The sequence below is a fragment of the Mesoplodon bidens genome (assembly GCF_964165515.1).
Source record: "Mesoplodon bidens genome assembly, chromosome: 8".
Classification (NCBI taxonomy): Eukaryota; Metazoa; Chordata; class Mammalia; order Artiodactyla; family Ziphiidae; genus Mesoplodon; species Mesoplodon bidens.
The window spans coordinates 91,098,128-91,242,306 of record NC_138165.1 but is presented as its reverse complement, the minus strand read 5'-3'; the positions used below and the strand labels follow the sequence as shown (position 1 = coordinate 91,242,306).

The 144,179-nt window shown below is 37.8% G+C and overlaps 1 protein-coding gene across 1 annotated transcript; it reads left to right on the top strand.

Annotated features, from left to right (window-relative positions):
* Positions 1 to 35,958: 35,958 nt before the first annotated feature.
* On the top strand, positions 35,959 to 105,170 carry BARD1 (BRCA1 associated RING domain 1). The gene is made up of 11 exons (XM_081241818.1): positions 35,959 to 36,181; positions 47,294 to 47,350; positions 51,429 to 51,577; positions 59,053 to 60,014; positions 68,944 to 69,024; positions 70,501 to 70,673; positions 84,353 to 84,461; positions 90,215 to 90,347; positions 90,925 to 91,017; positions 101,308 to 101,405; positions 102,457 to 105,170. Exons 1-11 carry the CDS (start codon positions 36,039 to 36,041, stop codon positions 102,787 to 102,789), a joined length of 2,331 nt encoding a protein of 776 aa, XP_081097944.1. The 5' UTR covers positions 35,959 to 36,038; the 3' UTR covers positions 102,790 to 105,170.
* The last annotated feature ends 39,009 nt before the right edge of the window (positions 105,171 to 144,179 follow it).

Here is a 144,179-nt window from a genome sequence, read left to right as displayed (position 1 = left end):
TTTGAGGGGTTGGATGGGGGCTGGGGGTAAGGTGGGGACAGAATATTAACACTAGGGAAGAGTTTATCAATATGGTGTGCTCTCCTGTGACTTAGAGTGCAACACCTTGACAGGGATGTCTGGAGTCGGCCTCAGTGCACAGCTAGAATGACGCCTTGAACTTGGAGATAAGGACGTCTACAGTGGAGATGGAGATGCCAGCACTGCCTCAGCAAAATTTTGAGAAAGGGGTCCTGATGCTCAAAGGGATGGATTTATTACTTAAGTCCAGGGAACCCACTAGCTGACTCTGTTACCTAGAAGGGCCTGGGCAGGCACTCTTCAAGCAAACTTGAAGGATACACTAGTGAGGGGGTGCCGGCATCATTGAAAAACTAAGTGATGGATGTCATCTCTAGGTCAGGGTTGACAATAGGGGAGACTGCTATGAAACTGAGCTTCCCGGTGATGAGGAGATGAAAAGATTCTGGAATAACAGAGGCCAGGTGGCATCACTTAACTATTTCTATAACAGGCACAGACTGTAGTGGTAACCAAGGAAACTTGTTCCACAAGGATCTGTGATGATGGTTAATTGACCAGGGTGTGCCTTGGAACTAGATAAGTAGGCAACCAATAACAATTGTTGCTTGATTTGTATAAGCAAAAGCAATCAAAGCTGGAAAGCAAATGGTTGATGTCAGCCATTGCAATAGCAAATCATGATCACTTAACTTGTGTTCACATCTGAGTCAGTTATTAGACACACGACTCATTAATTAAGAAGAGGAGGCCAAGTTCCTTTCAAAAAGGGACTTGCAATGTCATAGCAAATCTATAAAATAAATATTTCACCAAATCTTCTCCAAAAGAACCTCAGGCCTTTTATCATATTAACTGTCCACTAGGGAAAGGGTAACACCCAGACCTTTAAAGGATTGCTTGAAACAGAGTCAAAGATGACACTGATGCTGAGGGACACAAAATGTCATCATGGCCCCTGTTCAAGTGGGAATACATGGAGGCCAGAAGACAAATAAGGGTCCTGTCCCATGTCTATCTCACACTGAGTCCAATGAGTCCCCAGGTAATTGATCATTTCTCCATTATAAATGCAAAATTGGATATCCCTTGCAGCTAGCAGAAACCTCCCATTGGTTCCTTGACTTGCTAAATAAGTGCCATGGTGATAGGAAAAACCAACAACAAGTCTCGGAAACTGGCCCTGCAAAATAGTAAATCAAAGTCAGTCTATATCTCAGTTGGAATGCCAGAGATTTTTGTCATCCTCAAAGTCTTAAAAGATAGACTCCATTGCATTCTCATTTAATCCCTTGGTGTAGCCCCTATAAAAATCAGGTTGTTGACTGCACATAATAGTGGACTACCATAAAACTGACCTTATTCACAGCTGCTGTCATATGCGATATTGCTACTAGAACAAAACACAGCTGCTATTGACCTGAAAAATGAATTTTTAAAAATCATTATCAGGAAAGAGAATCAAAAGCAATTTACATCCATCTGGATGGAGAGCAGTATACATTTAGAGTCCTGCCCCAGGTCTTTGGAAACTTTCTTGCTTTCTCTTGCAGTAGAAGCTAAAGGAGCACTCCACAGAACATCATGCTGGTCCACTAGGTGAATAACATCATATTAATCAAACTAGTGAGCATGAAGTGGCAAATGCTCTGGTAAGTCATGTGTGAACTGGAAATTAAATAAACCCTAGGGACATCCCTGGTGGCGCAGTGGTTAACAATCTGCCTACCAACGCAGGGGACATGGGTTCGAGCCTGGTCCAGGAAGATCCCACATGCCACAGAGCAATTAAGCCCGTGCACCACAACTACTGAGCCTGCGTGCCACAGCTACTGAAGTGTGCGCACCTAGAGTTCGTGCTCCACAATAAGAGAAGCCACTGCAATGAGAAGTCCGTGCACCACAGTGAAGAGTAGCCCCTGCTCACCGCAACTGGAGAAACCACATGCAGCAACGAAGACCCAACGCAGCCAAAAATAAATAAATAAATATATTTATAAAATAAATAAATATGGGGCTTCCCTGGTGGTGCAAGTGGTTGAGAGTCCACCTGCTGATGCAGGGGACACGGGTTCATGCCCCGGTCTGGGAAGATCCCACATGCCGCGGAGCGGCTGGGCCCGTGAGCCATGGCCGCTGAGCCTGCGCGTCCGGAGCCTGTGCTCCGCAACGGGAGAGGCCACAACAGTGAGAGGCCCGCATACCGCAATAAATAAACCCTAAAAAAATTCATAGTACATTAGTGATATTTTTATGGCCCAATGTTTTGAGGAATGCCCGGACATCCCTTCAATACTGAAAAACAAGTTATTATACCCTTACCACAAAGAAAGAGGCACAGCAGTTTAGTTCTCTTTGGATTTGGGAGATATCCTATCAGTAGGGTTAACTATCTGACACTCCTTGCTCCTTCTTGGTAAAATTCAGAGATATGTTTTTCTCAGTCTCTCAGAAGATCCCCAGCAGGATTGAGCCCCAGTTGTCCACAGTGGTGACCTTCTCATTAACACTAAATCTTTTATTGGCTTTTCTCCTTATCCTTCTCTCAGCACCACATCCTACAGTGCTTCTCAGGAACACTTCCTAAATACATTACACCCAAATTCTTGCTCAGGATCTGCTATTGGAGGCACCCAAGCCAAGACAGTTTATAAGGGTAGAGACAGGGAAAATAGCTACAAAGTTATTGCCAATAATCCAACAGGAGATGATGATGGTTCAGTCAGGGTGGTAGCACTGGAGATAATTGGAGTCGTCAGGAAAGATTGAATTCTGGATGTATTTTGAAGTTAGATGTGTATAGTTGGATGTATGATATGAGGTAATGAAGGGGCCCAGGACGTTTCTAAAGATTTTGCCTGGATTAACTGGAATGATTGAGTTTCTTTCAACTAAGATGGAAAAAACTTCAAGAAGAGCAATTTTTTTGGAGTAGATACAGAGCTCAGTTTTGGTCAGCTGCACTTTGAGATGCCTACTAAATATTCCAGAGAGGTTTTCAAGTAGTTAGTTGGAAACTTGAGTCTAGAGTTCAGGAGGAAGCTCCACCAAAGGGATACAATGGCAGTCATTGGTCTATAGATGATATTTCCAGCAATGAGATCATCAAGAGAGTGAATACAGAGGGAAAGAGAAGACAACCAAAGCCTGAGCACTGCATCCCTCCAGTGTTAAAAGGCTAGAGGGAAGAGAAGGAGCAACAGAGATCATAAAGAAGCTAGCAGTGGAATAGGAAGAAAACCCAAGGAAATGGAATGTCCAAACGGGAGGCCAATGGGGCAAAGAAAAATGATATATCAAGGAAGAGGTGTCAAATGCTGCTGCTAAGTTAGGTCAAATAAGAACTAAGCATTTATGAGTGGATTTAGCAATGGGAAGGTCAATTCAATCCTGATGACAAATTTTGGTTGTCTAAACACTTCATAAATCCAGTGAGCTTCAGTGGGTATCTGAGCCTTCCTGGGACTAGATGCAATCCATGCTTTCTCACGAAGATGAAGAGGGTACACATGAAAAGAAGGAAGGACTCTTAAAATGTACTTTGGCTGCTTTGCCATTTTGCCTAGGGTCAGCCATGTCACTGACAATAAAACACTGGGAATAATATGAAGCACAGATGAACAAACTCCCCTTGGTGCTCTGTGGGGGAAAATACTGGAACATCAGAATCTCCTGGCCGTCAAGCCAGATTAATTTACTCAATGCTTTGTGATAGATTTTGCTGTAAAATAAATTGGATAGTAGATTCTATTGAGCAATAGTACCTAAAATTTTCAATTGCAGAGTATTTTGGCTTATTACAATCAATGGGAGGCCCCTAGATGCCTGGAAATGATGGCTGGATTCAGGATGGTGCCCGCTCCTAATGATAATGCTGGAAATCACCCAACAGTAAGCCTTCATTGTTCAATGAAAACTCAAGAGGGATAATGCCCCAAAGTGTTATATACAAAAAACAACTGACTCCCAGAAAGGAAGGGGCAAAATAAGTTCACATAATCACGTCATCCATCCTCTATGTGGCAAAAGTCGTTCTGTGTCTGGTTTTAACGTTGGTAAAAATAATAGATTATTTTTCTCTTTTGATCGTATTTGATTTTGATCCAGGAATTACCTTTAGCTTTACTTCATTGGTGCTCAATATCATCTTCTCTCCTGATGGAAAATCCTACCTAGTCAGTGTTTGCATTTCTTCATCCACCATCCTTCTCATGGCAATAGTCACACTTGGGATAAAAATAATACCTATCTATAGGGTTGTTAAGGGTATCATGCAACTTAGTCTAGCTCATTCACTTAAAACAGTACTTGGAAAAGAGCTTGTGCTGTGTGTATGAGTGTTTCCTCTTGTTTTTACCTTTATGTGGTAAATGTTCTACCTTTGCAGGGCCTATGTTCACATTGGTTTCTGTTCTTTGTGACCGTGACAATTGTAAAATATAGAGTTTATTAAATCATTGTGAAAATGAATATCTCTAATTCTAAATGTATGAATGTGCTGGAAATGATGATCCCCAGACCTTCAGAAACCCCACAAACTCTGGAGACAGGAGTAAATATGAGCCACTCATATTCCAAAGGCCTGGATCCGACCTCAGAGTCTGAAAGTCTCTGAGTCTGAGATAAGCAATCAACATATCCTAAATGAGTATTTACAGCAATTACATACTTCTAAGAAAACTAACACACCTATCCCTCTGCCAACCCACTCCCCCCCACCTCAGATTCAGTAGGTCTTGTCTTTGGCCCAAATAGGTCACAATTTATTGTCCAGGCCTGGACTTTTCTTTGTAAAGAGGTATCATTGATAACGTGAGCACTGAGACCCTTGCAGAGGCTGGGAGCTTTGGTGATTGGATCCAGCCATTCTTCAAGCTCCTAACACCTCCTTGGGATGCATTGAAGAGGTAGAGTGCAGGTCTGCTACTCCCAGGACCCCTAACCACCACCCTCCTAGGACCCTCTTTCAGTTTTGTCATGTCCAGTTCCTGATCCTAGGGCCTCAAAGCCCATCCCCTTTCTTGGACTATTTTCTTTCACAAAACAAAATTTTCTTAACTCTGCAAGGTAAGGTCCAGTTCTCCATTCAACCAAAAGCCTAACTGGGACAAACAGGTTTGAGGAGGAGAAAAAATTCTTGTGCTTCTGATCCATCTATAGCTGTGTAAACAAAACACAAATTAATTCCTCAGTGAATGATTCTGGCACATAGTAGTAAAGAGGGCTGTACCACCTCTTGCCTCTGACTTTCACACATGTCACTTTCTCTGCCTGGAATATTGCTGCTTTTCCTTCCCCCTTACCTGACTAACTCCTACTCACTCTTCCCATCTTAGTCTAAACATCACTTAGCCAATTTAAACTATGCCTTGATTCATTATTTTAAAAAATCAGCACAACTGAACATTTTCAAGAACAGTAATACACTTTCACACACAATGTTCACTAGCACAGCTTAGGGGGAGGACAGGGTGGCCTGAGATGACCTGTGAATAAGGCCAGGTTTCTCTTCAAGGGCTCCTACTTCCTTCCAGCAACCTCCTCACTAAAGGACGTCCACATTTTCTGGAGCTGAGCGCTCCCAGACTCTTTCACCTTTTCCTAAAATCTTCCCACAGAAAAGGATCTGTAATCAGTCATTTGCATCTTAATGGAAATGTAAATTGCTGTGTTAAGTCTCCCAGGGCAGCCGCAGTTTAAACCTAGGTACTTTGGTGGAATGAGAGGCTTTGTTCCCAAGTAAAATGAAGTTAAGCTGCAGGGAGGATTTTGCTTATTTCAGTACGGTATTAAGTGACTTTGGGCCTGCCCTAAACTCTCCCTATCAGTTAAATATCACCAAACATATTCTGATTTTCCCAAGGGTTATTTTGAAAACCAAATGAGATAATGTATTTGAAAGTGTCCATAAACTATAAAGTACTACACAAATGTTAGTGCTATTATTAGTAAGTTATGAATTTGACATTCATTGGCATTCAAAGCAAGTCTAGAGATTCCTTATTCATAATTCCCAGACCTCAGACAAAGTTGCTGTATTCTCTTCTGCATTCAGTAGAATTTGTAATTCCATGTAGATTTAGGGAGAGGTTCTGAATATTGTCATAAAGCAAGAAAGCATTTTTCTTTAAGAATAAAGAAATACATGTGTCTTGCAATGATTTTTTTAATCTTTTTGAATTCTGTCTTTTGTCTCAGTGGGAATCTTCCAGCCTTCCTTACTTTTATCCCAGAAGAGCATTTTATTTTCCTCTATGACTTGATTTTTTTTTTCTGTCTGATCGAAGAGCTAAACTTTAATATTAAAATAACTCACTTTTTCATTTTCAATAAAAATGGATCAGATCCTCTATTAACTCCTAGTTAATTAGGAGAAGATATTATATTTATTACTTCTTCTAAGCGAATTACACAGAGATATAGAAATGTATCTTTTAAAAAACTTTTTTCTGCCTACCAAATGTGTGCAGTTCAAACATTAGCATGTATTTCATATTTCCCGTATATCACTAAGCCACTAAATTTTTCCTTTAATCAAATGTTTTGAATTTGCATGGATAAAAATGATCACTGTCTATTCATACTGAAAGTTCGTGTGAAGGTTGGTCTCTGTTTAAAGTGGTCTTTGTGAATCTGTTTTTTTCTGAAGCCAGAAAATAGTTTCAGAAAATAGGCAGTGAGTTATCCTAGGAAAAAAGAAACAAAAGAATCTGTTAGTTTATTTTCTGTTAAAGTGATATCTACTAGGTAAGAGTATGGCTGCTCATGTTGCTAAGTCAGAGGCAATGCCCTCTCAACCCAAATCAAATGAGCCACTGAGCTTTACTGACCCTGATGCACAGTAAACAAACAAATAAATCCATCTATCCATCCTCAAACTCAAGTACCTACGTCATGGGGCCATTTATGTAGATACATAGCTCTGAGTGTCAGGAAAGCGAACTGCAATGTCATGAGTTACATTGAAACTCTGAATGTGTTGGCCTTTTCAAAAAAAATTTTTTTCGGGCTTCCCTTGTGGCGCAGTGGTTGAGAATCTGCCTGCCAATGCAGGGGACACGGGTTTGAGCCCTGGTCTGGGAGGATCCCACATGCCGCGGAGCAACTAGCCCCTAGCCCCGTGAGCCACAATTACTGAGCCTGCGCATCTGGAGCCTGTGCTCCACAACAAGAGAGTCCGTGATAGTGAGAGGCCTGCGCACAGTGATGAGGAGTGGCCCCCACTTGCCGCAACTAGAGAAAGCTCTTGCACAGAAATGAGGAGCCAACACAACCATAAATAAATAAAATAAAATAAATTTTTTTTTTCATTCAAGTATTCATTTACTTATGCATGCAACAAGTACTTTTGGCCAACTATGTGCCCGGCAACCATTTAGGTGAACGAGTGCCTGATCCAGGCATTCAGATGAGTAAGAGAGAGAGGATCCCCTGCCTTCATGGAGATTATGATCAAGTGGGTAGAAGCAGACCATAAACAAATACATAAAACAAGATCATGAAGCACTGCAATGAGGGAGACTGATTGGCAAACAAAGGGAAAGTGACTCATTTAGATTGTGTGGCCAGGAAGCCCTTTCTGAGAACATGAAATCTGTTTGAAGATCTGAAGAACAAGAGGTAGCCAAACCCACAGAGAACTAGGCAAGAATGTTCTTGGCCCAGGGGATAGAAATGCAAAGGCCCTGAAGAAGGAAGAGACTTGGCCTCTTTAATATTTCTACAAGGAGCCAGAGTGGCTGCAGCTTAGTGAGCAGAGTGGAGAGTGACAGGACAGGAAGTTAGAGATGGAAGTGGGGCCCACATCATCAAGCTTATGAAGATCACAGAAAGGGGTTTGAGTTATACTCCATGTGGAAGAAGAAGACACAGAAGAGCTTTAAGTACTGGAGTTACAGGGTCTGTTTCCATTTACAACATCACTCTGGCTGCTGTACAGGGAATGAATTGCAAAACTGCAAGAGCAGAAATGGGAAAACTAATAGCAAAGTAATTGCAGTAGACTAGGTGAGAGATGGTGGTGGACCAGGTGAGAGCAGAGGGGATGGAGATAAGTTAATGGGTTTGTGGTACCTTTGAAGGTAAAGCCAATAGTTATCAAAATACTAGATTAGATACTGAGGAGGAGATGAGAGAAATCAAGGATAACTCCTAAATTTTTGAAATGAGGCACTGTGTTGATGGCCATGCCATTTACTGAGATAGGAAGGCTAAGGGAGGGATAAGTTTTTGATAAATCAAGAGTTCCATGAAGAGTATGAAACCAGGCAGGAGAAGCTAACATACCAGAATACTATATCTATCAGGTTAGACAAAAAATAAACCAATCACTGGTAGCAGAACTGCAATTAGGGAGGCATGAAACATGGTTCTTCTAGACTTATCTTTTTTTCTGCTTCAAAGACTAAACAATGGGCACAAATAATTTAATGGGCTCTATCTTGGGAGGGCTGTGATTGTGTTTAGCTGCAGAACACATAGATTCACAGTTTTACAAAACATTGATATATTTAATTTCATCATATAAGCTAGAAATATTTTACTAGCAGAAATATACATATAGAACTAGAAAAGTGCCTGGTATATAGTATATGCTCAAGAAATATTTGTTGAATGAATGCAAATATGTATAAAATATAAAATAATTGAGTACGTGTGTTCATGAAAAACTAGACTAAGAATCATAAACTATTTATAGATGCATTCAGCAAAGTGGTGAGCATAGAGAAAGCCCGAGTGGACACAGATTAAGTGCAATTGTACTGTTGCTGATTCCACAGCTCCTATCTTTTCATTTTTTTCAAATAGGGAGAATCACTCAAAGAACATGTCATGTTAAAAATCAGCTTTCACCTGATGATACGATGAAATCTGCATCCACAAGGAAACGTGAGGATGTGGCCAGATGAAGGATATTCCTTCCTGGAAGCTGTAAGAACTAATGCTATAATTGATTTGGCTGGATTCTAGGGATGATTAAGTGGCCATAGATCATTGGGAAATAGAAGATTAACTAGAGAATATGTTCTTTGCTTTAGAGTAATAAGCTGGGAGTTTATGGTTTTTGATAATTTCACTATCCACTTTACATTTTTATTAAGTCTGTGTTATCGGAGTACAAGTTAGCTGACTTGAGGTGTAGCCTGTTATTCATTGCAAAACATAGCTTTCAAGGAAATGCTGATATGGCTTCTAAAGGATAAAGTTTCCAGTGTCAGATTTTCCTAGGCAACAGTTTAAAAGGCTTGACATTTGCTGAATAGCCCCAGAGAAAGGGCCTCTTATTAAAAGTGTTCTTCCTCTTGGCACATAGCATTTGTAGGAATTAGACTCATTCAACAAACATTAATCGAGGGTCTACTATACACTAGGCATGCTGGTCTGAGGCCTTGAGACAGGCCTTCTATCTAATACAGAGATTAAATAGACCAACACCTACCCCCTTCCTTTCTCCACTAGTGGGGAAACAGCACAGCAAGGACAGGTACCCTGAGAGTCTAGAGGAGCAGCAGCAGGCTCATTGCTGGAGCCTGGTGGCCCAGGAAGCCTTTCTGGAGGGGAAGGACAAAGCAGCTGAGTTTTCAGAGATGAGTAAGATCTAAGGAGCTCACATTTCTAACATCTATCACCATTGTCTATTAACTGTCCGTTCCTTACTTGTGGAATTTATATCATGTAAACTGTCATCTAAGGACCAATATTACCTTAACTGAAACTTTGCATATTCAAACTACAAGAGTTCCAACCAGAGTATGTAGTTATTCTGAAAACTATGCTTAACTCACCTAATTGTTGAATTCATTATAAAGATTGAATTTAGCAAATTACATCCCAGAGCAAAGATATCTGGGAATATCTTTAACAATAAGGTGCACATGTGTATGGGTGCTGTAAGGTTTCTCAGGCTTTGAGAGATTTACTCTATTCCTGGAAGTTTGTTGGGCAAGTATGGAGGAACAGAAAGCCATTGCCTAGCTAAGCCTCACAGAAACTTTGGATAATGTTTCCGAGTCAAGTAGCTTTTAAAATAGCTTTAAAAACAGTGGCTTTTAAAGGGAAAAAAAAGTTTCTGATACTGAGGTTGACATATATATATATATATATATATATATATATATATATATATATATATATATATATACACACACACACACACACACACACACACAAAGGTAAGACTAATCCTAAACTCCTTAAGCTAATAGCTCTTATAAACTAAAATAAATACATAAATAAAAAATAAATTAAATATATGTCTAATGCATAAGTCTAATGCAATTTAAATTGAAAACATTAACTAAGTCTCATGCTACTATTTCAGTACAATTAAATAGAAAACTAAATAAAAGACTGGATAAAATAATTAAATAATAGAAAGATTGAAAGATACAGACTCAGGTCTTATATTTATGTGTACTTTTTTTTTTTTTAACCACTGTGACAATCAAGGACCTTTATTCTATTTTTCTGCTATCTACCATCTTTACCTGCCACTTCTTACAGTATTATTTCAACCCCATCTTATAGTATGTTAAAATATGTGTACATTTTTTAACCTCAATAATACTAATATGAATAATGCTAATTCACATTAGTATTAATAATTTCAAGAATTTGCTTGTTATTTGAATATAATCAGATCTTGTAATTAACTAAATTTTGTCCAGAGCAACCCTTGATTGTCAATTTATTGAAATTTGCATTAAATAGGTACCTAACTCCAGTTAGTGATGAGGAAAAGAAAAAAAATTTATAATGTGTATCTATGATTCTATTTACCAAATACAAAGCCGGAATATGCACATACATCTCTGTATTAGTTTCTTATGGTTGATGCACAAATTACTACAAACCTGGTGGCATAAAACAACACGTATTTATTATCTTGCAGTTCTTGGAGTCAAAAGTCCAAAATCGGTTTCACTGGGTTGGACTAAAGTGTCGGCAGGGCCAAGCTCCCCCAGGAGGCTCTAGGGGAGAATTTGTTTCCTTGCCTTTTCCAGCTTCTAGAGCTGCATTGCTTGTGTTCCTTGGCTTATGGCTCCTTCCTCCATCTTCAGATCTGTCTTTGCTTCACCATCACACCACCTTCTCCTTTTCTGTCTCTGTAGTCAAGTCTCCCTCTACCTCCCTCTTATAAGCCTGCCACAATCTCCTTGCAAGTGTGGTTGTACTGTGGTGAAGACTTTTTTGAACTCAGCATGTTGTGTGATCACTCAGTATTTCCAACACTTTTCTCAAGTTCCATTCCTGGGAAACTCGCACTGATTTTAGTTGGCCTTTACTTGGTACATAAAATGTAAATGCAGTGTAGACACAAGCATGAGATTGGTGGCCATCCCAGTGAACCATGCATGAATCCGCTTATTTTTTCAGACTATCACATTTTTCAGCACATAAAATCTCTCTGGTCTGTTTGTCTACCATCATGGCAACTTAGCTCCTCTGAGCCTGAGTTTTGACTTCCCCAGGGTGAGGATTCAATTGGTTTGCCCAGCAGCATGTATAATAGGTTATCTCCTTTGGACAGAGCTTTTGTGCCAGGCTGTCTAGCCTGGGCTAACAATTATGGAATAAGCATCAGCAGGTCCAGTTATGCATAAAGCACTTTCTCTGGGGAAGGTAAGCAGTTTCTCAGAAGTGGGCAATCTAAATGCAAGTTTAATTGCATAATTTCTTTAGTAAAATTGGAATGGATTCCGTGATTCTAGAGCCTATGCAGTAATGAGGGTCACTAAATTGCTACAGTTGAGGAGATACGATAAATTCAAGGAAGAATACCCAAACTTACGAAATCTTTTTTGTAAGGTCGGATCTTAACAAACGGCATCGCGAAACAGAGGAAAGCTTCAAGTGAGCTTTATTAGGGGGCACTCCCGGGTGAGGTTCACTGGTCCGAGAGAAAGGGGCCAGAGAAGTCGCGCCCGGGTGAGGGTTGGGCAAGATTTTATAGGGGAAGAAGGGAAAGGGGTGTGGTGAATCTGGGAGGGCGCAAGGTATTCCTTATTTGGTGGTCTCTTCGGGTATGGTGGCAATATCTGCTGCCGGTTACATCAGTCTTGGGACCGCTAGTCCCGCCCCTCGAAAGGAGGGAAGGCTGGGCTGGGTGGAAAGCCCCCAGGTCAGTTCCTGGAACTGGGTGGTCCGGAATGTCTCCAGGTCAGTTTCTGGAACTGGGTGGTCCGGAGAGTTTAGGTCTGATGCAACCTGAGAATCTGATTTCGTTCCTCTGCCTCGGGCCAGTTGGCCTTACACTTTTCACTATCAGTTACAGCTATATACAAGGCTAAAAGGATTGCTAAATGCTTAGGGTGAAGAGGAAGGTGGGTTAAATTTGAGAAAACTGTCCAAGAGTTGTCATATCTTTATTGCTTTCTTGCACGAAGAAAGGTTCTTCTCTTTGGAAGAAAGGAGGGGAAAAATACTTTCAGTGCAGGAATAAATACAGAAGAAAATAAAAGTGTGAGAAACACATAGGAAAGATCAAGGTGCAATTTGTTTGACTTCAGCAGACAAATTAAGTTGGAGCAAAGCAGATAAGGGGATGCAATAGAAGCTTAAATTTATGGGTATTATGACTTCTCTAGTGAGTGAGACACCCACAATTTAGGGTTCTTCTATCATAATTTGATGTCTGTCATTTATTTTGTCATGAATTTGAAAGCTTCAGAGAGGTAGAGTAAAATGACAGATGATGTTTATAGTTTCCGTAGAGATTGTTGGGCAGAAAGGCACGGCAGTTACCATGGTCTAGCATTTTTATAATCTATTTTTTCTCATGCACCTCTCACAGTAATATATACTTCTTTAGAGCTCCTTGGGAAATTTAAATCATTTGGTAACTTTTATGTACTGCTAAGTTTCTAGGAACTTACTAAATTTTGATATGCATGAACTAAAATTACTGTGTGATTGAGTTTATTGAAGAATTTAATTCAAAACAAGACTAACAATAATTGAGAATCATCCTAAGACATCGTTGTTGTTTATATTATTTCCCTGACCTATTCTTATAGGATGCTACTTCTTTGTTACTCATTTGAAAGTGAGAGAAATAGTGTATATGAGACAGAGTTCTTTTGCTCCTGCCATGGACCTAGTTCTAAAAACAAATCTTATGGCCATTGTCCTAGGGAAATTGGTTGGTCATTTCTAATAATTACTAGAGCATGTTTGTGGCTGACAATGGGGGAAAAGTGGAATCAACAGTGTATTGTCAGAAGTGGTCCCCATCGTTTAAAGCAATGAGAAGGTTCACAGTATTCTAAATAAAGAAATGACTGAAAAAAAGGATGTTTCAAAAAGGGCAAGATATGGACCAAATTACTAGAATAGAAAAGCATTAAAGATGGCAGAAAGGAGGTGCATCTCTACTGAATCTTTGCATTTACTGAATATCTGTTGGCCAATAATGGCTTGGTTTCTAATGCAACGAAAGGCAAAACAATTTGGGCACTGAAAGTGCTTCTTCCAGAAACAAATCTATTTTTTTCTTTTTTTTTTGTAAAGCCAAACAAGTGAACTTTATGATGCATTATGATGATTTTTCCTAAATCACTAGTCAGATAGAATGTGGAGATTTAAAATTACATGTGGGATTTTGCCAGAATGCCCACTCTTAATTATTTTTTGAAAAAGATTGGATAGATTTAAGTTTGAGTTACATTTTTGATCATCTTAGTTCCTTATGTAAACCTGATTTGAAAATTCAAATTTATCCAGAGAAACTTTCAAAATGAATCAGTACATCACTTTAGGTGAAAATTTCCAGAAATGCTAATTGGTAGAGAGAGCTTCATTTCCTAGCAACAAGTCTCATTCCAACGTTGTATTTTTCTGACTGTGAATATGCATTGTATCATAAGATTATAATTGTATTTCAAATTGTCATAATTTACAGTTACCTTTTTCCTACGTATACAAACAACTTAACAAAGTTAAAGGCAAACCTAATAATCTGACTAATCATTTTTTTACCAGTTTAAACTGCCACAGAGAAAAGCAATTAAAATAGAGAATCTTTTGTTTGTTAACAGCTCACCAGTCAGACAGTGGGTAAGCAATTATTTTTCTGCTTTTTTTTTAAGTTAAATTTTGAGATGAACGATTAACTTGTTAAAGACTAGGCATATATTCCCAAAATATATTATTATGACATGAGAATAGCATAACAAGATTTCTGAGGGTGAAATAATATTTCTCAATTTATTTCTCAGTGATTTGAGAAATCATTTCTCAATGATTACATTTCATTTATATAAAAATCAAGTCATTTATAGGATGTTTGGGAAGACAGGCCATTCTTGATTATTTAGAGATCAAAGAGGTCTTTCTTCTGAGTTTTCATAATCAAATTCCTGGATTTATACAAGATTGTATAGGAAAGAAAATACAAAATACTTGTAAGTACGTAATACAAAACTGGCCATTTATAAAATTAGTACTCACTCAACACAGAATTCTCTATGCCTAACACTAGATTCTATACTCCCTGTTGCTTAAAGCATCAGCATCTGGACAATATGATATAAATACAATGCAAATCAAATTCAAAGTAAAAATACAAATATTGCATAAGATGCAGACTTTCTTGAAATCACTGAAAATGACAATGGACAGTTTCTAGAATCTTGAGCAAAGAGAATTTCACCACTCAACCACTGGAGAAGAGAAAAGAAAGCAGTAGCAATGATGACAAGGTAGGAGCTTCAAAAGAGAATTATTTGACTATCAAAGGATTAAGAGAGGCCCTTGGGAAAAAGTGGATTAATAATGCCATGTCCAACTATCAAAAACATTTCTTTGCCATGTTACACCGCAAACCAATGAACTTTTGGCTCATTCTTGGTTCATTCTAAAAATGAACACAAGGGCTTCCCTGGTGGCTCAGTGGTTGGGAGTCCTCCTGCCAATGCAGGGGACATGAGATCGACCTGTGGTCCGGGAGGATCCCACATTAGCAGAGCAGCTAAGCCCATGAGCCACAGCTACTTAGCCTGCGCTCTGGACTCCACGAGCCACAGCTACTGAAGCCCGTGCGCCTAGACCCCGTGCTCTGCAACAGGAGAGACCACCACGCTGAGAAGCCCGCGCACCGCAACGAACAGCAGCCCCGGCTCGCGGCAACAAAGACCCAACAAAGCCATAAATAAATAAGTAAGTAAGTAAGTAAGTAAGTAAGTAAGTAAGTAAGTAAGTAAGTAAATAAATAAATAAATAAATAACTGCAGTTATAACCTAAATGTTAAATAAGATAATTTATTTTCACAATTTAAATTTTATTTTTTAAGCTAAAGATCCATCAAATCTCTTATCTTCCTCTTCGTTCTTCTCCATCGCCTCTTCCTTCTCTTTCTCTTTTTCATTCTCCTACTTTAGTATTTGTTATGAAATTTTGCCCTGGGGTTTAGAGGACCCACCTCAAGTGGACCTTCCCCAGTACGAAATAGTGTCAGATCCCAGGGACCTACTGGGCAAAACCAGAAAAAGGAATGAGCCAGAGCCATTTCAGATCTCAATATACTGAAAAAGATGAAAGAGCAGGCATTTGGGGACATAGGTAACAACACTTGTTCTGGAATGCCATCATCTTTTGGGGGTAGAATATCCTAAATCGGTGGCCTTTTCCCAGTTCTCAACCCTTGACCTCTCAGCACTGGAGGAGAGTTTTTTTGGTTTTTTTTTTTTGCGGTACACGGGCCTCTCACTGCTGCGGTCCCTCCCGTTGCGGAGCACAGGCTCCGGACGCGCAGGCTCAGCGGCCATGGCTCACGGGCCCAGCCGCTCCGCGGCATGTGGGATCTTCCCGGACCGGGGCACGAACCCGTGTCCCTTGCATCGGCAGGCGGACTCTCAACAACTGCGCCACCAGAGAAGCCCTGGAGGAGAGTTTTTTAAAATGAAGAATGCGATTGCGATGTTTTTCAGTCTCTTCCTCCCTGCACCCACCTTATTCACGTACAGTCCCAAACTCTTCTTCAAAATAAGTTTTTTCAAACTTAAGTGATGCTTCCTGTGTACCTGAAGTTTTTCTTTTAATCTGCATCATCTTGCTTCTCCTGCCTCCTAATGTCGTCAGTTCCCTAAGGTTCTTGTCCCTCTTCCTCAATACTTTCTCCTTGAATGTCCTGTATATCGAGAAACAGTTTTTATTTACCATGTGGTAAACAGGGACATTTTAGAGATCTTTCTAGATACCTGTCTGAGCAAAAAAAATTTTTTTCTGATGAAAATCAAGTTTCAACAAATCGAACAGGTATAACATGCACAATCTCAGGAGGAGGCCATTCTGGTTGCATTACTATTCTGCAACGTGTGGAAACAAATCTCTCACATCCTTCCCTTTCATTCTGGGCTTGAAAAGGAATCTCTTTCTATTCAATGTATTCTTTTTGTTAATTCTAAGTATCAGAGAATACCATCACCAGAATAAATTTTCAGTCTCTCCCCGGCTTGAGTAATTGAAAAAGGGGATATGACTGAACAGCTTTGCTCATTATGATTCAGCCAAGAGCATCCATACAGGTGAGGAATAAGAACTATGGGTACCTACCCTCCCAGTGCTTTCTAATGAACCATAGGTCATTAGTATTGGGTCTTTCGGTCACCCCTAGTTCTAGTATAGATGCCCAATAAAAATATTAAGCATAAATTTTAGGTTGAGTTTGAATCTTAAGAGGCTGTCCATATTTGCAATTTATTTTCTTCAGATACCTTACAACTGATCTTAATAGATTATTTTAAAGAAAATCTCACCAGTGACATAGCTCCAATATAAAATGTGAAATCATTATGCCTTATAAAAACATGATTTATACAGGATTTTATTATATTTCACTTAAATAGTTATTAAGTAAAATGTAGTTCATTGACTGATTATAAACTTTTATAAATTGTTTCATGATATTCTTCATTTCATTTATGCAGAATATGAATAATATATCATAGAAAGAAGCTGTTATCCCCTCCGAAGTCATGTTGGAAAACTACAAGAAAAAGTTTATTATTTTGAAAACAAATTCACAATTGTAAAGTTTTATTTCCTATACTTCATTTCAGTGAGTTAAAATATTGATTTTCACAAACATGAATATTTTTAACTTTTACTATATTAAAAAACATGTCAAACCTTGTAAAATAGTGAGTACTGTATTTGTATTCAAATTTTCATTAGGCGTTTTAATAAATATACTCTATGTATTAAGTAGTATACAAAGAGAGATAACAAGTGAAGCTACTTTAAAATACAGAGGCTGCAGTACAATCAACTTGGAATAAGGTTGTACTTCTCTTCCAAAGAGCTTGGTGCCATTTTTCTCCTTAAATGTTTCCTTTAAGAAGCGCATTGTTTGGAATTCATATTGCTCTCTCTTAGCAAGGTTAGGTCCTTTGTTGCCTTGACAGGATATGGATGTCTTGATTCATGTTTGCACAGAACTAAACCATCACAGTATATCACACAACTACTGAAACTATTTTATTGTCTTTCTGTCACATTACAAATTGATTTTAAAATACATTTGCCTTATAAAGGCGAAAACTGCATTGCTTGTGCTTAAACATTGCATAAACCAAATTTAGTGATCTGGTTTTTTTTTTTTTTTTTTCTTTTTAATTTTTTTAATTAGTTTCTGCTTTATAACAAAGTGAATCAGTCATACATATACATCTGTTCCCACATCCCTTCCCTCATGCATCTCCCTCCCTCCCACCCTCCCCATCCCACCCCTCCAGGCGGTCACAGAGCACCGAGCTGATCTCCCTGTGCTCTGTGGCTGCTTCCCACTATCTATCTACCTTACGTTTGGTAGTGTATATATGTCCATGCCTCTCTTTCGCTTTGTCACAGCTTACCCTTCCCCCTCCCCATATCCTCAAGTCCATTCTCAAGTAGGTCTGTGTCTTTATTCCCGTTTTGCCCCTAGGTCCTTCATGACTTTTTTTTTTTTTTTAATTCCGTATATATGTGTTAGCATACGGTATTTGTCTTTCTCTTTCTGACTTACTTCACTCTGTATGACAGACTCTAGGTCTATCCACCTCATTACAAATAGCTCAGTTTCATTTCTTTTTATGGCTGAGTAATATTCCATTGTATATATGTGCCACATCTTCTTTATCCATTCATCCGATGATGGACACTTAGGTTGTTTCCAGCTCCGGGCTATTGTGAATAGAGCTGCAATGAACATTTTGGTACATGTCTCTTTTGGAATTATGGTTTTCTCAGGGTATATGCCTAGTAGTGGGATTGCTGGGTCATATGGTAGTTCTATTTTTAGTTTTTTAAGGAACCTCCATACTGTTCTCCATAGTGGCTGTACCAATTCACATTCCCACCAGCAGTGCAAGAGTGTTCCCTTTTTTCCACACCCTCTCCAGCATTTATTGTTTCTAGATTTCTTGATGATGGCCATTCTGACTGGTGTGAGATGATATCTCATTGTAGTTTTGATTTGCATTTCTCTAATGATTAATGATGTTGAGCATTCTTTCATGTGTTTGTTGGCAGTCTGTATATCTTCTTTGGAGAAATGCCTATTTAAGTCTTCTGCCCATTTTTGGATTGGGTTGTTTGTTTTTTTGCTATTGAGCTGCATGAGCTGTTTATAAATTTTGGAGATTAATCCTTTGTCAGTTGCTTCATTTGCAAATATTTTCTCCCATTCTGAGGGTTGTCTTTTGGTCTTGTTTATGGTTTCCTTTGCTGTGCAAAAGCTTTGAAGTTTCATTAGGTCCCATTTGTTTATCTTTGTTTTTATTTCCATTTCTCTAGGAGGTGGGTCCAAAAGGATCTTGCTGTGATTTATGTCGTAGAGTGTTCTACCTATGTTTTCCTCTAAGAGTTTGATAGTTTCTGGCCTTACATTTAAGTCTTTAATCCATTTTGAGCTTATTTTTGTGTATGGTGCTAGGGAATGATCTAATCTCAAACTTTTACATGTCCCTGTCCAGTTTTCCCAGCACCACTTATTGAAGAGGCTGTCCTTTCTCCACTGTACATTCCTGGCTCCTTTATCAAAGATAAGTTGGCCATATGTGCGTGGGTTTATCTCTGGGCTTTCTATCCTGATCCACTGATCTGTCTTTCTGTTTTTATGCCAGTACCACACTGTCTTGATTACTGTAGCTTTGTAGTATAGTCTGAAGTCAGGGAGCCTGATTCCTCCAGCTCCGTTTTTCGTTCTCAAGATTGCTTTGGCTATTCGGGGTCTTTTGTTTTTCCAAACAAATTTTGAAATTTTTTGTTCTAGTTCTGTGAAAAATGCCAGTGGTAGTTTGATAGGGATTGCATTGAATCTGTAGATTGCTTTGGGTAGTAGAGTCATTTTCACAATATTGATTCTTCCGATCCAGGAGCATGGTATATCTCTCCATCTATTTGTATCATCTTTAATTTCTTTCATCAGTGTCTTATAATTTTCTGCATACAGGTCTTTTGTCTCCTTAGGTAGGTTTATTCCTAGATATTTTATTCTTTTTGTTGCAATGGTAAATGGGAGTGTTTTCTTGATTTCATTTTCAGATTTTTCATCATTAGTGTACAGGAATGCCAGAGACTTCTGTACATTAATTTTGTATCCTGCTACTTTACCCAATTCATTGATTAGTTCTAGTAGTTTTTTGGTAGCATCTTTAGGATTCTCTATGTATAGTATCATGTCATCTGCAAACAGTGACAGCTTTACTTCTTCTTTTCCAATTTGGATTCCTTTTATTTCCTTTTCTTCTCTGATTGCTGTGGCTAAAACTTCCAAAACTATGTTGAATAAGAGTGGTGAGAGTGGGCATCCTTGTCTTGTTCCTGATCTTAGTGGGAATGGTTTCAGTTTTTCACCATTGAGGACAATGTTGGCTGTGGGTTTGTCATATATGGCCTTTATGATGTTGAGGAAAGTTCCCTCTATGCCTACTTTCTGCAGGGTTTTTATCATAAATGGGTGCTGAATTTTGTCGAAAGCTTTCTCTGCATCTATTGAGATGATCATATGGTTTTTCTCCTTCAACTTGTTAATATGGTGTATCACATTGATTGATTTGCGTATATTGAAGAATCCTTGCATTCCTGGAATAAACCCCACTTGATCATGGTGTATGATCCTTTTAATGTGCTGTTGGATTCTGTTTGCTAGTATTTTGTTGAGGATTTTTGCATCTATGTTCATCAGTGATATTGGCCTGTAGTTTTCTTTCTTTGTGACATCCTTGCCTGGTTTTGGTATCAAGGTGATGGTGGCCTCGTAGAATGAGTTTGGGAGTGTTCCTTCCTCTGATATTGTTTGGAAGAGTTTGAGAAGGATGGGTGTTAGCTCTTCTCTAAATGTTTGATAGAATTCGCCTGTGAAGCCATCTGGTCCTGGGCTTTTGTTTGATGGAAGATTTTTTTTTTTTTTTTTTTTTTTTTTTTTTTATTTTTTTTTTTTTTGCGGTACGCGGGCCTCTCACTGTTGTGGCCTCTCCCATTGCGGAGCACAGGCTCCGGATGCGCAGGCTCAGCGGCCATGGCTCATGGGCCCAGCCGCTCCGCGGCATGTGGGATCTTCCCGGACCAGGGCACGAACCCGTGTCCCCTGCATCGGCAGGTGGACTCTCAACCACTGCGCCACCAGGGAAGCCCTGATGGAAGATTTTTAATCACAGTTTCAATTTCAGTGCTTGTGATTGGTCTATTCATATTTTCTATTTCTTCCTGAGTCAGTCTTGGCAGGTTGTGCATTTCTAAGAATTTGTCCATCTCTTCCAGGTTGTCCATTTTATGGGCATAGAGTTGCTTGTAGTAATCTCTCATGATCTTTTGTATTTCTGCAGTGTCAGTTGTTACTTCTCCTTTTTCATTTCTAATTCTATTGATTTGAGTCTTCTCCCTTCTTTTCTTGATGAGTCTGCCTAATGGTTTATCAATTTTGTTTATCTTCTCAAAGAACCAGCTTTTAGTTTTATTGATCTTTGCTATCGTTTCCTTCATTTCTTTTTCATTTATTTCTGATCTGATTTTTATGATTTCTTTCCTTCTGCTAACTTTGGGATGTTTTTGTTCTTCTTTCTCTAATTGCTTTAGGTGCAAGGTTAGGTTGTTTATTCGAGATGTTTCCTGTTTCTTAAGGTGGGATTGTATTGCTATAAACTTCCCTCTTAGAACTGCTTTTGCTGCATCCCATAGGTTTTGGGTCGTCGTGTCTCCATTGTCATTTGTTTCTAGGTATTTTTTAATTTCCTCTTTGATTTCTTCAGTGATCACTTTGTTATTAAGTAGTGTATTGTTTAGCCTCCATGTGTTTGTATTTTTTACAGGTCTTTTCCTGTAATTGATATCTAGTCTCATAGCATTGTGGTCAGAAAAGACACTTGATACAATTTCAATTTTCTTAAATTTACCAAGGCTTGATTTGTGACCCAAGATATGATCTATCCTGGAGAATGTTCCATGAGCACTTGAGAAAAATGTGTATTCTGTTGTTTTGGGATGGAATGTCCTATAAATATCAATTAAGTCCATCTTGTTTAATGTATCATTTAAAGCTTGTGTTTCCTTATTTATTTTCATTTTGGAAGATCTGTCCATTGGTGAAAGTGGGGTGTTAAAGTCCCCTACTATGATTGTGTTACTGTTGATTTCTCCTTTTATGGCTGTTAGTATTTGCCTTATGTATTGAGGTGCTCCTATGTTTGGTGCATAAATATTTACAATTGTTATATCTTCTTCTTGGATCGATCCCTTGATCATTATGTAGTGTCCTTCTTTGTCTCTTCTAGTAGTCTTTATTTTAAAGTCTATTTTGTCTGATATGAGAATTGGTACTCCAGCTTTCTTTTGGTTTCCATTTGCATGGAATATCTTTTTCCATCCCCTTACTTTCAGTCTGTATGTGTCTCTAGGTCTGAAGTGGGTCTCTTGTAGACAGCATATATATGGGTCTTGTTTTTGTATCCATTCAGCCAATCTGTGTCTTTTGGTGGGAGCATTTAGTCCATTTACATTTAAGGTAATTATCGATATGTATGTTCCTGTTCCCATTTTCTTAATTGTTTTGGGTTCGTTATTGTAGGTCTTTTCCTTCTGTTGTTTTTCCTGCCTAGAGAAGTTCCTTTAGCATTTGTTGTAAAGCTGGTTTGGTGGTGCTGAACTCTCTCAGCTTTTGCTTGTCTGTAAACGTTTTAATTTCTCCATCAAATCTGAATGAGATCCTTGCTGGGTAGAGTAATCTTGGTTGCAGGTTTTTCTCCTTCATCACTTTAATTATGTCCTGCCACTCCCTTCTGGCTTGTAGAGTTTCTGCTGAGAGATCAGCTGTTATCCTGATGGGGATTCCCTTGTGTGTTATTTGTTGTTTTTGCCTTGCTGCTTTTAATATGATTTCTTTGTGTTTAATTTTTGACAGTTTGATTAATATGTGTCTTGGCGTATTTCTCCTTGGATTTATTCTGTATGGGACTCTCTGTGCTTCCTGGACTTGATTAACTATTTCCTTTCCCATATTAGGGAAGTTTTCAACTATAATCTCTTCAAATATTTTCTCAGTCCCTTTTTTTTTCTCTTCTTCTTCTGGAACCCCTATAATTCGAATGTTGGTGCGTTTAATGTTGTCCCAGAGGTCTCTGAGACTGTCCTCTGTTCTTTTCATTCTTTTTTCTTTATTTTGCTCTGCAGCAGTTATTTCCACTATTTTATCTTCCACCTCACTTATCCGTTCTTCTGCCTCAGTTATTCTGCTATTGATCCCATCTAGAGTATTTTTTATTTCATGTATTGTGTTTTTAATCGATGCTTGATTCATCTTTAGTTCTTCTAGGTCCTTGTTAACTGTTTCTTGCATTTTGTCTATTCTATTTCCAAGATTTTGGATCTGGGAAATAGAATCTTGGATCATCTTTACCATCATTATTCTGAATTCTTTTTCAGGTAGACTGCCTATTACGTCTTCATTTGTTAGGTCTGGTGGGTTTTTATCTTGTTCCTTCTCCTGCTGTGTGTTTTTCTGTCTTCTCATTTTGCTTATGTTACTGTGTTTGGGGTCTCCTTTTTGCAGGCTGCCGGTTCGTAGTTCCCGTTGTTTTTGGTGTCTGTCCCCAGTGGCTAAGGTTGGTTTAGTGGGTTGTGTAGGCTTCCTGGTGGAAGGTACTAGTGCCTGTGTTCTGGTGAATGAGGCTGGATCTTGTCTTTCTGGTGGGCAGGTCCACGTCTGGTGGTGTGTTTTGGGGTGTCTGCGGACTTTTTATGATTTTAGGCAGCCTCTCTGCTAATGGGTGGCGTTGTGTTCCTGTCTTGCTAGTTGTTTGGCATAGGGTGTCCAGCACTGTAGCTTGCTGGTCGTTGAGTGAAGCTGGGTGCTGGTGTTGAGATGGAGATCTCTGGAAGATTTTTGCCGTTTGATATTATGTGGAGCTGGGAGGTCTCTTGTGGACCAGTGTCCTGAAGTTGGCTCTCCCACCTCAGAGGCACAGCACTGACTCCTGGCTCCTCAATTTGGGATGATTTGTTGTCTATTCATGTATTCCACAGATGCAGGGTACATCAAGTTGATTGTGGAGCTTTAATCCGCTGCTTCTGAGGCTGCTGGGAGAGGTTTCCCTTTCTCTTCTTTGTTCTCACAGCTCCTGGGTCTCAGCTTTGGATTTGGCCCCGCCTCTGCGTGTAGGTCGCCGGAGGGCGTCTGTTCTTCGCTCAGACAGGACAGGGTTAAAGGAGCAGCCTCTTCGGGGACTCTGGCTCACTCAGGCCGGGCGGGAGGGAGGGGCATGGAGTGCGGGGCGAGCCTGCAGCGGCAGAGTTCGGCGTGACGTTGCACCAGCCCGAGGCGCGCCGTGCGTTCTCCCAGGGAAGCCGCCCCTGGATCCCGGGACCCCGGCAGTGGCGGGCTGCACAGGCTCCCGGAAGGGCGGTGTGGACAGTGACCTGCGCTCGCACACAGGCTTCTTGGCGGCGGCAGCAGCAGCAGCCCCAGCGTCCCACGCCCGTCACTGGGCTCCGCGCTTTCAGTCGTGATCTGGTTATTTTTTATGCTTGCTTGGGCCCAGTTGTTAGCACTTTGGAATGTCCAACTGTCTGCAATAATTTACTGCAGAAAAAACTCTTTCCTATATTTCTAGAGTCTGCAACTCTTTAACCTTATGAATTTAAGAATGAGTCAGTTTAATCTTATATCCTACTTCAATAATATATTTGTATGTATGTACTATTACATTTATATGCATTTGATCTTAGTTGTATTATGTAGTGGTTTGTTCGATGTTTACTTGGTTGTAAATTTAAGTAAAGCACAACAGAGAAATGAATACACATACTGATTTATTGACAAAGGCTGCAAACGTAGTTCAGTTTGTAGGAAAGAAGGTGATGTATTTATTTTATTGTCTTATGGTAACCTTTATTTTCAAAAGTTAGTGGCACCTTTATTTAGAAGATCAATGGATCAAATACTGCTTAAAATAGGTATTACCACTATTTGAAAACTGGTATGCTTGTCAGCAAGTAATACTTAAAATATAAGAAATACTCATTTCAAGTAATACTTAACAATTTTTGAATAATTATAGCACACTTAAGCAGAGCTGAGCTTGTCAAGATTGCTCGACCTGTGACCATGTTAGTGCCGTAATTTTATTTAAAGAGATATAGCACATGAATGAGAATAAGAGAGGATGTGGGACTATGGTTCTGTTTGATTTGATATTAAATTTATTCTCTGAGTAAGCAGATTAAATTGTTACTTTAATTCAGTATTTTATTTTATTTATTTATTTATTTATTTTTTAATTCAGTATTTTAAAAAATGATCTTTAGATTTTTTTTTAAACTATGTTGTACTAATGTTGTGTAATTAAATACTACCTAAGTCTGAGGATATCTCTATTCAACTTATAGGATATTGTTTTTTTGGCTGTGGTTCAAATATCAGAACAAAATGAGTGCGATTTTGTGATTCTCCTCCAATGCTTCAATCATTTATTCTGGCACCCTATAATTCAAGAAAAGAAATTTAATTCCTACTCAGAAATGAAATGGAGACATTTCAAAGCAAGCCACATTGTCTATTGATCATCATGGGAGTTGCACAAAATCTTGATAGATTTTTTTAAAAGAAGGTATTTTTTTCGGCAGAGGCCATTGTGCACTGACGATTGAAGTTTAAAAAATTTGTTTTAATTTTAACACATGTAGGGTTGGCTGAGTACCTCTTATTTTGAGTTTGGATAAAGAGAAATATAATGATAATCATTCACGTGTATAGCTTACAAACTGCTTTTACGTAAGGTATTCTCATTTGATCGTCACAGAAACACTATGAGAAGGCAATTATTATTTTTCCCATTGTAGAGTTAGTAAAAGGGAAGCAGAGATTGTAAACTCTGTGATGAGGGTGTCAGGTTGGGCTTCCAACACCTAAGATAGTGACTGGTATGTAAGCACTCAAGAACCATCTGATGCATGAGATAATTGGAAGAATGCATTAAATGGCTTGGGTAAAAAAATTAGCACATGGCAGGGCCAGGGCTTGACCATGTATCTTATAGTTTCAAGAACAATGTCCTGTCTTTGTTTTTGTTTTGCTTATTCATTAGTTGTTATCCCACCTCTCCTGCTTTTTCCTGCCTGCTCCTGCCCCAAGAGATGCTCATGAATTCTCTTAAAAATATGTATACTTTTAAAGTATATTTCTCCTTTTAGTTTTAAATACTCTTAACCATTCAAAAGAGCTGGAAAACAAAGGGTCTTTTTCCTTTTCCTGTTCTTTCTGGGTTTTGATAATTACTGCTATCACAGCATCCACATTCACCTAAAGTAATAAGCCAGAAAGATGTGAAAAATCTTTGACATCAAGTCACTGAGTGTGAAAATAGAACTCTATTGAGAAGATAATATGATCAGAAAACATTTCAGGTAATATATTTTACCCACACGGACTGTCGTTTCTTGCCTCTGGCAGGATAAGCCTTCATTTGCTGGGCTGTTCGGACAGTTTTGAGAGTGAGACGATAAAAGCCTGAAACATCTTCCAGCACCACGGCCTTTGTCCATCTTGTTCCGGTAGCAAACCGTTTCCCCTTGGGGGCAGGAAGTATCTGATATTTTAAAGAAAACCCCCAAACCAGAAGCTTCTTACCCAGCCCTACTGAGATAAAACAAAAGGTTAGATTTCACACCAGACTGGTGCAAATCTGAGCTCTCACCGTCTTTGCTAACAATTTCAAACTTTCCTCATCATTTCAAGGTCCCGGATTGCCAGCCAGCTCCTACCTTTTTTTGGGGCCACATGATGATGTGCTCTGACTCTGATCTGTAAGCAATAATGTGTTCAGCCAGTTCACTTGCACAAGAGACCTACCTGTTCAGACATGAAATATTATCACCTCTATACTCAGTGTACACAGAGAGCATCCATAGCATTTTCCAGGGAGCCGGGCCCCATAAATTCATAGATATCCGGTTTGTTTCCACAGTAATCCTATATCCAGCTAAAAGAGTTCCATAATTTAGGACTTGTTCTTAAGGTTCTCAGTCACCTAACTCCTGGGACTGTTCACTGGCTGCCTTTTCTTGTTGCAGTTCCCATCTCGTGACAATCTTGTTGCTTCCTCCTCTGTCCCTCTCCCTCTCTTCCCCTTGCTCCTTCCCAAGCCCCAAACCTAATTTCTCTTGTCCATGGAAAGTACTTTAAACAGCGCCTGTTGCTGCTTTGGTTTTTCCTAATATCCCTCTTAGCCAAGCACCTTATCAAGAATTTTCCCAAACCATCTCACAAAAGAAATTCCGATCTGAACCATTAAGAAAATGCTTTTTTTTTTTTTTAACATTCTGATTCAACACACTCATAGATTTTATTTCTCTTCATTCAGTTAGATTACATTATAACATTCCAGTTACGACTTCATGCACGACTAGGGAATGGTGTGGGGAGCGGAATCTAAGCAACACCCACCAGGGAGAATTTAATCATCTTTAGAGAACTTGGAGGGCACAAATGATTTAGGAATGTCTAGAGAAAACAACAACAACAACAAACTTATCTTAATTAAAGAGAAAGTAGAGCAAGTTTGGTCCAGAAATAATGCCCCCAGCATCAAAGGGCCAAGCTGATTCTGACTACAGCATATCTGTCGCTTTGTCCTCATTCATTCACTCACTCATTCATGTAAATACCTACTAAGCTCCTGGTGCTGTTCTGTGTGCTGGGGTTATAGCAATGAGTAGACAAAAATCCCTGCTTTCCTGGAGCTTACATTCCATGAGGAAACACAGATACTAAATTAGATAAAGATAAGTTAAATATATAATGTATTAGCTAGTGATACCCACCAGAAACACACAGAGAAGGTAAAATAGGGTAGGAAGTGTTCCTCCAGTCCAGCCCCCCACAGGCATGTGATGTGAACATAAAAGCACAGCAAAACCAGAAGCGTCAACTTCATACATCCTGTTTGGGAGATACTGAAAGCACTAGGCAACATAATTAGCACAGAGTAGGTACAAGATTGGGGAAAAGGAAATCCCCCTATTCTAATAAAGCAGTGTTGATGCAGAGTACCTTCTAAAGGCAGCAGCTAGAGATGATTTTGAGCTGGAGGGGTTGTGGAATCCAAAGGAGTAAGAATCTCACCATCTCAGAGCATATCAGGCTTCTGAGCCGAGGCAGCAGAAATCACTGCAGGGCTCAGAATCAAAGCCTAGGAAGAGGGAAAATCTAGATGCCAATACTGTAGCCAATAGCACTGTGTTTGTGAGTAAACGTGAAATATAGCCTGAAGACTTCCACTGGGCGGGGGTGTGGGGGTGGGGGTGTGCGGGGAAGACACCAGACCCAACACAACAGGAAGATGCTCTGGTGTACGGGTAAATGTTGAACAACTGGCTTTCTGAGAGTAATTCCCACACCCGTTCACTGATATTTGTGTTCAATTCATGAGTAAGATAAAAGTGAAACTTGTCAGTGATGTGAGTGAATTGTTTGCTCATTCAGTTTTGAACACTGGAAAAATAAATCATCAATTTTTTGTACCTATTCACGATACAAGAGCTATAGACATGACATATTAATATGTATTATTAACATAAATTTCAAGCTACCAAGGTGATGTTACTGAATGTGGAGCTGGCAAGAAATGTGCAAGGGCATACCATTATATACTATGGCATGTCCCTCATAGATATGTTTTTAAAATGTAATTCACATTAAGAGGTTAGATAATAAAAAAAAATGTAGTAAAACATTTAGGAAGTGATGAGTTTTAAATATTTATTACTTTTGTTTTAAGAAATTATTTAATTCTAAGTTTACACAATATGGTTTTTAATAATGGCTATGTTTAACAAATAGCTAGTAAAATTCCTACAAATATAAGGTTGGCTCTTATGAGCCTGTATAAACCAGCTAGCACACATCACTGGTAGATGCCAAAACTATATAAATGTAGATTGTTATTATTAATCATGTGACAATTTTTATTCTCAGGCTCAAGTTGTCCTGAAAAGGCAAGTTAAAAAAAAAAATTCAGTCCTTTAATTTTACTCTATTTGCTTTGGTTGGACTGGGGCTTTTCTTTGAATCTCTAAGCAACCTATTTCCAAATCTCTCTTACAATGCATAAATGAGCAAATAATAATCTCAACCATTATTTGTTGATTCCTGCTAGCTTCCCTCTCAAGAAGGTGACTTTTCACTAATTCCTCCCCAAATTTCAGAAGTTCCTTATAGTGTTCAGCTATGTACTATATGTAATCACTACTATCTAATATGCATTAGGTTGAGCCAGATGAAATTGCTGTTATCTGACCATTTCTGACCTACAAAAACAGTAATTTCATATGCTTCAGTCCAATGTCTTTGCTCTAGTCAAACTGGTGCCGATGTTCCCCCATCATTTGTGTCTGTGTTTATATCATTTTGACCATTTGAAATAATCTTCCTCCACCGTTCTACTACTTTAAACCTCTCTATCTGTAAGACTTAACTTCTGCTTTCACTTCTTCCACAAAGATATCCACGATCACCCCAGTCTTTTTTTTTTCTTTTTTTTAAATAAGTTTATTTATTTTAGGATCTGTTGGGTCTTTGTTGCTGCGCACAGGCTTTCTCTAGTTGTGGTGAGAGGGGGCTACTCTTCATCGCGGTGTGCGGGCTACTCTTCATTGCGGTGCGCAGGCTTCTCATTGCGGTGGCTTGTCTTGTTGCGGAACACAGGCTCTAGGCGTGTGGGCTTTGGTAGTTGCAGCACGCAGGCTCAGTAGTTGTGGGACACAGGCTTAGTTGCTCTACGGCATGTGGGATCTTCCCGGACCAGGGCTCAAAGCTGTGTCCCCTGCATTGGCAGGTGGATTCTTAACCCCTGTGCCACCAGGGAAGTCCTCCCCAGTCTTCTGTAAGCAATTTTTGTGTGTGTGTGTGGCCGGGCCACAAGGCTTGCAGAGTCTTAGTTCCCTGACGACCAGGGATCAAACCTGGGCCACAGCAGTGAAAGCGCTGAGTCCTAACCACTGGACCAACAGGACCCTGTAAGCAATTTTAAGCATTCTCTTCCCTGACCTTTTGTGATACTTACATGTGCACCACATAATTGAACACTTAATCATAACCCGTCTCATATCATATTATTTGTATTGTTTCTTATATTAATCGTGTCTGTAGACAGTAAATTCTCTGAGGGGAAAGACTATAAGTTAAACTTCTTCTGTAATCGTACAATGCATAATTGTGCTGAAAATCAGTACGCACCCTCATATTTAAACTGACTTGGACTTAAAGTCCTTGGAAGTTAATTAAAACTAGGTTATGGAGGTGCTTAAAATCTGGGCTTTGAAGTCAGGCAGACCTGAATCTATTTCCCTACTCTGCCGCTTATAACCTGTGTGTCCTTGGGATGATTACTAAACAACCTGAAGCCCCTTTCCCCCTTCTGTCAATTGGATAGGTAATGACCTCTTTACCTTCAGGTGATTGTTAGGATTATATGGTAAGTCTAAATTATATAGACTTTGTGGAAATTTAAAACCAAAGGATACTGTTGACGCGTGAGCAGCAGGGGTTTGAACCGCACAGGTCCACTTATACGTGGACTTTTTTCAATAAACACAGTTGGCCCTCCATATCTGTAGTTTCAGCATCCACGGATTCAACCAACCATGGATCCCAAACTTAATACATGATCTAAGGTTGGTTTAACCCTTGGATATGGAACCCCGGATACAGAGGGCTTACATGGGACTTGAGCAACCTTGGATTTTGGTATTGTGATAGGCCATGGAACCAACACCCCCTCCCTACCCCCCTGACCCCTGTCCCATTCTGAGGAACGACTGTATATTTTTCTCAATGGTTTGATTAATTCATATAAAGGAAAGACTATCACTGTGTATGTCTGGCTTAACAATGCAAAGTGTTGTTATAGTTATTTTTAAGATAAGGTTTATTCGTTGAGGTAACGTCCCAATCTCCCAATTAACACCTAAAAATTGCATATATATATATATGCAATTTATATATATGTATATTATTTTGAGGCTGGGGGGAACAGATATTTTTAAAAGTTGAAATATACTGGATTGCAGTCTACCTGACTATCCAAGAGGATATTGTTCATATTATCTAAGAATAAATTTATTTTATTATTATTATTTTTAAAATTTATTTTATTTATTTATTTTTGGCTGTGTTGGGTCTTCATTGCTGCACGTGGGCTTTCTCTAGTTGCGGTGAGCAGGGGCTACTCTTCGTTGCAGTGTGCAGGCTTCTCACTGCGGTGGCTTCTTTTGTTGTGGAGCACGGGCTCTAGGCACGCGGGCTTCAGTAGTTGTGGCTCACGGGCTCAGTAGTTGCGGCTCGCAGGCTCTAGAGCGCAGGCTCAGTAGTTGTGGCGCACGGGCTGAGTTGCTCCGTGGCACGTGGGATCTTCCTGGACCAGGGCTCGAACCCGTGTCCCCTGCGTTGGCAAGCAGATTCTTAACCACTGCACCACCAGGGAAGCCCCATTTTATTATTCTTGAACCTAGAGTTTTTATAGAGTAATAAATGACAGAATTTATTAAGAACTTACTGTGTGTCAAGGACTTTGCTAAGGTTATTAGCTTATTTTATCCATGCAACAGTAATGAGGTATTTTCTATTATCCCTACTTCACAGATGAAAAAATATATAAGCTATCTTTTGAGATAGCAAGAAAAGCAACTAAATGAAGGCAATGCAAAACTATTGAGGGGAGATTTAATAAACTTTCTGTCACAGAGAGTGACTTTACAACAGTAACTAAATTTTAATTCAATGTTCTAAACTCCAAAATGTATTTCTAAAGGCCTATTAAGGGTTATTATCAATACTAGCAAAATGAATCTAATACGAACAAGGCATAATTTCCAAACAGTATATGTGAATGAAAAAAAAAAAAAGCTGAAATGTACTTGGTAACTGGCCACTGCTTTCAGGGACAATGGTATACAGTCATTCACTCATTTCCCTATTTATCGAACATATACTGTGTCCAAGGCATACTTAAATATACTGGTTACCTCTTACGTGTCCTTGGGAAGAAATTTAAATTATCGTATGAATTTTGATTGCACTGATTACAAAATTTTGAAACACAATGGAACCCAAACTAGGGTCGATGCTCATTTCCTAAATGAACATTTTATGTGCAAACAAACAGCTGCTGGAATTCAACAGAATTTAAAACAAGCTGTTTGTAAATTTTACAGACAGCTGTTTTTGGTGATTTTGTCAACAGAATCTTCCTGCTTTGAATCACAACATTCTTTCATTATGGTGTCCCGTCAAAGAATAACTTGCTGGCTTTAATCACGTTTACAGAGATTTATGACTTAATACTTATTCCGTGGTAGAGCTTCTCAACACAAAATGTCAGTGAGCCTGTTATAAATTGCTTCTGGCATTCCTACTCTATCTTTTATTTGGCTGGGAGTATTTCCACCTGAAAGTGATAAATTCCTGCTATAACCTCTTTATGTGCTTCAGTAATTACACTGTACAGAAAAAGGGGGTTTCTACTGAGATCTCTCCTTAAAAACAGCAAGCAATCAAAGGCAGTGGAATGAGCTGAACTCTGAAGTCTGTTGAACCAAAAACAATGACGAGTGAAATATCTGTGTCAGACTGAATTTGATAAATGATCAGGAAATACAGAAGATACCAAAACCTTTAAAACCATTGCTGAAGGGACGTAATAATATATCTATGTTCTTAGACTACATACTTTTGATTCTGTAACAGAAATTTGGCAGGTGCCCACAAGAATGGGGTTAACATCCTTTCAAAAACCATTTCAAAATATCTAGATGCTTCTAGTGACTTAGGTAATTTTTCAGTAAATGCCAAGGTCTACATGACATTGAGACTGTGTCTATATGTGCAACTCAGAGAGACTGTAGCCACTAACTTGATCAATACATGTATGTACAACTAACTGTACTGCTCAAGTAGGGGTCCACATTCATCATATCGTGTCTGTGGGTGGTAGGTACTGATTAGTTTTGGCCATACTGTTTTGTTTGCTTCATATAAGCCGTCTATAGTACATAGGGCAAAATTACTGTTTTTAATCGTTGAGGTTTCCTTGCTCTTAAAGGAAGAACAAAATAAATAAAAGATCTCCAAGTTAACTGAACAAAACTATAAGACTTTTTGTTAACGGGTCCTAACACCATGCCAAGGATGGTGTTAGGAATTCAGTAGATAACTTCATTTGCAATGATACTAAGAGAGATTATGGTCATTAAGCAAAATTCAAGCTTCCTTTCAGAGTTATTGCACCATATTTGCAAAGGAATTGCTACAGCAAGTATCTCTGTTCCATAGTCACGGAATTGAGAGGCTCCCTCTAGCTCAGAAGATGTACTCTTTCGTAAGAGAATTTTAAAGCAAGCATAACTGGCTTAGTGCAACTCAACAATGCTAAAACCAGTTCTAAAGATGGGAAAATGTGTTGTGCGCTGTGACTTAAGCTTCAATGTATGTATTAAAGTTCAGGACAGTCCATTGTGAAGGGATTTGCATTGGTTGTGCTGCATTCCTGGTTTAGAACAGTTTCATAGTTTGTAATTCCTTGCTCACAGCAACCCTGTGAGAGGTCGGTATACATTAATCTGACATTTACAGAAGATGAAACTAAGTTCCAAGATAGGTTAAACAATGGGCCCATGGGCGCAATTCTAGGAAATGGCAGGGGTCGGTTTATAACCCAGTTCTGCTTGACTCCAGAGATCTATGGCACTTAATCATTATGCCACATTGGATTCCAGAAAAAATGGCACAGAGCTTATGACTTTAACTTAGGTTAATGGCATTTTCACGTAGGAAGCCTAGCTCAGTCAAATGCAGAGAGCAGACACCACACTCCTAGATGTTGTGGAGGTTTGTTCCACTCCATCAATTACCACATTCAATTGTTCTTTATCAATTGTTGTCAAACTACATTTTCTGGGGGTAACTCTAGGTTTCATAGAGGTCCTTGCAAACAAAATTTATATCTGTCAAAGAGAGTGCACTCAAAAGAATTGAGGTGGTCGATTTCACTGCATGACACCATAATTCAAAGCCAGAGAAGAATTAGTGTACGTGCTGAATTTGTGAGATAGCTTCACATTCCACGGGGCTGAGAGTCTGGGTGTTACGCTTGTCCCATTTTACTTGTTATATATGTTTATCCAAGTGAATATGAGGAAGATTTACTATTTGTAAAATACTTCACAACACAACAGAAGAAAAAAATTAGCATTTAGACTGTTTTCAACAAACTTTATATTGAGCCTGAAGATTGGAAAGAAATCCAGGCTGGAGATGCCTTTGGAGTACAGAATTACAGATGGTAATCAAAGTGATGGGGGGCAGGGCATGGAAAGAGAATGGGTAAATAGGCTAAAGCAAGCCAATTTGTATGCCTCAGAATCCCCCTTGGGACTGGAGAGTTACACTGGGGTAGGATGAATAATTTTGGAAGGGTTGAAGGTTCTAAGGTTCTGGGGAATACTGCTTAACTGTAAGGAGAGGAGGATAGACTAGGAGTGAAATGGAGCAACAAACCTAAACTTGATGGACTCAGGGGGTCCTTGCAGGGAAACGAAAAGGGAAATAAGATACCATTTATCCCCTTTTAAAGTGGAGAGGGGATATTGTTAATGCCCTAAGCTAAGGCTTTACCAGGACCCTATAGCTGGACTGCATTTGCCTGGGGAAGTTTTTCTGGGAACAGAATTTCAGGATTTCACACACTGTTGGTGTACCTCATCCTGGGTAGGTCACCCATCTTTCACCTGCACACATAATGGACATGGGAGAAAGAATTGGCTCTTGAAATTCAGGATCCAGGCCTGAGAGGAAGAGTTGGTTCAAAAACACATATCCCATCTTCACTAAAAGCTAAGCATCAGTCACCTGAGCTGTAGCACTGCAGGGCTGGGAGGAAGCAAATGGAAGGGGAAGTGGCAGATGGAAGAGTAACCTTGCTTATTCTCTTGACCAGTGTACTATGGCCACCATGAAACAGCTGCCAAGAATTTTGTGAGTTTGAGGAGAGGTAACGGAGCAGTGGTAGAAGGAAGAGGAAACTAATAGGAGAAAGAAGTCATTGCACCTGCATCATAATTCATTTAACAGCACTGTAGGAACAGGCCAGTAACAATTGTTTGGTCCTCAAAGCATTTGACCAAAATGTGAAATTTTCATTTACTCTGATCACAGTTAAATTATGCCCTAATAAAAAAAAGCATCTGATAAAAATATTCAGTGTCATTCTGTGGAAAGTAAAGCATTCACAGTACTGATCATCTTCACATTAGTTTTGAGTACTTATGATGTAGGTGCTTTTACATTTACTGTAATCCCACAAATCTACAGGATAAATACTGTTATCCCCGTTTTGCAGATAAGGAAACAAATGCTCAGAGAACTTAAGGCTTGACTTAAATCACACAATTATTCAGTGGAGGAAGTGGGATTAGAAGTAGGACTTCCCGGCTCCTGAAGTCTCCAACTAACTCCATTATACACCATAGCATCTCTCCAAGTTCATTTAACATTTTAAGTTCTCTAGGGTTTGATTTCTCTGCAAAGGGTAAGCAATGGCTTAAAAAAATCAAGGATTAACTTCTTGGCTACCTGTGAGGTTAAATATGTATATTTATATATAGTTGGTTAATTTCATGTGCTATCCGAGGTCAGGTAAAACACCCTATAAGACCTTATTTAGTTTTACTCGTTCTGCGTCTACTAACCACGTGTTTATTTGAAAATGTTTTAGATGGCTGCCGTGTAGCTTAAAGACTGAACGGGACTTGGGTGGTCACCGGGTTATCAGCTAGAAGGCTCTGGGAACACTCCAGGTGAAAATGATACAACTGGGCCTGTTGTGAAGACAGAGAGAAGTGGGAAGATTTGAGAGTAAGGGGGAAAAAAATGCAAGGGTTTGGCAGCGGACTGGATGGGGAGGGTGAAGGGGTGCGTAGTAGGTGTATCTGTATATATGGCCATCAATGAAAAGCAGGGGGTGGGGGTGGGGAGAGAAAAGAAAGTTACCTTCTTAGGAATTAAGAGTGTCAATGTTACGAGCAAAGCGTTTCCAAGCTCAGCAGTAGTCGAAACAGCACTCCTTATAGACCATGCTCAACTAAAAAGTTTCTCGGTTTGTGACTTTCCATTGATTAAATTCGGCTACAGGTCCCTAGAATCCTCGCTCTGGAAAAGCAAGGACTTACGTTCTTGCCTTTACGCCTCAGGGCAGCCTGTGGCCCCGCCCCCTTTCCCGCCGACAGCGGGGTCCTACCGCGGCCGCGCCCCGCGCCGAGGCCCCGCCCCTCGGCCCCGCCCCGCGCCCCGCGCGCCGGGACTTTTGGCGCGTTTTGGCCATGCCCCGCCCGCCCTGCGCTCCTGGTCCCTTAGGCGTCCCACAAGCATAGAAGTGGGAAAAGCTGGGGCGGGGGGCCGGGGGTCAGGTCGTAGGCCTGCGCTGTCTGGGTGGTTGCCCGAGTTCGCCCTGCCTCCCGCTCTCCCAGAAGCCTTCTCCGCGAGGGCGGGGCGATGCGGGGGAACCGGCAGCCGAGGGTCCGCTCCGGGAACGAGCCTCATCCTGCGCCCGCCATGGAACCGGCAGGTCGCGGGGCCTGGGCGCACAGCCGCGCCGCGCTCTACCGGCTGGAGAAGCTGCTGCGCTGCTCGCGTTGGTAAAGATCGACCCTCGAGGGGGCTGGCGGGAGGGCCTCGGCGGGGGGCAGGCGTCTTTACAAACCTCCGGTTTCCTCCGTTCATTCCCGTCTCCCCACCTCCCCCCAGCAGTTGGGCCGCCGAGCAGAGTTAGTATCTGCCCAGGGATCTGGTGTTATTTATCCCCACTCCGGGGCCCCATTCAACCCTTTCTGGGCGGCTTTCTAGCCTTTCTTGCACCAAACCCAACTAAGATGGTAGTTTTCGAACTTGAGCGGGCTTAAGAGTCTAGAGGCGTGGCTAAAGATGCGGATCCCTGTTCCCGCCTCCAGAGTTTGAATCTGTAGCGCTGAGGCATCTGCACTGTTCACCGGGCCCGTGATTCTTGTGACCAGGGTAATTCCAGAACCTTAGGCCGAGGGCTGTTAGGTTTGAAGAGGCCCACTAAATTTGAAGCAGCTGTCACCATTTGCTGAGCTGGCCCCGTTGACCTTTTATACGTCGCAACCTTATTTGGAGAGGGAGGAGAGTTTTGGGGACTTTTTTGAGGGGTAGATTGAAGATGGCGGGGTGATGGACACCGCCAGTTTCTCTTACAATATCACATTTCCTTGGTTTGATCAAAGACTGTACGGCTTGGGGTTCCAGCTCTTAAGAGATGCTGTTTATTACTTTTTGCTTCTTATTTTCCTTCATGCTGTTACACCATGGGAATCCTTTAAGTTCAAAGTTTTCATTCCATCTGAAGACATCACTTTCTTGACTGGTACTCCTTGCTTCTTCTTTTCCTGTAGCTCCTCCTAGTATAGAAATAAAGAAGGTTTATAAAACCCAAGAAGGGCTTATCTCACTTTTCATTTCTTCCAAAAGCGTTTATTGAGCGCCTGCTGTGTGCACAGCTCAGTATTTCTGCATCAGTATCACTCTGGCAGGTTTTCTCTCTGCTCGTAGCTGTTCTACCCTATTTCTTTTTTGGGACTTTGTTTTGATTCCCCCCCACCTCCACCCCCGATGTCCAACTTGAAGAACTTTGTTGTACGTAAAGCATAAGTAACATAGCAACTCTTTCTTTAAAAATGGAAAGGACGTAACTGTCAGAGTTTCGCACTTTAAACCTTGTGACAAATGACATCATTACCCTCCTTAGAAAAGTGGCACTTTTGTAAATGAAGACATTCTGATGTTGTGTGTGTTTTCGCATAGCACAAGGGTCATCCATCAGAGACTAAGAAATTTAAAACTAGCTCTGTTGGTTGCTATAATAGAAGCAATTGTAGTCACACCTTCATAGGTCAACGAAAGTTAGACATTCAGACGGCACATTTCTGTATGGAAGGCACTAGAGCGGCAGCGTGATGCCTCACTTAGACCGTAGAGTCAGACCTCTGGGATCAGGTTCCATCTTTGATACTGCTGAATGGCCCTAGTCATTCAACATCTCTGTGCCTCAGTTTCCTTATCTGAGTGACGGTGGTGCTCAGCTCATCCTCCTGTGAGGATTCATTAATAATAAAAAATATATATTATTGAACACCTACCAAGTGCCAGACTACTCTAGGCATTGGAGATTCATTAGTAAGCAAAGCAGACAGAAACCCCAACCCTTATGAAGCTAACATTCTGTGGGAGGGAAGAAACTAAATGAAATTATACATGTAAAGTGGTGAATGTGGTGATTGTTATAGAATCAGTGATTAACAGCACGTGTTTTATGAAAATACAAAAATACAGTCTGCTTGCTGAATGGTTTGGGGGAGACAAAAGAGAAGTAAAAGAGGAATAACCTATAGGTTGTCCTGAAATCTAATAAAGCCAGTTTCACTTTTATCCCCTACCAGTATTTTTCCAGTTTCTAACTGAAGTGAGCAGACAGTAAGAGCCAAAAGCCTGAAAGTAGACATCAGTAACTAGGTCCAGACTTTTAATACAACCCGTCGTGGATGGTTTATAAGTGATACTGAACTCCAGTGATTTGTTTATTTATGAAAAAACATTTTTTTTTTTTTTTTTTTTTTGGTCCGCAGCTCGCCATGCGGCTTGTGGGATCTTAGTTTCCCAACCAGGGATTGAATCCGGGCCCTTGGCAGTGAATGCGAGGAGTTCTAACCACTGGCCTGCCAGGGAATTCCCTCCAGTGGTTAAAAGAAAAAAAATTAATATACGAACCACTGATGGATTAACTAAATCTCAGCCGTTTCTTTTAGTGCATATTTTAGCATAGGGCTCTGCAAACTTTCTCTGTTAAGGGTCATATAGTATATATTTTAGGCTTTGCTGTCACAAACAGTGTCTGTTCTTGTTTTTTTTTTACAACCCTTAAAAACATAAAAAAAAAATTCTTACCTCAAGGGCTGTACAAAAACAGGCTACTGGCTTGATTTGGTGCACAGACAGTAGTTTGCAAAACTTGTAACAGGTAAAACATCTTAAGGTTAAAAATCCTTTTTGGTGTAAAATTTAATGTCACATGGGGTTTAGTGTTTAGAAATGATTAGCGTTCCTCTCCCTGTCACTGCACGTTTGGCATTGTCTTGTAGTGAGCAAAGCATAGGAAAAAACCAACCCATTCTTCCCTCCTGTGCTTTGCCTAGTAGCTGCCTGACATCATCACTCCAAAGAAGCAACTCAGGATGGCCTGCTTCTTGCTTTTGCTCCCCGTCATTCAAAACAGTGTCATATTATTTGAAATTGTGTGTCAGTGTGTCTGTCCTTTTTACAGAGCTTCAAAGTTTTACCCAGTGGGCTAGTGATTACCCCAATTACCCTCACATTCAGCTTGCAGCCGTCATGCATCTCGTGCTCCCAGCTGTCACCTGTCCTGTGTAGCATATTGGATCTGTTTTGCAGCAAGCATTACTTGTGAGTGAGGGTGGATTGCCTACATTACAGGGCATCTTTTCTTGACCTTTAACATAAGTATGACTCCAAGGTGAAGCTGATGAAATTGTTCAAGAGGCCAGATGTGACATATGTGTTAGGTCCAAGCCTCACAACCAGATAGAAGCTATTTAAAGATTTGGGAAAATGAGACAGGAAGCATGAGAATAATGGGTTCCTAAAGGAAGCAGGAAATGGGAGCTGTAGTAAAAAAGCCCAGGTGTCTTATGACACTGTTTTGGGAATTTAAATAACTAGATACCTCTTGATCTGTTTTTTGGTGGGGGCTGGGGTTTAGCATCTACCACAATTTTAATTCGGAGTTCTGGTGACTTTTATTTATTTATTATTATTATTTTTATTTTTTTTTCATTTTATTTATTTATTTATTTTTGGCTGCGTTGGGTCCTCCTTGCTGCGCGTGGGCTTTCTCTAGTTGTGGTGAGCGGGGGCTACTCTTCGTTGTGGTGCATGGGCTTCTCATTGCAGTGGCCTCTTGTTGCAAAGCACGGGCTCTAGGCGCGCAGACTCAGCAGTTGTGGCGCACGGGCTTAGTTGCTTCGCGGCATGTGGAATCTTCTGGACCAGGGATCAAACCTGTGTCCCCTGCATTGGCAGGCGGATTCTTAACCACTGCACCACCAGGGAAGTCCTCTAGTGACTTTTAAAATTGTAGTTGATTTACAATGTTGTGTTAGCTTCTGGTGTACAGCAAAGTGATTCAGTTATACATATATGTACATTTTCTTATATTGTTTTCCATTATGGTTTATTACAGGATATTGAATATTCTCTGTGCTATACTGTAGGACCTTGTTGTTCTGGTGATTTTTTAATCAACTTTTAGTAAAAAGTCAAAAAACAGTCTTGTGATTTTTAAGATAGGTGATTTTATTTTTCTAAAGTATCTCTTGTCGTTTTAGTAAAGGTGCTTGAGATTGTTTTCTCTTATATTTTGAGGCTGCATAGCTTAGTGGTTAAGAGAATGGATTTTGGACCCTTGGCTTCAAATCCTGGCTCAGTGATTTTGGACAAATTATTTCATCTTTGTATGCTTCCTTTTCTTGACCTGCCGATGAGTTAGTAGTAGTTTCTACTTTATAAGTTTGTTAGGGGAATTAAATGAGTTAATTTGTAAGGTACTCAGAGCAGTGTGTGTTATGTTCTAAATGCTATATGAATGCTTGTAAAATAAAGGGTAGATTTCCTGACTCCAACATTAGCCTTTGTCCTTATTCATTAGTTTGGAATGTTGAGAGGCATTCTTATAGGCCATTCATCCTTTGATGGGATGATTACTCCCTTCATTGTTAGGAAACAATCCCTGAGGCACTGTAAATTGTGTAAGTGGTGATGCAGTGAGGCTTTCCACCCTTAAGGCGCTATCCTTAGTTATAAGGGATGAAGTGTACACACAGTTCAGGGTAAATTAGGATGAAGGCCAAGGGGATGCAGAGAAGAGTACTTGGGTGGGACCAGTGGAGGAAAGATTCCTGGACTTTGGAATTGGGGCTTGGAGAGATTTTTATAGGTGAGCCGGGTAGAGGATTATAGCAAATAAAAATATGCTAAAAAGTATGTAGAATAGAGGGGGAGTGAGTCAGGTGGGCAGTGTTAAAGACAAGGTCAGATCCTAGGGATTAGAAGCTTAACATTGTTTCACATAGTTACTCCCTGAGGAGAGCAATTTGTGTAACTTTCCTGGGACCCTGGTGTCCTCATATGTAAAATGAGGAAAATGGATGAATTGATTTTTCAGGCTCTCTCCAATTCACAGACTGGAATTATTAGCGTCTTTTGGATGCAAAATAGTGTTTAAAACTTTTTAGTGAAGTTTGACATACACATAGAAAAGGGCACAAATCATTAGTGTTCACGTATCATATGTCCCTCCAAATTATGGGATTTATTTACTTTTGTGGTATTTTGATTCTTTGATTGACGCCTGTCTCCTTCAGTTATACTGCACATTTCATAAAGACAGGTTCACATTTGCAGTCACAGTGCTGGACACATAGTTTCTTAGTGTTTGTTAAATTAAGACATGAAAATTTAGGTTAAGTTAGGATCACATTGCAGGTGGAAATACCAGAGGACCTGGTTAATTCGTTTGAATTGCCAAGAATCCTCCATAGGTTCCTGGTAGTAAACAGTGACTAAAGTTTCAGGGGAGATGTAGAAGGTGCAGGTCTTTCTCCCTGGGATTTAGAGCTAGAACCACGACATGCACAGTCCCATTACAAGCTACACATGCCTGGTGTTATATAGGGCTTGGGACTGCCATGGAGACTTACCAGACACATTGAGCACCCTTTAGTACTGTCCTCCATAGCAGAGGAGATGGAATTACAAGTGAAGTTACTGTTATGCAGGTCTGGGGCCCAGAGGACAGTTTTCAGGCCGAGAGTACAAATTTGAAAGTTATCTGCGTATATGTGGCAATTGAAGGCATACTTCTGGAAGTGAGCTGGGAAGAGGGTATAAGGGTGAATGCCTATGTCTGAGCCTGGAAACTCAATATTTGAACATCGGGTGGAGGAAGTGATGCTTTAAGGACACGAATATCAGCAATTACTCAGATACTGTTTTGCTTTGGAGGAAAGGGAATGTAGAAGACAAAATAACCAAAACTGTTTGAGCTGGGTATACATGATATTCTGTGTGGCTTATCTGTCTCCTAATAGTAGGTTCTATTGTAAATAGTCGTTAATAGATAGAATTCTATTACCCCTTTGATTTGGGGGATGTTTGACTCATTGATTTATTCAGTATTTATTGACACTGAACAATTAGACATGAGTTACTATTTTTCCCACGTGATTTACTTTAATATGGCATACAAAATAACTATACAAAATAAGATGCTTTCATGTCATTATCCATATCCCCGACTTGTTAACAATTTTATTTATTCTCCTCAAGAAAAATAAAGCCAGTTGTTTAATTGGCTTGGGGAGCCTCTGCATTTTGGTGTTTAATGTGTTGGTCCACACCTAAAAATAGCATGGGAATTTTCTAAAACGCAAGAGCACTGTAGTAGCTATCTTGCCTAATATTAAATAGCAGTTGATATCTCATGGAGTCATTCAGTTAAGAAATAGGTCTGCCTCTGTATTGTAATCTCAACTGAATTTACTTTCCTTTTCTTCTTTGCAAAGAAAATTTTCTCTCAATAGGACCTTTAAAAAGAAAAAAAAAAGTTTGTTTTCCCTACTTAGTTCTTCCCTAAGTTATAATCTTCTGACTGTACCGGTCTTTCCAAATCAACTACATATAAAGTAACAGAAGTATGACTGCAGATGGAAAAAAATAAAGTAGCTGAATTTTCAAGGTACAGAAGTCCTGTTACCATGCAAATGTCTTTTGTTATTCTTCTGGATTTTTTCCTTCTAATATATATGTATATCAAACAAAAAATAGGGTAAGGATAAAATAGAATTGTTAATATAAATGCATTTTGTATGTAGTCTTCCACTTAGTTCGTTCACTAAGGATTTATTGAAATCCTGCTGTTCGCATAACACCATGCTAGGTAGGTAATGGTGTGTTGGGGAGCTCTGAAGAATTGAAAGTCAAGATCTCTTGTCTGTAGCACTACAATCTATTTGGAGACTTAAAAAAAAAAAAAAGAAAGAATCACACAGATAAAATACAAAATACTTAGTTTTCAACATTGATTTCTAGAGCCCCAGCTTGATGCCAGCTCTGGGACTTTAGAGCATTTTGTACTTAAGTCATATGTTAACCTGGCTTATAAAACTACCCAGCTAGATTGTAAGCCCCTTAGGAAAGAGTGTAATGCAGTCAACTTTGTGTCCTTTGTATGTGTCTGCTGCAGGGTACAGATTCTGCACAAGTGATGGCATGGAAACTAAATTCCAAGAAATTCTGTGCTGCTTTGTTTAGTGTCATTTCTATTGTATCATCCTGGATGGTATTTCGAAAATGTGTTCGGCTTGAATAGTTTTGTGGGAGGAGGAAGTATATTCTAGGCTGGGGACAGTCTGAGCAGTACTAGGCTTGGAATTGGTCATAAGGTGTTTGACAAATGTTACAGACACTGACTGGCCTGATAAGAGCAGTTTTTGTTGAGGAGCAGTGAGAACAAAGGTTGCCTGACTTTGGAGTAAGCAGACTGTGAAGAACTTTTTAAGTTTTTTAAAATTGGAAGTAATACATGTATATGCCAAAGAATTAAAATAACATGGTATACGGTTATTAAATATTTGTTAAATGAATGACAGGTAAGTCTGAATCTTCTTCAGGAACCCACTCTGATCAGTTTCTTGTGTATCCTTTAAGAGGTTCTCTATGTTTGTACCTCAGATGAGAGGATACCAGTCATCAGGTAGATGTATCATGATTTATTTAACCATTTCCTTGGTAGAAATTTAGATTGTTCCCAGTCTTGTGCTGTAATAAACACAAGACTTATTCTGGAGTGAATATCCTTGTCCATGTGCCTTTACATTAAAATTTTTTTATTAGAATTATACGTGAACACAGTTGACAAAGTCAATAGGACAAAGAGTATAATGAAAACATTATTTTGCCTGATCCCTTATCACCCTTGAGTTCCATACTCCAGATACAACCTCTTTCTTCTCTTTTAATTCTTTAGTTTCCAGATTACGAAATGTGTTTCTATTGCTAGTTCTAGATTTTTTTTTTCCATTTTAGACATTTTTTGTTAACTTCCTAACTTCCTACTCTGAAAGGTGAGTTTTTTTTTTATTACCAATGATCAACTTTCTACTATGGAAGATGACTGGATATAGAATTCAAAGTACAGAATAATTTTCATTCATTACTGTGAAGGCCAAATGTTTGTTCCTTGTCACCCGTGAGATGTCTTTTGCTATTCTGAATCCTTTAAAAATAATATATATATTTATATACACACACACATATGTATCTGACATTTTATTATTTCTTAGTTCCTGGAAGCTTTTGGTATTTTGTTTAGATAGATATCTTTAGTGTTTTGAAATTTCAATTTTTCAAGCATCTGAGATTATCTAAAGAGTAAATTCCTTGCAGTAGGATAGTTGAGTTAAAGTTTGGTACATTTAAAATTTTGATAGATACTGTCTGGTTGTAATAAGAATTCTTTTATTCCAGAGTGTCTTCTCAGCTAAGCTCTAGACATTTTCAGAAAGTCTCGCTTTGACAGTGATCCGTGCCACCCTCTGTGCAGTGTATCTATTCTTTGGGCTCTTCCATTAAAATTCTTTTGAACTTGGCACTACCGTCTCCCAGCTTTGGCTATAACACTCCTCTCTCTGCTCCTCCCCCCAGCACATGCGTGCACATACTTTTCATTCATTCTCCCAGTGTCTTTTCTCATCTATTAACAGCAATAAAAAGTATTTTCTAGGTCACTAATTAGAATAATTAGTACAGTTGATCCATTATTTGTAGTACTAGATTCATTGCTACTTGCACTGTAGCATCTTGTTGCTAGGGTGAAGGGTAAGAACTATAGATCAAGGGGTACAGAGTCATCTTAGGATGGAAATTTAAGTTTAGAAATAGAATCAAGGCACTGAGTCAGGTATTGGCAGAGAAAACCAGAAGGCTGTGGACTGCATCCGGGAGGTAAACCTACATGGAGAGATGGGAAAAGAAGCAGCTAAGGACGAGCTGAAATCAGCACATAAATGTACTATAAGGAAATTAAAACTCAATAGAAGGGAAGGTTTCAGGAAAGAAGGTGAGGTCGATGTTATTTCACAGAGGGTCAGGGAGAAAGAGGACCCAAAGATGCTTTGGTGAGCAGTTTGAGCAGAGTGGTGGGAATTAAAGCTAGGAAGGAAAGGAGGTGGAGTTAGCTGGTACAGAGCACCTACAGAGAACTTACCAGAACTTACATCTGCAAGAAAGGGAGGAGCTGGGGCAGACGGTAGATTGCGGGGCAGGGTATAACTCAGGGGTCCCCAAGCCCCGGTCCATGGCCTGTTAGGAACCAGGCCGCACAGCAGGACCAAGTCTTCATCTGCCTCGCTCCCCATCGCCTGCGTTACCACCTGAACCAACCCTCCCATCCGTGGCATTACTGCCTGATTCTGTCCTGCCGTGCCCACCCCGCCCCCCCCCCCCCCCCCCCCCGTCCATGGAAAAATTGTCTTCCATGAAACCAGTCCCTGGTGCCAAAAAGGTTGGGGACTGCTGGTCTAAAGGGTTTTTTGTTTGTTTTAGTTTGCAGGAGAGATTACCTTTGCATGTTTAGGTACAGATGGAAGATGAAAGGTGACTGTAATGATGAGAATAGACTCTTAGAAAGCAGAGAAGGTAAGGGATCTAAGGACAATAGAGCAGCACATTTTATGAAGGAAGAATGACTGAAGGAGTTCTTTTCCTCTGAGCCTGGAGGGAGGAGGGGTAAGATTATGGGTGGAGAGGTAGGAATGAGTCTAGTGGTGAAAAGCTCACACTGCTTGGCTTCAGTAAGGTTAATGGGATTTAGAGCCTGGGGATTATTTTGTATAGCTGGCTATTCATTTGTTTGTTTACCCACAGAACATCTACTACATCACTTTGGTAGAGATACAAAGGTGAGAAAACTACCAAATGAGTTTATAGAGACAAGTTTGTATATCTTCCTGTCTTTTTGTAATGGTTATTCAGAGCCTGAGAGCAGGCACGGGAGAGGACTGGGGAGCCTGTCTAGCATTGTATCAATAGATTGGCATCCTTGAGTGTCTAAGAGGTTAGTAGAATTAGGGTGGTGGTGAAGATGGCCCAGAACAAGTTAGCTCTGTGGCCTGGGCTGGTAGGGAATCCAAGGAGCTAATACTGAATGGAAGTCTTTCCATGCGGAAAGCAACCTGAAGATGGAGGTTTGGTCAGGGTGATGGGATAAAAGAGAAGGGGGATATTATGGTAGGAGGGAGTGAGATCACACCGCTTTTGGGATCTTAGAGGCAGAGCTCGTAATGGAGTAGAATTCAGCACACTTGATTCGAGATCAGGGGTTAGGTTTGGTAGGTCAAGTAATGAACAGAAATTATAGGAGCAGCATGAGCATTGTGGTAAGGGTCATCTGAGCTGCCAGAATCACAGAATTGGCTGGCACATCACAAGTCATATTTTTATCACCAGGTTCTGTGTAGCGTGATAGAAAAATCAGATATTCTGAGTTTTTAAAAAGTGATGGGTTTTATAATGTCAGGAACCCCATTTTCAACATCTTGAGTATAACATTGTGGGTGTGCTCTGTTTTTAGCACTCTTTCTGAAAGCTCAATTTCACTTTAATGTTCATTTCTATTAAAATGTGCAGTGTGATACTTTTGATCTTTCAAGAAGTGTGGAAAACTATTTTTATTGATATATGGTACGTGTACAGAGGTAATTGGATAATAATGGTGTAAATACCTACAGGTCCTAGGGTTAGTATAATAAACCAAGCACAAAAAATGTTTGTTCTTTAAAAGCTTTACTTCTCCTGTTTGCTCCTGCCTCATTACGCCCTCTGATTATAATGACTTGATATGTGTTTCTTAGTTAAGTAGCATTACCTTCTTAGGATTATGAAACTTAGCAGGTGTTTTTTGATGGAAACGTTGGGAATACTTAATTGTCTGCAGACAGCCAACCTGATGATTCCCATTTGCAGTTGCTTTAAAGAAAACAAACAACTTCCTGTAAAATGAAAGAATGGCTGCATTTTTGATAAGACATCTGTAAAAAATTGGTGGGTACTTGACAACGACTGGAAACCAAATTTTTTTTTTTTTAATGGGAAACCATAAATTCTTACAGTCAAAGTGACCAGATGTCCTGTTTTTCTGTGGCAGTCCTGCTCTTCTATCTAGTTATCACTCCCCTTCACTCTCAGAAGTGTTCTCATTAGGACAATGCACTACATAGTCATTCTACTTGTGGGTCTGATTTTGAGATTTATGGTCTACACTTTGAATCATTAGTTGAAAGAAGCAGCCAGTGGTTGGTTTTGCCTGTAAGAGGTTCAGAGATATTGAACAAAGTTGCTTCTTTCTATGATTTCACAGTATATGCATTATAAAAAGTGTTGCAAGTTGTACTGAGTTTGGTAGTTGCTATTTGAATTCAGCAGGTGTGTGATGAGACAATATTTAATCAGGGAGTAAAACCTTTCAAATGAATAAATCCTTAATATCTTCTGTTTTGAGAAAGAAATATGGTAATGTTGGGCCTTGGACTTGTGAGATGTTGAGTAAAAAATGTTTATCTAACAACGACCTAAGTCTTGATTATTTTTCTTTCTTCAAACAGCACTAATATTCTGAGGGACCCTGTGTGTTTAGGAGGATGTGAGCACATCTTCTGTAGGTAAGTAATTATGGTTTATGATAGATATACACACATACACACAAATTTAGTGTAACTATGTTTTTTACTAGGTAATAGTCATGCAATCATGTTGATACTAGTATTACCTTATGTTGTGTAACTCATAGATTGCAAAGTGACTTACTGTACATTATCTCATTTTGGTCCTTTCAACTGTCTTAATTTACAAATCAGAAACTAAAAGCTCAAAGAGAGTGACTTGTTGACAGTTACAAAGCTTAGTAAGTGGCTTTGCTACATTTTGGGGAAAAATTAATATCTGTTGTATAATTCAAATATGTCTCTCTTATTTTTCCAGTTAGTTTTGAATCCAGACTTTGCAAATTGTGAAACTTTAGTTCTTATCGTTACTGGATTAGTTTCCTAGGGCTGCCATAACAAAGTACCAAAAACTGGGTGGCTTAGAGCAACAGAAATTATTGTCCCACAGTTCTGGAGGCTAGAAGTGTGACAGCGAGGTGTCAGGTAGGTTGGTTCCCTCTGAGGGCGATGAGGGAAAATCTGTGCCATGCGTCTCTCCTACCTTCTGGTGGAGAATCTTTGGATTCTGGCATTCTTTCCTTGGCTTATATAGATACATCACTCTGATCTTAGCCTTCATGTTCACATGGCAGTCTCCCTTGTGTGCATGTTTGTCTTTGTGTCCAAATTTCCTCTTTTTATAAAATACCAATTATATTGGATTAGGGTACTTACCCTGATGATCTCATCTTAACTTGATCATTTACAAAGACCCTATTTTCAAATAAGATCACATTCACAGGTCCTCGGGTTTAAGACTTCAGCATCTTTTGGTGGACCAATTTAAGCCATTACAGTTATTATAAAATTATATCCATTAAAGCCCTGGCTGAGAGGTTAGTATATTAGGTTTTCATCTCATCTTATTTCTTATTCAGGAGGAATCAATTAAAGGAGTGAATGTCATAGTTTAATTGTCTGAGACAGGGTTAGTGTATCCTCCTTTGAATAAATCTTTTAATTATTTCAAGTTATGACTGTGATTATCTGGCATGTGCAGACTGCAATATGAAGTTTAAGCACATGTGGAAGTAATCTGCTTCAGTGGGCTGGGGATGTGTGGAGGGCACCTATGCTTGGGGTCCCAATTCTGTTTCTAGAAACATAGGTCTGTTACACAGGGCATATCCAGTAGGAGGATGGGGTAGGAAACAGTATCTATTGCCTGCCTGATGTCTCCATCTGGATGACGAAATGGGATTTCAGACTTGATATGTTCTGAGCAGATCTGTTGATCATCCTCCCTTTTACCCTGTTCCTGCCTCGGTAATCTTCATAGCAGTAACTGGTGCCACTGGAATAAATGGTATCAAAGTTGCTCAAAGCAAAAACCAGTAGTCATACCTGGTTGCTGTTTTTCTTCCTTATCCCACGTCATTAAGTTCTGTCAGTTTCACCTCAAAATGTGCCCTACATCTTGAACTTTCCTACTTTTCTCTCTATTTACTACTGTTTATACTTTGGTCCAAGCCACCATCATATTATTTCTCCTCAGACTTTTGTCAAAAGTTCATAGCTGGTTTGCTTCCCCATTTTCTGTGTTCTTGTGAGTGATCTCGCAAGAGATCTTTTGAAAATGTAAATCACGTTCTTATCATTACGGCTCTTAAAGTCCTTCAGTGACTTCCTATTACAATTAGAACGAAATCCAAACTCTGCACTGAGGCCCACGAGACCCTGTGCAGGGCCCAGTCCTTGCCTGCCTCTCGGACCGCACATCCCTCTGGCTCACACTGTTCAGCCACCTTCTCCTTTTAGTGTATTAAACACATCAAACTCACTCCTGCCCCAGGACTTTTGCGCTTACTATTTCTTCCATCTAGAGTGTACTTCTGCCAGATTTTTGTGAGGCTAGCTTTTCATCAGTTCCATTTCAGCTCAGATATTACCTCCTCCAAGAGGCCTCCCATTATTCCTGTATAAAATTTTGGCGACTCCCTGTCTCCACTCTGGAGCAAGCAGATTTGTTTCAGGGGTTGTACTCACTGTATATAATAGATTAGTGACAAATCTGGAGCATAACAAACTTGAAATTGTATGTAATGAAATTGTATGTAAAGCTTGTGTGTGTTCCGTACATTTAATTGGATTCTAAAGGGGTCTGTGACTTAAAATGGCCAATGAAAGATTAAGGGAGGCATGAGAACATCTTAAAAGAGAAAATGGTCATCTGTATATGAACAGAGGAAAGAACTGGTTCAGTGTAGTTTGGTTCATTTTCATTATATGATGCCAAGAATTAGGGTAGCTGTTTGTATTCTCTGCAGATTTGGAGTTATGTGAAGCTGCTGAGCAGTGCTGTAAATGCCATGAAGTTTTGTTTTTATTCTTTTTTTGGGGGGGGGTGGGGGCTGTGCTGTGCGGCTTGCGGGATCTCAGTTCCCCAACCAGGGATTGAACCTGGGCCATGGCAGTGAAAGCCCATAATCCTAACCACTAGGCCACCAGGGAACTCCCGCCATGCAGTTTTAAAAGATGGTTTTGATATGTCGCAGTGCAACTGAAGCATTGGAGTCAAGGGGAGGTTGGAGGGAACACAGATTTTTATCTTGTTGACATGTTCTGCTAGCTTCAGAATACTTACATGCCAATCCCGAATAAAAGTAGTCCATGAACTCTCTTTAAGACGTAAGTCTTTTTTTTTTTTTTTTTTTTTTTTCTTTTTGCGGTATGCGGGCCTCTCACTGTTGTGGCCTCTCCCGTTGCGGAGCACAGGCTCCGGATGCGCAGGCCCAGCGGCCATGGCTCACGGGCCCAGCCGCTCCGCGGCATATGGGATCCTCCCAGACCGGGGCACGAACCCGTATCCCCTGCATCGGCAGGCGGACTCTCAACCACTGCGCCACCAGGGAGGCCCAAGACGTAAGTCTTTAAAAAAAAAAAAAAAAAAAGTCTTTAAGTCATGTGGCAGGGGGACCCAAACTTTTTGGTCTCAGACCACTTTACACTCTTGAAAATTGATGACCCCAAAGAGATTTTGTTTACTTGTGTGTATTTCCCATATAAAACTGAGACATTAAAAAAATACTAATTCATTTAAAAATAACGATAAAAAACCCATTACCTAATAACATAAATAACACTTTTTAAGGAGAAATAACTATTTTGCAAACTAAAGAAAAAATAGAAGAGTGACACTGCTTTTACATTTTTGCAGATTTCTTTATTTTGCTGAGTAGAAGACAGGTTACATATTTTGAAGGGGGCTCCATTGTAAGAATCCTCTGGCCCTACAAATGAGAGGGTTACATGAAAAGGGATGTAGTGTTTGGAGGAGATGTGGCTTTTACGACTATTATATTACCCAGTCCTGCTAGAGCCCATCTGGTGAAGCTAAGGGAGGTGTGGATTTAGAGCTTTCTTATTTCAGGATTCACAGATAGGCTTCAGGGGGGATTGTGAACAAACGCTTGTGCACATCTTCATCAGAGTCACAAAGGGTTTGTAACCCCCAAGGTTAGGAAAAACCTTTCTAACTATTGAGACTGTAACTTGAGTAATTGAGTAATTGAGTCTACCGGTTATAAAAGTACCTGAAGGAACCAAACATCTTTTCTCAAAAACTAAAGCCTTTAGACACTTGTACAAAAATAAAAGAAAAAACACCTTTCCCCATTTCTTTGCAGTAATTTTAGGTATCTCCATGAAGCACAGTGTTAGGTTTAGAGTAGGAAAGGTTAAGATGCATGGCTTACATGCATTAGGTACTAAATATTTTTTTAATATCTCCCTCTGTACTCTCTTTAGAAACTATAGATTTATTTGCAGGGAAAAATCATGCAGACTATTGTCTGGCCAAGTGTAGTCTCTACATAGCAAATTACGTAAGCAACTTTAGATTTAGATAAGGTATGTGTGTGTTTGTGTGTCAGTGTCATACTCTTTCAAAAACACTGTTTTAACTAATATTTTATAATTGACCATTGTTTATTAGAACAGCCTCTGCTTCATTTACTTCAGTTCAAACTGTTCATTTTTTTCAATTCAGATCCTGCTGAATGTATTGATATCTATATGTTTTTTGATCCTTTTTAAGTAATTGTGTAAGTGACTGCATTGGAACCGCATGTCCAGTGTGTTACACCCCAGCCTGGATACAAGATGTGAAGATAAATAGACAGTTGGACAGCATGATCCAGCTTTGTAGTAAGCTTCGAAATTTGCTACATGACACTGATTTTTCAGGTGAGAAATTTCACTGTCTCTCTTAGTTAAATAACTGATAAATTCATATTGATTTTATAAAGTATGTAAAATATGAATGACATATTTCAGATGTTAAGATTTATAGTGTTAGGAATCATTTTGAGAGGTGACAGAGGTAATTAGGCCTGACTTCCTTATTTTATAGATGAGAAACCAGGGTCCAGAGAGATTAAATGATCTTGCCTGAAGTCACACATGCAGTTAGTACCAGGAGCAGGAGAAATAGAGCCCATTTCTTCTGATCGTCAGTCCAGAGACTTTTTTACCACCTATACTACCTGCTTTTTACAGTTATAATAATTTCTGTATAATATATATGGAATAGTGATTTTTGTCCTTAAACTCAGTTAACTATTATTTCACAAGATAGAATACAACCTTTTGGGTATCACTTTTCTACAAATTAGTTAGATTAATTTTGCACATTTTTTTTTTTTTTTTTTTTTTTTTGTGGTACGCGGGCCTTTCACTGCTGTGGCCTCTCCCGTTGCAGAGCACAGGCTCCGGACGCACAGGCTCCGCGGCCATGGCTCACGGGCCATGGCTCACGGGCCCAGCCACTCCGCAGCATGTGGGATCCTCCCGGACCAGGGCACGAACCCATGTCCCCTGCATCGGCAGGCGGACTCTCAACCACTGAGCCACCAGGGAAGCCCAATTTTGCACATTTTTGAAAGAGCAAAAATCTAACATCCATTTTCTTTTCTATTTAAATGGAGGTTAATGTTTTTCAAATTGTTCTTACACTCTGTGTGTTAACTATATATTTTCCCATTGTGCTTTCCACTGAGAACTAATTAGCTGTGGAAAGCAAGTAAAGTGTTTTTGAATCTTCATAATCAGATTGAAATTGTCTTTTTATTGACCAGATAACATCATTTTAGCTTGTGTTTATGGGAGAACCTTTTCTTGACTGGCAGGATGCCATGAATGATTGATAAAGCTCATATAAACTGGTTGAATTTCTGTTTTGAAAACTTTTGATCTTAGTTTTCCAACATGATGTGTTATTGTCAGCTACTAAAGGTGAAGTTGATTGGGCAAAATAAAGAAGTAACGCAACTACTTTGAGTCTTATTGACCAGGTCCATATTTCTGAGAAGAATTTAAATCACAGTTTACCTAAGAAAAGTTTTCTTCGTCTAGTTTTCTGATTTTTGTATTAGACTCCATCCTTTCATGACAAAATGTGCTATGGTGATAAAGTTTTACTGATTTTCAGATGTAATTATATATGCACATGTTTTGAAAAGTACCTTAAAAAATAATATGTAGTAAACCTCTTTAAGAGCACAGTGAGGAAAAGTTTTATTAGTTCATCTGTACTGGTTTCCTTCTTTATCAAAGATAGTGCTGACAGTGTTTTATTTTCTGTTTAAAACAGATTAGTGTATGATCTGTTACCCCTCCCCCCACCCCCTTACCATTGATTAAAACAGGAGTTGTTAATTAAGAGTCCATGCATTTTTAGCAGTGTTGGGGCTTGGGGTGGGGGTGGGGGGGTGGCAGGAATTAGCAAGTCTCTTGAGTTAACTGTACAATATGAAAAATGTTCATGTCTATGTGAAAGTGGCTTTCCTCAGATTCTTAAAGATGTGTGGTCTGTTAGGAATGTTGGCCATGCATTGAAATTTGGGTGCTATCTATATTTTGTCTGTGGCTGTCATGATGTTTGATTCTTCTTCAGTTGCTGTAGAGTAATATATTAGCTTGCTAGGGCTGCTGTAAGAAAGTACCACAGACTGGGTAGCTTATCAACAGAAATTTATTGTCTCACAGTTCTGAAGGCGAGAAGTTCTAAATCAAGGACTAGGTGAGTTTGGTTACTTTGAGGTCTGTGAGGGGGGCGTGTGTTCCAGGCCTCTCCTTGACTTGTAGAAGGCGGTCTTCATGTTCACATGGTGTTCTCCACGTATGCATGTTTGTGTCAAATTTCCCTTTTTTGTAGGGACACCATTCATATTGCATAGAGCCCCACTTTCCTCATCTTTACCAATTATATCTGCAATGACCCTGTTTCCAAATAACGTTATGTTCTGAGGTAATGGCATTAGGACTTCAATATATGAATTTTGGGAGGGACACAGTTTAACCCATAAACAAGTAATGTGACATTTTTAATGGTGATAATGGGGGAGCAGAATAACCTTCAGTGGGTTGATTGTAGTCAGTTATCGCATGCTGGGGTACTGCGTACCATATGGTGCAAAGAATTAGATGACTTCTCAAGAAATTTTACTGTAGTTAGTGATGTTTGAATTATCAGTATGGTTTTCATATTTTGTGGACCATGGAATATGAAATGCCTTAATATTTCATCATTAAAAAAGATATTTAGGAAAATTGCTGAGTTGAGAACAAGTTTTTGTGTGGGACCTGAGGCCTTTTGGAATGCTGTCTTTCTCAGAGGAGAGGTGGAGTTTGGGGAGAGAATTATGGTGATTCACTTTCCAAAGGCCATTTTGTGTTCATTTTCCTTATTATAATGACTAATAATTACATTAGTCATTACCAGACTTTAGCTGTGCTGGCTTTATTAGTTTACTTATTTTAAGATGAATTGAAATTTCACTGATTGCCTAACCTATAATCAGAATTTTAGGATCTTTATTCTGTAGGTGAGGAAATTGAGGGCCTAGTTTAAGCAGGGTGGTCATGCTGTCAGTTTCTTGCTTATTGTTTTATCATTTAACACGGTGCTTTTGTTAGAAGTGTGGGCATTTGTTTTATTTGTTGAATTGTGTTGGAGAAAAATTGGCAGTGTTAAGACTAATTCATATCCTAGAGACTAGACTTAGTTAAAACAATTTTAAAACAAACTCTTAGGTTTTGGTTTCAATAATCCATTTTATAATGGTGACATCCTCCTTTGCTACATTTAGAGAAGATGAAATAAGTCTAGAGTATAAACATACTTTTCTATCTGGATCTGTAATTTCCATGGTACAAAGCATTTTCTACTTATTGTAAGTTGCATTGTTTTCAACTTTTCCTCCTAAGGTCCCCCAAAACAAATTTAGCCTTGAAGGGCATTTGAGATGTTTTCTTTGGGTATATCCCTTGGTTCCTTATAGTTTATCTATTCAATATATTTCATGTGTATATACCTTTATGTTAGTTTATTATCTAGCAAGTACTTCTAAAACTAAAGTATAAGGCAAACTAGGTGAATACGTACAGGGAACTAATAGTTGGGGACGAATAATGGTTGATCCACTTTATAATGAGGAAATTGGAAAATAATATCATTATAAAATAAAGGTATTAGATTAAGTGATTCCTGAGCTCTAGCTCCAAAATCATACGGTTCTGTTAAATAGTCAAGTGCTGAAGATGATGAATTAAGCGGAATGGTTGGACATCTCCCACATTTTCTATATTTATTTTTTTAAACCTGTAGTTCACAATTCATCTTCCAAATGAACCTTGTTACTTTCATTTACTATAAAATATATAATTACTATAATTAAGATGGGTAATTAGGAAGACCTTGTTAAATCGTGGACATAGTATATAGTATACTGGAGATAAAGAAGCTTGATTTACAGTAATACTTCCTCAAATGAACTTCTAAATACTTGAAGAAATTTTTCTTGGTTCAGTGTACTTTAAAGAGAAGAGGTTGTCTGTCATAAATTTTTTCTGACAACCATTTATGGATAATTTTACCTTATTCTTTAAAACATAGTCTGCTTTCTACCAGTGGCGTTAAATTTAAAAGTTTTTATTTTCTCTTGCCCCCTATCATATTAAATCAGACCTTGCAGGTGCTGGTTAGGTTTTGTGAAGCGTATGTTGGTGTTGGTGACATTAAAAAAAATGCTTTGATTATGCTTTCATAGGATCCCAACTTTCTGTTTTCTGGTTTGGGAGAGATCCTGGTCTTTCTGTAGCAAATTACATAGTGTTTCATATATGCTATGACTTTTTTATAATAGATGAAGATGAACATTTAAATAGCTGTGTCGCTGTTGTTTTGTTTTAAATAGAACTGAATACTTCTTAACTTACAAAATAATCATTCTTTAGTGAAGGCGTTAATGTTGCACAGATGGTAGCAAAGTACTTTCCTTTGATTTTTAATAAGGCGCTAGTTTGTCAAAGAGTTTTCTCAACTTCTGTTGTGAAACCTATAATAGAGAATAATTTGAAAGGCACACTGTACATCATTATAATCCTTTGATGTAGATTAATGATAGCTAAATCACATTTTCTAATTGCCTCCCTTTTCTATAGTTTATTACTAAATTTTAAGAAAAACACTTGGCTAAGCAGCTCCTTAGCAACATGTATGTGTCTGTTCCTCGATATTTTGTGGTGTACTCAGAAATATTTAAATTCAGAGAATAGAATTCTTTTAAAAATGTCATCATTAGGAAATTTACTATGTAGAGGAAGGACCAATATTTTTCTTCATGAAATGAGTATGATAATTTATCATGCTTAGAAGCATTCACCCGTAAAAACTGTTGTAGCTGTTAGTAGTATGATTTATGTTCCAGCAGTGGTGGTGATTTTGCTTTTTACAGTCTTAACTTAGTTATACTGTGTAAAATCCAGAACTTAAAATCATGCTTGCTGTAGTGGTTCTTGCTTAGTTAGGACAAGATGCATAATCAAAATCTTCTTAAGTAAATTTATTACAGGATGATTAGTGAGTTTATTGTGTACAATGTAAACTACATAAATATATGCTCTCTGCACTTACTCCTTTATAAGTTAGGAAATGTGTGCTCCTGAGTTTGAAGTTTTGTTGTCTTTTTAGATTTAGATTTTTTAGTTGATTGAGTGTGTTGTTACTACCTACAAGCCTTAATTTTCCTTTAAAATGCCTAATTCTACATTTTGGAAGTTTTGTAAGTGTTGAGGACATCAGAATTTGACATTGTTTTTAATTGAAAATGTCATCAGCTATGTTTAATAATAAATTTAAAAATATCAAGTACGAGTTTTTACAGACTACCAGAGGATTAACCTTTAAGTCTTTGTAATCCTGAGTCTTTCTTAAAAAGTAATCTTGATAACATTTTATTTTGACCTTTTCTCTAGTCTCGAGATTATGTCGGAAAGGACTTGGTTTTGAAATCTACTTGTCACTGCAGAGAAAAGACCTTGTTGAATTTAGACATAAAGTCTGTGTGAATGGATCCTCATTCTGATTGTTTTTATTTCCAAGATCCTGTCCTAACAATACTTTTCTGAGCAGGTGATGTTCAGTTCGGATGTAAAAGGGTGTCAGAGGGTCTGCTCTTATTCGGATACCCACTCCTCCTTCTAGCTGGGTTTATCATTTACTGACTTTTCAGTGCAGTGCTTTCCTTTTCCATTTCCAGGAGGGAAGGGATAGTTTCTTTGGAGTGGAGTGGAGTTTGACTGAATTCTTTTGCTTGGCAGGGATCATATCTCTGAAATTTCTACAGAGATAAATGCTAATTGTTTTTCAGAATCCACTGTTTCATTTTTTCTTGTCTGTTTAAAGTGCTGTCTTTTACTTGACAGATCTATTTATAAAGATAGGACTTTTGGACTTCCCTGGTGGCGCGGTGGTTGAGAGTCCGCCTGCCGGTTCAGGGGACACGGGTTCGTGCCCCGGTCCGGGAAGATCCCACGTGCCGCGGAGCGGCTGGGCCCGTGAGCCATGGCCGCTGAGCCTGCGCGTCCGGAGCCTGTGCTCCGCAGCGGGAGAGGCCACGGCAGTGAGAGGCCCGCGTACCACACAAAAAAAGAAAAAAAGAAAAAAAAAAGAGTATGTTTGAGTGTATAGTTATAGTTCATTCATTCTCGTTAGTTTTTTGTTTATATAGCTCGAGGTTATATTAGATGGTACCTGAAGAGTTGTGACTATTACCTTTAATTCCCTAGATTCATTTTGTCTGAAGTTGAAATCAGGTAGTGTAGTCCTTTCAACTTTGTTCTTCTTCAGTGTTGTGTTGGCCATCCAGGTCTTTTGCTTTTCCACATTATAGTTACTTTGCTCTTCCATGTAAGTTTTAGGATTAGCTTGTCTATTATTTTTTTTAAAAACATACTGGAATTTTCTTGGGATTATGTTACAGTCTATAAATCTGTCTGGGAGAATTGACATCTTAACAATAATGAGTATTCCAGTTCATGAATCACGGTATGTCTTTCCAATTGTATAGGATTTCTTTCATACATATTGTTAATTTTCAGCAAGCAGAGCTTGTACATATTTTGTTAGACTTGTACTTAAGTATTTTTTTTGGTACTATTATAAACAGTACCAGATTTTTAAAAAATTTCAGTTTACATGTTCATTGTTAGAATACAGAAATACAGTTGCAGTTGAACCTGGTACCTTGACCTTGTATTCTATGACCTTGTTACAGTCACCTGTTTTATTAATTTTTTAAAAAAGATTCTCTGGGATATTCTATATAGCCAATCAAGTCAGCTGTGAATAGATACAGTTTTATATCTTCCTTTACAATCTGTGTGCCTTTTATTATCTTTTTCTTACCTTGGTGTGCTATCCAGGACTTTCAGTATGACGTTGAATAGGGATGGTGAGAGCAGACATCTTCACCTTGTTCTTGATGACAGGAACAAGATAATAGGAGCAAAACAGTAGTTCCAGTCTTTCTTCATTAAGGATGGTACTAGCGGTGTGTAGTTTTTTTTTTTTTTTTTTGCGGTACGTGGGCCTCTCACTGTTGTGGCCTCTCCCGTTGCGGAGCACAGGCTCCAGACGCACAGGCTCAGCGGCCATGGCTCACGAGCCTAGCTGCTCCGCGGCATGTGGGATCCTCCCGGACCGGGGCATGAACCCGCATCCCCTGCATCGGCAGGTGGACTCTCAACCACTGCGCCACCAGGGAAGCCCTAGTGGTGTGTAGTTTTGTAGATGTCCTTTATCAGGTTGAAGAAGTTTCCTTTTATCCCTAATGCTGAACCTTTTTAAAAATAATGAATGGATGTTGGATTTTGCCAGATTTTTTTTCTGTATCTGTTGAGAAAAGTCACATGGTTTTCTTTTAGTTGGTTGATACAGTGAATTATATTGATTGATTTTCAAAAGTCTTTTTTTTAAATTAAGCATCAGTTAATAAGTCTTAATTTTTTTTGACTACTTTGAATCTCATACCTGCCTATCAGTCCGTTTATTTATTTAGTATAGCTTTTCTCCATGGCTCTTATCACTACCATACAGCAGCCTGTATTTTCTACTTATTTATTTGTATATTTTGTCTTCCCCATGTTTCGTTCCCCGCTGTATTTCCAGCTACTAGAACATTGTCTGAAATAAAGTAGGATTCTGTAAATATTTGTTGAATGAGGATATCTGCTTTCAAGGAGTTCAGAATCTAGGAGGGAAGGAAGAAATACACAAATAAAAGGTGATACACCTTAGGACAACTATCAACAAAATTCTTTGGGAGCTCAAGATGGGAGAGATTGTCGTGTAACAGATGTCTTTTCCTTTTTCCTATCAGATTTGAAAGAAGAAACATCTAGGAAAAGTTTATTTAGTGATGCAGAATGTAAGAAGAATTCAATAAAAATGTGGTTTAGTCCTCGAAGTAAGAAGGTCAGGTATGTTGTGAGTAAAGTTTCAGTGCAAACTCAGCCTCCTGTGGTAAACGATGAAAATGCTCCACAGGCCTCCATGTACGAATTTGTCTCTGCAAGCCCTCCAGTGGATGTTTCTGAGAGGGCTAAGAAGACTTCCACAAAATCTGGAAAAAAACAGAAAAAGAAAACTTGGGCTGAAATCAACCAAAAATGGAATTTAGAGGCAGAAAAAGAAGATGGTAAACTTGACTCCAAAGAGGAATTTAAGGAAAAGCTAGTATCCTGCTGTAGCCAACCATCTGTTATTGCTAGTCCGCAGATAAATGGTAAAATAGACTTACTAGCAAGTGGCTCCGTAACAGAATCTGAATGTTTTAGAAGCTTAACTGAAGTCTCTTTACCATTGGCTGAGCAAATAGAGTCTCCAGAAATTGAGAGCAGGAATGAAGTAGGGACTCCTGAGAAGACTCTCTGTGAAAACGATCTTACATCTAAGAAATCCTTGCCATCAGGCCATAATGGGAAACGTGGGCGTCGCAACAGACTTTCCAGTCCTGTTTCTAAGAGATGTAGAAGCAGCAGTCTGAGCACCAGTGGAAATTCTATTAAGCAAACAGTGCTCTCAAAAAACATGCCATTGCCTGGATGTTCTTCACCACCTTCAAAGAAACTTAAAGTTGGTGACACATTGAGGAGGAAAAGCAGTAATGTATTAGATGAATCCATTAGCCTTTCACCAGGTACGCCCCCTTCTACACTGAATAGTCCAAGTTACAGACGAATGATGTGTAGTCCCTCAGCAATGAAGCTATCGCCCAGTAGTCTTATGGCTATGAAAAGAAATCATCGAGGAGAGACTTTGCTCCATATTGCTTCAATTAAGGTAGGATGCTCACTCGAAAATACAACTTCAGAATGAGACCCAGTATAAAGCAGTATCTTTGGAGTTTGTGGAAAATGATATAAGATTACTAGGCTAATTAACCTACCCAGATGTGATACTTCCTGTGAACCAGAGAAGCAAAAATTCATAGGGACTGTATCCCTACCTCAGAGCAGTGGCCCCTGGTCCTGAGGAGCGTGATCTTGCAGGAGAAAACCAATATTTCCGTATTTCAGCTTCAGCTTTGCCAAGTGCTTTCATTTTTGTCTATTCCATAATGGTTTTTTTCAGTTTTCACCATTTTGTTTACCCATTCTTCTCATGCTTCATGGATATAGACAGACAATTGCCAAGTTACTACTGGCAACACATCTTTATTACCTAACTTCAGAGCTCAGGGGCAGTGTGAGAGGGGATGAGCTTCTGTATTGTTGACACTCCTAGTGGGTACTGCCGGGATCTGGGAGGTTGTGAGACGTGGTCTGTACATTTCTCCAGTGACCTGAAAATTTGATTGTTCGAAATGGCTCCTGTGGTTCACCACAAAGGGGCTTCTCTGGGGCCCACAGTCAGCCCATTCCTTTTACTAGCCTATTCACTGAGTTACCTTTATTGCCTCTACACCTGGGATGAGGCAGTGTTCATTTTTTGGAACCTAGCTAGTTTGCTGAGCATGTGGTGTATGTACTTGTAGTGGTTAATCTTTGAAATTGACCCAAGTGCTGCACGTAGAGGGGAGCAGTTAGCATCATAGCTTTATAGACTTTGGTCTGTGAATTCATGCAAGTGTTGTGAAAATACAATATGGGAGAGATTAGTACTAAATTAGCATAGCTTTTATGATCTTTCAGTAAATTTACTGGGAAACCCTTGGGTCCTTTGCATGGATAGGGAACTTTGGGAGGTCTGGAAAGAGCCCCTTGAGACCCTGAATGTGAAGCTGGTGAGCAACATAAAATGTCTGGGAAGAACATGGAGTAGGCATTGAGTCCAGGGATTCCTGTATTTTTCTGTGGAGAAAGGGAAAAGCACAAAAGTGAGTTTCTTCCATGCTTTTTCTTTCTTCCTTTATCTTCCAATAAATGATGAATGTAGGATCTCTACGCCTGATGCCAGTAAGGGGAGAACCTGCAACATGACTACTTTCTAGGCATTTCATATCCTATGAACAACTTGAATTTTGGGAGTTGGCTCTGGTTACGTTTTAGTCTGATTTTTGCAAAGCATGATTTTAAAAAGCTGACTATTTTTTGTCCTCTTTGTTTTATTTATATCTATGTGTTTGTGTATTATATAATATATAAGGTATAATAATCCTAACATTATAATGTTATTAATGCTTCATAGATATAAGTACCTAGCATAATAGTAAATATTTTTTGTTCATTTTTCTGGCTAATACATACATGTAGACTGCTTTAGTTTCTACATTTTGCTTACTGGGAATTATTTGCAGACCAGCAGTTAAGCATCTGCTTTCATTGGTAGAGAATTTTTCACTCAGTTGTAAGAATCATTTATCTTTGTTAGTGAGGATCTCTAGGACCTAGAGTCTAGGCCATGGTTTGGCAAATCTTTCTTAAAGGGGCAATTAGAGTAAATATTTTTGGCTTTGTAGGAATATAATCTTAACTATTCAACTCTGTTTTAGTGCAAAAGTAGTCATAGATAATATGTAAACCAGTAAAACTTTACACATGAAATTAGGTGTCAGGCCTCCAGGCCATAGTTTATCTGTGCTTGGCGTAGGCTGTGGAAAAAAGCCCAGTGGAATCTTAAGACAGGAAAAATGGTGGCATGATGCCATCTTGGTGAATTTTCTCCATTCATATGTTCAAGATTGCTTCAATATAAGTTTTGTCAGATTGTCATTTTACTTAGCAATTGTCTTGCCAGAGTTAGAATTACTCATTTTGATTCTCTTGAACTTATCAAATACTATACTGTCATTGATTGGCAGGTTCTGATATAGTACATTTAAGAAAAGTTAATTGATTTCTATTGTTTTTTAAAATGCCTATTTAACAATAATGTTCTCTTTTACAAATTTATTATAAGTTGAATGCATGTCCCCATCTCAGCTTGATTTTAATAATCAAACAAATACTTGAAGAAAAATCAAGGATTTATCAGTATATTTATCCTTTTATAAATAGTATTCATTTCATTTTCTATCCTATTTTTTTGTTTGCAACCGAGAGTGAATAATCTCTGCATACTTGAAAACCAAATGCTGCAGTCCTGCTGTCTTGTTTATGCTTTGTATCCACCTACTTCAGAAAAGGATTTGAGGTGGCTCTAAAGTTAAAGCTACAGTTGGCCTTTGAACAAGGCAGGGGTCAGGAGGGTTGACCTCCACATAGTCGAAATCTTCGTATAACTTTTGTCTCTTAAAAAAGTTAACTACTAATAGCCTACTGTTGACTGGAAGCATTATTGATAAAACAAAGTCGATTAACACATATTTTGTATATTATATGTATTATATACTGTATTCTTACAGTAAAGGAAGCTAGAGAAAAATGTTATTAAGAAAATCATATGGAAGAGAAAATACATTTATGGTACTGTACTGCATTTAGATAGCATAAGTTTACGTCATCTGTTTATAAGATGAATCATCTGTCAGTACATGCATCAACGTTGTCTTATATGATACAAAACACTGTAGTTGGTATATGTATTACTAACACTAGACATCAAAAATGAAAAGATATTGTGAAGAAGAAATTCATATTTATTTACTTGTATAATGATTCATGCATTGATAAGAAGCAGCAATATTATTGCTTTATGGTAGACTAGTGTAATTGATAGAGTTGTATCACTGTAGCCTAGCTATATACTATAAATGAATCATAAAATTTTATGGCCTAAGTATTACAGTCATATTCATATTACAGTATTGGAAACATCGTTACGTTTTTTTAAAAACCACTTACCTGTGATGATAGGCTAATGGGCAGTTTCTCCAATTACAAGAGAGAGGCATGCTGTACAGAGAGGCATCTTGTATGGTAATGTAATTCTTTGAGAGCAAAGTTATAAAACAGTAAGAAGACTAACACATTATTAATTTTATATTAAATCTCACCTTATGTCTATGTAAGGATAAACTGTTATCTACATATATTTTATGCATTCATGACATACCTAACTTTTCTTAATTTTTTTGATAGTTCTGTGCTACCTGGATTGTCTGCAAGGTTTTTCAAATTGTCGCAAATCTTCCAAAAACTTTCCAATGTATTTATTGAAAAAAATGTGTGTATAAGCAGACCCGCACAGTTCAACTCTGTGTTGTTCAAGGGTCAACTGTATTATAACATGGAACGAGGAGCAGGGAAAAGGAAAGAGTTCCTGCAGCTGAGTCATGAATACAGACCTGATGACTTTGCAGGTCGCCAGAACAAATGAGGTTTTTTGCTGTCAAAGACAGATTTTGTTGTTGTTATTGTAGTTGTTATTTTCCCCTGAAACATCTTATAGACATGCAGTGTCCACATTTTCCATGTTTCCCCCAGATCCTAAGTGTGCACTGTTGCACTGTGCGTGCCTGGTGGATGCCCTGAGGGCAGAGAACCCCACAGTAGTTTTACTCTTCTGTTGGGCTAGTTAGCTTCCCTTGCTACAGTGATGGCTTTATAGAATGATCTTTGAACTTGGTCACATCATTAATAAAATTCTTTAATATCTTGCCCCAGACCTACCTCTGGGCATCTTTGTTGGCCATAGCTATCACCCTAGTGGAAGCTACCTGTATTTTCTTGTCCTAACCACTTGAAATAGTTTCCTATTGCTGTCATAACAAATTTCCACAAATTTAGTGAGTTAAAACAAGGCAAATTTATTTTCTTACAGTTTTGTAGGCCAGAAGTCTGGTATGAGTCTCACCATACTAAAATCAGTTCGTTGGCTATGCTACTTTCTGGAGACACTAGGAGAGAACCCGTTTCCTTGCTTACTTGGGTTGTTGGCAGGAACTGTGTACTTCCTTCTGGTTGTAGGACTGAGATCCTGTTTTCTTGCTGGCTTATAGCTGAGGCCCCTTCTCAGGTTCTGGAGACTGTCACATTCCTTGGTGTGTGGACCTCTTCCTCTGTATTCAGAGCTGGCAGCAGCAGGTGGAGTCCTGGTATTCCATCCGTCTGCCCCGGCCAGGAAGAATTCACTGCTTTTAAGGACTCACATGATTAGATGGGGGCCACTCGGGCAGTGCAGGATAACCTTCCCCACCTCCAGGTCTGTACACTTAATCACGTTGCAGAGTTCCTTTTGTTGTGTAAGGTAACATAGTCACACGTCCCTGGGGATTAGAACGTGGACATTGTTGGTGGCAGTGTGGGTGTTGTCAGTTTTCATCCACATCACTGAACTACCTTCTCTGCTTTTCCTCTGTACTTGGTGCACTCAGTTCTTTGTATAACAGCCAAAGTCATCTGACCAAAGCCATAACTTGTCTTTTCTGTGCTGCCCTACCTATAACTTCCCGGCTCACTTAAAATAAAATCCACAGTCCTCCTTATGGCCTCTACAGACCTCTGCTCAGACGCCACCTCTTCAGAGAGACTTTTCCGAACTTACATAAAATAGCAGTCTCTGCCATATGCTTAGCTTGTTTTGTTTTTCTTCCTATTATGATTTCTTGACATCATTATTGTAGATCTCTTTGTTTCCTGTCTTTCTCTTTAGAATGAGAGCAAGAGTTGTTTGTTCAGTGTTCTGTCTTCAGTGTCTAGAACATTGCCTGGTATGTAATAGATTGATATTTGTTGAATAATTGAGTGATTTTCCCACTTAGCCATGATCTGAACCCTCTTCTTCTGACACTGAACTTTAATGCTACCAATACTTGGCACATGTTCTTTTTTCTGCCTCTTATATCCTTTCTTCTGCATCTTTCCCTTTTCCCTCATGGTCCTTTGTATCTGACGTTTAAAATCTAGCGTATAGCCTGCCTTCTGAATCAGTCTTTTACAGAATTCCCAGAGTTGGTTTTTCCTCTATGGTGACATTGTTTTGTTTGCATTTATATGTTTTTAGCTTTCTGTTTATTATATGACTCCTCAATTTGACTTTGTGGTTATGTGGAGTTTATTCCCCATTTAAAATGTAATTTCAAAATGTGAGTAATAACTTCATGCTTCAAAAATAAGAATAAAAGTATTTACAGTGGAAAGCCTCACTCCCATTTCTGTCCTCAGCCACCCTTTTGCTGACAAGCCCTTTCTTACTTTCTTGTGTATCTTTTGTGAATTTCTTTATACAAATATAAGTAAATGCTTTCCATATTAGTACACACTTTTCTGTACATTCTATTGTAGCATAGCGTTCCATGAATTTTTATTATTTTACTGGTCCCTTACTGATGGATGCCTGTGTTTCCATTGTTTTGCTTTTATAAACTGTGCTGCAGTGAGCAATCTTTGTTTCATATGTGAGCAGGTATATCCTTAGGATAAGTTCCTAGAAGTGGGACTTTTGGGTTAATGTAAAGCATCTGTTAACCTTATTTATCTTGAAACGCTCCATACTTGGTAGTAGAAGGCTCTTATTAAATATCCAGACTGCCTAAATATTCAGGCTGCCTGAATGTAGGCAGGTACTATATCATCAGCAGATAATGTTTATGTTTTCAGTTCTCAGATCCTTTTCTCCTCAGGATCATGGGCTTATAGGCCAGCCAACTAGTTTTTGGACATTCAGTGCCATTTGCATGCATACCTTAGACAGGATTATTCTTGAATTCTTTATTTATACATTTATTTTCTTACACTATGGAATTTTAAGCAGAATATTTATTAATACTGTGTCTGGGATGTTGTGAGTATCCTTATTCAACCAGAACAAAAGTTGAGATTCACTGTGCTCTCTTCCTGCCCCCATGTTTGTACTTGAATACCTATGTCACTGATGGCTAAAGTGATTTTGAGAACATTATGTTATAAACAAGAGATTTTATGAGGAAGCGTTATGCCTACTAGAAACTAAGATATACACTCATTGTTTATTCTTCTGATTTAATAAGAAAAATCTTAGCATTTGACATTTCATTATACAGAGAGAAAAATTTGATTTGTTATTCTGTTTTTTCACCTTTGCTTGAGAATTCATTGATGCTGGAATAAACCGCCCCAAAGTTCTCTAGCACATATTCTTCAAATGGTAATGATTACTCAATTCATGCCATAGCAGTGAATATATTAGAAATAGAAGAATGGCTTGAAGTTGACGTGCCATGATATATTTAAGGTGCAGACATAATAGATAATATTTTGAAGGCAACTTACAAGGGATGGTATGCCTAACATAACAAAGGTGATGAGGATTTCTTAGGTAGAGAGAAAATCCCTTGTGAGGCATCTCCTTTAGGGTTTGACTTTGTAACCATTCATTATACCTTAAGGCAGTCATGTTATATTGTGTGTAAAATCATGTTATTACTTATCCTCCATACTGGCTTCCTCAGACAATAACAAAGGACTCAAAAGCAAACTGGCATCTGTGATATTTTCAAGATTTCAATTTCTAGAGCACCTCTTGGAGTCAGTCTCCATTTTTCCCTTTGTCACCCACCATCTTTGTAATACCAGTAACTTACTGTCATGATGGCTCGGTTGCCCGAGTCATCTGTGAAATTATTTTATTCAGTAAATAACTAAGACACCCAGAAAATGTTTAATAAACTTTAGAGCTCCGTTCCAGATGACTAAACTTTTTTTTTTTAACAACACCTAGTTGCTTAAAGGAGAAATTTTAGGTACCTGGTTAGTTCATTTATGTGGAAAAGCTTAACCGTTTGGGTAAGTCATCATTATTGTACTTAATTGTAATGTCCTGTACTATTTTTATAAAAATATTTATTCTTAATAGTATTTTAGAAGAGCCAACCTTTATAAGGAAAAAGTTTTATTTGTGTGTGTGTGTATTTGTTTTTGGAAAGTTAACTTATACTACTGCCATATGCATGTATGAAGAATATTTCCTTTGAATGAAAGGTTAGCAATAAGAAAATTCAATGCGACACTCCTGTTCCCTTGTTTTCAGCCTTTAAGGTTTTATTTGAAAACACCAAGTCTGTTTAAAATTTTTTATAAGCCTTGGTAAATACTTTTTGCTTAGATGGAGTTTTCCCCCCCTGTGGTTTTAAGAGAATCTCAATTATTCTTTTAAGTTGTGAGAAGCCTAAAAGTGAGTGCTTATTACTTAGAAAATATTCTGTTTGAGAAGAAAGTAATTTAAAGAAATCAGAAGCAGAAGTTAGTTTGTTTCCTGGAAACTTTATATTGGTTCAAGCTTATGCAGTTACCGTGGACCCTATCTAATTATCATAATTTTATTTATGTGCATGACAGTAAATTTACATAAAGTAGAAGGAGAAAATATGATGAACTTTTAAGTACTAGGGAGGAAAAAGCAGATCGGGTATAAAAAGCAAGCAATTTGCAAATCAGCTATACATTTCAGGGAAGTATAGGGGTAAAATGTTAACAGAAGACACCTTTGATAATATGAAGAGGTGACATGAAAGAAAAATACCACTGGCTAGCAACCTGAAAAGAGATTCTGCTTTTAGCTTCTAAAGTGTCACTAATTGTCTCTGTGACTCTTCCATGGGACTCTTCCATTCCACAGTTGTGTTTATATTATTTTACAGGCTTCTTTAGGTTAATATGTTTTTGTGATTACCATGTAGAATTAGACTGAGGACATTTTTGAGAAGGTTTACATGTATTTTTTCGTGGATACTTTCATTTTGAAGGTCAAAAATGTGTGTGGTTCTGGCAGTTCATCTGCCCCAATATTCATGGGATCATTTAAAAAAAAAAAAACAAATTGGTATCTTGACAGATTTTCCTGAGCTCATTTGGAACTGACTTGAATATAGTGCAAAAGGTGCTAAGTGTATGTTAACTTGTGCTAGAGGTGTAGAATTTGTACTTCTAAGGAACTATGGGAGATATTTTTTTATTGGAAGTGGGGCAATTGATTTGAAACATATAGAATACTTGTTTTTTTAGGCCCATTTAATATTTAAGGTCATTTTGCTAATATAGGATCTTAAAAATATATGTTGTATGCAGGTTTGTTTTTTTTAGAAACCTGAGTAAGCTACCATCTTAAGATTTGCTGTATTTGAGAGGTAGTCCGAAACAATCCAATAAAAGCAAATGTTACTGTATTTAGGGGACTTAGTGACTTCTACATTTTCAAACCAATAGAGAAAAACTCATTTTAGAAGAGTGCTGGGGCTGGGAGTGGTAGGAGAGAGGAGATGTCCTCCTCCCTAAAGAAGCTCTTCTCAAAACACAACATTGGCACGTATAACTTTTGTCATATGTAACTTTTATTTATTCAGCCTTTTTCAGAGTAAGCTCTCAGTTATTTTGGAGAAAATAAGCTTTGCTTTTGCCTAAAAAATATCTCTGAGCAAATAAGGTGAATATAAACTATATCTCGAGGATAAGTAGATTAACTGCCAATAAGACAACAGTTTTTGGCTTTCTAACATTGGTTTCACTGAGCAGCCCTCTTGGCTTTAATTTTGTTTTAAACAGAAATCAGAAACCATTTTCATGTGTGCTCAGGAAGGACGTTTTTCACAAACGAAATGGTGACTTTAAAAACTCATTTTGATCAGGTGATCTTTGGCTAGTGTCCTTGGTATTTTGAAGTGAATTTTGATACAGGTTGTTAATAGCAGAGATTTTTTACTCTGTATTCAGTGATGGACCACATGGCTTTGATGAGTAGGCACCTCAGAACAATCTGCATACATAGCTTACTATTTATTGACTCATGAGCAATAGGCATAGAAGAGAAAAAGATTTAAATTTTATCTTGAAGAAGGTAAAATCTTAAATCTTAATATTTATTTTCTGTCCTTGATGATTTTTAATTTCTTTCTACCTTTTCATTTTTCTACTAGGGCGACGTACCTTCTGTTGAATACCTCTTACAAAATGGAAGTGACCCGAATGTTAAAGACCATGCTGGATGGACACCATTGGTAGTTTTCTAGTTGTTTGTTTTTTTATTATCATTCTGTTTATTTATTTTTTATTTTTTATTTTTTTTGGTACGCGGGCCTCTCACTGTTGTGGTCTCTCCCGTTGCGGAGCACAGGCTCCGGACGCGCAGGCTCAGCGGCCATGGCGCACGGGCCCAGCCGCTCCGCAGCATGTGGGATCTTCCCAGACCAGGGCACGAACCCGTGTCCCCTGCATCGGCAGGCGGACTCTCAACCACTGCGCCACCAGGGAAGCCCATGTTAAACATTTTTTAAAGTCTTTGCTTATTATTACTAAAAAAAAGTGTGAAGGATAGTCTGGAAGAAGAATGGTACAAATACATGGGAACAAGTGCTATATCGGCTAATTACATTAGGACAGTAGCATGTGTCTTGAATGCAGCCATAGAAGTATTAAGAGATGAGGTGGATGCCCTTTTTCTGTGAACTGTAAATTCATAGCAATTGAGAGAGTCTCATTAGAACAGGTGCAAATAAGGTTTTAAAGTTGTATATAATGACTTCTCCTTGCCAAGTTTTTAAGCTGGGAGTGTTTAGTCTGGATCAGAGTCACTTTGTTGTTTGGACTCCACAGGCTGGCTCACCTTCTCAAAGAATGGTTATTTTTTTCTTTTAAGCCACTAAGGCAAACTGTAGTAGAAGTTGGTGAGTGATTTAGAGGACCTGATGCCTTATTTGGATCCCTTTCTCCTAGAAATAGACCTACAGACATTTAATGTGGTGTATTGCCTATTAAGATTTCAATGTATGTACTTAAAAAATATGGCATGCCAGAGGTTTATTAGAATAATACAACCTAGTGTCATTGTTAGGTCATTAACCATAAGGAAAGATGTGCATGTGAAGCATCTTTGAACATGCATTCAGTAAGCCCTTTTGGAGTGCCTACTCTATGTTTTTTTCTGTTATCATTGGCACCAGCCACGCAGTATCTGTAGCTTCAGCAGTTGGAGAGGCTTTTCTTATAAATACTCATTCCAGGATATTCACTTTGTTGGGCGCTTATGTATACATGCAGGTGCACCGCTTAGCTTATGGCTGAGCCCCTGATTTGGTGAGTTCTATTCAGCCTTGGAGGATTTCAGATTTTATGCATGATCTGGTTGTTAAATATTTTCTATGTTTTTTTTTTCTCGTTTTAAATTTCTTACTGTAGAACAATTTAGGAGCCATAATTGGCCCAAAGCTGTATTTTCTTCCAAACTAAGAGAGCTTGACCCAAGGCTCAAATGAAAAAAATCTTTTTCCATGAATTGCATAAATCTTAATCGCCATGCATCTTACCATAAAGACTATTAATAGTGGCTTTTACTCTGTCAACAACTTATGGTTTAGTACAAGTATTTAGGTAAGAACCAATTTACTGATTGAGGTTCACATTTATTTTTCTGAAGTGTGGTTTTGTTATGATACTGTTCATTGCTCTTCCTCTCACTCTTCTTTTTCTTTAATTAGCACGAAGCCTGCAATCACGGGCACCTGAAGGTGGTGGAATTGCTGCTCCAGCACAAGGCGTTGGTGAACACCACTGGGTATCAGAATGACTCACCTCTTCACGATGCAGCCAAGAATGGGCATGTGGATATAGTCAAGCTGTTACTCTCCTATGGAGCCTCCAGGAATGCGGTGTAAGTAGTTCAACTTAAAAACTTTTTTTCGCTGACTTATTCTTGAATCAAGGTCTGTGATGAAACAGAGACTTTACTACCCAAGTTGATGGCTCCGTTTTCTTTCACAACTAAATTTAGATGTGGCCATTATATTCTGGATTTAAAATCAGCATTCATGCCCTTTTCCTTTATGATACTTACATATTTGAGGGAGATTTGCTCTTCTAATTCAGAGACAGTTGTCAAGTTAACTTTGGAAGCTTTCACTTTCTGGCAAAACTCACTTAGTTTTTATATTATATAAAGTGATTCATACTTATTAATAAGGCAAGAATTAGAAGCATATAACTACTTTGTATGCTTCCCAATACTTTAGAATTATTTTAAATATTCTATTCCTTTTCTCCTTTTTTTTTTTGCATATTTAGTGTAACCACAGTTAAAATATGTAAGAATTCAGATGTTAGGCAAGTGCAGTCAAATTATTTCTTAGATTTTTTTACATTATTCAAATGAGCTCTGGGTAAATTATTTTGCAGTGTTAGGGCAGAGAGACACATTAGTGAATGCCAGCGGCTGCATTTTAAAATTGCTGTTGTCAAGAGTGTCACAAGCAAATGCTGTATGTGGATTTTATATCTTTAATCTCTAACTTGGTTCATGTCTCCCTATATATTATTTTACTCTTTTCAGTTAATGAGGTAGTTGAAATGAAAATGCAAGAATTGCCTCTATGTGCCAGCATTATTTCTACAGGTTTGGAAGGAGCACACAAAAGTCAGGACTTAACGCTGGTTACAGAGGCAAATAAGGATTACAAAACGTACAGCTTCTAGGTTGTAATTTTTTTATAGGTAATCACATAATGTAATTGAAAAACAAGTTAATAACACAGGAATGTACCATACCTTGGTGCTGTTAGTTTTGGTAAGTGTTTTTAATATCCTTTATTTCCCATCACATGTAATAAGATAGGGTAAGCTCAGGGAATACATATCTTATATTTTTCAGTTTTTCTGTTTTTTTTTACATACACACACATGCATGTCCATGGTATGTGTTCATGTATGTGTGTGTGTATACATATATATACATATCTAACAGATATGACCCTCCTGTGGGCATAGCAATCCATTTGATAGAGCAGGTGGTTGCTTGGGTCAGGTGAAACAGAATAGTTTCTATTCATGGGTTCTTAAATCAGCCATGACTACTCTAATGAATGGAGGACTGGTCAGGGCATTAGGGATTCCAGCTTTTATTTGTGACTCCATTATTGACTCTATAGCCTCAGGCAGGTTAGTTTCTGTGCCTTGGTGTCCTTACCTATAAAACATGGGTGATGCCGGCTGCTTTTCAATTTCTTCAGAGCATAGTGAGGATTAATGAGCCAAAACACAGGGCCTGTCTTATGGTGTGTACACCATGATTCTTCACTACATTGTGAAGCTCATTAATACACAAGGTGTGGGCCTGAGACAGTGAGCGGGTCTGCCTTCACAGGTGCCTTCTCAGATAGCTGTGTTGTTCTCAATGGGCTTACATGGTGAAGTGGCAGTTTTAGGTACATCGATAGCCCAGCACTGTCCAGTAGATCTTTCTGCACTCACGAAAATGCTCCATGTCTGTGCTGGGCACTCAGTAGCTACTAGACATCTGTTACTATTCAACACTTGAAATGTGGCTATTGCTACTGAGGAAATAAATTTTAAAATGTATTTTAATTAATTTAAATAGTCACATATGCCAAGTGGCTACTGCATTCCAGAGAGCTGGTTGATATAGTTAGGATAGTAGGGAAGGAAGGTTTATTTGGTGACAGAAGTTGGGAATGATGTTGGATAGAGGATAGTAAGGCAACTATAGGGCAAATGCAAGAGTCGATTTAGGCTAGGGTATAACAGGGTGGGGGCTGTTTTTAAACATCCTTATTTTGTGGACTATTGGTCATTATACTTAAGTATTTTCTGTGTTTTCTGCTTTCTGTTTTATTTTGTGGTAGTTGCTGTTGACCTGATTGGCTTTGCCATTTACTTACTGGTTTCCTTTTCAGATTACTTTTCATAAAGCAGCCCAAGAACTTTAAAAATATGCAATTCTGGTCAAATGACTTACTTGCTTAAAACCCTTCACTGGCACCTCTTAATGTTTTTAAAATAAAAGTCAGACTTCAGAACGTGGTTTGTAGGGCCCCAGACGGTCTGGCTTTCCTCATCCCTCCAGCCCCGTCTCTCCACAGTTCCCCCTGTCCCCCTTCTCCTTCAGCCTGTTTTTGCACTAGCATTTCTAAATTTTTGTTTCCTTAAAATGTGCCAAGCTGTTTTGCTTCCTAACCTTTAAATATGCTTTCCCTTTGTCTGGAGTATTCGTTTTTGGTGGTCAGTTTCTCATTCTTTGGGTTTCATCTTAGGTATCATTTCTTTCTGGCTGGCTTTCCCGAATCCTTTGTGTGTATGTGATGCTTCCTCCCAGTCATAGATCAGAGGTGGTAGTGCACCTGCCTCTCACCATCTTCTCATTAGGTAGTATGCTCTAGGGACCAGGGATCGTGCCTGCTCTCCCAGGCCCTGCCGAGTGCCTAACGTAGTCGGTACCCACATTTATTTGTAGAGTGAATTAGTAAGTGTTCGAATGCATAAAAAGATGGTATATTTTTTCCTCTCGATAAAAGGGGCTGATGAGCTGAAAATAGGAAATGCTTCCCTCTGCTCCCAACTTGACTATAATTGTGAAGAGAATGTCTAAAACCAAGTTTCCGTAAGCTACACCTTGTCTAGGCCGGTAGAATGGGTTCCTGGTAGATGTCAGAGGAAATGATGTGTGCTCCCTGAGCAGAATTGTTAGCCTCTTGCCCATTAGGCATCCATGTTACCTTTAATTTCCCAAAGTAATTCCTCCAGCCTTGGCATTTTTAAGGTCTATTTTTCTTTCTGCCAGTGTTCTATTGTCTTTCTAGAGTTAAGTACTTCCAGGTGAGAATAGGTGAAGTTTGTTCCTGTGCCTTCCTCCATCCCTTAAGCAGAGCATGGGGAGCGGGGCATGGGGACTATATAGGGTTCCTACTACTCTTTTTTGCCTGAAGTTCTTGTTCCTTTTAAGCCATTAATATCTCAGACTCCAGACTCTGAGTTGGCAAACATGCTTTTCTTTTTTTTCTCTGTTACTCGTAATGTATCTCTTTTCTCAATAACCAGGACTAGACTCTTCCCATCCCTGGGAGAAGAGTAGGGACCTTCTCCCTACTCTTAGAGTAGAAGAAAGTAGTAGAAGAAAGGGCAAAAACTATTCTTTTATCTTTCCTTCTTTATGCCTTGGTACTTTGACTAATTGAAGTTGTAGATAAGTAGGGTCCTTTTGCTTATTCTAAATTTCTAAATGGCATTCTTTAGCTCTAGAACAGACATTCTGGCAATCTTTATTATCTCAAAGTTGGAGTCTTCTTTCTACTTAGATGCCTTCTTTTCCTGGGTTTCCAATGAAATGCTGTTAGGTTTTCTCATTCTCTTCTCCATCACTCCCTTTACTTCTTCACCTCCCCAGTTGTTTTATCTGCTACTTGTATTCTAGTAGGAGTGAACAGACAGTTATTTTAGTGGTTACAGAACAGTATGATACAGGCCTTTATAGCTCAGTGCCCCAAGATTCTATGAAAATCCAGGGTAGGGGCTAGAAATATGACTAGAGGACGTCATGAAAGGCTTTCTAGAGGAAGTAGCACTTCAGCTGAATTTGAAGAAAAAGAATAGGAGGATGGGCTTTTCAGAAAGAGGATGATGGGTGCTAAGGTACTATGGCCAGACTGCTTGTTGGTTCACTTCTAGGAGCTGATACAAGACTGGAATGAAGGGAGGGAGGAGGATGAGATGAGAGGCCAGAGAAGGTGGGCAGAAGCAGTGAAAGGCCTTGTGTGCTAAAGAGTTCAAATTTTAAGTTGAAAACTTTCACCTCCACACTGGGCAGGAAGTTCAGTGAAGAGGTGTGTCCAATAATCTAGGGGACAAATGATGAGAGTCTGAATTAAAGTGGTGACAGTAGCAGTGGGGGGGTGGAGGGGGAATTGGCTGTTTTTATCAGTTTATTCCTTCACATGAAGTTTGATTTACTGTGTTAAGTTTCAAAAAAATCCTATTATGATTTTGATTAAAATTGGGTAAGTGTATAGATAATAGTGGATTAATGAAGTTGATTTCTCACTCAGGACCATGGTATGTTTCTCTGTTTATTTAAGTCTTCTGTTATACATCTTATACATCTTCTGTTATACATCTTAGTCAAGTTTTTAATCTGTTTTATATATGTGTGTTTGTATACACGTGGAACTAACTATATATTGAGATTTTCCTAAGTATTTGAGCCTTTTGTTGCCCTGGTGAAGTGGATATTGATAGTTGGCATGCTTGTTTTATTTTCATTTAAAAAAAATATTGACTGTATGTTTATAAGTCACTATTAAAATCAATATTAAAAATAAAGATCTTCGGGCTTCCCTGGTGGCGCAGTGGTTGAGAGTCCACCTGCCCATGCAGGGGACATGGGTTCGTGCCCTGGTCGGTAAGATCCCACATGCCACGGAGCGGCTGGGCCTGTGAGCCATGGCCGCCGATCCTGCACGTCTGGAGCCTGTGCTCCGCAACGGGAGAGGCCACAACAGTGAGAGGCCCGCGTACCGCAAAAAAAAAAAAAAAAAAAAAAAAAAAGATCTTCTCATACAGATGGCCAACAGGCACATGAAAAGGTACTCATATCACTAATTATTAGAGAAATGCAGATCAAAACCTCAGTGAGGTACCTACCACCTCACACTGGTCAGAATGGCCACCATCAAAAAGTCTACAAGTAATAAATGCTGGAGAGGGTGTGGAGAAAAAGGAACCCTCCTACACTGTTGATGGGAATGTAAATTGGTGCAGCTGCTATGGAAAACAGTATGGAGACTCCTTAAAAAACTAAAAATAGAGCTGCCATATGATCCAGGAATCCCACTCCTGGGCATACACCTGGAGAAAACCATAATTTGAAAGGCTGCATGCACCCTGATGTTCATTGCAGCACTGCTTACAATAGCCAAGACATGGAAGCAACCTAAACGTCCATTGACAGGAATTGATAAAGAAGAGGTGGTATACGTATAAATACAATGGAATATTACTCAGCCACGAAAAAGAATGAAATAATTCCATTTAATTCCATTTGCAGCAATATGGATGGACCTAGAGATTATCATACTAAGTGAAGTAAGTCAGACAGAGAAAGACAAATACCATATAATATCACTTTTATATGGAATCTAAAATATGATACAAATGAACTTATTTACAAAACTGAAACAGACCCATAGACATAGAAAACAAACTTATAGTTACCAAAGGGGAAAGGGGATGAGGGAGGGATAAATTAGGAGTCTTGGATTAGCAGATACAAGCTACTATAAATAAAATAGATAGGCAAAAAGGTCCTACTGTATAGCACAGGGAACTGTATTCAATATCCTATAATAAACCATGGTGGAAAACAATATAAAAAAATATATATGTGTATATATGTCTGTATAACTGAATCACTTTGCTATATACCAGAAAATAGCACAACATTGTAAATCAACTATGCTTCAATTAAAGAAAAAAAAAAGATCTTCCTCCCAGTTATTTTACCATTTTTAAACAATACTGTATTTTATTTTATTAAATGATTTTGAGATGAACTTAGACTTTTTGCCTGTTGATGTCATTAACACATTTTAAAATATTACACCATGTTGCATGCCTGGGATAAACTTGACTTAGTGTATTGTGTTATTCTTTAAACAAATACTTTACATTAGTTTGCTAGGGTTTTATTTAAGACTTTTGCGTCTATAGGTGTAAGTTAGAATGGTTTGTTGTTTTAGGTTTCATTTTTTGCCCTCAGATTTTGATATGAAAATCATACTTACAGCTTCTTAAAAATAATCAGGATGCTTTCCACCTTCTCTGGTCTGGGGGATGTGAATGGAGTATCTTACAGAAATAATTCCCACCCTACCTCCTGTTTTCCATCCCCTGTCCCTTGTCTCCAACCTGATATAACATTATTTATTTTGATAACTTTGATACTGTATAATATTTGGAGATCTCTCTCAATTTGGTTACTAGTTGTTATCACTCTGAAATACTAATGTATTAATAATAGAGTACAGGAACTAAAGAGAAACAGACTTTTGTTATCCCATTAAATTTATTCTGAAATCGTCCCTGTGGACTATAATACAAAGTTTACCTATTTTATAGTTTTATTTGAGGCTATATATGTACTTCTGACTTTATCTTTTATTTTGATTTAATTTTAGTATTCTAATACTTTACTGTTTTCTTAAAGTCACATTTTGCTTAGAGTACTTTCTTATGTGCTTTGAGCTTTTGCTGTGCAAACTTCGGCATTTTTTAAATGCCTCTTACATTTGAATACAGTGTTACTTCATTTAACTGAATTTATTGTGTTTTGCATGAGAAATTTACTTCTTAAGGACTAAAATAAGAGTCCATTACCTAAGAAGGAAAATTCGTTCTTTATTAACTTCAGATATGAGAATAAGGTTCATATCTTCTACACTTCTTTTTTGCTCAAGAATATTTATATTGATAACTGTTCAAAACCTCATTGGCTATCCATCTGCCCTGCCTTCTGTGCATCCCAGTGTGAACTTAAAACCAAAGCTATTCCAGTCACATCAGAACTATTTTGAGTGTTTGGAGAATATCATATGCTTTTTTTTTTTTTTTTTAACAGAAATACAGAGTTTAGGATTTGTTACTTGGTCTGCTATTAACAGAGTTTTCCTTGCAAGGATGTAGAATTCTTAATTAGAAAATAGTATATAGACCATTGGACTTATTAATTATTCCACTGCCCTAGTTAATGTTTAAAAAATTAATCTGTAACAGATAATTTACGTTTTATAGCTTTTAAAAAAACATGTTGCTCTTTTGAATTTCTCTGCTTTTTCTTGCTTCACTGCAATTCAAGTGACTTGAAAACTTAAAATTTACGTTGCAATTTCATAGTTGTTCGTAAATGTTTTCATCATGGACCGTCTTGGTAAAAAAGCCTTTTTGCATGTGTGTTTGGGATTGAATGATCTATACGTGCAAGTGCAAATTTAAATTTGCCCATCTCTCCTGCTCCCCTTATACTAGTGGTAAAACTCATCTTGGGCACAGTTGTAAGTGGGTGTCTATTCTGTCATTCTTGAGGGGAAGAGGACATTGAAGTGCTATACTATATTCTGAACTCTGCCTTTGGGGTAAAGCCAAAATGTTAAACTCCTGAAAAAAACCTGAAGTGTTAAACTTCCTTTTTATTAGCTTTAGTGATTAAAAAGAATCCTAGTGAGGAAAGGAATTTTCAGAGTCATCTAGTTTATACTTTTTATCTTTACATTGTACATTCATACTTTTAATCTTTTATGTTGTACCATACAGGAAAACATAAATTTACTCCTATTTTAATGTTGCTAAGAAACCAGTCTTCTGTCCTTCCCTTTAGTGTACATCTAAATTGTCATTACAAAGCATACATGCAGTATGTCATAAAATTGGAGAAAATGAAGAGAAGAGGTCAACACTGGAGATGTAACTTATGTTCCTATGTCTTCATTTTGTATCTGTCTCCCAAAAATGCCAATCTGATCATATTAATAGCAAGCAGTTATTGAGCACTTATCTGCCAGGCACAGTTTTAAGTGCTTTTGATACATTAATTCATTTGGTCCTTACATATACATTAATTCATTTGGTCCTTACATATATTAATCCTACGAAGTAGGTTGTATTCTCATTTTACAGATGAAGAAACAGAGGCATAGGAGGTTAAATACCTCTAAAGTCATACAACTATTGGGTGGCAGAGTTGGAATCTAAATTCAGGCCGTCTGATTGTGTAACACTAGCTCTTAGCTACCCTGCTCTGTTGATGATATCCCTTCTGCTTACAACCGTCTAGGGAGCTGTTCAGGGTTTCTTGTGCACTAAGGAGACAGTCCACCTCTTCAGTACCATCCTTTTTGTTTCTGGCCGCAGCTTACATTTCCAGAACACCCCATTCTTCTGTGCATTCTCTCTCTTCTCTCTGTGTCTTTCTCCTCCTTCTTCTCTTCTGTCTTTCTTGCTCTTCTCTTTGTTTTAAAATTTTTTGGTGTTTCTCATTTGCCACACTAGCTCACTTCAATGCCTTCGCACAAGCTTTTCTCTCTGCTGTGAGACTCATTCTACTTCTGTACCTCCTTTTATTCTTTCTCCTTTCACATCTAAGCAGCTTCACCAGGCTTTTAAGTTCTTCCTATTTTCTTTGCTCTGCTTTTGCCCCACTGAGCTCTGTGCAGACCTTATATCTCATTGGTTCTTTAGTGACTAAAAGAGTCGTTAGAAGTACTTGAATGAACGACTGTCAAACTGAGTACAAAGTGATGTTTGTAGCTTTTCCCCTATATGTACACAATTACCACTTGGTACCCACAGAGGACTGGTTCCAGGGCCCCCACAGATACCAAAATCTATGGATGCTCAAGTCCCTTATATAAAATGGCATAGTGTTTGCGTATAACCTGTGCACATCCTCCCATATACTTTATGTTTTAAATAAATTTATTTATATTTTATTTATTTATTTTTGGCTGCATTGGGTCTTCGTTGCTGCACATGGGCTTTCTCTAATTGTGGCGAGCGGGGGCTACTCTTTGTTGTGGTGTGTGGGCTTCTCATTGCGGTGGCTTCTCGTTGTGGAATACGGGCTCTAGGCACACGGGCTTCAGTAGTTGTGGCACGTGAGCTCAGTAGTTGTGGCTCACGGGCTTTAGAGTGTAGGCTCAACAGTGGTAGCACACATGCTTAGTTGCTCCGCGGCATGTGGGATCTTCCCGGACCAGGGATCAAACCTGTGTCCCCTACATTGGCAGGCGGATTCTTAACCACTGCGCCACCAGGGAAGTCCCCTCCCATATACTTTAAATCACCTCTAGATTACTTATAATACCTAATACAATGTAATGCTATGTAAATAGTTGCTGGCACATGACAAATTCAAGTTTTGCTTTTTGGGAACTTCCTAAAAAAAAAATTTTTTTTTTTAATGTTTTGACTGCTCTTGGTGAATCCGTGGACATGGAACTCATGGAAATGGAGGGCTGACTGTATACACATATACTCATTCTGTGTGTGTTAAATAAATAAATGATTATTACTAGCTGTGATATATGTATATTATGCATATTAATATATACATGCGTTTTTATGTTGAATCCACTAATCTGTATCAGTAACAATGATCCTTCAATATTTCTTAGTAACTTTTTGATAGTAAAAAGCAATAACTTATGGGCACTTAGATCTTCAAAAGTCGTATCTTCAAAAATTTTATATGAAGTATTTTTAAAATTATGATTTAAAATCACAGCTAAAGGAATAGAACACGAATATATTGGATGGAAAAAAACTGGTAAAATTTGCCAATGTACTGTGTTGTGAAGGAACAGAAAAAGATATTTGGAATCAGAGATACCTTCTTGGTTAGTGACTATATAAAATGTTTCAATTACCAATTTTTATGATTTAGGATTGATAAAATATATCTGTAATCATTTGCAATTCACAGAATTATAAAGGGCTTTTTTTGATAAGGTCATTAAGAGAACTGAATTGTCAGAAGTGGTGCATTTGAAAGCTATTAATATACTGTTGTGTACTATATGTAAATTCAGCAGTGAAGATGTTGATGTTTTCCTATGTTCTGAAAATAGTTTTAATTATATTGGTGTTGCATTGACCCATATAGTTTAGCCAGTAGACAATTATGCTTCTCTGTTTTCACAGCTACATACTATCTTTGTCTCTAATGACTGTTGCTTTATGCCTGATTATTTCATCAATTCTCCATATTGTGTTTGGCTCAGACACATGAGCATACAGTAATTAAACTCTTCAGCCTTGATAGAAGGCTTTCTTCCATTAATTCCATCCATTTCAACAATCACGTCGCTTATTCCCTCTACAGACCTTTCACATTCATCTACCAAATTCTAGTTTCTAGTCCTGGGTTTGAGGTCATTTTATTTGCTAATGTGTATCTTTTTTTTTTTTTTTTTTTACCTCCTTTGAAATCCATCTCACATTTTGCCTCATTACTTGTGCCTTGGTTTATACCTTATCAGTTTTATACTTATCTCCTGAATGAGTATTTGTCCTCAGTAGGATTACGGGCAAAGACAGTGTTTTCTAAGTTTTATGTATCCCTCCAAAATACCTAGTTTAAGGTTAAGGTTTTAGGTTAAAGTATGTCAGAAAATAGGGAACATGCTCTATTTAAGAACATTTAGAAAAAAATCATTCTATAAGCTCCCTTAGTAACTAATTCTAATAAAATAGCAAATTAAATTATTGATGTTTATCCTGAGTCCATGGTGTTGCAATAAATCTAAAACAAACAAAACACACTTCTTCCTTATGTAGAGATGGGGAATAATTGATTTATCGCTGTCCTCAATTAATAGTCACATTGAGGGCTTCCCTGGTGGCGCAGTGGTTAAGAATCCACCTGCCAATGCAGGGAACAAGGGTTCGAGCCCTGGTCCGGGAAGATCCCACATGCCGCGCGGAGCAACTAAGCCTGTGCGCCACAACTACTGAGCCTGAGCTCTGGAGCCCACAAGCCACAACTACTGAGCCCACGTGCTACAACTACTGAAGCCCATGCGCCTAGAGCCTGCGCTCTGCAACAAGAGAAACCACCGCACACCGTGTACGCAGCGGTGTGTGGGAAGCCTGAACACTGCAACGAAGAGTAGACCCCTCGCCGCAACTAGAGAAAGCCCACGGGCAGCAACGAAGACCAAACGCAGCCAAAAATAAATAAATAAAAGATAAATAAATAAAAAAATATAGTCACATTGATAGTCCCTTGTGACTTGTCCTCCATGTATTACCTATTTTTTTAAAAAGAATAAATCTAATTATATATATTTCAAACTGATTTTTCACATAAATCTGTAAGCAAAAGTATTATTCCATTCAAATATATCATTATGAAAAAAAAAGTTTAATGACTTTCTTGTGCCCACATAATAAAGGAGAAGTCTTACGTATGCTCTGTCTTCTCTTGCTATGGTTTTCGAAGGTGTCACATAAGATACTGTGTCTAATTCCAAATTTCAGTGGTCCACGGCAAAGCAGAATCATGACAGGATTTAATAGGCTCCATCTCTCATGATGCAGGACTAAGGGCTAACTGATTATTTCAATCTGTAGCATTTTTAATGTGCCATTCTCCATTTCATTAGCAATGCAGGAGGGCTAAGTGTTTAGCAAATTGTGTATAAGCAGAAGCCATCCATAATCCAAGTGGAGAAACCACATGGTTAAAAGCCATATCAGATAGTAAGCTTTTGTATTAAGGACTCTAAATGTAAATTAGAATCTTGCTAGTCATTTTATGAAGCAGTTCTTTAGATGGTGGAGGCATCTTACTTGTTTAAAGACAATTGTTTCATTGGTTATTTTTTGATTTAAAGTCCTTGTTAGCTGATGGTCGTTCTTTGGGAAGTAGTTTCACTTAACATTTTTAAATGTCATAGTGGACTTTTATTTGTATTTGTGTAAAATATCTATTCCGTAGTTACTGTGCATTAAAGTACACTGATTGGGCTCTTAATTTTTATTTCCTTGGAGAAATCTACATTTGTCTTTGTGAAGAAGTCCTTATGTGTGCATTGATTGTTTGGGTTTTTTTTTTGATGCATGTAGTGACCTTTTTTTGGTTTGTTTATTCATTTTTGCACTTGGTGATTTAAGATCTAGAGTATTGATTCCTTTTTGATACATACTTACAGCATATGTATGTGAGGAGTTTGTATATTTGGTACATGGGCACAATAGACAATGAAATTGCGAAGTATCAAGTGTAGTGAATGAGATCAGCTACCTTTTGAAATAAGGTGAGCTTGTCTGCTTTAATGTATGGGAATTTGGGAAGACCCAATTTCCAGTACAGTAACTTGTATCACTTTGCTGTAAATCAGAAAGGTGAAATACAGTTGATTGTATTGTACTTCAGTTCGAGAAAAACTGTTGCCAGAAGAAAATTACAGGTTATAGGACCTGGGCATATAGGTGAATCTGAGAATACACATTGATAAGTGTTTTGTTTTTTTTTTAACATCTTCATTGGAGTATAATTGCTTTACAATGGTGTGTTAGTTTCTGCTTTATAACAAAGTGAATCAGTTATACATATACATATGTCCCCATATCTCTTCCCTCTTGCGTCTTCCTCCCTCCCGCCCTCCCTATCCCACCCCTCTAGGTGGTCACAAAGCATTGATCACTGTTTACGTAGCATTTTCCCAAGAAGAAAGAGTGACTGAACCTGATAGTCATGAATAGCAGTCATTAGGGAAACATTTGCTGTGGTTCATTTCTTAATCTGTTAGCTTTCTTTTCCTACTCTGCCATCAAAACAGCTTTCTTCAAGGTCATTAATGACCTTATCTCTAAACCCAGTAGGTGCTCTCATCGCTCATCTCTGTGCCTTCCAGGCAGCATTAGAGTTGACACCTTCTTCCTTCTTCTTCCCCTTATGTTTCCCTCCTGTTTCCTTCCAGATCTGTGTCTATACATTTAATGCAAATTTAAAAACTGGTATTGTACCAAGTTTATCATTTTATATCCTGTTTAACACATTGCATTTTTTTACATGAACATTAATGACCATTATATAGATATTCTGTAATCTTAAAAAACCATAGAAGATTTTAAAAGAAATGTTCATTTTAGAAAATTTTTCTGCCATGGTATAATACGTTAAAATCATTTTGAAACCATATGTAAAGAAGTGGAATAATAGACAAGGTGCTGTAGTTTTAACAATTTATTTATAATTAGAAGACTAGTCATGGGCAATATGGAATATTGTTGGAATGAATGGAAGGAAAATGACCTTTGTCAAGTCATTGGAACCTTTCTGTCTGTTTTCTAATCTATGAAATAACCATTGTACCATGTTTCTGAGGTCTCTTCCAGTATAATATTCTGTGACTCGTGAATTAGTGCATGCTGGGAATTCTGCGTCAGCATGTTCTCTGCATCATGTCAGTTTGCTCTGTGATGGCTGTGATTATTATAGATTATAGTGTACATACATAGTAAAATTAATTTTAAAAGTGCCCTGTTTACTACTTTATTAAATTGTTTGTCATGTGGCACAGTTTTCCTTCTAGTGGATCTAAACTCCTATCTTATGAATTTATCTAATTTCTGTATTTGTTTATATAGACTGTGGAGCCTATAATAGCTACAGTAAATGATTTTTATTTGCATTTGAAAGCATCTCACTCCATAGTGATTAATGATTATGAAGCTATATTTTAAAATATGAATATGAATACACAAGAATATAGAGTTGTCAAAAAGATTCATGTGTAAGTAACAATATATTCAGTTAGAAATACTCCCTATAATGGTCTGGTGTCAAATTGAAATTTTATATCTTTTTTCTATTCAGCAGCTTGTGGTACTTGATCCTTATGCCTTATGTGAATTCTTGAGTCATTTATTTTAGTAAAAATTGTATATTATTAAGGAAATTGAAAAAGTTGTTCCACTAGTGTATTCATTTAGTTAAGAATCAAATCACACATTTTATTTACTTAAACCCATCTGCGCTTATTTTACCAGTAACATATTTGGTCTGCGGCCTGTGGATTATACAGACAGTGAAAATATGAAATCGCTGTTGCTGCTACCAGAGAAGAATGAATCATCATCAACTAGTCATTGTTCAGTAGTGAGTATGGTTTTAGCTTTGGGAAATTTATGTATTTTATTGAAATCAGCTATAAAATGAACATAATGGCAAAATTTCCAGTTAGCGAACTGCTTTCATTCACCAATTATTGAGCACTTCTGTGTAGTAGCTATTGTGAATTCAAGTTCAAAGACATAATCAGAATCAATCAACAAATATTTATTGACCTGCCCCCTCTATATTTTAGGCAGCACTCATACAGCAATAAATATGACTGATAGAACTCTTATTCTCAAGAAGCTTACATTCTAGTGAGAGCTAGGAAAGAAAAAGACTGTAAATATGTAAATTAATAAAATAAAATAATTTTGGAAACTTATAAATGAGTGCTTTGAAGAAGATTTTATAGAGTGTAACAGAGTGGAGAATGGGGGCTCCAAAAAAGACACTGTTTTAGCTGGGTCATCGAGGAGGGCCTTTAAAGAACCCATACTTGGTCTGAAACCTGAATGATGATGAGGGGGCATCCAGGTGAATATCTGGAGGACAAGTGTCCAAACAGAGGGAACAGCAAGTATGTAGGCCCTTCAGTGGATGACCCTGGTGTATTTGAAGATTAGAGAGAAGGTCATTATTGCTAGTGAATAGGTCATGTCTAAGAGTAATGGGAAACCATTGATAGGATTTAAAGCAAGGAATGGTATGATTTGATTTATGCTTTAGAAAGTTCACTCTAGCTGCTTTCTAATCAAGAGACATGGGGTGGCAGCAAGAGTGGAAGCAGGGAGATCACTTAGGACTGTTTCTTTGTGACAGGAGAAAGATACCGTCCTGGATTAAGGTAACAGCAATGGAGATTATGAGAAGTAATGAGATTAGTATGTATTTTCGAATTAATGCCACCAGAACTTTTGGTTGGATTACGTACAAAGTGTGAAGAAGGAGTAGAATTAATAGCGGAGAAGATGCTGGTGCCATTTACTGCCTTGTGGCAAGAATGCCTATTCCTTAGGAACGTCTAGTTTAGTGGGGAATATGGGTGTAAAAAAAATTATTACACACTGCAGTGAATTTGTAATACATGCCATAGAAAATGTACAGTAGAGTCATGAAGGAAGAAGCTGACTTTAGGAGGAATCAGGAGAGAAGGTGACAAGGTGTTTAAGCCTTTAAAGGTACAACTTTTAGCAAGGTATCTAACAGTGCTAGTGGCTGCAAATAACAGAAAATGTTCACTCAAATGCTTAAAGACAGCATATTATCTTATATAAAGATAATCCCAATATAGGATAGCTCTTAATTTGGTTAGTTTAGCAATTACGTGGCTGCACCAAAGACCCAAATTCTTTCTGTTGTTCTACTTCGCCATCCTCCGCTTGGTGGCTTTGTCCTCACTAATCTCCCTCCTAGTGGCTTCAGGATAATTGCCACAATTCCAGATGTGGCAGTGTCCAGCGTTAGGACTAAAACCTTTCCCAGAAGCCTTCCAGTGGACTTCCCCTTTATGTCTTACTGGTCAGAACTGGTCACACAATTGTTTTTGGCATACATCACAGTTGAAGATAGGGTCAGTCCTTGAAGAGTGGGTGTCTGAACAAAATTAGGATTCTCTTAGTGTGGAGGGAGTGAGGAGTGGATTTTGATTGCCTGCTGCAATCAGGTGTACGAAGCAGGGATGGCAGGCCAATCTAAGGGACAGCTGGTCAGAGAAACAGAGACACAAAGGACCTTAGAAATTTGAGAAACTAGAGTTTAGTGTTAGAGGAGCATGAGGTGTGTTAAAGAGGAATTGGAGGTAAAGAGATTGTGAAAGACCTTGAGTTCCCTGTGGAGGAGTTTAGACTTTATTCCCCAGTTAGTGGGGCGCCTTCAGCGTGTCTCTAAGTGGAATGGGACTCCGCAGGGGATAGTTGGGGGCAGGCCGGGACTGAAGACTGGTTAGGAGGCTATTGAAGTGGGGTCCAGGTGTGAAGTGGTGAGGACTGGAGCTACAAGTGGTGGGGGAAGGAGGAGGTGTGTGGAGAGGAGATGAGGGGTTTTAGAGAGAGAGGGATGGTGGACGCACTGTATCCTAGCAACTGCTCAGATGGGGGAAAATGAGAGAAAAGGATGAGCTGAGATCTAGAACTGTTCAGAGAAGACTTCTTGTCTAGTGAGGTCAGTGGAGTAGTGATTGACCCCATTGTTTAAGATAAGGATGTAACCGAAAGTGTTTATAATTGAGGTGGTCATAGGTGCTGTCACAGGCTGGTTACCCTTAGACTTTGAAAACTCTTAATGTCCTGCTCTAGACTTAAGCCTTTTAAGTGTGCCCCATCTATAGAATTGGAAGAGAACCTAGAAATTAGCAGTTTAATTTCCTCATTTCATAAATGAGAAAACTGAGATGTAGTGTGATTTGCCCAGGGTTAACCAGCCATAGAAAAAAAACCTTTTTTAATGGATCAATTAGAACTTAAATTTCTTAAATCTTAGGTCAGTATTCATTCAGTCCCATCATCCTTAACTATAAATTGGCACTTACTTTATTCATTTGGACTTGAACTCTGCTGGCAGAACATAACTAAGTTGTCATTTGCCAATGTTTCTTTTATGTAAAAGCTGGGAAAGAATTATTTTAGATATGTCAAAAATAAAGATATCTTTATGGTATTATCGGAATCTGAGAGTGGCAATCTTCCTTTTAATTCAACTATCCAGTTACTATCGTGTTTTTATTAAATGTAAGAAACCTATACTTTCTTCATGTCACAAGGTTATAGCCTGTGAATATCGTTATTTACTATCTTAATGGTAGATCCTTGGCTAAGGAAATGATAATGAATGGTAACAAGTCCTTAAGTTGAAAGGGTTGTTTCTTTACGTGTACTCATTAAAATCAAGCTCTGGGATCTGCTTCCCCAGCCACTATCAGACTCCCTTTCACTCATCTTTTTCAGCCACATAGGCTGCCTTGCTGTTTCTTGAATCCCCCCCAAACACGGTCCCATTTCAGGTCCTTAGCATGAGCTGTTTTCTCCACCAGGAACAAATGCAGGGAGCCAGATGTACACATGGCATGCTTCCTCACTCCCTTCGACTCTTTGTATAGTTTTTCAGGTCCTATTATTGATAAACTCATTAATTTGGATAAATTCAGAATAACTAATTTTTCTAAGAAGAAGTTTCATATCTAATTATTCCTTAAATAAGAGTGTATTTAATGCCAGTGTACATAATATCTAATCTCTCTAAAATCAGAGTATTGAAACTTTTGGATATTTTCTGAACATCTTTTGAACCTCCCGGTTCTGAGACCTCTGCTTACTCTCAAATCAGATGCCTTCCTCACTCCCACCTCCCACCCCATATCAGACATGTGGCTTTGATAGCTGTTTGCTTTATTTTATTATTATTATTTTTTTTTTATGCGGTACGCGGGCCTCTCACTGTTGTGGTCTCTCCCATTGCGGAGCACAGGCTCCGGACGCACAGGCTCAGCGGCCGTGGCTCACGGGCCCAGCTGCTCTGCGGCATGTGGGATCTTCCCGCACCGGGGCACGAACCCGTGTCCTCTGCATTGGCAGGCGGACCCTCAACCACTGCGCCACCAGGGAAGCCCAATTTTATTCATTTTTTAAAGAGCTTTCCTTAACTATGAAAAATTAGTGCCAGTTTCTATTTTTTATTCTAATTTAGAAACTGGATAGGAAAATGCTTGACCTACTTTGGTACTTTCCTGAGGTTGGTGGAAATAGTATCATATGCTATATTTAGAATTGATATCTTTTCACTTTTTATTTCGTGCAGAGAACTACTTTAGCTGAAGTGGAGTTATATAAATTGAAAAGTAGTGTGTTCCATTTAGAGCTATTTTATGACACTTATTTGTATAACTGACAAGAATATTTGAAATGCTGTTTTTTAATATTATCGTTGTATAGCAATTGAATGATTAAGCAGACTGAACTATTTTCATCTTATGGAGTGTTTACAGTGTTTAGGCTAGGCATGGTTACCTCATCTTATAATTTAGTGAATAGGAAAGATAAGTGGACAGAAATGTGATGTCAGTATGTGTGTGGTGTGTGCACAGCATATCCAGGAAAACCTTTGCAACTTGAACCTTAGAGAAAGAAGTAATTAAGTAAGCCTAACTTTTAAGTGTTGAATATTGCCATTAAAAAAACTTTTTATAGAAATCTTTTTTAAAATGTCTTGAATATACACTTAAATACATAGTAAAATCTTAATGTATTTTGAGTGAATGAATTATTGAGATCAGTCTGTTTACAGTTGTAGCCAACAATTTATGTGTAATATTGTATGGCATCAGACTGAATAAATTAAATTATCGCTACTCAGATATGTGAAGTGAATATTTAAATATCAATTTTCTCCAATCTACTTGCTGAACTATACTGGTAATTATACCTGCAGTGTTTCACTCATGTTCTGTGGAACTTTTGAGAGCCCAGATGTCCAGAATACATATACACTCATACTTTTAGGAGGACTCTTTGTACGGTGTTTGAAAATTAAAGTATTGTGTTTGGCTTTTTATCTTGTAATACAGTAGTGTTGATTTACGTATTCTTTCTTATCTGCTGGCTCATTGCTTTTATCAGGTAGCTTTTGGCTAACTCTCACTTTAATTTCATTTATTAAATTTCTGTTGGCTGCTATTGAAAACACTGTCACGTTGCTTTGAATCTTTCATGTCTAATCTTTAACGGTATCCATTGGTGCCTCCTTTTTATTCTTGTCTTTTTTGTCTTCTGTAAGTTCTAAGTCTTTCTATTAAAATGAAAATATTAGTCTTTGTTAGATCACTTCCCTTTTCATAAGCTGCATTGACTTACTGTTGGTGGATCTGATGTAACTTTGGTATTCCTTTGTCTATTTTCACTTTCTTGGTTTCGAGAGGTAACTGTTTTAGTGTTAAAATTTTGTTTTCTGTCTTTGAGATCAGTGCTGTTCTAGAAGCCTTAGTTTTCTTTAATTTTTTATGTAATCTCAGTTTAAATTAAAAAGACCAAGTTGAGTTTAACTCTATTGGAATAAGTTAGTGGGGGGGAGATAGAGAATTGATCATTTTAAGTGGGTATTTTGGGTTACTTTTAAAAAAGGGGGGAGTGTTTACTGGTGACAGAATGAAGTTGTAAAACCCTAGAGAGACCCAATTTAGCATCAAGGAGGGACTTCCTAATGGCACAGTGGTTAAGAATCCGCCTGCCAGTGCAGAGGACACAGGTTCGATCCCTGGTCCGGGAAGATCCCACATGCCGTGCGGAGCAACTGAGCTCGTGCGCCACAGCTACTGAGCCTGCGTTCTAGAGCCCATGAGCCGCAGTTACTGAGCCCGCACACCACAACTACTGAAGCCTGTGCGCCTAGAGCCCATGCTCCACCACAAGAGAAGCCACTGCAATGACAAGCATGCATACTGCAGTAAAGAGTAGCCCCCCACTCGCCGCAACTAGAGAAAGCCTCCGTGCATCAACAAAGACCCAATGCAGCCAAAAATAAATAAATAAAAAATAAAATAAATTTATTAAAAAAAATAGAATCAAGGAAACAAGACATCCTCGGTATAGACAGCTAGCCCAAGTAGTGTTTTATTGGGAGAAGGGGGTAAAGAAATAGAAAAACAGTTATTCAAATGCATTGAGCATTAAGGTTCAATGGAAATTTTGGGGAATTACTAGATAAACTAAGGAATGAATTCCAAGCTTGTATCAATTGAAAGTCAGTTTAATTTTTCTCTAATCTTTAAATGTTTTTAACACTGGCATCTCCTCTTCCGTTGACAGGTAAACACTGGTCAGCGCAGGGATGGGCCTCTTGTACTTATAGGCAGTGGACTTTCTTCAGAACAACAGAAAATGCTCAGTGAGCTTGCAGCAATTCTTAAGGCTAAAAAATGTGCTGAGTTTGACAGTACAGGTGAGGATTATTTATTTATTTATTTATTTTTGGTTGAAGAAATTTTTAAATGGGTAATTCCATTGTAGAGCTCCCTTTGATAATTTATATGTTTTAACCATTGGGATCTGACTATACACTTTGAATCTGGTAATAATTCTAAAATGTTTTTGCAGTTATAAACTACTTACAAGTCTTAATTTAGTTAGGAAATATAAAGTTTAAAGCTTTGCACCTATTTTAAGACAGAACAATACATCAGAGCAATTTTATGAGTTTGCTAATGACAAATAAATTGTAATGTAGCATAATGCTTTAATTCCTTAGTTATAATTTGAAATAGAAAAGAAAAATTTGTGTTGGCTACTGTGGCTTTAAGATATATGGTTTATGATCTGGTTTTTCATGTTGGTAGCCAGAATAGAGAATGAAACTAAATAAAAGAAGTCTTATACCTAAGTATAAAAATTGTTACCTTTCAAGAAAATTCAGGTATAAGTTTATAAAATGTAGACTAACTGTTTATAAAAAGCAGACTGGTTTAAAAACTATTTTGATTTATATTTCTGTTTCTCTTATTGCTTTTTTTGTTTTCCAGTAACTCATGTCATTGTTCCTGGTGATACAGTTCAAAGCACCCTGAAATGTATGCTTGGCATTCTCAGTGGTTGCTGGATCCTAAAATTTGAATGTAAGTATTAGATTTGGGAGAATTACAAAAGGAATTAAGTGATGAAATAAAATAAAATTGACTAATTTCATTTTTATAATGCACTACTGCCAATAATTATTTAAGGACCTTATGCTAATTTTTTTTTTTTTACCTCTGGTTAGTCACTGCATTTTGAAAAAGCGTCTCATATTAATGGTATCATTTATTTATTTATTTATTTATTTTTCTTTTTTGTGGTACGCGGGCCTCTCACTGTTGTGGCCTCTCCCGTTGCGGAGCACAGGCTCCGGATGCGCAGGCTCAGCGGCCATGGCGCACGGGCCCAGCCGCTCCGCAGCATGTGGGATCCTCCCAAACCAGGGCACGAACCCGTGTCCCCTGCATCGGCAGGCGGACTCTCAACCACTGCGCCACCAGGGAAGCCCTTAATGGTATCATTTAGATGTTCTTAGTAAATATCCACAAGTATGTCCTGGTTTCAAAATCTTTTATTCTACAGTACCAACTATTTTAATCAAGAGTAAATGGATTATGTAATAGACCTGTAAGCTTAAACAATCTGTATTACCATTACATGATATATTTAACTTAATAAATGCATGTTTTAAATATACAACTATGAAATGAAAGTAGTTTATTGCTTTCCCTTTTTGATTCCTAAAAACTTAACTGTATAACTCTCTTTTGCTCTCTTAGCTAATATGGTATATTTTAGGAAGCTGTTAGGCAATTTAGACTGCCCTGTAATACCTGGTTTGGGGCGAATACACTAGGTAGTCTCTAAACCTCTGATGAGAATGTGTCCCCATTCCCCTTTCTAGTTATGTAGTCAAACACCACTACCTTTGGAGCTGCCTCTCACCTTCCCAGCCCTCACTTGTTTATTTTTCTTAACCTTGGATTCACCTAGGACTTAACAAAATAAAAACAAAGCTCATGCAAGGTTATTTTCTACTCCTCAATCACTAAAGTATCTACTTGTGATATGATGGCTAATATAGGACAGTGAAATGACCTTTTTTTGCTAACTGTTTATAAAAGAATAGTGGCTATAAAGGGGGTACACAGGGAATCTTGTTATGATGCAGTTGAGTATCTTGATCCTAGTGGTAGTTATGTTACACAGTCTACACATGTGATTAAATGTCAGATGTACGTGCGCAGGTGCGCACACATACACACAAAAGAGAGCATGTATAATTGATGAAATCTGAATAAGTTCTTTGGATTGTATTGGTGTCAAATTCTTGCTTTTGATAATTGTGCTATTGTTGTGTAAGATGTTAACATTGGAGATAGGGTGCATGGAACCTCCCTGTATGTTTCTTTGCAACTGCCTGTGAATCTATAATTATTTCAAATTAAAAAGTTAAAAAAGAATAGTGAGTATTTTTAATGAAACTTTCCTTTTAAGAAGCAAATGATGGATTAGTTTTGAAAAATCTTTTTTATAGCTTTGTGTTTTGAAGGTTTTATGGCAGAGATGCTTGATTTAATCAAAATCTATATTATTAATTTAATCTGTTGTTTGAAATTAACTTGGTTTGTAAAAAAGTTTCCTTTTAGCAACTGATATTCACATCTTTATAAAATACAGCTACCACTTTTCTTGTGATGGTAGTCTCCACTGATTTGGTCTGAGTCGGCTGTGACTAGTAATGCTACTCTATCTGTTCTCATCAATATCTGTTACTAGACTCTGCCAGTCAACCAGTTAAACAAGTATGATAAACAATTGGACTGATTGGCCATTTACATAGAAAAAAAAGTTTCTCTTTATGTCTCTTATTTTTGAACTTTCATTTCCCTTTCTAATCAAGGGGCAAGTCTTATTGGGCCTCAGTATTTAAAAAAATGACTTAAAATGGTTCCATGATTATAGATATTTTTGTACTGAACTTGTGCCAGAAACCTTGCCTGTGGTTATAGGAAGGAATGGATTTTCATAATAATAAGGTCTCAGTAATAAAGAAGCCATGTGAAATTTTGACTATTAAGACATTTACCACTTACCCAGTAAGTTTAGTTCTTGTGAATTTGCCAAACTTGCATCTGGTTACATATACAGACTACATGATTCATTTCCATAATATCTGCCTTCTTTAAGAAATGGAAGTTTTGTCACTTTAATGGCTTGGTCATGTCATTTTTATAGAATCACTGATGGACTCAAGCTGGCCTAATAGCGTGCTGCTTGGTGATTTTCACAGTAGTGAATAATATACTCTAATATCAATCGTTCTTTTAGGATAAAAGATGGATGGAATCTCTTACTGAAGTTCATATCCCCATATTGTGTAATATAAAGTTCACATAGGTTTGAGAAATAGGCTTAGGGTTTGAGACAATTACTTTAAATAGCCGCTGGGTTTATAAAAAGAAAGCAAGAACCCTCAAATACTTTCTATCCTAACACATTTTTCTATGGTTTCTGTGTTGTTCTTAATGTCAGGCAACTTAGTGTGATTTAAAAAAAAATGTTCACAGCTATTCTAAACTAGTTGAAAACCATCTATATTAAGGAAAGATGTGGTGGACCAAAGCTTTCAAAATTAATCATAAAGATTTATGACTTATTAAAACTAGATCTTGTGTTTGAGGATATCCACCAGCTTGCCTGGTAGACAGAAGCTTTACTGGCTGAACTATATAGAAAGTTTAGTATCAACTTTTTATGGCATTTTCCACAAACCAAGTAAATTAAAGAGGAAATTTCATCTAAACTTTCTCTGTAGAGAACTGTCTTATTTAAAAACTTAAGCAAATTTCAACAAATTAACAAAAAATTATACAAAACAGTCTGGATCCATTGGATCCAAATTTAACTATTGGAAGTCTTCTGTTGAAACTTATTTTGTCTTAATTGGTTCATATCTTATTTTTTTATACTATATATATAGAGAGAGCATCTTACAGTGTCATAGTTAATGAACTTTGAATGAACATTCTAAGAATAGGGCATAATTATACTATTGTACTAGCCATTCTGTCTCATCATATTTATTTTACAGATATTTTATCAAATGGTATTTATCTTTATTTTACAGAAATGGGATATACAGCTAGGAAAGTTCCTTCTTCAAGAGTAAATTTGTGCCTGAGATTCTGCTTTAGTCCTAGTTTTGGTGCTAATTCCTCATAGGCAACTAATAACCATCCCTGTACAGGGTGAATTTTGGTAATTAAAGAGGTGACTAGAATGAAGATTAGAAGATATATAAATATGCCATTTTATTCATCTCTTAGAGAATGAAAAAGGTGGAATTGCATCCTAAGGATGTAAACTAGCCTTCAGAAAGTGAAAATGTATTTTACTGACCTGTTCTTTCAGTACACTGCTTTCAAAATCTCCTCTAGCCTAACCTTTTTAAAAAAAAAAATTAATTCTGCCTCTTCATTTCTCATCTCATTGTGAAGGGGAGAGCAAATGGTTGTCCTCTTTTCTTTCATAATCTCTTCCTCTTCCCCACTCTCATCTAAGTTTAAATAAAATTGCTGCTATAGAAGTTCTGAAAGGCCTTAGCACCTCAGGGAATTGCTGTGGGAATGTGCCAGACATTTTGCACTGGACTTGTGTCTGTGAGGAGAGGAAGGGCCAGATACAGTGTTTCTTTGTTTTTGTTTTAGATGAGGAAGATAGAGCCTAAGAGGCAATCATTATATCATCATTTTATAAATAACTTCATAATCAGATTAATAAACTTATACTTTTCTATTAAAATTTATTTCTTCAAATGGATGTTGAGTGAGCTGTGGAATTTTAAAAATACAGGTAGTTTTTACTGATCATATTTTGGTAATTATCAAAAAATAAATATACCAAAGCATTTCTGTCAGCTAAGATTGATTAGGCAACTTCATGCTTAGAGAAATATTTTACAAAGATTGTCTAAGAATAAAAACAAATTAACATCTGTTGATATAATTGTCCTACTTCTGAGAATATACTCCAAGCAAGTGATACAAAAGAAAGAAAAAAACCTATGTGCATTGTTATTTCTTATAACAAGAAGTAGGGGGGAATAACCGGAATATGAGAAAATTAAGAGCATTCTGGAATGCTTAAAGGTGTTTTCTGAAAAAAAATTTATTTTTATATGATAATTAGTAGGACTGAAATATGAAAAAACAAATTTGTTTAAATTTTTTAAAGAGCATAAAACAATTATATCTTCACTGTCAATATATAAATGTGTGAATATGTACAGGGAAAGAAACAATCAAAACAGTTGTAGATTGCTAGGTGGAGGTCTGTTTATAACAGTTTTAAAATCAATGTATGTTTCTTAAATTCAAGTTTTTTATGAAGAAGTTCAAATTCTCAAGTTCTAATAACAATTAGATCTTCTTTTTGATCTTTTCTAAAACTTAATTGGGTAGGTAAGGGTTTCATTCTTTTTTTTTTTTTTTTTTTTTGTGGTACGCGGGCCTCTCACTGTTGTGTCCTCTCCCGTTGCGGAGCACAGGCTCCGGACGCACAGGCTCAGCGGCCATGGCTCACGGGCCTAGCCGCTCCGCAGCATGTGGGATCCTCCCAGACCGGGGCACGAACCTGTGTCCCCTGCATCGGCAGGCGGACTCTGAACCACTGCGCCACCAGGGAAGCCCAAGGGTTTCATTCTTAATCAGGGAAATTAGAACCTGTGTATGTATATTGCTCCAATCTAGTACACCAGATTGTTGATACCTGTTGTGCAGACCTAGCAGATAAATTTTAATATGGTTATTGTCCAATAAAAATGGAAGTCTTACATAAATATTTCAGTTTTAAATATATGACTAAAAAAGAACACCAAGTATGAGTTTTTAAATTATTGAGAAAAATTTTGGACATCAGGCTGAGTTTGGTCTGTAACCACATTTATAAAGAGAAGGATTGTTTTGATATTATTATTCATAATACAAGGTTTTAGAATTGATACCCAGATTTTGCCCAAGCAAACTTTATGATATAGTAATATATTTTTGTGATAGAATTTGACCTGCTTCTCAATATGCATTAAGTAAAATAAATAAATTTAGGAAACTATCCTATGAGGAAATGTATTTTTATGTATAAATATGCTTATAATTAGAATATTGGCTTAAAAAGTAGCCAAAAATAAACAGTTTTTCAATGGTATTTATATGAAAACACAAAATCTAACGATCTGTGACAGTTGATTTCCTAAATCTAAATGTTTGTGATGGCACGAGAGGAGCATTTACCTTTTATTTTACATTTTCAGCCTTCATTTTACTGTCCTTCCACTCTTCACTGTGGAATTTCATAGTATTGGGCTTAGCTCTTCTTTTACTTGCCATCCTATTTTTAAAAAATTACAGTGAGAGTGAACGTTGTTTTTCCATTTTTGTCATTGTTGTAAAAAGTTTCCTCTTAAAAACCATTTCCTTCTGTCTGAAGTTTAGTGATATCATAGCCTATTTGACTAAAAAGCCTACTAGAAAAGCATCTAAAAATAATTTTTTTTATTTTTACACCTTGGGTGTTCATTTTCAATACAATCAGAAAGGAAATTCTTCAGTGTTTATTTTACTAATATGCAGTTTTCTTGAGTTACATAAGTGCCCAGTTTGGATCTAATGACATATTTATTAGGATTTTTGATTTTGACCTGAAATATTTGATTCTGTATTTTCTTTTTTTTTAGGATAACATTTAGTGTTGGCTAAGAGTAATATTTAATTATGATTTTCAGTGCTATTTCAGTTACAAATAGCCAGTGGCTTCAGAAGAATAACAGTTCTTTAAATTAGGAATTTATTTATTGCTCTAGCTTTTGAAGAGAGTAAGCACATTCTGTGGTCTTCACAGAGGGATACTTTCCCCTTTGGACATTTAACAGATCTCCATTTTAACGCTTTATTCTGTCTTCATTGTATTCTATAATCATTTGTATGTAGCTGTAGATTCAGAAGCCCTTTCTTCTACTCCCTCCCATTTGTGCAATCCTTTTTTTCTTTCTAAAGCTAAGAAAAGTGACTAAGCTTAATATAGATTAGTGAACATCATCAGTGGTTCATGCAGCTGAAATGAAAATGTACATCCATGGATATATGTGCTTTTATGAGGTAGGAGGCAAGAGTGGCTACTAGAGATTCAGAATAAAGGAATACATTTCTGGATGGTACAAGCTTCTTTTAAAAAAAAATCATATCCCAGAATTCATAAGCTGCATTAGTATACAGATTCTAGACTTTGCTTAGGTAGCCAGAGCTACCTTAATGACTTTGAGTTAATGACTTTGAGTTAAGCAGTACTTTGGGAATTGGGCTGCTTACCTCTATATAAAAAAGTAACAAAGTCAGGGCAAAAGAAAAGATTACCCGAAATGGTAGACATGATCCGGAATACATCTGAGCTGAAAAGAATCTTAGTTTTAATAAGATAGGTAGTTGATTCCTGTACTTCTGAAAAATGATAACTTTGGTCAAAATCTTAAAATATAATAGAACATGTGAAAAGTAAGAAAGATGATATAAAGCATACATTTTACAAGGATAGTGGCTTGACACATTTTAAAGTATATATCGTTCTGTCATATTCAGAAATCTCCTGTGTTTACATAAACAATATAAATTATTCATGTATAGTCATTTCAGTTTGGATTCAGATCCTCCTATTTAGCTGAGAAAGTTAACTAGTGATCTTGCATATGCATATTTCTTCACAAGAATCCATTTCTGCTGAACTATTTTATTGGCAGATAATGGAATAATATGGACTTTATTAAGTACAAATACAAAATATAATTTGGTTGACTTTTAGGATGTGTTTTTTATTGAAGTATAGTTGATTTACAATGTATTAATTAGTGCTGTACAGCAAAGCAATTCAGTTATACATATATATACATTCTTTTTTATATTTTCCATTATAGTTTATCATAGGATATTAGATATAGTTTTGTGTGCTATACAGTTAGGAAGTATCTTTAAATTGGTGGAAAAAGACCTGTTTTAAATCTTTATAGAGATTAAGGATTACAGTATATATTATACTTTAGATGAGTTTATGACTAGGAATGTTGTGAAAGTTCTGATAGTTTTTTTAACATGGAAAATAGATTTAACACTTCTTGCTGCAGTTTGCTTAACTAACTTATGTTGAGTAATTAAAACCTTAAAATATTATCTATTATTTAGGTTTGTTAATTAGGTAGTATTTTGGCTTGTAGATTCTTCCATTTCATTGATAATGTTAATATATCAGCATTTAGGTTGCTGAAAGTTTAAAGCATTTCATTCTTGTTTTGGTAAATCAGTTCAATTGGTTTATCTCAAAAGAAATCTACTAGGAAGTTGATATGAAGTGTAATTATTGTAATTATTGTAAATGTCTACTGAGAAGTATGAACGTTCTGAAACTCATAGGGTACAAATGAGAGAGTGGCAGCTTTGGCATCAGTCAGGTTAAACAAACTCATTGATTCACTGAAGACAAAGCCAAATGCATTGTTCTCCCCCCTCCAACCCCCGACTCCCAGGTAGTCAGCAGTTTTTGACATTTTGGTATACTTTTTGGCTAATCTCTTAAAAATAAGGATCCTCCTATTTAGTCATCTGTTAAATGGTTATGTCATTTATTTTGAGATACAGTATATTAAATCTGAGGAGATAGTACCTGGCATTTCCTAAGATGCTTTATTTTTTTAATGAAATAAAGATAAAGAAACACTGATCTAGAAGCTGGAGGATATCTGAGTTCTCGTATCACTGGGAAAGCTGCTTAAATCTCTTAGGATTTCAGTTTCCTTATCTATGAAATGAAGAGGTTGATTAGACAAGCATCAAGTCAAATTGGCAATCTAAGTCCAAAACAGATAAAATTTATGTGGTTTAGTTCAGCATAATCATTTAATTTTTGTGTCTTTAGGTATGATGTACATTTTCCTATTTGTTACAGTCTCCATAACTCCCTACCACTTAACACAAGGTTCCCCACATGATTATGTAATTTGAATGGCCCTTGTAGGTGTTCGAGTTACAGTCTTTGGACTAGATGTCACACCCGAGTTTCAAAAAATTCTCCATGTTTTCTGTTCTACAACAGCAATTCTATCAGATTGTTATAGACCTAGAAACTGTTCCTTAGTTTTCAGGGGGAAGCTATATTTTCCTTCTTTAGCTGATATTAAGTGGTAGAGAGAGTTGGCAAATTGTTACTTGGAATAAAAGGATATCAGAGGAACACATTCTTCATTTAGCTCAGTAATTGTAATTAGAGCATTGGATTTTTCTGCCTGCCTTTACAGAAATTTACTGAACAATTGCTATAAGGCTGAAAGTTTTGTGACTTGAGGCATATTTTCACTGAAAGAGTACTGGCATCTTCCTCTGGTAGTGCCATGCTGCCCTCTTGGTGTCTGCCATCTCATTTCTCTTGATGCCATGCTTATCTCATTCTAGTATCTGTTAAGACTACATTCTGTTGATTGACTAACGCTGGCATATTGCCTGGATCAATTAAAACCATTTTAGTATGCTTTTTTGACAGTTTAAATAACCAGTCAAATAAGCCCATAAAATGGATAAGCAGCCAGCATAGGCACAGCCCATTTATTTACTTCTGTAGTTAAACATTAGCTCTTTACTTGTTACAGTTACTTGATATTATAGGAGTATTCAGTGTTCAGTCCTTGGCTTTATATGCTGGCATATACAGTTCATCTAAAGATACTGGTATAAATTCTCTTCAAATATCATCAGGAAAGGAGGTTTAGGAAGGGGGTTACATGCTTAAGTGATAAAAAGTAAAAGTAGTAATTTATATGTAAAATAATGAGTTTGAGGTAAGTCAGTGATTTGGCTAGATTGGTAATGTTTTTTTGCATTGGTGTTTAATGTAGAACCAATATATGATGTCATGTAAGCACACTGTCAGTGTTTCTCATATGATTTTGACCTAGTCAAAAATTTTATTTTGAGACTCATTTTCAATATACAGTAAAAGTTAATATTTTAGTATTAGCTTCATTGGAAAGATAGTTTTTTTGTTTTATTTATTTATTTATTTTTAGATGTTGGGGGTAGGAGTTTATTAATTAATTTATTTATTTTTGGCTGTGCTGGATCTTCGTTTCTATGCGAGGGCTTTCTCTAGCTGTGGCAAGCGGGGGCCACTCTTCATCGCGGTGCGCGGGCCTCTCACCGTCGCGGGTCTCCCGCCGCGGAGCACAGGCTCCAGACGCGCAGGCTCAGTAGTTGTGGCTCACGGGCCCAGTCGCTCTGCGGCATGTGGGATCCTCCCAGACCAGGGCTCGAACCCACGTCCCCTGCATTAGCAGGCAGACTCTCAACCACTGCGCCACCAGGGAAGCCCCGGAAAGATAGTTTTTTATACCCTGTGAATAGTTATTAAAAATTCTATTTTTAAAATATAATTTTTACTACATGCAAAAAACCAACAATTTTTTATAAAAACCATCATATTTATGATAAGTTAGTGAGAAGAGTATAATTCAGCGTAACAAACTTAGCTAAATATGTTCCTTGTATTGAAAACACTGGGGACTAAAACACAGGCAAAACTAGCAAAAAATTAAGAATCACATGATAGGGAATTATAGATATGCCAGGGTTGAGTGTTCAACTGGAATATGCATTAATAGTCCCAAGTTAAGAAAAAATTCAGTCCCTTGACAAAGCTCTGCTTTTGGCAAGATAGATGTATTCAGTCATTCAGTCAGTCACCAAGTCATCTCTAGACTGGTGACTTCAGTGGGTACCTGTCAATTCCAAACATGTCCCAGACTCTGCTTTACTGTTTATTTTAACAAGAGCTGTAGAGCCCCTGTTATTTGACCAGCTTAATAAGCGAGGTGTTCTGGACTCAAGTACTTTCCTTAATGTCAGATCACTTACAGTCTAACAGGAGGTTAGGCATAGGACTGCCAGAATGAGTGGGGCAGGTGATAAGACCTCAGGGTCAGATCATTGTGGGCTGAACTAAATGAGGAACTTTTTATTACTTTAATTTTGATAATAGTTATAAATTAAAATTTAGATTTTTATTCTTGTACATGAAATAATGTACTGATTTAGGTTTTTCAGAAAGAAAACTAAAATTTGTATTCAGTACTACTTCATTGCTCAGTTCTCTGAAGGAAAGATTTCTTACATTTTCTTTATATGGAAAACCAGTTTTATTACATTTTGTTTTGGCATAAGTAAGGTTTCTTTTTCTGTTTCAGAACAATTTTTAACCATGAAGAAGAAAAATCACTTAGGTAAATGGCATAATTTCAATGTGAAAGAAACAATGCTCACTTGATATTTATTTTGCTTTTATCCTCGTTTTTTCCCCAGGGGTGAAAGTATGTCTACAAAGAAAAGAATGTGAACAGGAAGAAAAGTATGAAATTCCTGAAGGACCACATAGAAGCAGGCTCAACAGAGAACAGCTGGTATTTTCCTTTTGATACTACTTTTATTGTTCTTATTATAACTTAATACTATTATTACCATCAGGCAAAACTTCTCCTGCCCTTTCAACAAGTACAGGTGACTGATTAAAATTTTAATTGTGCTTATTCCAAGCACTTGATTCTGAGAGATGATCACAATGAGCAGTAAAAACCAGAAGGTAATAATTTCATACTGTTACTAGATTTTGGGCATCTTGAACATTCCATAAACCTTTCAGAATCTGAGGTGAGTCTCAGATATAGGAAGTAGCTTGAGAGAAGACTTAGAGCTACTGCTCGGATTTAGTTAACCATGTCTTTATTACCACATATTGTAGTTTTAATGGATAAAATTCCATTACCCTGTTGACATATAGGTATATTAAAAATGCCAAAGAAAAGTTTTTGTAGAAGGGACTTGTGAAACTTTTTCCGTAAAGCTCACAGAAGTGTGTTTCATATCTAATTGGATCCCTAGCCATGGCCTTATAATGTATTGTGTTCTAAGGAAAACATCTCTAGAATCCTGGAGGCCACACTCCCACGTCACTGCTCTGGGGACCTTAGATTGGTAGTATATAGGAACCTAAATATGGATGGGCAGAATTGGAAAACTCCATAGAAAAGCTGTTACTCTTACAATTCAGTTTAGCTTGGTATCCGTGAGGCATGTTTCAGATACCCTAGGAAGGAATCCTTGGGGCTTTAAGTCCCACGAAATATGAATAAATATTCTGATATAAGATGCTTGATGAACAGGTTTTATGTGGATGTATACCACACACACAGAGAGACACACACACAGAGCACACCTAAAATGTGAGAACAGTGAAAAGCACCAGAGTCTTAAGGAAAAAATTGTATAGGAAACCTTTATTAGCATGAGTATTTTTTTTTTACCTAAATGGTTTATTTGAAATACAACTTGTCCTAGCACCTCATTAAGTAGCTTCTTAACTGCTTGTGACTTTTCTTTTTATTTCCCTATTCATATGCAGTGTTTTAAAATATTTTGGTCTGCTTTTAATGAGCTTTTTTTTTGTTTTTTCAGTTGCCAAAGCTGTTTGATGGATGCTATTTCTATTTTGGGGGAAGCTTCAAACACCATCCAAAGGACAACCTTATTAAGCTTGTCACTGCAGCTGGGGGACAGATCCTCAGTAGAAAGCCCAAGCCAGACAGTGACGTGACTCAAACCATCAATACAGTCGCGTACCATGCCAAACCTGATTCTGATCAGCACTTCTGCACACAGTATATCATCTATGAGGATTTGTCTAATCATCGCCCAGAGAGAGTTAGGCAGGGCAAAGTCTGGATGGCTTCTTCCAGCTGGTTTATAGATTGTGTGATGTCCTTTGAGTTGCTCCCTCTTGACAGCTGAATCCTATACCAGATGTACATTTCAAATTGAACTTACACAGTGTGAGAGCCCAGTGACTGCACTGTTTTGATCATTCACATTTTTACAAATAGATAGACTCATTCATACATTTTTTTCCCCTGAATTAAAAAAAAACAAATTGCCAGATTATAAATTCATTCTATGTTTACCATTTAGATGCGGAGATTGCTTTAAGGGATTTTTCTTTTTAAAACTGGCATATGTGTTGATTCATTATGTCTTTCTATTCACATTATCAGCTGTCAAAGATTAATGAGAGGGGATCAGAACTGTTGGTTAAACATGCAAGTGGTATCATTATGTCTCACCCTTTTAATGTTCTTTGATGAAAAAAATCCACACCTGCCACCAGCAAAAATACTTGCCTTCGTTTAGTAAGCAAATAATATTGTCAAATAATTTATTCTAGCTTTGTTATAATGAAAATAGATTACCTGGTCTAAATTTGCCACCATAGGTGTTAAATTCTTCTCCTGTCTACAGTTGTATTTATTTTGCTACTTATAATTTACTTGTTCCTACATTTTTGTTCCCTTTTTTAAAAAATCTTGTCTCTTAATCAGGAAATCATGATTTGAATCTCAACATTACTGTTCTCTGGTGGTGAAAGTCAACATTGGACTCATGATATATATTTTTATTGTATATATTTGCTTATTGTTAATCAACTTATAACTGTGTTAATAATATATATATATATGTGTGTAGAACATTTTCTCTAACACATTTTAGAGACATTGTTAGTCAAGTGTAAATAAATTAGGGAGCAGTCTTTCTGGTAGACCTTACGTATTGCTAAAATAATTTTTCTATAGGTCTTAATTTCTTTCTTTATAAATTGTCTTTCATTTTTGGATTGCTGGGGAGGCAGAAGTTGGTGATTACTTGATTTAGAACAGATTTTTGTCCAGGTGATACAAAAGGCTATGACAGTAAGTTTAATGGTAGTAGTGAAAAGAACTTATTCATAATACCAGGACCATCAAGGCTGCAGAATAGTAGACAGGACGTCACCTGAGAATGGGGAGACCTGGGAAGGTTACTCTGGTCTGAGTGTTCTTATTTGTGAATCAATAAGGTAGATTAGATCATTTTAAAACATTTTCTAAGAAGTAGAATTCTTTAATAAGTCTTTCTAGAAATTTAATGTACTTTAATATTAAAGACATGGAAAGGGTGTTACTGTTGAGACTTGCCAGTTTGGTCCCTTTGGGGCCAAAGGGAATAGTTTGGTAACCACTAGATTAGAATACTGAGATTCTGAAGTTCATGAATATTTCAAGATCCATTTATTTGACGTTTGAGATTCAGCTGATTATTTCAAAATAAAATTTACTTTAATCCCTTCTTCGACATGTTATTTTTCTATATGAAGAAATAAATTATGTGAACACAATAATACTGCTGACCCTGACCTTCAAGGGTGAATTAGCTCTGAAACATTCTCTCCAACCAGTATTGTGTTTGCTCCACATTTCATTCAAATGGAGAATGATAAACAACATAGCACCAAGCAAATCTGAGGGGTTAGATAATGTCTGGATTAAATAATTTAAGACTCTGGGATTTTGGTTGTCATTTTTGATTTATAACTGACTTTTAGTCACTTTCTATTGCCTCATTGGTCATATTCCTAGACAGTTGTGTGTTTGTTCCTCTGATCTGAATCCCCGTTTGTAAAAACACTTTGGGAGTTGCTACTTGCTTTCCTTCATTCACTTTCTTGGTTTGTCCTCCTCCCTCTTTGTTGTATTTTGTGTCCCACTATTAAGCAGTTTTGTTTTTGGTTTCTTTAAATATTTATTTTGGCAGCAGTTAATTGATGTTAAGCTCTTGAAACTTGTATTTTCTGTATAGATATACTTGTAATTATTTTCATTTTTCAGTCATAGATTCAAGCTTCCTTTTTATTTACCATAAATCACTAAAGTTCTTTGTGCTTCCACATCTCTGTTTCTTCTATAGAGGTGACTCACTCTGCACTGTTGAAGAACGAGCCTCTGCAAGACTTGTGAGGAAATCTTTCAGCTGACAAAAGCTTGTCTTTTTGAGCACTGTATTTCTAAAGTATATTAGGTACTTTATTACTTAAACTTTTTTGAATGCAGTGTAACCTTGGTAGTTTGGAATCATCATAAAGACTGTGATTTATTACACAGTGATTCCTTGTGGTTCATTTTTTTTAAACTGAAATGTAATAGACGTAGTACTGTATCAGTCTCATATGTGCGTCATAGTGATTCAATATTTTATATACATTTCAAAATGGTCACCTTGTTAACTAGTTACCATTTATCACCACACAACGTTATTACAATATTATTGACTATATTTCCTATGCTTCGCATTACATCCCCATGACTTTATGTCCCTCCATGTTGTCGCAAATGGCAAGATTTCATTCTTTTTTATGGCTGAATTTGTTGATATTGTATATAAACATTGTACATATAAGTCACATCTTTTTCCACTTTCTCTTGATGGGCTCTTAGGTTGTTTCTGTATCTTGGCTATTGTAAATAATGCTGCAGTGAACATTGGGGTGCATATATCTTTTCAAGTTAGAGTTTTTGTTTTCTTCAGATAAATACCCAGAAGTAGGATTGCTGGATCATATGGTAGTTCTATTTTTAACTTTTTGAGGAACCTCCATATTGTTTTTCATAGTGGCTGCATGAATTACGTTCCCACCAACAGTGTAAACAGGCTTTTCACAAGGAAGATGGGTTGTGTTTCAGTCTGCTTTCTGTGTAGTTCCGTTGGGCGGGTTGGCCCACCTGTGCTAGCAGGTTAGGTGGGGAGTGCACCAATGGCCTCTCCCAGCAGCTCAATCTCTGGGTAGTGTTTCCACCATCCCAGCCCCTCCAGCTGATGCTTTCAGATTTGCAAATATCTCTCTTTCACACAGTCTTAGCACTTTTCAAACCGGTGTTATTTAGCTGGGTCTTGATTCGAGAGAGACCACATGTGTGCCACTTAAGAGGGAAGTCTTAGCTTCTTATAGCACTTTGGGACCTTTTCTAAGCCAGACATTTTTGAGGCTGGTCTCTCTGGTATAGATCCTAGGGGCTGGGGTGCCTGATGTGGGGCCCCAACCCCACGCTCCTCCAGGAGAAGCTCCTGCCTGGTGAAATCCCTTCTTATTATGTGCCACCAGGTGTGGGTGGGATTTTTGGCAAGAGTGTTTCTCTGCCACTCCTACCCATCTCAATGTCCTTTTATCTTTTCTTGTGGAGCAAGTATTCAGTTAGTTCTCAAGTTCTATTCAGAAGGAATTGATCCAAATGTAGTTTTGTATTTGTCGTGTTTGTGGGAGGAGGTAAGTTCAGCCTCTTCCTATGCTGCCATCTTGAATCACCTCTGTCAGAGTCTTATGGTTCTACTGAAGTCAGAGGGTTGGGAGCTTTTCTACAGTGTTACACATGGCTTTTTTCTAGTTCTAGTTCTACCTGTATTTTGCAGTTTTCCCCTTGACAGCTGCTACTTTATAGCTACTTACCTATTTCCATGAATACATTACCCTATCTAATTTGTTAATTTTTTTTTCTTTTGACTTTCTGGGAAATGGAAACCAGATAGGAAGCATATTAGAATTATGGATGAAATAAGGATAAATAAACAATGTCTGAGAGTTTTAATGATTCACCTAAGAGTTAGATACTTAAATTTTCATAAGTAAGACTTATCATTTATTTCATCTTTCTTGATTTCTTTTAAGCCTTCTTTGTGAATTCAGCAATTAAGTGACCTCTGCATAGATGAAGATTGTGTTTTGGAAGGTTTGATGTTTCCTGTGGAAATAAGATGCAGAGAGGGAGACCACATTACACGTTAGCTCTTACTGCCTCCATGAGTTGGGGTAGAAAAAAGAGTCGATGATGTTCTAAAGGTTTGTGTACCTCATCATAGTCACAAATGTCTATTCTCTAAATGTGGCAGGAAATAATGTTTTTATTTGATAACGATAAGCCACTATTTTATTTGAAGACGGAGTGAACTACAAATTGTGAACTTAATGTATATCTTTATAAGTCAGCCCTTTTCAAGAATATGCACATCAAAGCAACTAATAAATGAAAACTAAGCAGTTCTAATTTTTTTTCCCAGTCAACTGATATGTATTATGTTTGGCTACTTAGCTGCATACTCTTATGAATTAGGGATTGTTGATTATTTGTGTAGCTTTCTAAGGCTCTGAGTGCACCTTTCTATACCTGGAAGTTTCTATTAGAATGGTGATATGGGAGAAGTGAGGAAAACCCTAAACTTTTCTGACTCTGACCTGGCTTAAAGGGTTTGCGATTAACACCCCAGCACTTATAAGGATCCCTTTGGTCCCAGTGCTCCAGTTTGCCTGTGCAAGCCACTCTGAGAAGGTCAGTGAGCCTCACATCAGGCTTGAAGATTGGATTAAAGACCCAGGAAGGGCATGCCTCCTGCACAAGGTTTGAAGTCAACGGGACTTAGGTTTGTTTACCATCTCTTTACTAGTTTAGTTAACCTGTGTATACAGTTATAAAGTTGGGATAATACTGTCTGTCTCACTTGGATGTCAAGGTGGATGAAAGCACTGAGCACCTTGTAGACACTCACAGGATCACCTTTCATTCCTATGTGAGCGAGATGGATCAGAGACATCTTTAAAAGCCACTCTTGAAAAGTGGCTTTGGGGAGCACAGCTCATCTCGGTCCTGAATCATCCTGGCCATTATCCCCATCCCCAGCTCAACTGCTGGCTGTCCTATCTTCACTTTACTGACATTAGCCTTAACAACGTCCAGGACCTGGCTTGTCTGGCTAATTTCTCACATCTGACTTCTCTCCCCAGCTATGAGTGAAGTTTCCCCAGCTATGTAGCCTCTCCTACCCATTCAGGTAAGATTTTGTTTGGCTTTCATCCCCTGAATGCATGTACTTTGGGTACCAAGACTACTTGCCTTCCATACTTAATATATGCCCCTTAGAAGACGCTGGCCAAACTTCTCCTGTCAACATTGTGTCACAATCCCTTTTGGGCACTTCAACCCTTCTGCTGTATGACTTTGGGATAAACTTACTTTACACATCTCTTAAAAAAAAAAAAAAGGTTGATTTTTTGCTGCCTTTGGTTTATAACTTGTGAAACTCATATTTTCATTATTAATACTACAAAATTTTCAAAACCACTCCCCATTGCCTGCTGGCTAAAATAATATTGCCAAAATGTTCTTCCATCAGTGAAATATATAGATCTTTTTCTAAATTTTACCAGTGTGGCTACCTTCAAGTTTTTTAATAACTCTTCTTACAGGAGTATTACATAGTTACTGTAGAAAATTTGCAACATACAAAAACACAAGGAAGAAAATCATAGCCAAATTCAGGGACCATAAACTGACAAATTGGTTTTTGGCTTTCATAATGTAAAAAAATAGATTTAATGCCATTGAAAGGTCATGTATGCTTCAGTTTTCCACAGTCCCCATCACTCCTTACTGTCTTATCCTGCTTCCACTTTATTCACTTACTTGGGCCTTGGAAATATTGAGTTAATCCACAACTCAGAATAACAACTATTAACATTCTTATCTTCTATGCAAGCACACACACATATAGCTTTTATAACTAAGGATTTAAACCCTGAAAATACTTCCCATATTTTTCCATTTAATTAAATATTCCTAAATGTAATTTCCTGTAGTTGTATAGTAACCTATCAACAACATGTAGTATAATTTATCAAATCTGTGCTATTGAATATTTGGGTTATTTCCATTACAGATAAAGCTGTATAAACATCTTTAAAATACATTTTGGTCCTGGGGGAAGGGAGAGATTTTCTTTAAAATGTCAAGCCAAGTCAGTATCTACCATTACCATCTCTATAAAATGCAGTGCACACCCTACATATTTAAATTAAGACCTATAGTTACGCTTAAAATATAAAAATTAGAAAATGAGCCTTCGTTGATTGCTATGATTTTCTTGAGTTGATGAGGCTTTACATGTAAGGTTCAGAACACTCCTGCTCTTATGGGTTAGAAGCTAATTAGAAAAAGAAGCAGAAAAGGAATTTTAGGCTGTTTGGTAGAGATCTTACGGGTCATCTTGCCAGTGAGGAGCTCTTGTGTTAAGATGAGGAAACGGGCCTGGAGACCTTTAGATCACATACCTCGTTATTGGCTGGGCCCAGATTAAAAGCATGTATTTTTCTATTTATGCCATGTCACCTACCAGGGTACATTGCTTCTTTAAGAAATCCAAAGCACTCGCTGTTATAGGGCCTATAATCTGACTTCTACTTAAAAGAACTTATTAAGCTGATGTAGAGCATCTAGAAGAGTAGATGGCATCCATCCCCTGCATGCTGTGACCCCCCCACCTGCCTCTACCTCAGCAGACGTTACTAATCATTACTTCTGATTTTGAGACCAAAAAGGGTCTTAAAATCTTTCGCAACTCTTACTTCAGGCAGCCACAACCAACTGGTCAAGTTGGTTTATCAGTTTGGATGTATTTACCATCACTAAACTGAGCCATGCTTGAAAAACTTAAGGAATCTTTATATGTGCATTGCTTTCCCCACAGCATACGGGAATTATAGGACCTATTCCAGTCACTAATTGTGGCTCAGTACAGAAGTGATTCTCAAGTGGGAGGCCATGCCCTCCTAGTTGAGGGTTGAAGGGGAATAAAAGCTCAAAGACAGGGAGAAATTGGGAAGGAGGAACATGGTTTGAAAAAGCTCTCTAGGTGATTTTAATGCCTGCACTTCCCACAGTGCAAGTTACATCTTTGGTACTATTTATTGTTGGAAATTTATTTGTGATGTGGTCACACCATTTAGAGATTGTATTCTGATTCATGCACCTATTGCAATGCAAAATGTGCATGTGTGTATTTGACTAGATGTAACTCTATATTGTGTATGTAATATATCTGATTCCTCAAGACATGCATTTCTAAAGCTAAGGTATGCGGCTTTTGCTATAGAAGTGGTTGATGCATGTGCCTTAAAATCATCATTCTCACTATAATAATCATTTCTTTTTTCTGTGTGTGCTGGAGTTCTGATACCTGGTGGTAAATTCATATTATTTTTCTGGGCTGTGGAAGTAATGATTCGTAAGTATCATGTTTATTTTATTTTATTTTATTTTATTTTTTGCCGTACGTGAGCCTCTCACTGTTGTGGCCTCTCCCGTTGCAGGGCACAGGCTCCGGAAGCGCAGGCTCAGCGGCCACGGCTCACGGGCCCAGCCACTCCGTGGCATGTGGGATCTTCCCTGACCGGGGCACGAACCCGTGTCCCCTGCATCGGCAGGCAGACTCTCAACCACTGCGCCACCAGGGAAGCCCTCATGTTTATTTTAAAAAGTAATTAATACATTGTGAAAAGTAAATGAAGTGTCAAGCTATTTTTCATTGACTTTTTTTTTTGCAGATATGACAGAAGCACAAAGGGCAGGCAATTGACTTTTTCAGTAAGTATCCTTTTCAAGTGCTATGCAAAGATTCACTAGTAATTACACATAGCATTTTATCCTTTTCCATTTGAAAAATATAGATCTGATTTACATTTTCAAAGGAGGTTCAACAAGAGTCTGATACTGATTCCCTCACTACTTTGTACATTGATTCGTCAAATATTTATGTGGAAACTGCTGGATATCAGGCTTTGTTGCTCACTTGGAGCAATGAAGGTGAATAAGACACGGCCATAGCCCTCGAGGGGCTTACACTCCAGCAGGAGAGCCAGGAAGTAGAGAGATGACTGCACAGGTGGTATTGTTTCTGACAAGGCTGGCGCCTGTCACCTGTGCAGGAAGAATGCCTTGGTGGAGACCTGTACCCTAGTGGGCATTTCTATGTTGGGGCATCAAGAAGACTTCCTCACACACAGCCATACGTGACTGACTTGGCAGAAGGACCAACCAGCGTTTGCTCTGGATAGACAGGTATGCTTTGAAAAGATTTCTAGGACTCATTCTTAGGACCAGATGAATTAATATTCACCGTAAAACATTTTTTTGATTTCCCTTGAGTGATATTTCTAAGAATGACATTTTACCAATATGTTATTAGGTTTTTTTTTTTTTAATTAGAAAGTCAAGTCAGAAATAGGAAATGTAGCTTGCTGAAGCCATGAATAGGAAATGAGGGTTTTTTGGTGTTTAATTTGCTAAGTTATCACATTTAATCTCAAGATAATTTAAACAGTAGTTAAAGCTATCCAGATTATGTCATCTACCTTTTTTCCAAAAAAATGCATGTTTTTAATATTCATGCTGGTTTTCTATGAATTCAGATGTAGTCATTAAGAAGGGTTTTTTTTAATGTAAGAAAGGCTTTTTATATGGATTGTTGGCATTTAAAATAATTTCCATTTTGTAGCAAAGTAATTTGTGTACATAGTTTAAAAAGTCAAATAATACTTAAAGATTTAGATGAAAAAACATCAGTCTCCTGAATCTCTCTCTCAGTCTCTCCCCAGAAACAATCATTTTGCACCCTTTCAGCAGTTTACTTTGGTATTTGCCTTCTCCATTAGTATGTATGTGTGCCCTGAATTCTCTTGATTCATCCATTCTAGACACCTACTGATTTCCTCTTATGGTACATTGTCATCTTGGCAGTCTGAGATTCTGTCTCCTTTCCTCTCCAAATCTTCCTAATAAGTGACTTAAATCTCTCTTCAGGGTTTTCACCGTGATGACTGTGGAAATATTCCCTGCTCTTTCAAGTTATTTGCAATGATTGCATTTCCTTTCTGCAAACCTTTTTGTTTTTCTTGAATTTTTGTTAGTTTTTAAATTTACGTTCAAATGTTTGAACCTATGTCTACATCTTCCACTACTTCCTGACATCTTTGAGAAAGGTCTCACAATATAATTTTTCTCCAAGATGAACCTGTTTGGGTAATAGACTGGTTTCAGTGTTTTTCTGGACACTCCCCTCCTAAGCCCTCTGGTTTCCCCTCTCCGGTGTGGACTGCTCACTGGTAATATCTGCTGCATAGCTTTCATCCTGCGACTTCTGTTCTCTCCCAGGTCCTGGAAACCTCTGCTTCTCTTCTCTATTGGGATCCCTGTTTTCTGCTTTACACCGATATTTTGATGGAGGATATCCTCCAGTAGCTTCATGAGAAGCAATACAATCTCTAAGTATTTTGTCTGAAAAATGTTTTTATTCTCCCATCACCACTGACATTTGGCTTAGTAAATAATTCTTAGGTGGTAATGGTTTTCCCTCAGAGTGGGGTTTTAAGGGGTGAGTCAACTTCTTTCTCCTCATCTGTGTTCCCTCTGCAGGCACTGGGGTTTGACCTTCCTCCCACCTACGAAGTCATTTTCATCTACTGTATACTGTTTTCATCCATCGTATATTGGGTTTTGCAGTGTGGTTTCCAGGCAGAGAAAGGGGCAAGCAATGGAACAATGCCTTTAACATCTGTACTCATTCTGAAAACCAGAAATTTTTACCTTTTATATATAGTTAATAAAACGGTGCTTTGGACTACTTTGTCATTTGGAAATAACTGGGCATAGTTTGTTTAAAATGGTGTTCTCTGGCCCTCTTAGAGTAACGTTTGACAAAATAAGGCAGGCTAGTCATGTGGGGCTTGGAGCAACTTGCTAACTGAACTTAGTTAAACAGTTCCAAATGAGATTTGGGCCCTTGAATGGTGATTTCTTTTTTTTTTTTTTTTTTTTTGCGGTACGCGGGCCTCTCACTGTTGTGGCTTCTCCCATTGCGGAGCACAGGCTCCGGACGCGCAGGCTCAGCGGCCATGGCTCACGGGCCCAGCCGCTCCACGGCACGTGGGATCTTCCCGGACCGGGGCACGAACCCGTGTCCCCTGCATTGGCAGGCGGACTCTCAACCACTGCGCCACCAGGGAAGCCCTTGAATGGTGATTTTAAATGGCTGAATCATTCTTTGCCCAGAAAAGCCCACTGATTCCATCTGTAGTATTCTGTATACAAACTATCATGATATTCATGGTTAATCTTTTTAGCAGCAAGCCTTCCCACCTAATGTTTCCTGACCAGGCATGTTTTTCTTTAGGTAGTACTATTGAGATTTATAAATCTTAGAGCCTAAAAGTAAAGGCAGTATTCACAGGAGATCTGCTGAAATGAAATGAAAGTCATCTAGATGTAGTGGAGGTGATGGGGATTTTAAAAGGGCATAAGAAGAGAAAGCTATCAGGTAATGATGACACAAAAAGATAAGGCCAATTGATGATGACCAATTGGACATTTTGGAGGGTGGAATACCAAGTAGAAAGTCTATCAATCTCCTAGAACTATGGTTGAGGAAAGAGGAAGAAAGAATAAACAAAATGAAGCATATATAATAATTGCTTTAATAAATACACAAATTACACTATAATTTCTTAAGAATTGGCAGGTAAGCTACACCTCTTCATTCAAAGGTAAGCTTGTGGTTTTGTGGCTTTTCATCTGTAAGAAAATATAGTCATTCAATTCTCAATCTATCTGTACATTGTGGGAGTTTAGGGCAATAAACCTCTTACCCTGCTATGAGTGGTAAATAATCCATAGAAATATCATATTCAGGTTGTTATCTCTGGAGAATATCTTCATATTATATAATAGTTTTTGAAGGAAAGGAATCCATAGAACAACAACAACAAAAAAAAATTCAGAGTTCAACACGTCCTTGATGGGATCATCCTTAGTAACACTGTCAACTTGTGTTGAGTTTCAGGAAATTGTGAATTAGAATCTTGGTCTTGAGCCATTTTCTTCTCTTGTTTTGAACCTTTTCCAAAATTTTGTTCCATTATAAATCATTTCCATTTATAGGTGATCTGAGGATCACTAAATATAGCATGTTGCTTCAGTTGTCTTGTTTAAAATGTTACATCACGTATAAACTAAAAGGCTACATACAGAATTGGACCTAAGGGGTTTTTTTTTTCCCCCATTTTTCTCCACTTTATATTTGAGCATTTTCTTATTGCCAGTTCTACCACCAGATATTTTAAATACATTCTTCCTTAATAGAAAGGTCTCTGCCTCTACCTCTGCCCTACATCTACATCTTGAACAGAAGACTGATTGCATTGTCTTTGGTTTACTTTTTTTTTTTTTTGGCTTCAGCTAGACTTCCATTCCCCCCATATCACCATTCTCCTGCTTTCTCTGTATTTTTACCTCTCATTGACTGTTCAATGGCATTCAGTCTCAAAAAGTCTTTTTCCATGCTCCCAGTGATTTTCTAGCTTTGTCATCCAAGAGGAAACAAGGTTCCACAGGATTCTTGGAATTGTCTACTTTTATAAAGCCATCAGAGGTTCACCCACTTCAGTAAATAAAACACTACTTTTTGGGGTTTTTTGCCTTATGAATTATTAGCTTTTTTTCTTTCTCTCTTTTTTTCTCTCCAGAATTTGGGTTTTACTTCAACATTGACTCAGTGTAGCTATCAGAAAATTACCAAAACTTTTACTTCCAGTTACTGGTGAAAGTCAGTGGTCTTTTGGCTCTTACTAAAGAAACCATGACCTCATTTGTATAAGCTCCTTAAAAGTCAGGACTATAGAGTAATCAAAGCAGTGAATGCTTTCTTGTTGTATGCCTACCATGATTAGACATCATTTTCATTGGTTTACAAGTGTTAAATAATTCATAATGGCTTTCATTTCCTTGGTACAATTTTTGTCCCATTTTAAAGATAAGAAAACAGGCTTTGAAAGTTTAAGTACTTTGGCCAAAGCCATACAGATAGCTTTAGTCCTGCTGAGACTTGAATCCAGATAATCTCACTCAAGGGCGTGAACTATTTACTACCTCAGCCCTCCACAGCATCTTGGAACCCACATGTAGCTCCAGAAGAGTTTTTAGTGCAAAGAATCAGTCCCTAAGCTCACTGAAGCAACAACTCTAAAGAGGATGAACTCGGAAAAGCAGTGTGAAAGAGGACATAGTGTAGTAGTTAATAATGGACTAACTTTAAATTATAAAGTTAAATGATTCATGTCTGACACTCAGTTTCATCATCTGTAAAATGGGGACAAAAATGTCTTGAAGGGTCATGAAGATTAAATTAATACATATAAAGTGCTTGTCATGAATAGAGTAATAATTATACATGGAATCTGTCTTAGGAATAGATCAGTCACATGGATCTGAAAGGCAGCGGTCTAAATGAGGTAGGGAATTCTTTTTATCTTATGTAACAAAAAAATCTAGAGGCAAGTGGTCCAAGGCTGGTACAGTGGGTCCCATTCTCCACCTTACAGCATTGTTAAAAGCATTCACTATAGCTTTGGCCATCTCATCTGCATTTTAGACTGGAAGGAGAGAGCCGGAGAGCTACCAGCTCTGTCAACCACCCCTAAAATCTGCTTCTTCTGTCTCATTGATCAGAAAGTCACATGATCACCCCACCTGCAAAGTGTTGACCCTTAACAACAACAAAAGAAAACGGAACTGTTAGCAATGAAGCAGGAGCTAACCAATATAGGTATGTGAGTGTGCATGTTTATTTATACATGGCGATTACATGTGTGTGTTATGTACCAGAAGCCATAGCAGAAAGAACAAACTACCACAAAACTAGGGAAGAGTTGGAGCAGTAGCAGCTATGGCCAGCAGCAAACGTAAGGAGCAGCAACACCTCATAGAAGCCGGGGGAAATAAGTTAGAGTGGGAATGAAAGGTTGTTCCTGCTACAAACATTAAAATATTAAGACAGAAAAAAATGAGCTTGACCCTTGCAAAAGAATGGTGTACAGATGCCATTTTATATATATATATATATATATAAAGGTCACATTCACATATTAAGAAGTTACCTTAATTGGTTAGGCAGAGTTATCACAAAGCCTCTGTATTGGGCTTGAACTCCACAGAGATTAATTACCTGTCCCCTTATCATCTGTCCTTGGCCAACCTCATAAATGAGTGTAGTCCCGACAGTAATGAATGTAGATTTTTTTCAACCTATCTTCTCTCCCATGGGGAAAGCAAACCCAAACCACAAAACATCCACGCAGTAGATAATGAACTGATAGAATCATCTTTGCTCTAAAGGACAAGAGGTGGTCTGTGGTGACAGACGCCACATGGTTGGCTTGGGGCTTTGCGGCCATCAGAAGGGGCCCATTTGTCATCAGCCCACTGCACACTGTATTCTTTTCTAGAGTGACATTTTCACATTGGAGGTCTCCTTACCAACATGGTCCAGTGGATTGACATTTGCCCTGCAAATGGTTGATTTCATTAGCCTTATTGATCTGTAGTGACAAATAAAGACTTTCAATGCTGAGGCTCCATTGCTCAAGCAATTATATAATCAAAGGTTAATTTAACCGTGGGTACATGATCAGATTATATTTAGATGACATTTTGGTGTCTTTTCGTTTGACGAGGCTTAAGTTCATCTGAGGGTAAATGCAGATACAGTTGTGCCAAGCACATTTCTGAGGTTGATTTAAAACAAGGAAATTGTAACTATAAAACAGGGTAATAATTTTAATGATACTGAGTTTCACTCAAATAATTCAATTGGCAATATTTAATAGCTAAGATGATAAACAGCAGGTACACACATTTCTTTAGCCATATATGTAATGGGTTAAATAAAGGAATCTTCAAGAGTGCCAATGCAAGATGCATGGAACAGATAGAAATATAACCCATGAAAAATAATGCCCAGGTTCGCTGTTAATGGTGAATTTCTCATATAGTAATGCTGGGAAACAGCCTGGCTGAAAAAGATAACTATGATTTTTTTCCCTGATGTGCTTTAAAATATGAAGGTAATGTGATTTTAATATGCCTGCATTTGAGAGAGGACAGTGACCTGTATACATTTCTTTTGCCTCTGGTCCAATAAAGTTCATTTTTACCCTTTCATAAGATAGGCTATTTCAGAGAAGATTCTTGCTTGTTAGGCAAAATTGTACTAGTAACAAAAGAATGCAGAAAAGAGGCAAAATTTGTCCCATCTAGTGAAAAAGAAACATTAAAAAAATTAGAGAAATATTTAAGTGCTAGGCCGTCTTGGGATCTTACCAGAAAATCCAGAACTGAGTCTTTAGTGTTTAAGAGTCTTCATCGCCCTTGGAGGAAGATAGGCATATTTGTGTCCTGCAGTTATGAGTCAAGCCCATTTCATTGTGGCATTGATGGAGTTTGCTGGCTTCAGCTGCTCCGTGTTTGCCATTGTAAAGATAAGAGCTGATGCAATCACACAGAATCTCCTGTTATTTATGTCGATATACTCTGGCTTGAAGGAGTCTGCTTTACCTAATTTCAAATCACTGCTAGGCATGATTGGGCCAGTACAGTGTTTCTCAATTTCTTGGAGCTTTGCTACCTATTTCTGCCACACAAAAGTCAAGGATTTATGAAATTAAATCACCATCTCCTGATAATAAGATCTGCAACTGCCACTCTTACATCAGAGCGCACTCTCACATCTAGAAATTAAGATGTCAAGAATTTCTGCCTCTATCAGGGCAAATTCAAGTATTTCTGAAACAGGGTTCAAATATAACATTTTACCAAATATTTATATTTATTATATATATTAAGAACATAGCACTGAAACCTTTTTTTTTTAAAAAAAGAAAGTTTCTTTTGGCTTATATATCATTGCCAACAATGGTGACTCTGAAATCAGAATTTAGCCAGCTATATTTTTGATTTATGAGTACAGAATAGCATGCTTTTTGCTCTTTTGTAGCAAGATTGCCTCCTCAGAAGGGGTGGTAGTAAAAAATTTATTTTTTCTGAGTAAGCTAAGCAGATGTGAATCAGAAGACACATGGGGAGGAAATATATGTTCTGCTGAGGTGCTGTTTTTGCAAAGGCTCTTCTTGACAATAACCACACAACCACACGTTATGTCCCTGTCCTTTACAATATTCTATAATTTCTAATACAACATAAGATAAATGTACACTTTCCTTTTTAAGTCAACAGTTGTATGTTCTGCTGTCAATCCCTCAAGTTAAAGTGTATTGTGTGTTTGGAAACAGCATGATACAGTAACGAGTGCATTAAACCAGGCATGTCCTGGATTGAGTCCCCACTGCGCCATTTACTAACTGTCAACTCGGACAAGGCTTTTCACAGTCTCCTTTTTTTGACCTGTACCACAAGAATAATCATCTTTGGCTATCCCATGGGGTTGCTTTGCACATCAAGTAATAATGTGAGTGTAAATTGTTAGGTCCTTTATAGATATAAGAAATTATAATTTAAGAGTCTTTTAACACCATACTAGCCTTTCTAAATTCAGGGTTTATTCTATCAAGGGAAGAAATTTGCTGATGGATGTACTTGATCCAGGCAGGCAAAGTTATTGGCTGGTCAAGACAGTATGGACTTAAAGATAAGACATAGTTTTTGATTCATGAGGAGAAATTGTCTTTTCCTGATGATTTAACAAGTTTAAGAGTCGTTATTTTAAAAAGACAAGAAATATTTTAAGTCTAAGTCAGATGAAAACAAATTGTATATTTTATCATCAATCTAACATGGGAGGGTGTGTGTGTCAGTTATATATTACTGTATAACAAGACTTAGTGGCTTAAAAGTTATATTTCATGAACCTCTGGCTTAATTGGACTCACCTGTATGGTTCTGTTCTACCTGGTATCAGCTGGGACTGCAGACATCTGTAACTTTGACTGGGTTGGACCATTCAGTATGGGTCACTTACATGATAGGCAGTTGTTATTGGTTGCGCAACCTCCTTGTGTCTTAGTTCTCCTCCACATGGAGAAGAACTAAAAGAAGAAGAACTTCTTCCCTTTTTTGTCTTCAAAGGGAGTGCTGAGGGAGCAATCTATTATTGCCAAGTGTCAGAATCAGGAGGGCACGAACACACTCACTAGCTACCTTAGTTATCCTATCTCAAAAAAAATTGTCTAGGAATTTTCTCAGCTTTTACTTTTTTCCCTTGGAGGTAAATACCAGTTACCTATACTCTACATGCAAGTGTGGGATGGGGAAGTAGAGTGGGCAGTGAATCAACTTCTCTGTGGTGCACACAGACCGGCAATCACCTACCCTATTGTCTGCTCCCTCTCCACTCCTGTCCTTTGTCTTACCTGTTCTCGGTCTTAAGTTGGAGACTTGATTATCTCTCTACTTCCCTAAATCCTACTTTGTTTGAACTCTAAAATACAGCTTCCACAATTTTATCTCATTTGTCAGCACTATTCCATCTGCTTTTTCTCTTCTAGAAATATGTTGAAACAACCCATCTGCTGAAGGCCTCCATCTAGTCTTAGAGGACTTTTATCCTTTACTATCTTTTGAATGGGGTTCAATAAAGAGAGGAGACAAAGTCAGACCACAGTCTAGAACAGCTGATCAGTTGATGCTCTGCAGTGTCAAAGTGATTCAAAGGGATGTTTTTCGTCTCTCCCCAGGCTCAGCCATGAATTGATTTCTGACTCCTCTAAATTATATTGATAATCAGGTTTGTAACGTGATGCTCCAAGATCCTTTCTACTCTTTAGATGCTCTCTCACTGGTAAGAGTTGCAGATAGCATCTTGGTGTCTGCTTCTGGTCTGACCTATGTGCACTATATCTGCCCCACATCTCCTCGTTTCTGACATAGCTACACAATTTTTTTCCTCTTTTGATTATTTGAGTAGAAATCGGTGTGGTGTGGAGTTAAATGCCCACCTCAGTTGCCATTTGACTTGGAAGTCCTTTCCAAGACCTTAATTTACAGATAAGGACATTAAGGTACATTAAAGTATGTTAAGATAGTAACAGCTATTTAGTAACAAAGGTGGACTTACATACACTTAGATCATCTGACTCCTTCCCCAATGCTCTTTATACTACATCACTGCTCCTAACTGGTTCCTGGGGCGTGAATTATTCAGGGTCACTAATATCATGAATCATAGGTATCAATCATTTATTCTATCTTTCTGTCCTACATTCTGACTGTTGAATTGTTCTTATGTATGTTGAGCTAAAATTTGTAGCCCAGTAGCTAGTACCAGTTGGTGCTGGCTTTTTCTTAAGGTCACAAGAATAAGTTGTGTTTTCTTTTTTTTTTTTTTTTTCCCATGAAGTATAGTGACTCTTCATTAATAGATTTGACCTCTTCTATCTTTTGACCCCGAGTCTTTCTCTTTTCCTGATTAAACAATCTTTGTTCTTTCAGCAGATTTTCTTTTAAGCTTTTAATTGTGGTAAAAGGCACATAACATAACATTTACCATCTTAACTATTTTTAAGTCAACTGTTCCATAGTATTAAGTACATTCACATTGTTGTGCAACCAATCTCCAGAGCTCTTTTTCATCATACAAAACTGAAACTCTATACCCATTAAAAATGACAGCTCCAGAGTTCCCTGTGGCCTAGTGATTAGGATTCCGGGCTTTCACTTCGTGACCCAGGTTCAATTCCTGGTCAGGGAACTCAGATCCCACAAGCCGTGCAGTGTGGGCAAAAAATAAAATAAAATAAAATGGCAACTACACATGCCACCTTCCCCTGAGTCCCTGTCGCAATGAATTTGACTCCTCTAAGACCCTCATAGAAGTGGAATCATAAAATTTTTGTGACTGGCTTATCTTACCTAGCGTGTCCTCGAGGAAGTTCTTTTGGGTTTTTTTTGTTTTGTTTTGTTTTGTTTTGTTTTTTGCGGTACGCGGGCCTCTCCCGTTGTGGAGCACAGGCTCCGGATGCGCAGGCTCAGCAGCCATGGCTCACGGGCCCAGCCGCTCCGCGACATGTGGGATCTTCCCGGACTGGGGCACGAACCCGTGTCCCCTGCATCAGCAGGCAGACTCTCCACCACTGCGCCACCAGGGAAGCCCAAGGCAGTTCTTTTATACAGGGTTTCAAACCCATCCCAGTCACTCTTCTTTTAATTTTCTCTTCTTTTTCACATCCCATTCAAGAAGGTGAGGTCCAAATAGCACATATTAATCTAGGCATAGTCTGTGAGACAGGGAACTCATTCTGAATATTATGTTTCTAATAAAGAATGTGTGAGAGTTTTTGATTGCCTCCTGCCACTGTTGACTCATACTGAGCTTTACTATCAACTCAGACTCCTAAATACTTTAAGCCACTTCTTCCCTGCTGCTCCCCCCTCACCATCATATCACCAGGCACAAGGAACATTAGAAATTGCATATTAAGGTCATAATGAGATTTTGAAAATCTGCATAGGATCTGCATGATGATGAAGTTTCTTATGCTGTTTCTTTTATAATAACATTTCATATTTTCATTAAACTTTGGTCCATAGGTAGAATGAAGGCTGTGACCTTGGGAGATAGATTAATAAAAATTATTAATATACACTGACCCTGTTCTCCAAATGCGTGTTCTATAATGATCCAGAATTACTATGTCTTTTTTTTTCCCCTCTGCAGACACAACATATGAAATTGAATTGTTTCTTTACAAACACTTTAGTTTGCATTTAACAGGCTAACCGTTCCCCAAAATGATGTCAAGACACACTTACACACCTGTGATAAAAATGTGTTGTGAACCCAGGTATAGGTCGTTTGTTACTAACAAGAGTACCAAAGTTTATAAATGAGTTAGTTACCTTTTGTTAAAAATTAAGATATACCCAAGACTCTCTCTCTTACGTGCTTTCTGATATGGGAGGAAAGGGGTTGAGTTACAATTCATTAGCTAAGTGGGAAATGTCCTTGAAATGCAGCTGCTACTTATGTACTGATAATATGTGAGAGATTATGAATCATTTAAATCCTAATAAGTTGCAATTATTATTATTATTTAGTTTTACCAGTAAGGAAGTCCGTAAGGATAAAGAAAGTATGAATAAAAATGTGAATTATAACTCTGCATTACATCCAGAGGTCCCAGCTATTTCTTTCTTTGTGTCAGCAAAATCTGTGTAACCAAGGGAAAGGAACTTGTTAACATTGTCCATTACATATGTTAAAGCTGAAAAAAAAAGTGTTGAGAACCACTAATGTATGCAATTAGTATAAAACACATACATGTATATCCTATATTTATATATAGGATATACATATATAGGTATAACTAAATCACTTTGCTGTATACGTGAAACTAACACAACATTGTAAGTGAGCTATACTTTAAAAAACATCTGGGGACATGAATATAATTTTTACATTATAAAAAACTTATACATGTATAAGTCTATATTTTATGAGACACCTGAAACATTGGTATTTAGGAGCTCAGTATCAAAAAAACAACAACCGAATCCAAAAATGGGCAGAAGACCTAAATAGACATTTCTCCAAAGAAGATATACAGATGGCCAAGAAGCACATGAAAGGATGCTCAACATCACTAATCATTAGAGAAATGCAAATCAAAACTACAATGAGGTATCACCTCACACCAGTTAGAATGGGCATCATCAGAAAATTTACAAACAACAAATGCTGGAGAGGTGTGGAGAAAAGGGAACCCTCTTGCACTGTTGGTGGGAATGTAAATTGATACAGCCACTATGGAGAACAGTATGGAGTTTCCTCAAAAAACTAAAAATAGAACTACCGTATGACCCAGCAATCCCACTACTGGGCATATACCCTGAGAAAATCATAATTCCAAAAGAGTCATGTACCACAATGTTCATTGCAGCTCTATTTACAATAGCCAGGACATGGAAGCAACCTTGTCCTAGTGTCCATGGACAGATGAATGGATAAAGAAGCTGTGGCACATATATACAATGGAATATTACTCAGCCATAAAAGGAAACAAAACTGAGTTATTTGTAGTGAGGTGGATGGACCTAGAGACTGTCATACAGAGTGAAGTAAGTCAGAAAGAGAAAAACAAATGCCCTATGCTAACAAATATGTATGGAATCTAAAAAAAAAAAGAAAATGGTTCTGAACAACCTAGGGACAGGACAGGAATAAAGACGCAGATGTACAGAGTGGGCTTGAGGACACAGGGAGGGGGAAAGGTAAGCTGGGATGAAGCAAGAGAGTGGCATGGACATATATATACTACCAAATGTAAAATAGTTAGTGGGAAGCAGCTGTATGGCACAGGGAGATCAGCTCCGTGCTTTGTGACCACCTAGAGGGGTGGGATAGGGAGGGTGGGAGGGAGGGAGACACAAGAGGGAAGAGATAGGAGATATATGTATATGTATAGCTGATTCACTTTGTTATAAAGCAGAAAGTAACACCATTGTAAAGCAATGATACTCCAATAAAGATGTAAAAAAGAAATGGATTTCATTCCAACCTGTGAAACAGTATTAAATATTAATAATGTTTATAAATATTAATAAATATATTTGAATTTGGAACATTGTTTAACAGGTATAGTTTGCTGACTCTCCCTCTTAAAATACATGTAGTTTCTTAAAGCTATATTGGGTTTTCCAACAACATCAGCACCTTCAGAAAATACATATGACTCAAATAATACATTTATTACTAAAAATTAATTTGTGTATTTATTTATCAAAAAGCAGGGATAGAGAATTACTCTACTTTTTTACTGAGATTCATTCAAAAAATGTCAAGATGTTCAAATTGTTTCTAACAGCTAATTTATTAGCTCTACTTGACCATAATTGCCTTAATTTTCATAGTTTTCATAATTTTCATAAGTTTAACTAGCTTTTGTTTTCTGATCTTTAGGTCATACTTCCATAGAGTTATATTTTATTGATAATTCTTTTCTAATTACATTATTCTATTTAAATTGCATAACAATCTCATGTTTCCTCTTTTAGGATGACTATAGCTTTTTCTGCTTCTGTCTTCATTCTTTTGCTTCTTTAGCTTTGTGCATTTACTTATACACCCCAATTGTTTTGCTCTTACTTCCTTATCATTTAACTTATCATATTGCACATATTAGCCCCTATAATCTCAGTTATTTCAGTTTGAGTTGATAAAGTTAAGTTTGCTACTAAATGAGTAGAAATTAAACTGCCCATTCACTGCCCCCAAGTTTTGTTACTGTGTAGTAGGGTTTCAGAGTGGTACCATTTAAGGTTTTTTATGCAGTTACTGACATTTTTCTTTAAAAATGTCTTCTTTTTTACTAAACACTCTCTAGATTGCTGGGCTGGCCGGACACCCATGCTCTTAGTGAAGGCCGCAGGGTCCGAAGTGGGTGTAGCTTGTCCCTTTCCCCTGCTGCCCTGCTTGGTATCTTCCTGCTGTCACTGTATTATTACACCTGGAATCTCTACAGTCAGCTCTGCTCTTAATTGCTCCCTTGACCCTTTACTGTGTTCATCTGTTTTCTTCTTTCTTACTTTTCATGTTTTTCTTCCCACCCATCTGGCTTTGGTGTTGAAAAGGCCTGATTTTAACCATTGCTATAAGTGTTTGTGGATTTCCTTCCTTATGGTTCTTGAACCAGCCAGCCACATGTCATCTTTTGTGGTGTTCCCATGTTTAACTTTAGCAGCGAATATCACCAATGATACTGGTTCATCTTTTGGCCATACCACTTTCAGCATGATGGACCTTACTTCATGCTTGCCCCAGCATGGACACAAGATGTCTGCAGCAGCTCCAGACATCACACAGCAATCTCCCGTGTCTAGAAGAGTGTCTGTGCCTTTATAAGAGCAGAGAAGACTCCCCTACAAGTTACATCAACAGAATTGCTTTCTCATCTCAGTGGTCAGAACTGAATTGTTGGACCAATTCTGAAACAGTCACTTGGGAGAGGAGTGGAATTGCCATGATAGACTTATACTAAACAAGATTTTCCCACAGATCTGGGGAGGGGCCCAGCTTCCACTAAAGATGAGGATACAGATTCTTGCACAGAATCAAGACTTTGTTAGCAAGAAGTCAGAGATGGGATTGGCTATTGATTAGGCCACAAGTACAACTGCTATAGGAATGAAGATATTTGATTGAGCATGTAATGACTGGAATCAAATAACTGAGATCAGACTTGAGGAAATATTCTATCCAAAAGTCTTTCTGTCAGGCCAAACCACCAGTGTCCTTCTGATTTCTGAAGCAACATTTGATATAATACTCACTGACACTTAGCATATCTGAACTTTTGGAGTTAATTATCCTCTCATGTCTTCGTTCTGTTTCCCCAACTAGATAATGGTGGTGGATAATATTTTGACATGTGGAAATCAGCAAAAGGACAATTTAGGGTTTAAGGTTATGACCTTGTTCCTAATCCCAGTCACACTTTCATGTACAGAGCAGAGATGGGCCCTGAGCACTGAATGACTCCTCTTGCCTTCTCATTCAGGGGCTGCAGACTGCCAGCTGTGGGTGTGTCAAGTTCACAAACATGCTTTGTTTCAGTATTACAATGTTTTTGAAAAAACATTTTCTGAATAGTTATTAATATTTACAAATTGAGAGATGTTATATAAAATCCTGATTTCTCACTTCTTTTGAAAGATCTGATGCTATGACACCACTGGGTCTGCATCCATCAGGGCCGCAACTGGCTCGGGCTGCCCAGTGCTGACCTTTTTAGAAGGGAGTCTGTGGTCTCCTTTCCTCCCACAGCTGGGTTCTCTTTACACTGTGAGCATTTCATTCACTTAAAGTAACTGATTGGCCCCTAGACCATTTATATTTGAGACTCCTATTCCAAATCATTCTGTACAATACTGTCAGATTGATTTTTAAAAACACTCTTCTGTTCTACACTTTTGATTTCTTCTAGTTATCTTTAGTTTTCAGCCTCCTTAGTAGCATTTTGTCCTACCACTTAAATGGAGATTTCCTACCTCCATTGCATAAACCCTTACCTCACCATTCCTCCAGTGGTGGTATCCCCACCTGCTTCCATGCCTTTCGTCGGGAAAACTTCTGTGGCCTGGAACACTTTTGTGGCAGGCTGAATAATGTCTCCCCTGCCCCAAAGATATCCACATCCTGATTTCTGAAACCTGTGAATATGTTACCTTATATGGAAAAGGGAACTTGGCAGATGTGGTTTAGTTAAGAATTTTGGGATGGGAAGATCATTCTGTATTATCCAGGTGTGCCCCATATATGCACAGGGTCCTTATAAGAGAGACACGGAAGATCACATTGGGAGAAGGTGATGTGAAGACAGAAGCAGAGATTGGAATGATGCTACTACGAGTTAAAAAATGCCAAGGTAGCCTTTAAAAGCTGGAAGAGGCAAGGACTGGATTCTCCTCTGGAGCCTCAAAAAGAAACCAGTCCTATCGACAAACTTGATTTTAGCTCTCTAATACTTACGGTAGATTGCTGACTTCCAGAAATATTTACTATGAGACAATATTTGTTTTGTGTTAAGCCACTAAGCTTGTGGTCATTTGTTACAGCTGCAACTAGAAAATCACTGTAACCTTCTTTTCTATATTTGCTTATAAATGTTACCTTCTTGAAGCACTTCTGGGTTTTCAAAACAATGCACAATCTCTCATTGATTTTGTGTGTATATATTTCTTAGTTCCCCTTCTGGATTCCAAGCTCATTGACAACAGGCCGTTGGTGATTGAGTGCTGTGTTTTTCCCAGGACTTACTGAGTGTGTGAACACAGTTAAGGACTATTTGTTGAGTGAAAGGGAAGACTAAGGATGTCGGTGGCTAAAATGGTCATGAGAAGCAATTGTTGGTGAGCGAGTCGATTAAGATGCTTAAATAACAAGAGTATATATGCTTTAGTGTCTTGAAAGGTTAGTGCATCTAGGTTACTTGCATTGGCCTGATGAACCTGAAGGAGAGGAGAACACGATTAAAATGGAGTGATTACCCCTTCAGTTTGGGTGTGGTATGGATCCTGAAAAGCCTACATTGCCTGTTGGATCCCAGGAGAAGAAATTTTACTCAGTGAGTTTTAAATTTGACTTCTATCGAGGGCTCTTCCCAGATGACATGGATTATGGATTGCTAAAGCGTTTTCTCCTTGTGGGAGCTTTGGTCTAGAAGGCTACTCCATGCTAGAAATTGTAGATTCCCTTAGCAAATGAGGTCAAGATAATTTTTATTTGTTTTTCTGACACAGTAGAGTAGGTTACAGCTGTCTAAGTAGACAAAGTGTTATTTCAGTTATACCTAGACAATGGCATCCAGGCAGAATTTCTCCAGGGAAGGTGACACATTTGCATAATGTCACTGAAGTTTTGTGTTTCTGTATTAACTGACAGAGATGGACAATGACAGGATGTCAGACGGCTGCAATGATGACAGAGCCCTTGAAAATAGAGACTGCGTGTTCCTTCAAGATGACATCACTCTTCTATTATAGGAAGGTGGGAGGACACCCAGAGGAAGGAGACAGGGAAAGGTGGGAAAAGAGCTGCTGAGGAGTTGAGAGGGTGAAGAGTAGTGTTTGATCACTGAAGGAAGGGGGGAAGCAAATGTTATAATTATGTTCGACTTTTGATAACAGAATGAGAAATTTGGCACAGATGAGTTAAGCATTTTATATAACTAAAGTGTTAAGGAAAGAAGAGAACAAATAGATTAGGATAAGACTAACATATTGCTGTTGTTTTTCCATTCCATCTGTTTGTTACAACTTAAAATCTTGTATTTTATATGTGTAACCAGGGTGAAATGTACCCTAAATCTCTGGACCTGTATAGGTTCACAAGAGCAATTTCGGCAATTGTTTTTTGCCTTTCCTAACGAGGAACTCAGCACATGATCAGTTCTTCAAAAGAATCCACTCGTGTGTGAACTTCTTAGTGTGTGACATAGACATTACTTGATATTTTACAGAGGAGATAAGTTGAATATGTGTGTATGTGGGGGAGTGGTTCTATCACACAAATACCAGCTCTGTCTCAGCAAAATTTAAATTCTCAAATCCACTGAAACAAAGGGCTCTCCAATTAATAGGCTCTGCCAGTTTCAGAGGGCAGATTGCCTTTTGTTACCTATGCATCCTTTTCTTGTTGCAGCCAACACTGAAGTGGCTCACTGTCTTAGGTTGGGTTCTCAGAAGCAAACCCTCAGATGAGAAGTCAAGTGCAAGTGATTTATTTCAGATGCTCCCAGAAGAAATTGGAGAAGAAGTGAGGGAAGCAGAACATAGAACAGGAAGAAGTCAAGCAAAGGTGTAACCTCAGGCGAAACCTTACCCTTGACATGATGCTGTGTGATACAAATTACACCTCATAGTTTGTGACTTAAGGCAAGAAGACTGGGCTTCCATGTGCAGGCACCATCGGTCATTGGCCAAGGGCCAACCTAAGGGTAATAAACTCTCATGTGTTTGAGGCTCTCTGTATGTGCAGGCAAAGGACTCCAGGAGCCTAAGTGCAGTCCCTCAAAGAAGAGGTACTACCATGGGCCTTGAGAGGCAAGTGCACGTGGAAGCTGGGGTGAAGGTGCGCAAAGAAACAGAATGAGGGACCCAGGCTGATGTAGGCTGTACACCGACGGTGTCTGCTACCCTATCAAAGTATTCTTTCCACATAGTGATGGCCCTTTCCAAGAGGAATTCTTGATGACATCTTCCTCTCCTATTTTATCCTTGTTGCCCTTCACCAGAAGACTTCCCTGCTCTTGAATATTATGATGGGAATTGATCAAGGCATATTGCCCTTTAAAAATGGCATAGAGAGTGGGATGGGCTACATGGGTCAAAATTTTTCTTTCTACATAAGGTCTTCATTCCCTTGATTCCATTTGAGTACTCTGTCTAAACTGACTTTTTGGGTTCTGGTCCAGCACCCCCAAGTGACTTAATTGTGGTGCTTCTGCTGGTTTTCTAGCTAATCTAAAGCTTCACTGGTTTTGGAGTGACATCTTGCCAAAATGCTTTCGTTCCATGATCTCTCTAGGTTTTAACCCTGCTCTGAATTACTGAGGTTCATTCCTCCCTTTTTAATGATAATGATGATGATAACAATAAAAGTGACAGCTACCATTTATTGAGTGCTTCTCAGGCAATTTAGATATAAATTCTCACTAAATTCTCACATTGGCCCTGAGAATGAGTAGTATTATCCTCCTTTTATGGGTGAGGAAACTGAGGCTAAGTAGGAAAAACAAAGACAAGAACAAAAAAAAACAACTTTCCACATGGTACACTGGGTTTATTATATCTAACAACTCTTCTCCCCTCACACAGCCACTCAGTGTTTTCTCTCTTGGGCAAGTGACCTTTGAATTTTACATACTTGAGGCAAATTAAAGGCAAATACATGTTTTTTCAAGATCTGTGGTAGGTTGTCTTCTTTAGATGAATGACAATCTATTGTTCAACCCTTATGCTTGGGCTGTAAACTAACAGCAGAAAGGATAGTTTAGCTGTTCCTTTTGAAGCCTAATGTTTTTTGGAATTGATAGTTTCCTCATTAGAGGCTCTCAGTGTATAAAAATGCTGTTTTAAAAATCACTCTGAGAATCCAAAGAGCAAACACAAGCACATTTTGATGTATTCATAATGAGGTGAGCTACTTCAGTTAATAAACAGGCCAGAGCACTATGAATAGAAGTGCCCCCACAGTGGTCCACACAGATGAATCTAGTGATATGAAAGCCCCCTGAGAGCTCGACATTTCTACTAGGCCGGGGCTCCCATGACACCACTAAGAGGTAAGAGCAGGGAAAAGACCGTCTGCACTGGGACCAATCCGGGCAGCTTTTATTTTCATTTTAAAGCCTAGATTAAACCAGTTTTAGATTATTTTAGTTTTCTTTTCAAAATCTAGACTGGGATTTGATTCATCTGCCTCTCAAAGCTGCATCCTCTTTTACCACCATCTCATGACGATCTGGTTATCAGTTGTGTAGTGAACCGGGCCAAAATTAGTGGCATCTTTAAGAAAAAATTTTATTATATCTCACAATCTTGGGCATCAGGGATTAGGTCAGAGCTCACCCAGGTGATTCTTTTACACCATGTGGCATCAGTGAGGGTGAATCAGTGGTCCTCAGTTAACATTAAAGCTGTTGAAATAACTCGATGAATGAGATGAAGTGAAGAGAAAATGCAATCGAAGTAGGAAATAGTCAGTTGGAAGATCCCATTGAGGGACTTTGTTTTAAGGCGTCAGAAAAGGTTTTTAAAAAAATGGAAAGAATGAAAGAAAAGATATATGAAGGGTAGATGTAGAAATGCCAACACTTCTTTTTTTTTTTTAAATGGTACAGTTACTTATTTAATTAATTAATTTATTTATTTATTTACTTTTGGCTGTGTTGGGTCTTCATTTCTGTGCGAGGGCTTTCTCTAGCTGTGGCAAGTGGGGGCCACTCTTCATCGCGGTGCGCGGGCCTCTCACTATCGCGGCCTCTCTTGTTGCGGAGCACAGGCTCCAGACGCGCAGGCTCAGTAGTTGTGGCTCACGGGCCTAGTTGCTCTGCAGCATGTGGGATCTTCCCAGACCAGGGCTCGAACCCATGTCCCCTGCATTGGCAAGCAGATCCTCAACCACTGCGCCACCAGGGAAGCCCCCAACACTTCTTTAATATTAATCTCAGAAAGAAAAAGAAAGGGAAGGGAGAAAATATCTAAGTAAACAATGATGGATAGAAGTTTCACATACAAAAGTCAATAACTTTCTTCTGCAAAAGAGAATAAAAACTAAGTAGAAAATATAAGAAAACAAATTACCTTTCATAAGAGCAACAGAAACTCTGAAATACTGAGGAATAAAACTAACAGAATGCACAACATCTTCAGTAAAAAAATTTTTTTTAAGCTTGTAAAGTTAGTAAAAGAAGACAAATAAGTCAATAGATATAATGTATTCAAAGATGAGATTATATGATATAGTGAAGACCTAGTTTCTCCCCAAATTAATCTTAAATTCAATGCAATTCCAATTAGAATTCCTAGAGGACTCTTATGAAATTTGAGAAGCCGGCTTTCTAAAATTTATATGGAAAAATAAGCCTATGAATAAACAAACTCTTTTTAAGAACAAAATTGAGGACTATGTCCTATTAGCCCTTGGGATCTAGTGCAAAGAAATAAAAACAAGATGGCACTGGTTCAGGAAAAGAGAATTGACTAATTGAAGAGTGTAAAGATCCCAGGGTTAGATCCACATATATATGGGTATTTGGTATATGACAGTAGGTATAGGGTGGATTATTAATGGATGATCTTGGAGAAACTCTCCTTCTATAGAGAGAAAAAATAAAATTGGATTACTACTTAATACCATATGAACCTCAGATGAGTTAAAGATTTAAACTGGTAAAGATACTTTTTTTTCCAATCCTTATTATTGAAATCACCAGCTTTTTTGTTTTTGTTTTTGTTTTCAATGTATTTATTTTTTTCTTCCATTTTTATTGAGATATAATTGACATACAGCACTGTATAAGTTTAAGGTATACAGCATAATGATTTGGCTCACATACATCATGAAATGATTATCACAATAAATTTAGTGAACATCCATCTCACAGAGATACAAAATTAAAGAAATAGAAAACAATTTTTTCTTGTGATGAGAACTCTTAGGATTTACTCTTTTGACAACTTTAATATATAACATAGAGCAGTTTTAATTGTATTTATCATATTATATGTGACCTCCATAGTACTTATTTATCTTATAACTGGGAGTCTGTACCTTTTGACTGCCTTCATCCAATGCCCCTCCTCCTACTCCCTGCCTCTGGCAACCACAAATCTGATCTCTTTTTCTTCAAGTTTGTTTTTGAAATATAACTGACATACAACACCATGTTAGTTCCTGGTGCATAACATAGTGATTCCATATGTCTGTAGGTTTCAAAATGATGTCACCATCAAAGATATTACATAATTACATAATTGTTGACTGTGTTCCCCACACTGTACATTTCATATCTGTGACTCATTTATTTTGCACCTGAAAGTTTGTACCTCTTAATTTCCTATTTTTAATTTCACCTATTTCTTTCCTCTTCCTACCTCACTCCCTTCTGGCAACCACCTGTTTATTCCATGTATCTATAACTCTGTTTCTGTTTTGTTATGATTGTTCATTTGTTTTTTAGATTCCACATATAAGTGAAATTATCCAGTATTTGTCTGTCTGACTTATTTCACTTAGCATAATACCCTCTAGGTCCAACCATGTTGTCTAAAACAACAAGATTTCATTCTTTTTTTAATGGCTGAGTAATATTCCATAGTGTGCATGCGTGCACGTATGTGTGTGTGTATACACACATCTTTATCCTTTCACCTATTGATGGGCACTTAGGTTGCTTCCATATCTTGGTTATTGTAAATCATGCTGCAGTGAACATAGGGGTGCATATATCTTTTCTAATTAGTGTTTTCATTTTCTTAGGATAAATACCCAAGAGTGGAATTGCTGGATCATATGGTAGTTCTATTTTTAATATTTTGAGGAACCTCCATACTGCTTTCCATAGTGGCTTTCCAATTTACATTCCCACCAACAGTGCCTGAGTGTTCCCTTTTCTCCAGATCCTTGCCAACACCTGTTATTTGTTATCTTTTTGATAATAGCCATTCTGACAAGTGTGCGGTGATATCTCATTGTGGTTATGATTTGTATTTCCCTGATGATTAGCAATGTTGAGCATCTTTTCATGTGCCTGTTGGCCATCTGTATGTCTTTTTTAAAAAAATATTCAGGGCTTCCCTGGTGGCGCAGTGGTTGAGAGTCTGCCTGCCGATGCAGGGGACATGGCTTCATGCCCCAGTCCGGGAAGATCCCACATGCCGTGGAGCGGCTGGGCCCGTGAGCCATGGCCGCTGAGCCTGCGCGTCCGGAGCGCTCCGCAACAGGAGAGGCCACAACAGTGAGAGGCCTGTGTACTGAAAAAAAAAAAAAAAATCAGATCCTCTGGCCAGTTTTTAATCAGGTTGTTTGTTTATTTTTTCTAGTGTTGAGTTGCATGAGTTTTTGTATATTTTGGACATTAATCCATTGGATATATCATTTGTAAATATCTTCTCCTGTTCAGTAGGTAGCCTTTTCATTTTGTTGAAAGTTACCTTAGCTGTAAAGATAAAATTTTAAAGTTAATTAAACAAAACATATGAGAACATCTTTATGACTTTGGATTATGGAAGGATTTTTGAAAAAATCAGATTCCTCAAAGCATTAACCATCAGGTAAAACTTCATGTTTGACTTTTATTATAAATCAACTTTTTTTGTTTAACAAAGTTTACCATAATGAAGTTAAAATATGATGGTAGATTGAAAGAAGACATTTTCAATTTCTAAAATATAAGAAGGGATTAAAACCTAGAACATAGAGGAAATGTCTGCAAATTAACAAGGAAAAGGAAGGAAACCCAATCAAAAATTGGGCAAAGACAGTGAATAGGTAATTCAGAGAAAGGGAAACCAAATGGCTAAGAAGTACATGAAAAGATGTTCACTTTTTATCAGTAAATAGAGAGATGCAACTTAAATTTATGAATAACATTACTTTGACAAACATCAAAATTGAGGAAGTCATGATGAGAGTGGGGAGGCCCTGTTCAAGGGAAGCATCACATACAGTCAATTGGGGAATGTCCTGCCTGTGCTTAGTGACATTAAATACAGATGTACTTGTAGACCCCACAAGCCCATTCCAGTGTATATACCTCAGAAAAACTGGCCCAGACCCATGAAAGAATGTGTTTGATGAAGCTCACAGCTGCATTTTTATTGGGCAAAATTTGGTCCTTGATACATGATGGTCTTTAGGGGAATCAGACTCAAACTGTAGTAAAACCACATGGTGCAATATTATACTACCATCACAATTAATTAACTAGATTAACAACAGTGTGGGTTAGAACTCAAGAAAAGTGTAACCAGAAAAATTTAATAAATACTAAGATTTAAATCTAATATTATTTATGAAATTTTATAAAACACAAAAGTATTTTAAGGGTACCTGTTTATCTAATATACATAAAGATGGTATATAAGGGGTATATTTTAAATACAGTAAAGTAGGTGACTAGAGACGAGAAAGGGAATGGAATGGGAACAGAGACAAAGCAGATATGTAATAAAATAAAATGAAACAAAGTGAATAACTAGTGATGACGGTGGGCCATGAGGAGAGCCTAATTATCTTAATTGTGTGTACCCAAGATAAAGGAAATAAAGACCAAAAAAAAAAAAAAAAAGGAAAATAAAGAGAAAAGACAAGAAGAGCAGAAGAGCAGGAGAGAGAATGAAACAGCGTGAAGGGACCTTGTGGAGTGGGGACTTTGAGTCAAAATCCAGATTCTGCACTGACTGGCCAAGCAAATCATCAGTTTATAATTCCCTAAACTTCTACAGTCCTTTTAATTAATTCATTCAATCCATAAGAAATTTCCTTCAAGTTTGTTGTTGATGACATTGGGGACAATGACAACAGCTACACTTGGTACAAACAACATTAGAAATATTGACAAAACAGGAAATAAACACAATACCCTTTTTACTAAAGCCTCTAAAAAAATCATACAATTCTGCTGACTATATTCCAACTTCTATTAAAAGTGCACTGTTTTTGAATTTTTTAAAATTAAAGTCATAGGCAGAAGAATCTATTTTCTAAAAACTGTTCTTAATCTAAATGTTGATTTAATCATGGGCACCAAGAGTAGGTGTTTTATTTTCTCTGTGTTGCCCATCTTCACTTTTCACTGTCTTTAATGTGCTATCAAATGAGAAACTGAAAAGTCACTCGAGTGTGAAGTCACACCAAGTGTATTTTCTCCTAAAAACTCTGCCATCACCTTGAATTTGGAAACTTGGGTATTGACTGACATGTGCTCAGAACCTCTTCTGGTGAAAGCCTTTTGGCGACTGTTTTGGGAAATGTGAGATGGTAGGTTTCTTTCCAAATAGGAAATAGACAAAGAGCATCAGTTGGAAATATTTGAGATTTTCAAAAACAAAACAACATGGCAAAAATCTGATGATTTTTTACACAGTTGTTTGGCTTCAAATTCTAGAGTCTCAGGAAATCAGACCAAAATAGAAGACTGTGAGAATTCTAGTCATATTTACTTATTTCATGAGATTATAATGACAGGAACTTCATACATCTCCTGTAGCATATTTCTTTTAAGGATAGTTACATATAAAGAGGGAGGTTTGGGGACCAGATACGTAGAGAGCAGACACCCAGAAACACTTAGTGTAGCTCCTGCCTTCAGAGCCCTTTAAATATTCTGCACTCTCACCTCTGCCTTAATGGGGTTCTGAGAAAGCATTGACATCTGGGGTTTTCTTACTGTCCCTCATAATGAAGAACTGGACTCCATAAGGAAGACAAATAACGCAAGTAGCAGAATTATTCACCCTTAAAAAAGTCCCTCATTTTGGTCTTGGATAGCTGTGTATTTTGAGTACAAAGTAACATTAAAAACACATCTTAAATTGTTCCCAAAGAGACTAAGTATCTGAAATGATGATCGTTACTAAAAAAAATATATATATACATGTGTATATACACAGGTATATGTGTATACATATATACACGTATGCATACATGTATGCACGTATAGATGCATATGCATATATACATATATACCTGTATATACACATATGCATACATAAGTATATGTACATTTATCTGTATTTACACATACATATATACACTCAAGCTGTCGTGAACTGACCTAAGCCCACTTGATCTGTCAAAAGTCCTTTTTGGAAGCTATCTGTGGCATCCAGTAGATAAAAGAAGGTGAGGGGCTATTGGTTCAGTTTGTTTGGACCAGATTCCATTAGTGCCTGTTATTCTAGTGTCCCATTCAGTTTAGTAGTTTAGCACTCTTAAAAGTGCCCTGCTTGGATGATAAATTATATGGTTACCCTGCTTTAGTCTCCTCCCCAACAATCTCCTTACCAGGTAGTATATTATATTGGAAACAAGTCTTGGGCCCAATTCTGTCACATATAAAAACTTTTATTAGCAAGCAGGCACAAAAACAGCCATGCAGCCTGTTCTGAAAGCTTGATCGAGAGTCATCTCTGTTCTTACAAGCCCTCGGGCAGCATCTTGCTTAAAGATCGTGTGTGGCCCAAAGATTAAATATTTCTGAAAGCTCTTTTTTACAAATTTATTTATCTATTTATTTAATTTTTGGCTGCGTTGTGTCTTCGTTGCTGCGCGTGAGCTTTCTCTACTTGCTGCGAGCAGGGGCTACTCTTTGTTGTGGTGCGTAGGCTTCTCATTGTGGTGGCTTCTGCTGTTGCAGAGCACAGGCTTCTAGGCACATGGGCTTCAGTAGTTGAGGCACACGGGCTCAGTAGTTGTGGCTCACGGGCTCTAGAGTGCAGGCTCAGCAGTTGTGGTGCACAGGCTTAGCTGCTCCGCAGCATGTGGGATCCTCCTGGACCAGGGCTCGGACCTATGTCCCCTGCATTGGCAGGGGGATTCTTAACCACTGCCTCACCAGGGAAGTCCCTGAGAGCGCTTTTTAAGAAAAAAATAGTACAAAACTCTAAATTCAAAACTACAGTTAAAAATAAGTATATATTTAGAAAGAGAAAAGAAATCACACAAAAAAATTATTCAGTTTTTGTGGACCTGACAGATATCACAAACAGCAAAAAATTCAGACAAATAATATAATATCCTGCTGGACTCTTTGGACATTTCTTCATATATAAATTTATGTTATGTGAGTATATAAATTATTTAAATTAATAGTATTTTGCTTTTTAGATTTATGTCTGCTGAATCTTTAATGGCTATTATAGAATGTATTTACTTATTTATTTTTGAATTGTTGAATATTTTATTTATTTATTTTAATACAGCAGGTTCTTATTAGTTATCCATTTTATACATATTAGTGTATATATGTCAATCCCAATCTCCCAATTCATCACACCATCCTTGTCTTGTTTGTGATCTTAGAGGAAATGCTTTCAGTTTTTCACCATTGAGAATGATGTTTGCTGTGGGTTTGTCATATATGGCCTTTATTATATTAAGGTAGGTTCCCTCTATGCCCACTTTCTGGAGAGTTTTTAATCATAAATGGGTGTTGAATTTTGTCAAAAGTTTCTCTGCATCTATTGAGATGATCATATGGTTTTTATTCTTCAATTTGTTAATATGGTGTATCACATTCATTGATTTACGTATATTGAAGAATCCTTGCATCCCTGGGATAAATCCCACGTGATCATGGTGTATGATCCTTTTAATGTGTTGTTGGATTCTGTTTGCTAGTATTTTGTTGAGGATTCTTGCATCTCTATTCATCAGTCATATTGTTCTGTAATTTTCTTTTTTTGTGGTATCTTTGTTTGGTTTTGGAATCAGGGTGATGGTGGCCTCATAGAAAGAGTTTGGGAGTGTTCCTTCCTCTGCAATTTTTTGGAAGAGTTGGCGAAGGATGAGTGTTAGCTCTTCTCTAAATGTTTCATAGAATTCAGCTGTGAAGCCATCTGGTCCTGGACTTTTGTTTGTTGGAAGATTTTTAATCATAGTTTCAATTTCATTACCTGTGATTTGTCTGTTCATATTTTCTATTTCTTCCTGGTTCAGTCTTGGAAGGTTATACCTTTCTAAGAATTTGTCCATTTCTTCCAGGTTGTCCATTTTATTGGTATAGAGTTGCTTGTAGTAGTCTCTTAGGATGCTTTGAATTTCTGCAGTGTCTGTTATAACTTCTCCCTTTCGTTTCTAATTTTATTGATTTGAGTCCTCTCCCTCTTTTTCTTGATGAATCTGGCTAATGGTTTATCAATTTTGTTTTATCTTCTCAGAGAACCAGCTTTTAGTTTTATTGATCTTTGCTATTGTTTTCTTTGTTTCTATTTCATTTCTTCTCTGATCTTTATGATTTCTTTCCTTCTACTAACTTTGGGGTTTGTTTGTTCTTCTTTCTCTAGTTCCTTTAGGTATAAGGTTAGATTGTTTGAGATGTTTGTTGTTTCTTGAGGTAGGATTGTATTGCTATAAACTTCCCTCTGAGAACTGCTTTTGCTGCATCCCATAGGTTTTGGATTGTCGTGTTTTCATTGTCATCTGTCTCTAGTTATTTTTTGATTTTCCCTTTGATTTCTTCAGTGATCTCTTGGTTATTTAGTAATGTATTGTTTAGCCTCTATGTGTTTGTGTTTTTTACATTTTTTTCACTGTAATTGATTTCTAATCTCATAGCATCATGGTCAGAAAAGATGCTTGATATAATTTCAGTTTTCTTAAATTTACTGAGGCTTGATTTGTGACCCATGATGTGATCTATCCTGGAGAATGTTCTGTGTGCACTTGAGAAGAAAGTGTAATCTGCTGTTTTTGCATGGAATGTCCTATAAATATCAATTAAATCTATCTGACCTATTGTTTCATTTAAAGCTTGTGTTTCCTTATTAATTTTCTGTCTGGATGATCTGTCCATTGGTGTAAGCGAGGTGTTAAAATCCCCCACTATTGTTGTGTTACTGTTGATTTCCTATTTTGTAGCTGTTAGCAGTTGCCTTATGTATTGAGGTGCTCCTATGTTGGGTGTATATATATTTATAATTGTTATATCTTCATCTTGGATTGATCCCTTGATCATTATGTAGTGTCCTTCCTTGTCTCTTGTAACATTCTTTACTTTAAAGTCTGTTTTCTCTGATATGTGTATTGCTACTCCATCTTTCTATTGATTTCCATTTGCATGGAATATCTTTTTCCATCCCCTCACTTTTAGTCTGTATGTGTCCCTAGGTCTGAAGTGGGTCTCTTGTAGACAGCATATATATGGGTCTTGTTTTTGTATCCATTCAGCAAGCCTGTGTCTTTTGGTTGGGGCATTTAATCCATTCACATTTAAGGTAATTATCAATATGTATGTTCCTATTATCATTTTCTTAATTGTTTTGGGTTTGTTTTTGTAGGTCCTTTTCTTTTCTTGTGTTTCCCACTTAGAGAAGTTCCTTTAGCATTTGTTGTAGAGCTGGTTTGGTGGTGCTGAGTTTTCTTAGCTTTTGCTTGTCTGTAAAGCTTTCGAGCTCTCCATCCAATCTGAATGAGATCCTTGATGAGTAGAGTAATCTTGGTTTTAGGTTCTTCCCTTTCATCACTTTAAATATGTCATGCCACTCCCTTCTGGCTTGTAGAATTTCTGCTGAGAAATCAGCTGTTAGCCTTATGGGGATTCCCTTCAATATTATTTGTCATTTTTCCCTTGCTGCTTTCAGTAATTTTTCTTTGTCTTTAATTTTTGCCAACTTGATTACTATGTTTCTCCTCATGTTTATCCTGTATGGTACTCTCTGCACTTCCTGGACTTTGGTGGCTATTTCCTTTCCCGTGTTAGGGCAATTTGACTATAATCTCTTCAAATATTTTCTGGGGGCTTTCTCTCTCTCTTCTCCTTCTGGGACCCCTATAATGTAAATGTGGTTGCATTTAATGTTGTCCCAAAGTTCTCTTAGGCTATCTTCATTTCTTTTCATTCTTTTTTGATTATTTTGTTCCACAGCATTGAATTCCACCACTCTGCCTTCCAGGTCACTTATCCATTCTTCTGCCTCAGTTGTTCTGCTATTGGTTCCTTCTAGTGTATTTTTTGTATGTTTTTTTCTTATCAACTTTAAATATTGCAATTATGTTTGTCAAGTTTATAATCTGTCCTGCATTGAGCAGAAATTCTTCATTTTGATATACTTAAATTTATCACATTTTCTAACCTTTTGGTATGTGGGGTTTTAGCCTTTCCTCACCACTATATCACAGCTATTCCCCAATATTTTCTTTCATTAGCTTCCTAGTTTTTTTATACTTATATCTTGAATTCATGTGGAGTTCCTCTCTAAGTTGTAAGGTAGGAATTCTGCTTTATTTTTCTTCATATTTGAAGCCATTTTCCACCTCTCTCTCTCTCTTTCTCTCTCTCTCTCTCTTTTTGGCTACACCTGAACGGCATGTGGGATCTTAATCCCTCAGCCAGGGGTTGAACCCGAGCCCCCTGCAGTGGAATCACAGAGTTTTAACCACTGGACCGCCAGGGAAGTCCCACCAATTGCTCTTAAAAAAACCTGTCCTCTAGTGTATTTTTCATTTCAGTTACTGTATTGTTCATCTCTGTTTGTTTGTTCTTTAATTCTTCTAGGTCTTTGTTAAGCATTTCTTGCATCTTCTCGATCTTTGCCTCCATTGCTTTTCCAAGGTCCTGGATCATCTTCAGTATCATTATTCTGAATTCTTTTTCTGGAAGGTTGCCTATCTCTACTTCATTTAGTTGTTTTTCTGGGATTTTATCTTGTTCCTTCATCTGGTACATAGCCCTCTGCCTTTTCATATTGTCTATCTTTCTGTGAATGTGGTTTTTGTTCCACAAGCTGCAGGACTGTAGTTCTTCTTGCTTCTGCTGTCTGCCCTCTGGTGGATGAGGCTATCGAAGAGGCTTGTGCAAGTTTCCTGATGGGAGGTACTGGTGGTGGGTAGAGCTGGGTGTTGCTCTGGTGGGCAGAGCTCAGTAAAACTTAATCCCCTTGTCTGCTGATGGGTGGGGCTGAGTTCCTTCCCTGTTGGTTGTTTGGCCTGAGACAACCCAGCACTGGAGCCTGCCCGGGCTCTTTGGTGGAGCTAATGGCAGACTCTGGGAGGGCTCACACCAAAGAGTACTTCCCAGAACTCCTGCTGCCAGTGTCCTTGTCCTCAAGGTGAGACACAGCCACCCCCGCCTCTGCAGGAGACCTTCCCACACTAGCAGGTGGGTCTGATTCAGTCTCCTGTGGGGTCACTGCTCCTTCCCCTGGGTCCCGATGCACACACTACTTTGTGTGTGCCCTCCAAGAGTGGAGTGTCTGTTTCCCACAGTCCTGTTGAAGTTCTGCAATTAAATCCTGCTAGCCTCCAAAGTCTGACTCTCTAGGAATTCCTCCTCCCGTTGCCAGACCCCCAGCTTGGGAAGCCTGACGTGGGACTCAGAACCTTCACTCCAGTGGGTGGACTTCTGTGGTTTAAGTGTTCTCCAGTTTGTGAGTTACCCGCCCAGCAGTTATGGGATTTGATTTTGTTGTGATTGTGTCCCTCCTACCATCTCACTGTGGCTTCTCCTTTGTCTTTGGATGTGGGGTATCTTTTTTGGTGAGTTCCAGTGTCTTCCTGTCCATGATTGTTCAGCAGTCAGTTGTGATTCCAGTGCTCTCCCAAGGGCGAGTGAGAGCACATCCTTCTGCTCTTCCATCTTGAACCAGTCTCCCTATTATAGAATTTATAATACCTATTTTTAACTTATCAGAGTCTAACTTAAAATAATATTATAGTTGTTCATATGTAAGAGTCTTAAACAGAGTTATGTCCATTTCTCTCTATTGTCCCTTTTGCTATCATTGTTTCACTATATTTTTTCATGTGTTATAAATCCCACAATTTATTATTATTATTATTTTAATAGGTCAAAAATTTGGAAAATGCAAGTCATATATTATCTACACATTAACTGTGCCTAGCTCTCTTCATTCCATTATGTACATTTCCATTTCCATGAGATATCCTTTTATTGCAATTTGAAGAACTTCCTTTAGTGTTTCTTGCACACAGGTATCCTAGTGATAACTCTCTCCCTTTTTTTGTTGTCTGATAAAAGCCTTTATTTTCCCTTCACTTTTAAAGTATAATTTCACTGGACATAGAATTTGAGGTTGATAGTTTCTTTTCCATCACTTTAAAGATGTCATTCTATTGTCTTTTGGAATGTTTTCCTTAAAGTGATGTGTCGTTTTTCTCTGGTCGCTTTTAAGACTGCCTTCTTATCACTGGATTTCAGCAATTTGATTACGATGTGCCTGCTTGTGGTTTGTTGAGTATATTGGATTTCTGTAGGTTTTTGTTTTGCAATAAATTTTTTAAAAGTTTGGACATTAGTTCTTTAATTTCTCTTCCTTTGCCCCCTGCTGATTCCTCAATTTCAATATTTAAATTTCATGTATAGTTAAAGTCTTGATACTGTCCCATAACTAACTATTTGCTAATTTTTAGGGTTTTTTTTCTGTGATTCAGTTTAGATGGTTTGTTTTGCCATAACTTCAAGTCAGTGTATGTGTCTTATCTTATATTAAGCACATATGGTGAATTTTCATTTCATACTTTTCATTTCTAGAAGATCCTATTACTTCTTTTTTACAGGTCCCATTTCTTTCTTCATTTTGCTTGTGTTTTCCTTTAAATCCAAGAACATATTTATAGTAGCTGTTTTAAAGTTTTTGTGTACTAGTTTCATTATCTCTGACATTCTGTGACTTTTCCTTTTGATCGATTTTTTTTCTTGGTTATGGATCACATTTTTCTGCTTCTTTGCATGTATAATAATTTTTAATTGGATGTCAGACATTATCACATTAAATTATTGAGAATCAAGATTTTGTTGTCTTTTTTAGAAAGAATCTTGAATTTTGTTTGGCAGGCAGTTGAGATAGTGTGATACTTTTGAGGCTTGTTCTTAAGTTTGTTTGAGTGAGTCTTGTGTAGCCCCTACTATAGGACTGGTTTAGCCCCATTACTAAAAACATGGCCCTTCTGGAGTCTCTGTTGAATGTGTAGGTGCTTCAGTGATGTCTCCACTTTGCCTCACTGGAACTTGGATGTCTCCCAGCCCTGTGTGAGCAGTGAAAGTTATTCAGCTTACAGCTTATAGTTTTTCAGACTCAAGAGGATATCTAAGCAGATTTCTTTGAGTTCTTTCTCTGTGTAGAAACTTTCTCTCTAGTGCTCTGCCCTGCAAATTTCAGCTGCCTCCATGACTCTGATCTTCATCTTTTCTAGTCAGCAAGACCACTGTGGTTTGTTAGGGGTCCCCAATTTCTGTGCTACTGGCTGGAATGTGACTCCAGTCAGAAAGCGAGGGAAACATGTAGGGTTTACTTTATTTGTTTATCTTCCCTTAGGGTTCACTGTCTTGGGCTCCCTGTTTTTCAGTGTCTGTAAACACTTATTTGTATTGTTTAGTTTTCAGATTGTGCTGGGAGCAGGGCAAGTCAGGTACTATTTAATCCATCATGGCTGGAAGCAGAAGTCAAATCCACTAATCTTACCAAGAAAAAAATTTTTCAAAAAATATATTAGATCCCTACAAGAATATAAATCTCTCTTTTTTAAATTGTTGTTGTTGTTCACTAATTTGGACCAAGTGCTGAAAATGCCTTTTATCATGTAGTTGCTCAATAAATATTTCTTAAGTACATAAATAAATCAATACAATCTATTTTTTTAAACTAACATGACCTTTGCTATTAATCAGAAAGCAAGATTGATGATGTGATGTATTAACCTATTTGTGGAATGCGGGCTTTTGATTAAATACTTTTAAATACAAGTTATTAATAATAATAGTCACTATTAATAATTATTTAAGTGTGTATTCCTGATTAAGGCACTTCAAATATTAACTAACCCCCCAGGGTACAGGGATAAGTTTAAAATATTGAATGTGCACATGTATACCACACTATCTATGTTAAAGTCTTTTAGAGAAAAGTACAGACAACATCCAACACAGAAAAGGTAAAAATTCTTCTTTCTGCCCCTAATTCTTACTCTCTCTCAATTCTTTTCTGCATGATTATTATTTTTTATTACCAACTTATGCATAGACAAGTTATATATGAATATCTAATCCCTCTTTTGTCCCACAAATGATTGTGTATTATATACAGTAAACTGCACCTTTTTAATTTCATGTAATTAGATTTGTTAAGGAGAATTTCATAAATCACTTCATTATTTTAACATTTACCTAGATTTCATTAAACAGATATGTCATAATTTATTTAAAATATTTCCTGTTGATATTTAGTTTTTCCCCATTTATTTTTGGTTACAAACAGTGCTATAATCAAAAGCCTTGCATGTATGTCATTGTGCTTTCATGTGCCATAGATTCCATCATATGATTGTACAAAGCAGCAATAAAAATGTACCCCAAACCAAGTAATGAACAAGTAAGCCTTCAGTACAATAGTCTTTTATTGCTGCATAATAATTGCATATCCCCAGTTCAAATTATTCTAATAAGGAAACTTAGGTGCACAAATTTCCACAAAACGTGAACACTACTTTGTAATACACCTCTGCCTCTTCTCAATGGACTCTGTGTCATAATACATGGTGTTACTATGGTAAAAGTCTTTTTTACTAAGAAAAAAATTACATGCTTCCACTTCTTTAGTCTCTGGATTAGAAAGAAACAAATTTGAAACTCTGAGCCTTTTGTGTGTGTGTGCAAGAAAAAGAGAGAGGGTTTCACATAAATCAAGTCAATCTTGTTTTCATTTTCATTTTTTGTCTACTGTGTAATTCATTAAATTACCTGTTTGCAGTCACAAGAGAACTGCATGTTTCTTCTTCATTTTCTCATTACATTGTCTTGGGATGCTACCTCTGACAGAGGAAACTCTTTTTTGCAATTCTAAAACACATGATAGCCTTGTGCAGATAGAATTATGGCTACAGCAAGTTATCACTGAGAAGATGAGGCACAACTATGTTTTCATATGTTAACGAAAAATCCAAGTCTCCCCCAAAATAATTGTAGGGCATGAAGT

Coding starts and splice junctions, on each gene's coding strand:
- BARD1 (XM_081241818.1), top strand. CDS start 36,039: ATGCGGGGGAACCGGCAGCCGAGGGTCCGCTCCGGGAACGAGCCTCAT. Junction 70,674..84,352: donor GGAGCCTCCAGGAATGCGGT/GTAAGTAGTTCA, acceptor TTATTTTACCAG/TAACATATTTGGTCTGCGGC. Junction 91,018..101,307: donor CTGGATCCTAAAATTTGAAT/GTAAGTATTAGA, acceptor TTTTTTCCCCAG/GGGTGAAAGTATGTCTACAA.